Source organism: Mustela putorius, unplaced genomic scaffold (assembly GCF_011764305.1).
Source record: "Mustela putorius furo isolate JIRA1106 unplaced genomic scaffold, ASM1176430v1.1 tig00000083_pilon_pilon_pilon, whole genome shotgun sequence".
Classification (NCBI taxonomy): domain Eukaryota; kingdom Metazoa; phylum Chordata; class Mammalia; order Carnivora; family Mustelidae; genus Mustela; species Mustela putorius.
In genome coordinates, this window is record NW_025421273.1 from 44,007,832 (window position 1) to 44,134,728 (window position 126,897).

The 126,897-nt window shown below is 37.2% G+C and overlaps 1 protein-coding gene and 1 pseudogene across 10 annotated transcripts; both read left to right on the forward strand.

Moving 5' to 3' along the window:
• The first annotated feature begins 1,294 nt into the window (after positions 1-1,294).
• Positions 1,295-1,501, forward strand: LOC123391227 (annotated as a pseudogene).
• Positions 1,502-11,782: 10,281 nt separating this feature from the next.
• On the forward strand, positions 11,783-95,610 carry N4BP2 (NEDD4 binding protein 2). Of its 10 annotated transcripts, none has more exons than XM_004764026.3 (19): positions 11,783-12,165; positions 26,579-26,675; positions 38,136-38,218; positions 39,915-40,254; positions 43,613-44,774; positions 45,355-45,479; positions 51,623-51,711; positions 56,219-56,295; positions 60,625-60,780; positions 62,549-64,932; positions 65,533-65,618; positions 66,141-66,186; positions 67,464-67,660; positions 70,631-70,749; positions 76,142-76,280; positions 82,858-83,046; positions 84,013-84,181; positions 90,652-90,775; positions 92,006-95,610. In XM_004764026.3, the coding sequence occupies exons 4-19, from the start codon at positions 40,029-40,031 to the stop codon at positions 92,049-92,051; spliced, it is 5,334 nt and encodes a 1,777-aa protein (XP_004764083.1). In that variant the 5' UTR covers positions 11,783-12,165; positions 26,579-26,675; positions 38,136-38,218; positions 39,915-40,028; the 3' UTR covers positions 92,052-95,610. The 10 variants fall into 10 exon arrangements, 9 of the variants coding, with proteins under 9 accessions (XP_004764083.1, XP_004764085.1, XP_044932607.1 ...); XM_004764028.3 differs by lacking the exon at positions 11,783-12,165 and adding an exon at positions 13,187-13,319; XM_045076672.1 differs by lacking the exon at positions 11,783-12,165 and adding an exon at positions 13,187-13,319 and having other exon boundaries at positions 39,915-39,964.
• Positions 95,611-126,897: the final 31,287 nt, after the last annotated feature.

The window sequence follows — 126,897 nt, forward strand, 5'->3', positions numbered from 1 at the left end:
TGGAGCCCAATGTCGGGCTCCCTGTTCTCAGGGAAACTGCCTCTCTCTCTCCTCCCTGCTCATGCTCTCTCTCACTCTCTCCAAATACATAAATGAAATTTTTAAAAAACAAAACAAAACTTTGTTGTATTACCAGTTACTCTTTATCTTGGTCCAACATAGTATCTTGTCTGGCCATGGAGGTGGTTAAGACCAAATGAGGGGAACCTGGGTGGCTCAGTCGTTAAGCCTTCGTTCAGGTCATGATCCCAGGATCCTGGGATCGAGCCCTGCACTGGGCTTCCAGCTTGGCGGGAAGCCTGCTTCTCCCTCTCCCACACCCCCATCTTGTGTTCCCTCTCTCACTGTGTCTTTCTCTGTTAAATGAATAAATAAAATCTTAAAAAAAAAAAAAAAAGACCAGGGGCGCCTGGGTGGCTCAGTGGGTTAAGCCGCTGCCTTTGGCTCAGGTCATGATCCCAGGGTCCTGGGATTGAGCCCCGCATCGGGCTCTCTGCTCAGCAGGGAGCCTGCTTCCTCCTCTCTCTCTGCCTGCCTCTCTGCCTACTTGTGATCTCTGCCTGTCAAATAAATAAATAAAATCTTAAAAAAAAAAAAAGACCAAATGAAAATTTCCAATGGATAATTTGTTGTATGATTAATTCTTCCCTAATTATGAGTCATGGAAAAAAGCCGGTATTCTTAATACTCTGACATTGGATAGACCTGGAAGGAAATAACAGTTGTGGGAAATATTTACAGATCATTTCTTCCCTTTTTTCCCTCACCACTCATTTAATTTGAGGACACACTATTATTAGAAACAGTGTGATGGTTAGGGGTACGCCGTGGTTAGAGAATGGGAAAAAAGAATTACAGCGAACAAAAACTTGCTTACCACTGAGGTAGGGTCCCCTGGGGTTGTAGTACCTTAGATTAAGCCATCAATGGTTTAGATTTTGAATCTTGATGTTTCTGGTTCAGTTAACACGGTCACATCACTTAGATGAATTAAATGAATCCACGGATTCTCATGCCAACCAATTTCTTGTGAGAATAATATGTAAATCAGAATGCTAATTTACTAATTTATGATAATAAATTAAACCAAAGAGCAGACTGTATGTTTTATCAGCTGCCTGATGCACTTTCTTTGTAGGAAAATCTATATGGAAAGCCATATACTTATAATCAGAAAGTTTTCTAATAAAAAGGAATCTAGAGCAAGAAGAGTTAGATATGTAATTTTTTTTAAAGATTGTAGATATGTAATCTTAAAGGCCGGGATTATCACGTTATGATAACTGAACACACATAGACTATACTTTCAGGGATCATTTCTATAGTTTGTTACTAGAGAAGTTTCTCTGAAGTTGTAGTGTACCCAAGACCACGAGGAGGAGGCATAGTATCCCTTCCTGAGCGTGAAGCTGATCCTGAGTGTTGTGTATGATAACTGAACACAACCATTTCAATGGTAGGGACAGACTTGTTCAGGGACGGTTGCTTTTTCTCCACTGGTATTTTCTTTTATGTAGATTGAGCTGTGATGGCATAACCCTTAGCTACTCACTATTCCTTTACCCATCCCAGGAAAGAGAGTGATACCTAATTGGTAAATTTAGGAAGAATGACCTAGGCATCTCGTTTCATTCCTGCTCTTTTTCTTGAGTAAGTCGCACTCAGAGAGCACACACTTTTTTCAGGATATAAGATTTACTTGGTTCAGTGTGTTGCCCAGGGCCAACTTCTCCATTGGACACAGTAGGATCAATTTCTTGGGTCTCCCATACTTTCAGAGGTCTGTAAAATGTTTTAATTTAAAATCAGAAGGAAAAAAATGAACTTGTAGGTAAAAGAAAAAAATTAAGATTTTATTTATTTACTTGAGAGTGAGAAAGAGATAGCATGAGTGGGGGAGAGGCTGAAGGAGAGGGAGAAGCAGACTCCCACTGAGTAGGGAGCCTGAGGTAGGGCTGGATCCCAGGACCCTGAGATCATGACCTGAGCGGAAGGCAGAGGCTTCACTGACTGAGCCACCCAGGCATCCCAATGAAAGAAAATGATTAGGGGGAAAATGTTCAATATATAATAACACACACACACACACACACATATTTATACACACACTCAACATCTTCATTATCCATTCATCCATGAATGGACGCTTAGGCTGTTTCCATAGGTTTGTTATTATAAATAATGCTGCAGTAAACAAAAGGGTGCATGTATCCCTTTGAATTAGTGTTCCTGTATTTTTTGGGTGAATACTCAGTAGTGAGATTGCTAGATCATAAGATATTTCTATATTTTTTAAAGATTTTATTTATTTATTTGACACAGAGAGAGATCACGAGTAGTCAGAGAGGCAGGCAGAAGGAGAGGGGGAAGCAGGCTTCCCGCTGAGCAGAGAGCCCGATTCAGGGCTCAATCCCAGGATCCTGAGACTATGACCTGAACCGAAGGCAGAGGCCCAACCCACTGAGCCACCTAGGCACCCCAAGATATTTCTATTTTTAACTTTTTGAGGAACCTCCATACTGTTTTTCACAATAGCTGTACCAGTTTGCATTCCTACCAACAGTGTGCAAGTGCTCCTTTTTCTCCACATCCTTGCCAACATCTGTTGTTTCTTGTGTTGTTGATTTTAGCCATTCTGACAGGTGTGAGGTGATATGTCATTATAATCTTGGTTTGCATTTCTCTGATGATAAATGATGATGAGCATCTTTTCATGTGTCTGTTGGCCATCTGGATGTCTTCTTTGGAGCATGTCTGTTCATGTCTTCTGCCCACTTTTTAATCATAAAGTTGTTTATGTATTTTGGATACTAGCCCTTTATCAGATAATGTCATTGCAAATATCTTCTCCCATTTGTTTTGACTGATTGTTTCCTTCACTTTGTAGAAGCGTTTTATTTTATTTTATTTTTATGTAATTCCAAAAGTTTGTTTTTGCTTTTATTTCCCTTGCCCCAGGCGTCATACCTTGAAAGAAGTTGCTATGGTTGATATCAAAGAAGTTACTGCCTATGTACTCTTCCAGGATTTTTATGGTTTCAGATCTCACATTTAGGCCCTTAATCCATTTTGAATTTATATTTGTGTCTGGTATAAGAAAGTGGTCCAGTGTCATTTTTCTAGGTGTTGCTGTCCTGTTTTCCCAGCACCATTTGTTAAACAGACTATTTTTCCCCCATTGTATATTCTTTCCTGCTTTCTCGAAGATTAATTGACCAATAGCTATGGGTTTATTTCTGGATTTTCTATTCTGTCTCATTGATCTATGTGTCTGTTTTTGTCAGTACCATATTGCTTTGATTACTACAGCTAATATACCTTGAATTCCAGAATTGTGATGCCTCTGGCTTTGCTTTCTTTTTCAAGATTGCTTTGGCTATTTGGGATCTGTTGTGATTGCAAAGAAATTTTAGAATTGTTTGTTCTAATTACGTGAAAAATGCTGGTTGATATTTTGATAGGGATTGCATTAAATGTATAGATTGCTTAGGGAGGGGAGTATAGACATTTAAACAATATTTTTTCTTCCAGTCCATGAGCATGGAATGTCTTTCCATTTCTTTGTTCATGAATTTCTTTCATCAGTGATTTACAGTTTTCAGAGTATAGGTCTTTCTCCTCTTTCAAACAGGTTTTTTGGCAGCAACCCATCAAAACAATGAGAAATTCCTATGCTCTATCATGAACGAATGTTCAATGAAGGACATGTTTTGAAACATCTACATCTATAGCGGATCCAAAGCAAAATCTGGAACTGTTTTACATATTTAAAGAGCACTTATGGAAACGCCTAGGTCGTTCATTCAGTTAAGTGTCTGCCTTTGGCTCAGGTCAAGATCCCAGATCCTGGGATTGAGCCCCCCATCTGGCTCCTTGCTCAGTGGGGGGTCTGCTTCTCCCTCCCCATCTGCCCCTCTCTGCTGCTTGTATGCATGCTCTCTCTCTCTCATGCTCTGTCTCAGATAAATAATCTTAAAAAAAAGAAAAACACCACTTATGTTAGGTGATACTATTCTACTCAAAGAGCAAGTTGGAATTATGAATACCATTTTCCTAGGAACATAATTATATTCTTAGTTTTTTCTTTACCTAGTTTACTTGATTAAAACCTTGTATGGGGTGCTTGAGTGGCCCAGTTATTTAAGTGTCTGACTCTTGATTTCAGCACAGGTCTTGAGTCCTGCACTGGGATCTGTGGGGAGATCTTCAGTGAGGAGTATGCTTCAGATTCTCTCTCCTTTTCACTCTGCTTCTCTCTATTTGTGCATGCTCCCTCTCTCTAAAATAAATATTAAAATCTTTCAACAACAACAACAACAAAAACCCCTGTATATTTGAGTTTTAGCTTTAAAGCAATTAAAATTTTGATTCTCAAAATGATTGAAAAGGCACCTGGGTGGCTCAGTTGGTTAAGCGACTGCCTTCGGCTCAGCTCACGATTTCGGAGTCCTGGGATCGAGACCTGCATTGGGCTCCCTGCTTGGTGGGGAGTCTGTTTCTCCCTCTGACCCTCCCCACCTCTTGCTCTCTCTCTCTCTTTCATTCTCTCTCAAATAAACAATGAAATCTTTAAAAAGAAATCTAAAAGTCAATATTATTTTCCATTTCACTATCCTACTCCCCCTAGTAAAAATGACAATGATTATGCTCTGTATGTATGTCTTACCTCAGAAAAATTGCCACAGTCTCCTTAAAGACAGGGGTTGTGTCTTTTACTTTTATCATATCCCTAAATTCTCAAGAAATATTGGTTGAAGAAAGCATAGCTTCTGATATTTATTTAATGTTATTTAATTTTTCAATGGGATTTTAATTGATACAAATAAATTGTTCTGTTCTACCCCTTAGTGTATACATGCAATTATTCTGACTGACTTTACAGCAGATATCATTTCATCATCCTGTTTAAATTCACCTTATATAAAAAGTGTAGAGGAGTGCCTGGGTGGTTTAGTCAGTTAAGTGTCTGCCTTCCACTCAGGTCATGATCCCAGGGTCCTGGGATCGAGCCCCCGAGTGAGGTTCCCTGCTCAGTGGAGAGTCTGCTTTCCCCTCTCCTTTTGCCCCTCCCCCGGCTCCTGCTCAGGAGCTCTCTCTCTCTCACAGTCTTTCAAAAAAAAAAAAAAGTTATAAATACAAATGAAGCTTCTATGCTACAGTTCTTGGAATGTGCATTACAATACCAGGCTCATACAGAATACATTTAACTTCACGTGTAGGCTGTTTTAATTCTAGAAGACGCTTTACAAGTTCACTCGGGACCTTCTAGGAATTTCCCAAGTACTTCCCACATTTTCAGTTCCGGGAAGGATGATGTAAAATAAATAGTACTATCCACAGATTTGAAAAAATGTTAAAAGAAATGGAAACCACTTCCAGAAATGTTTAGCTTCAAAGTAGTAAGTAGTTCTGGGTCTTGGAAATTTATATTTGAAAATGCTTAAATAATTGTGTTGGGATTGGTGCTCTTCTTGCTCTGTTCCCTAATGCTTTTTCTAAAATACAAATCAGCTTAAACCAAACCAACAAACTTGTACTCAATCCTCAAACTGTCCTAATTAGCAAAATTCAAGAAGTTTCATGTTTCAGAAATGTTATCACCAAACATTCACTGAGAAGTCTCAGCTCTTAGGCAGTATTAGAGAGGAAGGTCTTCTAGGTGGAATGTGGCCCCAGGCCACAGTTTATATTTTGGCCCCAGGCCCAGGTTATATTTTCCACCATCAAACACTACTTTTGCTTAGGGTGAAAATCTGCTGAGCTAGCCCTCTCTTAACTTGAAAAAAGTATTTTTTGTGCTTCTTTTTTGTTTTTGTTTTTTTAAAGATTTTATTTTATTTATTTGACAGAGAGAGAAATCACAAGTAGGCAGAGAGGTAGGCAGAGAGGGAGAAGCAGACTCCCTGCTGAGCAGAGAGCCCGATGTGGGGCTCGATTCCGGGACCCTGAGATCATGACCTGAGCCAAAGGCAGAGGCTTAACCCACTGAGCCACCCAGGCGCCCCCCCCTTTTTTAAATTGTTAAATAATACAATCAGATTTTGAGAACCCAAATGGATTTCATTATAGAGAACATTACATTTTATTTTAACAAGCATTCACAAAAAACCTACTAAATAGTTAAACTCTGTTGGACACCACTATTAGAAAACACCTCAAGTTAACCTAGGCCCACAAAGGGGAGGTTTATTGTGATAAAAGAGATGTTTTAAGAGAAATAAGGAGAGGGGCACCTTGTGGCTTAGTTGGTTAAGCATCTGTCTTCAGCTCAGGTCATTAGCCTGGGGTCCTGGGATTGAGCCCCTCCCTCAGCAGGCTCCCTGCTCAGTGGGGAGTCTGCTACTCTCTCTCCCTCTGCCCCTCCCCCTGCCTTGTGCACTTTCTCTCTCTCTCTCTCTCAAATAAATAAATACAATCTTTAAAAAAGAAAGAAAGAAAGAAACTAAGGAGAGGGTTGCAGCTAGCCCCAGGAAAGACTACAACCAAATTGTCCATCTCTCAATCTGTTTTCTCTGCTTCGTCTGCTTCATTCTTTCCAGGAAAGGTTCCTTTGCTCCCCAGCCTTCTTGCAGAATATATCTGGCTTCAATTTCTGAGTTAATCCTCTAACAGGCTTAGCTGTGCAAAGAAACTGAATCTCTCTAGAGTATTTTATTCTTACTTAAATGATATTTTTTAAAAATAGTAAATAGATTCTTTTGTTTCAAAAAGGTACAGTGAAAAGTCTTTCCAGCCCTTTTCCCTCTAGTTACCTATTTCTGTTTCTCCAAGGCAACCAATGGTACCAGTTTGTTCCAGCTCCTTCCAGACCTATTTTATGTATATATGATAAAACACATTTATCTATCTCTCTGTCTAGAGACATTTTTCCCCACTAATGGCAGTATAACATACACACATTTTCTCTGAGCAATTTATTCTGGAAACTCTACAGTATCAGCATTTAGAGAATGCCCTAGGATTTGACGTTGTGAGGTAACGTATTTCACCATTTCTGAGTTGATAAACATCTAGGTTTCCCCCCTTTTTTGCTATTACAGATAATGTTGCAATAAAAACTGGAACACTCACACATTTAAGAGTAATTTTTCTTTTTTCTGTGAGCAATCTTTTTTATGCATTATCTATTTTTTTTCCTATTGGATTATTGGTCTTTTTCTTATTGATTTCTACATATTTATATATTAAAGAAATCAGTCATTTGTCTCCAATTCGAATTGCATTTTTTTCTTGTTTATCATTTGATTTTACTAATGATGTTTTTTGTCTTTGTCCTAATTCTAAAATTCCCCAGGAAGAGCTAATTGGATAAAGACACCTACCCTTGGTTAATGCACTGTGGCTGGGGAGGTAGAGTCATTTTTTTTTCTTTTAATCCTGGAGCGCACTTTATGGAATGGGGGTAAATAAAACTAAGGGGAAATTGTGAGTGAGGAAGTTACCCTAAAAGGAGTCTACTAATTTCAATGTGTAAAGAACCCTTTCTAGTAACTGGGTATACATCTTCTTGCCTAGGGGAAGAGAGCTCACAGCTTAGGGAAGATACACAGTGACACATAGTCACCACTACAATCGCTTAAAACCGGATATATAAATTCATGTGGGCATAGAAGCAGCAGCAGTTCATTATGTTTGGGGTATCTGGGAGAATTTTATAGGAGAAAAGGAATTTGAGACGGGAGTGTAAAGACAGAAATAAGTGAAAATGAATGATTGCTGGCCAGGGGCTTAACATCATCGAAAGTAGGTTATATTGGGAAATGTATGATTGTCACAAATGGAAGAGTAATGTGACTGACAGAAAGATGTCACCAGGAATGGCTATGGGATGTATTATTTCCTTATTGGTAAATGATACAAAATCTTTGAAGAGAGAGAGGTCACAAGTAGGCAGAGAGGCAGGCAGAGAGAGAGGGGGAAGCGGGCTCCCCGCTGGCTCAAACCCAGGACCCTGGGATCATGACCTGAGCTGAAGGCAGAGGCTTTAATCCACTGAGCCACCCAGGCGCCCCTAAATGATATAAAATCTTAACAGTTACATAAACTGGAGCTACCACAATATGTTTCTGGACTGAAGCGTGGCTTCCTGTAAAAATCCCCCACTAAGACAGACTATGGTCGCTATCATACCCACAGGATTCTCCCGGGCATGAGAAAGCTATCCTTGCCATACTGCAGTTCTAGTTCTCTTAGGGTTTTTTGTTTTTAATACTCTCTTTGCCAATCCCGTCTCTACCCTTCCCTGTCAGCTTTGGAGACTGTCTCATGCCTGCTTGCCTACTCATGGAGAAATTGCGTAAAACAGGGATACATTTCTCAAGAGCATTCCTCAGTGTTTCTAGGCTTGAGGGTCCATTTGAAGTCCATATCTGTAGAATTAGTGGCAGGATTTGGATGCATGGGCTGAGGGGCTGGGATTTTATCTTCAAACATATAAATGAGTGTTTCTTCCCAAAGCATGATATAAAATTTTATGCCCTGAGATACTCTCCATGGAAATATGTAATATGTAATGCTATTCCTCCCTTTCATAGTGTACCATGTTATATTAAAATCTCTCAGAATTTATTCAAAGGACAGAATGCAATGAGAAGCCTTCCAGTTTAAAGGAAAGGTATAATTTATTTACCCTTCATTTACAGATTTTCTCATACAGTGTTTCTTACAATTTTGAGAAAAGCTAAAATAAATAGTGGGGAGCTGTGAAGTTTCTGATGCAGTCAGATTTCATTTTTCATGAAGTTTTCACTCAGTCTGCAACGCCCTCTTTCTTCTTATATTTTCTTGTTCCAGTTTGCTTATTTTTGTTTTTTGCTTGCTTATTTTTTGTTATTGTTCTTTGGTTTCTCAATAGTAGGTTGACTTTTTTCTCTTCCTTCTACCTCCCCACCCAGCTTTACCGATATACAATTGATAAAATTATACATACTTATGTGTGTACAACGTGATTTAACATATATTGTGGAATGGTTAACACATCCATCACCTCATATGATTACCTTGTGTGGGGGGGTACATATGCGTAGAATACTTAAGATCTATTCTCCTAGCAAACTTCAATTCTCAAAAGTTATCTCCCATTAGTAGATGTGGTTAGTATTCTATTCCTTCCCTCAGGATATTTGTTTCCTCATTTAAAAATCTTTTACTTATTTATTTATTTTTAAAGGTTTTATTTATTTATTTGACAGAGAGACATCACAAGTAGAGAGGCAGGCAGAGAGAGAGAGAGGAGGAAGCAGGCTCCCCGCCGAGAAGAGAGCCCGACGCGGGACTCGATCCCAGGACCCTGAGATCATGACCTGAGCCGAAGGCAGCGGCCCAACCCACTGAGCCACCCAGGCGCCCCACTTATTTATTTATTTTTAAAGATTTTATTTATTTGACAGATCACAAGTAGGCAGAGAGGCAGGCCGAGAGAGTTGGGGGAAGCAGGCTCCCCGACGAGCATAGAACCCCATGTGGGGCTTGATCCCAGGACACTGGGATCATGATGGAGAGCTGAAGGCAGAGGCTTTAACCCATTGAGCCACCCAGGTGCCCCTTAAAAATCTTTTAAACACAACTTTATGCCTGCCGTTTATAGATAATTGCACAGAAAGTCATTTTTCTTCATGATTGAGCCCACTAATATTTGCAAGTAATAGTAACTACTTTCTATTGAGTATTTTTACATGGTTTCATTATTTCAATTAATCATAAAGTGAATATAATGAATGCATTTGAGAAATGAGTGAGTTTTAGAGGGCTTAAAATAATCTTCCTGAAGTCACAGAGCTCGTAGCTCTTGTTAAGCATGGTAAAGCAATCCTTTATAAAGATAAGTCCACTGATACTTATTTACTTTAGATGACAGCAATATTACCCACTATCCAGTTTCCACTAGATTTAAAATTGAAAAATACAGGCGCTCCAGCATATGTTGGTCTTATTCTCTTTCAGTAGCTTTCTTGCAACGATGCTATTCTAGGGGCACCTGGGTGGTCAAATGGTTAAGTGTCTGACTCTTGATCTTAGCTCAGTACTTATCTTGGGGGCTTGACCTTGGGGTTGTAAGTTCGGCCCCACATTGGGCTCCATTCTGGTTGTAGAGCCCACTTAACAGCAATGGAACAATGTTATTCTAAGTTTAATTGGAATGAAAACAAGTATTTATCAGTTATTATGTACAGGAGGAAAAAGTCCTGAGACAGATTTTCTTTGATTTGCCATATGCTGTGTTGTAGAGCAACGCTCACTCATTCTTTCATTCAGCAAATATCCCTGGATTGTTTATATTGTACAAGGTTCTGAGGAATAAAAGATTGAATGGGGAATGGAATCTATCTTCAAGGAACTGATGAATTACTGAGGGAAATTATAAATATGTAAATAATTATAATTAAGCAGAATGCTGAGTCAAAATCAAAGAATGTGAAAGCAGAGATTATTTTTGATTGGGAGGAAATCATACTGATGTTCTAAACATAAATATAAACATCAACAAGCAGGTTTAGTATTTAGCCATTAAATAGGCCAAAGATGGCTTTAGACAAATATTAAAGATTTACTTATGATGCATTGGCCATTTTATTTACAAAAATCCAAGACATTTTCTAAAAGAGAAACTATTATTTCCTTAAAGGTTATCTTTCATAGAAAGAAATGGCAGTTTTCATCTTACTTAAAGTATTAGGTTGTAGGCATTTAGTCATTCTTTAGATTCATCTGGCATTTTAGAGAATTAAAATATTTTAGCAAACTGTAATGTAACCAATGGGAAGATTACAGAGAGCAGAGTGTGATCAAGAGTAGCAATTTGGTATTTAAGGTACATCAAGATACTCAACCATTCAAATATTCTTAAATTTCTTCTTTGAAATGAAAAGATACATGATCTTAAATGAGAACGAGCATGAAAAACAATCTATTTATCCAATGTTTTAAGCCAGTGCTAATATCTCATCCTTTCAAAGATGTGTTGTACTTCTGCTATTGGCTTAGAATTTAAACCAATAAGGAAGGAGAACATTTTTATAAATATTCACAAAGAAAGGCTGGCATTGTGAATATTGAGTAAAGATTGCTTTGTTCTTCGTTTGAGTCTGATTTTCAGAATTTTGTAATATCGATGTTTTTCTCTTATTGGTGTAGGAAGCACTCATTTTTTAAAAAATTCAAGCTGGATGATGTCTTGGCTTCAAATATATTTTCCAATGTTAAGAACACTTTCTTATTGTTCAGGCAAGAAGTGATGAATCTTTAACAGTGTTCAAAGGAAAATCAAGAATTTAAAATGTGTTATTACCGTGGTGAACATACTTCATACGAACAAAATTGATACTAATTTGCTAGATTTGTTTGAAGTTCATAATTACTAGGGTTCTTTCATTTCTAAAGTGGCATATATCACTGTTATTAGCCTCTTTTAATGGCTGTTCAGAGGCAGAGTTAATGTTAGGTTCTCAGCAATAGCTATTTATATCTTGAGATTCTGGGTTCTTTATTAAAATTTTTGCTGTTTTGAAATTTAATAAAAGCATTAGTAAAGATTTTGTATTGTAGTTTCTTAATTGGGACTCAAGGATCTCTAATAATAGAAAAAAAAATCATACAAAAGTAAAATTGTGTATTGGTTTCATTAGAAAATCTACCATCCCGAGGTCTCTGCTTAAATATTTCTGATTCTTAAAAAAAAAAAAACCCACTAGAATGTTTCCATTGAGTGTGAGTAGGTATTCCAATGAGATCCAGATGAAGATAAAAATTCACTTGAACTTTTCCCAATTTTCCACTCACTTTAAAGCAATTACTACAACATGGACAGTCTGCCTCTTCGACGCAGAGGAGTACTTCGTCAGGAAGCTGTTTTGTTTCTCTATGAAAAACAATGAAAGTGGAATAAAAAGCAATCGCAAAGGGAGTCGAACAGAACGAGAAAAAAAAAAAAAAAAAAAGGATCAGCAAAACCACCATCCCCTGCAGAAAGGAAGCGTGAAAAATTCATGCACCTGAAAACACTGACTTCACGTCCCATCCCAGAAGAAACAAACCAAAGAAAGCAGAGTTTAGGGGAAGAAACGGAGCAGGCGTAGGCGACAGGCTCATGGTACAGTGATCGCAAAAGGGAAGAAAACCTCGTTTTTTCTTGGCATCTGGAAACTGAAGCTCTAACTGGAGGGCAAGGTCAGTGCCTGCAGTCCAGCGCCGCAAACGAGCACACGTTTCGGTGCTTCCGCCAGCGCGTTCGGACCCAAGCGGGCAGCGCGGGTTGGGAGCCCGCAGCCTCCGTCCCGGCCGCAGCCGCCGTCTACCCCTTTGTTTCCCCGCGCCGAGGCGGCCGGCGCGGCCCGGAAACCGACGCGGGCAGCGCCGCGCGCGCAACGGCGGGTTCGCGCGCCCGCCGCCGCCGCCGCCGCGGCCCGGAGCCCCGAGTCAACAGCCCAGTGAGGCAATGCTGAGGCGGTCGGGCTGGCCCCGCTGTCCCTCCCAACTTGCTGCCGGGACCCGCGCGCTGGCGGGCCCGCCCCGGCTGTCGTTTCCTCCCCCGCCTCGACCAGCGCCGAGTGCGACCTTGGGTTTCTGCCTTGGTTTTCGGGTTGGGAGCGTGCCGAGGGCTAGAAACAGCCGTGGTCTCCCGCGCCGTTTACTTCGGCAAAATTTTGGGGCCCCTGATCGATAACGTTCACGAGCTCAAAACAGCGCCCGTCTTCCCCGAAAACTCGACACTTGGTTTGCTCCTCCCTGTGGCCGCTCCACCGGGAAAAGGGGAAACACAGGATGTCGGGGGAGCTTTTTGGTGGTGGTGTTGGTGAAGGCGGGGGTCCGAGGGCAGAATCGGCCAGGCCCGGACTCGCACTCCTGAGGGAGCAGGAGAGAGCGCGCCCGCCGGCCCGGTCTCCGGAGCCGGCCCCGCGGGGCGGGCCGATGCGCCACGGCGGACTCGGGGACGAACCAGAGGTCGCGGCGGGGGAGCCGTAGGGTGTGTGGGGGGAGGCGGAGGGCAGCGAGCCACCTGAACGACGTGGCAGCCATTCCCTACTTCCCGAGACCCCTCCCCACTCGGCCGCCCACCCGCCCTCTCGCGGCTGGCTGCTGCGAGGCTGCTCTTCCCGGGCCGAACAGAGAGCGGCAGTGTCTCCCCGCCCGGCACTCGCCGCGCGTCCCCCCCCCACCCCGCAGCACCCCCCCCGCCCCGCGGCCGCCGCTGCTCGCCAGCCCAGCGCCGCGCCGGAGAGCGCAGTGGCGGCGGCGGGAAAGGGCTGCGGACCCGCGGCGCCGCGTCGCACACTCGACGACGCGGCCCCGGCCTCGACGCCCTCCACCCGCTTTCGGAGCAGGTAAAGGCGGCGGGTGGTAGGCGCGGCGGAGGGTCCGGGAGGGAAGGGATTCCGGGGCCCCAAGCCGAAGCGAAGGGCCTGAGGCAGCGGCGGGCAGCGCTGCGACCGAAGCCCAAATCCCCGAACGTGGGGGCCGGCGCGGGGCCCGCGGGCCTGGCCGCCTGGACGGAAGGGAAGTGAGGCGTCGGGGAGAGGCGGGTCCTGGCGTGCCGCCGAGGCCGGGCGAAGGCGGGCGCCGCGGCCGCTTCCCCGGCCTCCCAGTCCCGGGCGGGCCTCCAGGCCCCAGACACACCCCTCTCGACCCCCCGGGGTTGCCTCCGTGTGGGTTCCCGCCGGGACTTGACCTCGTGCTTCTCCGAGCACCTTCGGCGTTTCCCAGGCGGAGCCTTCTCGGAACTTCGGGCCACCCTCCCGTAGTCCTAGCAAAGCCGTTTATTTACTCACTTCGTATCCAAACACAACCTCGCACTCCGCACGTTCCGATTTTGGACACCGTGGGGAGACACCCCAGGTCCCTGGTATTTGTGCCTCTTTGACCCTCGTCCGCACCCCCCTCCCCCACCGCAACTTTGATCCTCTGTGGGACCTTGCCTGAACCCTTCTGTCATCCGGACCCTCTCCGAGCTGTCCCTGTGCAAATTCGTCTTCCATAGAGTGAGTCATCCGACCGGGGGCACAGTTTATTCCTTAAGCTCGTTTGATTAAAACAGTAAACAGCCCCCCCCCCCCAAGAGAGCTAGAGTAATAACGTGTAGATGCTAGATCTCGCTTGGTGTCGCTTTAAAGAATGTTCCTTTCCGCAGCAGCCTTTAGAACTAGCAATCTGCTATTTGTGGCAGGGACAGGTTTGTACACATTCTCGCCAAGCAGTGGTTGTAATGTCTCCATAGCACAGTCCCGACTTGCGGGCAGGATTGGCTGGTTTTTCTACACAACATCTTTAAGCCAATCACGAAGCGCTGCTTGCCTGGAGACTGGTTAACTCAGAAAAGGTAGGGATTGGCTGAGCGCACAGAAGAAAATCCTGGTGATCAACCTCGTCTCTGGGAAAACAATGACTGATTTGCAGATGCCTCTCTTCTCTCACTTAAAAAAAAAAAAAATTACCTTTTATCCTAGCATCAGGTTTTCGTTACGTTTTTATTATTTCTATGGCTTTTTCTCTCAAACACCGAGCTCTCTTTTGTAACTCCTTTTAACCATCCTTCAATTTTCAATGAAAGAATCCTTACATGCTTTAAGAAATGTAAACGTCATGTGTTTGGATGCCCGGCGTGGTTCAGTTTTCTAACATGTACGTTTTTAAAGGTCAGAAATTCAGTCAACAATTTCTAAGTCCTATGCTAGATGCTAGATAGAGCCTTTATCATTTAAGTGGTTGTGTCCGGACAGGGGGGCTGAAGTGGTGGAGATGGTGGGAAGAATAGGGAAGAAATGGCTGCTTTTGTACGAGGAGCCTACAATTTACTTCATGAAAAAAGACTACTATATTAACGTGGTGGGGGGGGGACCAACAACAAAACCAGTGGAAAATCCCAGTGCAGAAACCTAGCATACAGTACTGATGAAATGTCAGTCTGTGTACCTGTTGATTTTCATAGCTTTGAAGGGAAGAGTAAAGAGGACCAGGTGTTGGACCGAATAGAAAAAGTGGGCTTAAGTTATTACGGAAGAGTATTTTTTCTTTATTGAAGTAGGTATAATATCTTGTACACAGTAGAGGCTAAATAAATATCAGCGTAGGTGCATGTTTTTTTAACTGAGGATTTTCCTTCTTTTAAAATCTCCTTGTTTGGCTTCACCATTATCCGTGATTGTGGGTGCCTTTTGATACGCAAAACAGTAACCATTTAGTAGTCACTCTGAGTTTTAGGGAACAGCTATCTCTTTGCCTTCCTTCCTTCAGCTTTTTATATGCAAACTCATGTTGTAAGTCTTGTGAAGAGTAGGTCAGGCCAAATATTGAATCTTAATAGATCCCTATTAAATGCCTTTAGAAGTAGCTTTAGGAATTAAAGAAGAGATTGAATGATTGGAAAAATATTTACCATGCTAGGCAATGAGTAAGCCAAAAGTCATTATCGGCCTAATCACCCTCATCCTTACAGTAATAAAAGTGGCTACCAATAATACCTGTTTGTATTTGTGCATATGTATATAAATGTATACATGCGTATATGTGCGTGTATGCCAGGCACTGTTTTAAGCACTGTGCATAGACTACTGTATTTAATTTTCACAGTTCTATGAGATTTTCATTATTACTGGTACAATTTCACAGATGGGGAAACAGACAATATGAGAAATGCGAAGAAAGTTGTCCCAACATCAGCCAATTGGTATTTGGCAGAGCCAGGATTCTATCAGTTCTGGATCTTTCTGACCCCAAACCTTACTCTTATCATATTCTTTTTGTGGCCCTCTGAAACAAAAGCTTTGATATCAAGTAAATCGTGACATTTCCAAATATCTACCATTCCTTGCATCAGTTATAAGATGGATTATTTTATGTACGTTTACAAAACCCCCCCCAAACCAAAAAAACTCCCAAGTAACTGTGATATGCCATTTATTTTAGGGTTGTCCTTACCACATAAAATGTAAAAATGTCTTAAAATTGGTGAAATAAGTTATATTGGTTTGTCACATAAACATTTTTTCCCTCTACATTATAGTTCAGTTTGCTTATATAAAATCATATATAGATTTTAACATTACTCTGAATTTTGGTTTATTGAAGTTTCTTTTAAGTACCTTCCTACCCCCTGAACTGAAGTTTTAAAATATGTGTAGGTGGGCAGACTGTTGGAAGAATCTCAGCCTTGTTCTCCAGAAATTATTTTAGTAATACATCTAGGTTCAGGTTAATTAATTTGTGCTATCCAAACTCACATAACTTTGAAAATTAAAAAAAAATCATTTTGTTAATTTCCACAGAGGAGGAAACTAGCCATGCGAGCTAGGTTTTTATGACTATTAGTGGAATTAGTAGCAGGAAGAACCCACATGTTGCCCTTGACTGAGCACTGGTTCTGGGTATACCAGTCTCTATAAACCCCACTAGACTGATAGTGGACACCATTTTTCTAAACATGGATTGTTCGAATCCTTTGATCATATATTACATCAGTTTCTCTTAAAATGTTGAGAATGGTCCAAATATATGGTTATTAGTGTCTTTTTTTTCTTGAAATATTTTTCTCTAGCTTGGGGTTTTATTTTTTGATTATTTTTATTTGTCAGAAGTTTAAAATGTTCATACATGAATCCATCATTCTTTTCCTTTCTCATTGTTTCACATTTTTTTTTAAAACATTTTATTTATTTGCCAAAGAGAGAGAAAGAACACACAAGCAGGCAGAGAGGCAGGCAGAGGCAGCAAGAGAAGCAGGCTCCCTGCCAAGCAAGGAGCCCAGTGCAGGACTCGATCCCAGGACCCTGGGATCATGATCTGAGCCAAAGGCAGCGGCTTAACCAACTGAGCCACCCAGGCGTCCCATTGTTTCACATTTCTAAATTAAAACATTTCATTGTTCTGCAGCTGTGATAATCAGTTTTTTCCTAATATTCCTAAAATTAACTTTATAATCAGAATTTAGAATAAATTCGAAGCATAAATTCATAATTCTAAGGTAATACCACCTTAATTGTTTTACAGATTATTATTAAATCATTTATCACTGTTAAAAACTTGAATCTTCGTGTTTTGGAAAGCCTATCTTATTACATGTAAATTTTGAGATATAGTTAGGACTTTTTCTGGATTCTTGCATTTTTTATAATAGTTCTTCAGTCTTTTATTGGACTTTTGTGATTGTACCATTTAATTTTATTGTTACTGTCATAGCATGCTTAGTTTGTTTTTTAGTGGGCTCCATGCCCAATGTGGAGCTCAGTGTGGGGCTTGAACTCACAACCCTCAGATTAAGACCTGAGCTGAGATCAAGTGTTGGTTGCTTAACCCCCTGAGGCACCCAGGCACGCCTTCATGATATGCAATAGTATTTGGTAGAGGGAATTTCCCCATGTTACTTTTTTTTTTTTTTAAAGATTTTATTTATTTATTTGACAGAGAGATTACAAGTAGGCAGAGAGGCAGGCAGAGAGAGAGAGGAGGAAGCAGGCTCCCTGCTGAGCAGAGAGCCCGATGCGGGACTCGACCCCAGGACCCTGAGATCATGACCTGAGCCGAAGGCAGCGGCTTAACCCACTGAGCCACCCAGGCGCCCCCCCATGTTACTTTTTTGACGAAAAACATTTTTGTACATTTTCTATTCATTAAATTTAAGAATTACTGTGAGAACTGATAATGATACTTTTTTGTTGTTCTGAAGCAAGGTTTCTTTTTATTTATTTATTTATTTATTTATTTATTTATTTATTTATTTGAAAGTGGAGCCCAACGTATGGCTTGAACTCATAATCCTGAGATTGAGACCTGTGCTGATACAAGTCAGTTGCCTGACCAATTGAGCCATTCAGGCACCCCAAAACAGGGCATCTTTTTAAAAAAAAATTCTGTGTTTGAATTTTATTTCTTCTGCCTAGAGTGTTTTATTGCTTTCTCTGCCCTCCTCCCCCTAACCTTTGAACCTTTGATATATTTCTAATATACACTTAATGCTATGCTAAGCTTCTTCCTCCCTCCCTTTAGTAATTGAGCCTCACTGAATCTTCCTTTTTTTTTTCCTGCTAACACTGGTCCCAACCTAATTACTTTAGGTATGTAAGTATTAAATAAATACTGGCATGAATAGCGGAGATATTTTACTTTTGAAAATATTTCTCTCTGTTACCATCTATATTCTGATAATTCTCTGTCTCCAACCCAAAGCTCTTTTCCTGATAAGTGGACTCATGTATCATTTGTCTTCATGACATGTCCATTTGTATGCTATCATCGGGACTAAGCCTATCTCAAACTGTAGTCATTAACAACTTTCCGTCTCTTATCCTCAAACCAAAAATACAGAACAGACTGTTTCTTCTCAGTCTTCTTTCTAGTGGAAGATTAAATGAGATAATGCACATGTGTTAAAAATTCAGTAAATGCTAGAGATTGATAATAATAACTTGGCAGAAACATGGGCTATCCGTTGTCCTCTCTTTTTGCTTTCACATTCTGATTGATCACTGAGCCCTGTTGGATACTTCTTAGTATTTCTTGACTCTGTGCCTGCCTTTTCCCTCTCCCCAAGGCTACCATCCTGCTCAAGGTTAGCATCATCTCTCACTAGGATTGCTGCAGTCCTCTCCTAAGGTTGTATCCCTGCTTCCAGTGTTGCCTTTCTCCCCCGCCCCCTCATTGTAGCCACAATAATCTGACACAGCTGCATATTTTACTTCCCTGCTAATAAACCTTTATTGTGGCTTTTCATCATCTTTAGGATAAAGTCAGCTTCTTAATTTGGCTTTCAGGATCCTCATGATCTAATTTCTGTTCACCTCTTCGTCTTCATCCTCTCTCACCTCTTCCCTTTGCCTTCAGTGTGCTGAACATATTCGGTTACAGCATTTCTTCCTTAGGATGCCGGGTTCGTTCAATCTAAGCCTGAGTACAGGAGCTTCCCTCTGCATTGCCTTCTCTGGTTCCCCGCTTCCTTTCCCTTTGGTTTTGTTGTCTTATGCTTGTCTTTTGGGTCTCAGTGAGGATCATACCTCTGTGGGGAAGCTTTTTTTGATATCTCAAGGCCTGGTTTTTCAGGTTTGTCCTATTTCTTCTGTTTGTTTCCCTAGCCAACCTGTATTATCACATTGTTCTACTTTGCTTATCTGTCATCTCACCCTGTAGTGGTTAGGGTTAGTGAAAGAAAGAGGTGTATTGGCTATCTTAAAAAATGAGGTGATTTGCATGGAGGGAATTAAGTAGTTATTTTTGGGTTTACCTAGTAGAGAAGGGAAGAAGACACTATATATAATAGATGAAAGTCCCCCCCTCCCTTTTTGGGAAGATTTTATTTTTGCAAGAGAGGAAGAGGTGGGGGGAGAGAGCGTGTGTGCAGAGGGAGAAGTAGATTCCCTGCTGAGCAGAGAGCCTGATGCGTGGCTCCTTTCTAAGATCCTGGAATCGTGACCTGAGCTGAAGGAGGATGCTTAACCATCTGAGTCACCCAGATGCCCCAGATGAAAGTTCTCTCGCTTAGGAAAGGGATACTAGGTAGGCCCTTTTATAGTGTCAGTGAAATACATCTTTACGTAAAATTTCCATATATTCAGTTTCTCTGTTAGGACTTTTTAGATTGCAAGGAACAGAGATACAGTTAGAAATAGCCTATTTCAAAGGAGAAGTTACTGGTTAACCACACAACAGAAATGGTATGGCTAGAAGTGGCCGTATGGGCTAAGTTAGGAACTTGCCCGTAGGTCGGTCCTTCCTATACCTAAAATCTGTGTATACTGGTGCCATTTCTCCTATTGTGGCTATATTCATGTGGTAGGACCTGGTTCCTCCCAGCACAGCTCTATTTAGAGCCTTATTTATGAGGTTTTGGGTAGATTTGGTCACATGTCCATACCTTGACCGATGCCTGCAGCTGAAGAGCTGAGGTGCTAAGGTGCTATGCTTTGTTGAGTTTAGATCACGTAATGTGCTTGTTTATGTGTCAGGGGTCTGTTAACAGAAAACAGACCCCTGGTGGAGTAGGGGAGAAGAAGGAGTTTTGGGGAAAGAAGTGGTTGAGTAGGATATGGATATAGCGTATGTACAATCCTCGTAGATTGTAGAGTATTTTGCATATAGTTTTTGGAGCTATAAAGATCCAGGAGGTCTATTCTATCCTGGGACTCAAAGCTGATAACTCATTATGTAGTTGTAACCAATGTAGTTCACTTCTCAGGATTTCTATTTGTGATTTTCTTCTCTGTTCTGACTCCAACTCTTCAGTGAACATTTTCTTTCCCTGCTAAAATCACCTTCTCTTTTTTTTTCCCTTTGTACTTAAACCCCTTATAATTTTATTTAAAAAGTTGGTAAACATATACCATAAAATTAACTATCTTAATCATCTTTAGATGTACAGTAAGCACAGTAGTGTTAACTGTATGTGCATTTTTTTTGTGTGAATGTATGTTTTTATTATGTATTATTAAACAGCTTTAGCAATCTTACTGGCAAGAAGCAATATTAAAAGAAATACCTTCTTTTAATCACCTTGCTTCTTTTCTTTTCTTTTTTTTAAATTAACTTACACATACTTATTTCAGGGGTACAGGTCTGTGATTCATCAGTCTTACATAATTCACAGCGCAGACCATAGCATATACCCTCTCCAGTGTCCATCACCCAGCCACCCCACCCTGTCCAGCCCTCTCAACTCCAGCAGCCCTCAGTTTGTTTCCTGATATTAAGAGTCTCTTATAGTTTGTCTCCCTCTCTGGTTTCATCCCATTTCATTTTTTTTCTCTCTTCCCCCATGATCCTCAAATTCCACATATCAGTGATATTATATGATAATTGTCTTTCTCTGATTCACTTATTTCACTTAGCATAATACCCTCTAGTTCCATCCACATTGTTGCAAATGGCAAGATTTCATTTTTTTTTTTAAGATTTTATTTATTTGTCAGAGAGAGAGAGAGAGAGAGAGAGCGAGCACACAAGCAGGCAGAGGCGGAGAGAGAAGCAGGCTCCCTGCTGAGCAAGGAGCCTGATGTGGGACTCAATCCCAGGACCCTGGGATCATGACTTGAGCGGAAGGCAGCGACTTACCTGACTGAGCCACCCAGGCATCCCAAGATTTCATTTTTTGATGGCTGCATACTATTTCATTATATATATTACATCTTTTTATCCATTCATTTGCTGATGGACATCTGGGCTCGTTCCATAGTTTGGCTATTGTGGATGCTGCTGCTATAAACATTAGGGTGCATTTGCCCCTTTGGAGCTCTACATTTTTATCTTTGGGATAAATACCCAGTAGTGCAGTTGCTGGTTTGTAGGGTATCTCAATTTTCAATTTTTTGAGGAACCTCCATACTGTTTTCCAAAATGGATGCACCAGCTTGCATTCTCACTGACAGTGTAGTAGGGTTCCCACTTCTCTGCATCCTCACCAACATCTGTTGTTTCCCGACTTGTTCATTTTAGCCATTCTGACTGGTTTGAGGTGGTATCTCATTGAAGTTTTGATTTGTATTTCCCTAATGCTGTGCGATGTGTTTGTTTTCATGTGTCTGCTTGGCCATTTGGATGTCGTCTTTGCAGAAATGTTTATTCATGTCTTCTGTCCATTTCTTGATTGGATTATTTGTTCTTTGAGTGTTGAGTTTGATAAATTCTTTATAGATTTTAGAAACTAGCCCTTTATCTGATATGTCAGTTGCAAATATCTTCTCCCATTCTGTTTTTTGGTTTTGTTGACTATGTCCTTTGCTGTGCAAAAGCTTTTGATCTTGATGAGGTCCCAATAGTTCATTTTTGCCCTTGCTTCCCGTGCCTTTGGTGATGTTTCTAGGAAGAAGTTGCGGTGGCTGAGGCTGAAGACTTTGCTTCCTGTGTTTTCCTCAAGGTTTTTGATGGATTCCTGCTCACATTGAGGTCTTTCATCCATTTTGAGTCTGTTTTTATGTGTGTTGTAAGGAAATGTCCGGTTTCATTCTTCTGCATGTGGCCGTCCAATTTTCCCAATACCATTTGTTGAAGAGAGACTCTTTTCTCTGTTGGACATTCTTTCTTGCTTTGTCGAAGATTAGTAAGCCATAGAATTGAGGGTCCATTTCTGGGCTCTCTATTCTGTTGCATGGACCTATGTGTCTGTTTTTTTGCTGGTACCATACTGTCTTGATGATTACAGCTTTGTAATAGAGTTTGAAGTCTGGAATTACGATGCCACCAACTTTGGTTTTCTTTTTCAGCATTCCTCTATCTATTCCGGGTCTTTTCTTGTTCCATACAAATTTTAGGATTATTTGTTCCATTTCTTTGAAAAAAGTTGATGGTGGTATTTTGATAGGGATCACATTAAATGTGTAGTTTGCTCTAGGTAGCAGGGACATTTTCACAATATTTGTTCTTCCAATCAATGAGCATGGAACATTTTTCCATTTCTTTTTGTCTTCCTTAATTTCTTTCATGAATATTCTATAGTTTTCTGAGTACAAATTCTTCGCCTCTTTGGTTAGATTTATTCCATATCTTATGGTTTTGTGTGCTATTGTAAATGGGATCATTTCCTTAATTTCTCTTTCTTCTGTCTTGTTGGTGTGCATATGTGCATTGTTAATACAGTAGATCTCTAGAACTTTTTCATCTTGTAGACCTGAAACTCTAGTCCCAAAGAATTCTCCTTTTCTCCTTCTTCTCCAGCCCCTGGCAACCATCATGCTACTTGCTGTTTCTAAAGTTTGACTACTTTAGATACTTCGTAAAAGTGGAATCGTATAGTATTTGTATTTTTATGACAGGATTATTTCACTTAGCATAATGTCTTCAAGGCTTATCCGTGTTATAGCATTTGACAGGATTGCCTGCCTTTTTTGAGGCTGCATAATATTGCATATTGTGTGTTTGTGTGTACACCGATTATTCTTTATCCATTTTTCTGTTAAAGAACATTTATGTTGCATGGACATTGTTGGTTGTTTCTACTTCTTGGCTGTTGTGAATAATGCTGCATTGAACATGATTGTGCAAATATTTCTTTGGGGTCTTGTTTTTTTTTTTTTTTTTTTTTGGTATATACCCAAAAAGTGGGATTGGTGGATCATAATATATTTTTGACTTTGGAGGAACCTCCATATTGTTTTCTGTAGCAGCTGCACATTTTATTTATTTTATTTTTAAAATTTATATTCCCATATAGTTAATATTCAGTGTGAAATTAGTTTCGGGTATGCGACATAGTCATCAGCAATTCTTTATATTACTCAGCAGCTGCACATTTTCCATTCCCACCAGCAGTACACAGGAGTTTCAGTTTCTTCCCATTCTTACCGACGCTTGTCCCAGCTTCCCCCCCCCCCACCTTTTTTGATAGTGGCCATCCTAAAAGTTGTTAAGTGATACCTCATTATGGTTTTGATTAACATTTCCTGATGATTAGTGATGTTGAACATCTTTTCATATACTTGTAGATCATTTGTATATCACTTGTAGAGAAATAACTATTGGAGTCCTTTGCCCATTTTGAAAATTGAGGTTTTGTTTTGTTTTGTTTTTTGACTTTTAAGATGTATGTATTTTGGATATTAACATCTTATCAGAGATTGGTTTGCAGATATTTCTCTTATTCTGTAGATTGGCTTTTTGCTCTGTTGATTGTTTTCCTTTGCTGTGCAGAAGGTTTTTTTTAAGTTAGATGTAGTCCTGTTTGTTCTTGCTTTTGTTTCCTGTGCTTTGGTGCCATATCCAAGAAGTCATGCCAGTCCAGTGTTATGAAGCCTTCCTCCCCTGTTTTCTTCCAAGTTTTATGGTTTCGGTTCTTATGTTTAGGTCTTTAACCCATTTTGAGTTAATTTTTTTTTTTTTAAAGATTTTATTTATTTATTTTACAGAGAGAAATCACAAGTAGATGGAGAGGCAGGCAGAGAGAGAGAGAGAGAGAGAGAGAGGGAAGCAGGCTCCCTGCTGAGCAGAGAGCCCGATGCGGGGCTCGATCCCAGGACCCTGAGATCATGACCTGAGCCGAAGGCAGCGGCTTAACCCACTGAGCCACCCAGGTGCCCCTTGAGTTAATTTTTGTATATGGTGTCCGGTAAGGTTCCAGGTTCATTCTTTTGCATGTGGATATCTGGTTTTCTAGGCACCATTTGTTGAAAAGACTATCCTCTCCCCATTGTGTAGCCTTCACATCCTTGTCAAAGATTACTTGAAGGTAGGGGTCCCTAGGTGGTGCCTTTGGTTAAGCGACTGACTCTTGGTTTCAGCTTAGGTCATGATCTTAGGGACATGAGACCACATCAGGCACCATGTTCAGTGAGGAGTCTGCTTGGGATTCTTTCTGTCTTCCTCTCCCTCCCCTTTTGCCCCTTTCCCCACTCGTGCTCGCTCGCTCTCTCTCTGTCTCTCTCTCTCAAATAAATAAAGATCACTTGACTGTATATGTGAGGATTTATTTCTGGGCTCTGTATTCACAACCTGAGATCAAGAGCCATATGGTCCACTGACTGAGCCAGCCAGGAGCCCCTCTTCAGTTTTATCATTTAAGATTTCTTCTTTCAGGGGCACTTGGGTGGTTCAGTATGTTAAGTGTCTGCCTTTGGCTCAGGTCATGATCCCAGAGTTCCGGGTTGCGGGGGGGGGGGGGGTGAGGAGTGGAGGTCCTTCTCAGTGGGGAGTCTGCTTCTCCCTCTGCCCCTCACCCTGGTCTAAATAAATTAAATCTTTAAAAAAAAATTTTTTTCTTTCATTTTCTTCCTTCTCTTTACTTACGGAGTAGTTGAATTTTTCTTCTCAGAACACGCATGGATAGATAACCAGATATAACCTTTACTCTGCTTTATGAAAACTTGGCATATTTGAATTAGAAGTTTCAAATTAAGTGTTGGTATTTGGATTAAAAATAATTTTTTTCTTTATAGATTAGACAGAGTAGTTTACTTGAAGCATGGTACATTTAAAGACTTTTATAAATGGAAAATACTTAAGCATATAGGAAAGTAGAATAGTACATTGAACTTGTGTATACCCACCTTCTAGATCGAATAATTTTTAATAATTTTGCCATATTTACTTTACATATCTGTGTATGTACAGATGTTTTCTGCACCATTTAAAAGGATATTAATGGTGGCAAGTGAAAGTTATTATTTTTTTTTAAGATTTTATTTATTTGAGAGAGAGAGAGTGAGCAAGAGAGAGCACAAGCCAAGGGGAGAGACAAAGGGAGAATGGGAGGGAGAAACAGACTCAGTGTTTCAGATTCAGGTTAAAGGTTTTTAGATGAGTACTTTAGCAATGCTTTGTATTCATATTGCTTCATGTTAAGAGCACATAATGTTTACTTGTCCATCATTCTTTTTTTTTTTTTTTTTAAAGATTTTATTTATTTGACAGAGAGAGAGAAATCACAAGTAGGCAGAGAGGCAGGCAGAGAGAGAGAGGGGAGGAAGCAGGCTCCCTCCGGAGCAGAGAGCCCGACACTGGGCTTGATCCCAGGATCCTGGGATCATGACCTGAGCTGAAGGCAGAGGCTTTAACCCACTGAGCCACCCAGGCGCCCCTACTTGTCCATCATTCTGATGCTGTGTTTCATCACCACGCTGAGGTGGTGACAACCAGATCATCTTATTGAAGGTTATCTTTTTCTTTTTGCATCTGTAAGTCATCTGTGAATGGCACTTCGGCACTGGGTAAATCTATCAACCTGTTTCAACTAATAATTTTAACCTTCTTTGGTGATGGCTGATTCTTGTTCAGCTCCTCGTTACAAATATTAAGATTCTTTTGTTCCTTTTACATTCTTTTAGCATAGTCATGTTCTGTGAAGAAGTTTCCCTCATCAGTTAGGGCTATTTTGTTATCTTGAAATGATGTTCTACTTGGAGAATAAATGCTTAGTTTGTTCCTTTAATATAGCCTTTTCTGGAGGGTTACAGTTGCCTCCAGTGGTGACAAATGAGGTTGGGTCTTTTTTGTCTTTGTTTTTGTTTTTTAACTTTTGTGGCTTACTTTCTTTCCTTTTTTTTGGCTGATGTATACTTTTATTTATTTATTTTTAAAAATTAATTTAATTTTTTCAGTGTTCCATGATTCATTGTTTATGCACCATACCCAGTGCTCCACGCAATACATGCCCTCCTTAATACCCACCACCAGGCTCACCCAACCTCCCGCCCCTCTCCCCTCCAAAACCCTTAGTTTGTTTCTCAGAGTCCACAGTCTCTCAGGCTTCCGTCTCCCCTGTGGATTTCCCTACTTCACTTTTCCTCTCCTTTTCTTAATGTCCTCCAAGTTATTCCTTATGCTCCATAAGTTAGTGAAACTATATGGTAATTGACTCTCTCTGCTTGACTTATTTCACTCAGCATAATCTCCTCCAGTCCATGTTGATACAAAAGTTGGGTATTCATCCTTTCTGATGGAGGCATAATATTCCATTGTATATAGGGACCAAATCTTCTTTATCCATTTGTCTGTTGAAGGGCATCTTGGCTCTTTCCACAGTTTGGCAATTACTTTTGTGGCTTTCTCTGTGGAATATCATATGTACTTATAAGTATTACATATTTTGAACTTTGGTTTCATTTAGGATTATATATCGATGTAGATTTGCCTTTATTGTATATATAAAATATATTAATATATTATTTTTTTGTAGTGAGAAGACATGTTGAATAACAGGAAGAGCTATAGAGTTTGCAGATATCAACTGTGGCCTTAGTAAGCACATTCTTAGCGTCTGTGTCAGACAGATGGTAAGTATTGTTAAAGTCATAGAGTATGAATTTTTTGCACTTAGGTTCTCAAGCTGTTTTAGTGGTTTAAAAAAATCTCTCAGAAAGAAAAGGTAATCGTGGATTTTGTTACTAGAACTTCTCAAAGAGCTTGTGGTTGTATAAAAAACTGTACTGTAGTTCTGCTTTTCCTCTTTAATATTTCCCCTTTATTAATGTATTAGAGTCTCTGCTTCTAAAATGCTTCTTCATATTTTATATATTCTCCATCTGCAAATATTATTTGTGTACCTATTTTATGTGTGGGACTACAGCTAACTGTCAGACTGGAGTATGTATCATTACTTGTGTTACTAAGGAACATGGCTAATAGGGAAATATACACACATAGATGAAAATATGTTGGTAAAACCAACAGTGTGAGGCCCTAAAATAACCAAGCAAGACTAATACTGGCAGTATGTAATGGAGGATTATAGAAAGTGTTGAAGAACTCTAGAGAATTACATCTTCCTGGGTTTTTTGGCCAAAAGCTGTATATTATTTAGCAACTGGATTTTTCACTTAAAAATATGTTTCAGGGGTCATTCTGGTTTCTACATATGTCTGGTTTCTTTATCTTAAACTGTTTAATAGTTGTCTAGTATTCTAAAGGGTGACTTTTACCATTATTTATTTAGCCATACTTCTATCCATTGATATTTAGGATGTCTTCAATGATTAGTTATGGTAGTTTTTATGTCAGATAAATACATTTTAAGATTACTGGTCACCTTAATTTGATTACATTTTGTATAAATTCTGGTGTTTTGTTTGTTTGTTTTTTAGTGACACACCTTTTGGTACCTTCATGAGATTTAGTATTTATCTTATCCTTATCATAGTGGTACACTTAAAATCATTTTGTAGGTAACTTAATCCCCAGTAAAGGTGGATTGTTTGGTTTGGGTAGCATTTATTTCTGAAAGAGATGTTTCTTCATCTTGTTTGGGATGATAGAATGTTTTGGGTTCTGTGACTTCCATATATATTCCTTATAGAGTGATGTTTTTGTTTTTCTTTCTTTTTTGATGGCTTTAAGGAGCTAAAGTATTATTAATAAATTTGATTGTTCGTATCAATTTTCTTAGGCCTCTTCTTTCTAGATGGTTGATATTGCATATATTAAATAGAATATCTTTCTTGTTATAGAAATTTATTTTCTGATATTGTTCTATAAAGTTAAGTTTTCTAAAATTAGTGGCCTTTGTATAAATATAGCAGATTTATTTGTAAATGACATGGGGAATTTCTTTAGTGTTTTAGTATTGTGTTGATGATGTAGCTTTCGATAGGAAGGTTTTTTTTTTGAAGTGGTATTTATTGGTATATTCACTTTAATGGCAGTACTGACTATTGCCATACCAGTGTTAGAGTTTGTGTTCACTCTTCTACGTTTATAAATTTCATGTTAACCCAGACTTTTTTTTTAATATTTAAAAGAACATGTATCTTTATCTCTTAAAAAAAAACAACAAACAAGCAAACAAAAAAAAACTTGAGTTGTTAAGGCCACCTGCTGGAATATTCTGATGGTAATCAGTGAGCAAATACATATTGATTGGTTCTCTATCAGGTTAAAATTGAATTATAGAGATAGAAGAGCTTAGAAAATGAACAGAATATGAAATTTAAAATTTCATGGCCTCATTATTAATAAAAATTTATATTACTTGTTTTTAGGTTTTTCATTTGAGCCAGTTTCACATTTCTCCATAATATATCAAACCTTACTTACCCATCCTTATTTCCCATATCCTTTTAGAATACACTCTATAGGTCAGGTATGTATGTGAATAAGCTACATAACCTTGATTAAACTAGCGTATTAATAAGGCTCTCTTTATGGAAGAAGAAAGATGCCTTGGATCAGTTGATAAAAGAGTTGAAGATCACTCAGGGGGATAAATGGAATTGAAATAATCTGGGTACAGAAAGTAAAACTGGTACTTGGTGGTAGTGTATGTTTTCATAGAGGTGCTCCACTATACTAAATATTAGTTGGGACACTTAAGCTGCCTACATGTTTAGATCTTTTTCTGTATAAATGGACATGATGGAAAAAGAGGTAGAAGGGATGTATGGCTTGCCAGGTAGAGGAAGTATAGAGGAAATCTAAGATTCAGCTTTATTAATAGTGGTTGTTTTTCCCCTCCTGTTTATTAAAGTATGTATATAGTATAGATTATTTGGAAAATGCAAAAGTAGTATTTAAAAAGAGTAGTATGCTAAATATAAAGTAATTTATAATCCCATAAACAAGAGATTTCTAGTCTAATATTGTAATCTAAACTAGTTCCATTTGGGTGTCTGTATAAATTATATTTAGTTTTGTGTCTTGCTTTATTTTCTAACATTGTCTTAAAAAAAAACCCTCTCAAATATTATCCAAAATATAGTCTTTAATGACTGTATAAAATTTGATACTTATCTTTTCTAGTTCTTATTTTTCTTATTTGCAAAATAGGCATAATATTACTTACCATTTTAAAAGTTAAGTAAAATCATGGCCATAACATTCTAGCTGATGTATGTTAAGTATTTAATAAACGATAATTGCTATCACCAGAAATTATTTTGTTATTTCTTTCTCATTACTTTATTGTTTTTTAGTTTTTCTTTGTAAAAAAATTACTGTATTTTGAATATTTCTGTATAAATATCTATTTAAATATGTAAATCTGATTCTTTTCTATCATGAATTTCTGAAAGTGGAATTGTTTGATCAAAGAATGTAAGTTGACCCTTGAACAACACGGGTTTAAACTGCCCAGATCCACTGGCATGCAGATTTCTTACAGTATAGTACTGCAAATATATTTTCTCCTCTTTATATTTTCCTTAAAAACATTTTCTTTTCTCTAGCTTACTTTATTGTAACAAAACAATACATATAATATATAATACATATAATACATTTACAAAATTTGTGTTAATTGACTTGTGTTTATATTCTCAGTAAGGCTTCCAGTCAACAATAGGCTGTTAGTAGTTAAGTCAAAAGTTATCAGTGGATTTTTGATTACCTGGTTGGTGTTCTTACCACCTCCCCCAACATTGTTCAAAGGTCAACTCTAATTTGAGATTTCTTGATACACAGTGCCAGTTTGCTTTCTAGAAAGGTTCTACTAGTTTATTCTCATTACAGTGTATTAGAATTCCTATTTCACTATAGCCTTGCCAACAATGGCTATTATTATTTAAAGATTATTTTTTTATCTATTAAGCAACATAACAGTCATATCTGACGTAACAGTAATATTCTTTCTCTTTAAAAAAAAAAAGAAAGAGAGAGGATGGGCATGGAGCCTAATGTGGAGCTTGAACTCAGGACCCTGACATCAAGACCTGAGCTGAGATCAAGAGTTAGACGTTTAACTGAGTCACCCAGGCACCTCAGTAATATTCTTTTAACTTCACTTTCTAAAACAAGGATTTATTTATTTATTTATTTGGGGGGCGGGGAGAGCACAAGTGGGGGAAGTGGCAGGCAGAAGAAGCAGGTTCCCTGCTGAACAAGGAGGCCGATATGGGACTCCATCCCAGGACCCTGGTATCATGACCTGAGCCAAAGCTTTACTGATGACATCACCCATGCATTCCTCTTTTAACTTCATTTTATTAATGGGGTTAAACTTTTAAATTTTTATTGAGTATTACAATTTCTTTCTAGAACTCTATACCTATTGCTTTCCTGTTCTTATTTCTTTTTGCTTACCTTAATCCTTTATTTATCTAGCAGGAATTTATTGAGTGCTTACTATGTGCTAGACATTGTTTTGGTATTGGTATATAGTTTTGGTACTTATTATTTAGTTTAGTGATGGCAGTGCAGGAGTGAACAGAATTGCCAAAAGCCTTTGGTTTCAAAGAGTTTACTTCCTAGAGTCAGGGTATATACAAGCATTAACCAACATAAACATTGAAATTACAGAGTGGTAATTGATTTGGAGGGAAAAAATAATGAGAGAGAAATGGAGAGAACATTCGTGTGTGCAGTTTTGCATAGTACGGTTAGGGGAAGCCTTGCTTCAAAGGTGCCATAAGTTAAATCTTGTAAGGAGTGAGTCAGGTATGTATCTGGGGGAGTGCATTTCAGGCTATGAATTAAGTATAAGGGCAGTGAAACAGGAGAATACTGGGTGAATTTAAGAAAGAGCAGGAGGGAGAGTACCAAGAAATGATTTGAAAGAGTTCTTAGGGAACCATACTGTTTAGTATCTTAATTAGGCCATTTTAAGAATTTGAGGTTTTACTCTATATGAAATGCAGAGGTCTTGGAGGCTTTAAATCAAAACTTTGACTTAGGATCTACAGATTCAACAGAGTCCCTGTCAATATTCCAAAAGGCTTTTTTGCAGAAATTGGTAAACGAATTCTAAATTTTGCATGTAAATCCAAAGGGCGCAGAATAGTCAGAAGTCTTGGAAAAGAAGAGCAAAGTTCAAAGACTCACTTTTCCTGATTTTATTTTACTTTTTTAAAGATTTTATTGTCAGAAAGAGAGAGAGATACAGAGAGACAGAATACAAGCAGGGGGTTTGGCAGGCAGAGGGAGAAGCAGGATTCCTGTTGAGCAAGGAGCCAGATGTGGGACTCTATGCCAGGATCCCCCGGGATTGTGACCTGAGCTGAAAGGCAGACACTTAACTGACTGAGCCACCCAGGCATCCTTACTTTTCCTGATTTTAAAACTTAACTACAAGTCAAGATGATGTGATACTGGCATAAGAGTAGATATATAGACCAGCGAAATAGAATTGAGAATTTGTAATAAACCCTTATAGTTATGGTCAGTTGATTTTTGGCATGGGTGCCAAGACCATTCATTGGAGAAAGAATAGTCTTTTTGTTTTTTCAAAGATTTTATTTATTTGTTAGGGAGTGAGCAAGCGAGAGAGAGCTCACAAGCTGGAGGGAGCAGCAAAGGGAGAGGGAGAAGCAGACTCCCTGGTGAGCAGGGAGCCTGCCAGTGGCAGAGGTGGGGGAGGGCTCGATCCCAGGACCCTGGGATGGACCTGAGCCAAAGGCAGATGCTTAATGGCTGAGCCATCCAGGCGCCCCAGTGTGTAGAGTTTTTATCATGAGTGGATGTTGATTAATTTTCCAAACATTAAAACAGCTTTATAATCTAAAAATAAATTCAGGTTAATTGTGATACTTTTTTTTTTAAATAAATAACTAATATTTTTGTGTTTTGTATAATATATCATTCATAATTTATGTCTTTCTACTGTAATATTTTGCTTTGGAATTTTGCATTTATTTTCATGATTGAAATAGGCCTGGAACTTTTTTCTTTTAATATCCTTGTAAGGTTTTGGTATCAAGGTTAGGTTGGCCTCATAAAATGAGTTGGGAAGTGTTTTCTCTTTAACTGAGTCTCTAGAAGAGTTTGTGTAAGATTGATATTATAGGTTATTTAGTGGGATTTACTTATAAAGCCATCTAGACCCTAGAGTTTTCTTTGTGGGAAGGTTTTAAGTTAAAGATCCATTTCTTTAATAGATACAGGACTATCAGATCTTGTTATTTCAGATATGGTATGATATATGTTTTTAAAAAAATGTACATTCCATTTAAAGCTTAAAATTGGCATAAAATTATTTATGATCTCTCTCCCTGTTTTAACACATGTCTCTCGACTTGATGGGCCCAGCACACTTCCACTGTGCAACTCTGCTGTATCTGGACTTGATAATGATGTCCCCTTTTTCATTTCTGATATTGGTAATTTGTACCTCCTCTCTCTTTGGTCGCTCTTGCCAGAGATTTGTTATTTTTAATAGTTTTTTTTTTTAAGACTAGTAGATTTCAGAGAACTGTCTTTTGATGTTGTTGATCCCATTTACTATGTATTTGTTTTCTATTTTGTATTTGCTGTTTGTTATTTCCTTTCTAGTTTTTTGGGGTTTGATTTGCTGCCGCCCCTCTCTAAATGGCCTATTGAATGTTTAGACAGTTGATTTTTCAGCCTTTCTTTTTTTCTAATATATGCATTTATATGCATCTTTTTTTAAAAATAAAGATTTTAATTATTTATTTGAGAGAGAATATGAATGGGGGGATGGGAAAGAGAGAGGGAGAGTCAGAGTCTCTGCTGAGCAGGGAGCCTGATGCTGGGTGGGACTAGATCCCAAGACCCTGAGATCATGACCTGAGCCGAAGGCAGATGAACTAACCGAGCCACCCAGGCACCCGCATTTATTTGTATGCATCTTTTTCTGTGCATGACTTTAGTTGTATCTCACAAATTTGGATATATTTATTTGGTTAAAATATTTTCTAATATTAATTTATTTTATTTTTTAAAATTTCATTTATTTATTTTTAAAAAGATTTTACTTATTTATTTAGAGAGGGCTTGTGGGGGGTGAGGAAGGCAGAGTGACAGAGAGGGACAAGCAGACTCTGGGCTGAGTGCAGAACCAGACCCGAGGTTCAATCTCACATCCCTGAAATCATGACCTGAGCCAAAATCAAGAGATGGATGCTTAACCCACTGAGCCACCCAGGTGCCCTTTAACTATTATCTTGAATTGATGTTAGCATTTCACTAACATAGTGGAATTCTTCTTTGACTTAAGTACGGGAGTATATTTTCAAACAACTGTGTCTTCTAGTTCTGTTTTAGTTAATAATTTTAATATAATCCCATATGTACTAGAAAATAAAGTATATTCTGTGGTTATTTGATTCAATGTTATATAGATAGTAAGCCAAGTTATTTATTGATCTTCTCTGTCCTTATTGTTCCTCCCTTCATTTTTTTTTATTTTGTTGGGGGGGGCTCTTTTTTCTAATAGTTATAGAGGGAGCATTTTTACAAGTTGAATACAAACTTAGAATTGCAGAATTGTTACATCTTCCTGGTGAATTTTATCATTGACATGTACATCAGTGGTGATTTAGATAAGAGCAATTTTTATTTTTTTTTGAAAATGATTTAATATTTGATGTAAAAAGAACAACATAAATCACAGGGAAAATCAGAACCTTTCTGGGCTTCTTTTTCACTTAGTTTAGTTTAGATTGGCTTGTACTTTGGAATGAATATGGGAGAAAATACCAAAACCTTTGGTTGCTTAAGATCTCTAAAACATTTTTTTCCTTTTAAAAAAATTTTATTTTTTTATTCAAGTATAATTAACATATGGTGTTATATTAGTTTCAGGTATACAGTATGATGAGTCAATAATTCTATGTATTTCTCAGTGCTCATCAATATAAGCATACTCTTAATCCCCTTTATTTCACCCATCTGCCAACTTACCTCTTCTCTGGCAACCACCATTTTGTTCTCTGTATTTAAGAGTCTGGCTTCCCCCCCGCCTTGGTTCATTTGTTTTGTTTCTTAAATTCCACATATGAGTAAAATCATATGATATTAGTCTTTCCCTGACTGTCTGTTTCACTTAGTATTATATCTTCTAGGTCCATCCCATGTTGTTGCAAGTGGCAAGATTTCATGGCTTTTTTATGGCTGAGTAATATTCCACTGTGTTTGTGTGTATGTACACATCCCACATCTTTAATCATCTGTTGATGGATTCTTGGGCATAGAGGCTTGAATTCATGACCCTGAGATCAAGACCTGAGCGGAGATCAAGAGTTGGACATTTAATGGACTAAGCCATCCAGGCATCCTTATGTCTTGGCTATTGTAAATTATGCTTCAATAAACATAGGGGTTCATGAATCTTTTTGAATCAGTGTTTTCATTTTGGGTAAATACCCAGTAGTGGAATTACTGGATAATATGGTAATTCTATTTTTAATATTTTGAGGAACCTCCAAATAACTCAATACCTAAAAACTGAATAATCTGATTAAAATGGGCAAAGGACCTGAATAGACATTTTTCTAAAGAAAACATACAGATAGGCAACAGACAAGTGAAAAGATGCTCAACATCACTAATCATTGGGGAAATGCAAATTAAAACCACAATGAGATACCACTTTATACCTGTCAGAAGTACTAAAGTCAAAAAAATAATAAGTGTTGATGAGGATTTGGAGAGAAAAAGGAACTTTTGCGCACTGTTGGTAGATAAGAGCAATTTTAGGGTAGTTGTAGAAATGGTGGAGGCAAAAATCTATGAAAGAATGGAAGGAGAAAAATTGAAAACAGTTGCTGTATGTTGTACGTATTTTCCCCTAATTTTGTTTCTGATACATAGGTCTTTTACATTTAAATGTGGCTAGATCTGTTAGTATTTTTTTTTTCCTTATGATTTCCTCTTTGTACTTTTTTGCTTATATAGTTTATTTTCCCAAGATAGGATATTCACTTGTTCCATGGATCTTATACTGCTGAACATTGCTGTCCACTAGAACTTTCTGCACTGATGGGAAAAGCTTACTATTTCTGCTCTCCAATATGGTAATCATTAACCACATGTAGTAACTGAGCATTTGAAATATGAGTAGTATGACTGATGAAATGAATTTTTAATTTAACATGCTTTTTTTCAGAATTAAACTTTTTATTTTGGGATTATACATTCACATCTGGCTCTAATAAATGTACAGAGAAATCTCCTGTGTTCTTTACCCAGTTCCCCCGATGGAACATTTTTGCACAACTGTCCTATGGTATCATAACCAGGATATTGTCATTGATATAGAACATTTCCATCAATACAAGAATCCCCCAACTTACCCTTAAATGGCCACACCCACTTGCCCTCCTCTCCCCATCCCTTCCTTAACTCTTGGCAGTCATTAATCTGTTCTCTATCTCTTTTTTTTTTTTTTAAAGATTTTACTTATTTATTTGACAGACAGAGATCACAAGTAGGCAGAGAGGCAGGCAGAGAGAGAGAGGAAGAGAAGCAGGCTACCCGCTGAGCAGAGAGCCCGATGCGGGGCTGGATCCCAGGACCCTGAGATCATGACCGGAGCCGAAGGCAGAGGCTTAACCCACTGAGCCACCCAGGCGCCCCTGTTCTCTATCTCTAATTTAAAATGTTATATTAATGGGATCATCAATATATAGCCTTTGGGGATTGGATTTTTTCCATTCAGCATAACTCTGGAATTTCATCTAGGTTATTTTTGTGTATCATTACTTTATTCCTTTTTATTGCTAACTAGTAATTTGTGGAATGGAATGGAAGTATCATAATTTGTTTAACAGTTCACCCACTGAAGGACATCCGAATTGTTTTCTAGTTTTTGGTTATAATGAATAAAGCTGCTATAAACTTGGTGTACAGGTTTTTGGGTGAACTTAATATTTAATTTATCTTAGATAAATGCCCAGAAATGCAATTGCTGAATTGTTGTATGATGTTGTGTGTTTAGCTTTTAAAGAAATCTCCAAACTCTTTTCCAAAGTGACTGTACCATTTTACCTTCCCGGCAGAGTGTATGAGCCATCCATTTTCTCTGTAACCTTGCCAGGATTTTGTGTTGTCATTAGTTTTTAGGTTAGCCCATTTGATAGCTGTGTAAGTAATATCTCATTGTATGTAGCTTTAATTTTGCATTTACTTAATGCCTAATGATGTTGAACATCTTTTATGTGCCTATTTGCCATTCATATATCCTTTTGGTATTATGCTTTTTGCCCATTTTCTAATTGAATTGTTTGGTTTTTACTCTGGAGTTTTGGTAAGTTCCTTATGTATTTTAGATATCAGTCCTTTGTTGGATATATGGTATGCAGGTATTTCCTCCAATCTATAACTTATGTTTTCATTTTCTTAACAAGGTCTTTCAGAGAGTGAAAGTTTTTAATTTTGATGAAATACAGTTTATCTGCTTTTCCTTTTATGGATTATGCTTTTGGTGTTTTGTTTAGCTCTAGGTCCCAGAGATCTTCTCCTCTTTTTTTTTTGTTTTTGTTTTTGTTTGCTTCTTTTCCTAAGATGTTTATAGTTTTATGGATTTGAGTTTTTGGTCCATTTTGAGATAATTTTTCTATCAAATGTGAAAATGAGGTCAACATTTATTTTTTTAATCTGTGGATGCCCACTCGCTATAGTTCTCTTTGTTGAAAAGACTATCTTTTCTCCATTAAATTGCTTTTGCACCTGTCAAAAACGTATTGGTATATTTCTGTGTTGGTATATTTCTGGGTTCTCTCTTCTGTTTCCAAGTGTATAATCTGTTTTCAGATCTATATGTCTGTCCCTCTACTGATACCATACAGTCTTGGTTAATGTAGTTATACAATAAATCTTGAAATTGAGTTGACTGATTCCTCTGTTTCAAAATTGTTGTAGCATTTAGTTTGAGAGTAATGTTGTCCGTATCCACAAAAAACAATCTGAGAATAATCTTGTCCATATTCACAAAAACTCTTGCTGGGGTTTTGAAAGGAATTCTATCAGTTTAGGGAAAATTAACATCTTTACTATGTTTAGTTTTCTAGTCCGTGAACATCCTGTGTCTTCCCATTTATTTAGATCTTTGATGTCTTTTATCAGTGTTCTATAGTTTTCAGCATACAAGGTTCTGTAGTGACATCCTTTTTTTCATTCCTGATATTGGTACTATGTGTCTTTCCTCCTTTTTTCTTTGTTAGTCATGTTAGAGGTTTGCCATTTTTATTTTTAAAGAACAATCAGTTTGTTTCATTGATTTTTCTTTTTTGTTCTTATGTTTTCCATTTTATTCATTTCTGCTCTTATTTTTATTTATTCCCTTTTGCTAGCTGTGGATTTGTTTTGCTCTTCTTTTTCTAGGTAATTGCTGTGGGAGCGCTTCAATTATTAATTTGAGACTTTTCCTCTTTTGTGATTTGTATGCATTTGGTTATAAATTTCCAGCATTGCTGCTTTAGCTGTGTCCTACAAATTTTGATATGGTTTATTTTCATTTTCATTCATTTCAGTGTATTTTTAAATTTTTCTTAAGACTTTCTCTCTGACTCATGGATTATTAGGTATATTGCTTAAGGTCCGGTTATCTCTGTTAATTGATTACTGCTTTGATTCCATTGTGGTCAGAGAATACACTTTGTATGATTTCAGTCCTTTTAATTTTCTGGGTTTGTTTTAAGGCCTCGGATATGGTTTTTCTTGGTACATATTTGGTGGGCACTTGGAAATAATGTATTCTGCTATTGTTGGGTGGCGTGTTCTATAAAAGTCAATTATTCTTAATTGATGACGTTACTGTGTTCAGTATCCTTGCTCATCTTCTGTCTAGTTATTCTATCAATTGTTGAGAGAAGAGTTTGAAATTTCTCTAATTGTGGATCTGTCCGTTTCATTTTAGTTCTGTCAGCTTCTGCTTCACTTATTTAGTGGCTCTTTTGTTTGGTGCATACACATTTAGGGTTGCTATGTCTTCTTGGTGCATTGATCCTTTATGATCATATAATGTCCTTCTCTGTCTCTGATAATTTTTTCCCCTCTGCATTCTACTTTATGTGCTATTAATATAGAAAAGTGCAATTTAACTTAATTTAACTTAATTTAAATTTAAATAGGCACATGTGGCCAGTGGCTGCCATATTGACAGTGCAGTTCTGGAAGATGGAGAGAGCTATGACACAATAAATTTAATTAAAAGGTAAATTTTATAGTATGGGTGTTAAGGGCCAATGGTTGGTTCAGAGAAAGGGAGATTGGGGGAGAGGGATTGGGGCGACATGATTTTAAATTGGTTAATCAAGGAAGAAATCATTGACTGTGACACTTGAATAAAGATTTGAAGGAGTTGCAAATTTTGGGGGAGGAGTTTATCAGAGGCCAGCAGAGAGATGGGCTACTGCAAGAACTTTAGCTTTTACTGAGTGATGTGGAGAACCACTTGAGGATTTAGAGCAGATCTTGATTCATTCTGACTTGTAGGTTGTTGTATATATGTATGTTGTATTTTGTACAAAGATCATTCTGCTTAGTGTGTTGAAAATAGACTGTAGGAGACAAGGATTGGAAGCAGAGCATTTAGGATCCTGGAATATGAGTGAATGAGGACAGTAGCTAGACCAAATGGTTAGAGTAGATTTTGGGGAAAATATCAGACATTTAGTTTTAGATGTTAAATTTGAAACGTTTATTAGATACATCCAAGTAGAGAAAGCAAGTAGACTATCTGGGGTTCTCTAGATCAATGAGTCCCTGCCCTTGTGGAGCTTACTTACACTTTCTTAATTATGGGTAGTAAATACAATAAAAAATGAGTAAAACATACTCATTCTTTGAAGATGATAAGTCTTATGAGAAAATTCGAATAAGGAAAGTCGGATAAGTGGTGTTGGGGGATTGACTTCTTGAGTGGGTAATGTTTAAGTAATGATAGGAAGGGGTTGAGGAAAGAAACTTTTATAGATACCTGAGAGACTAGTAGTTTAGGTAGAGGGAGCCAAATGTAAAAGTTCCCCACAGGGAACATGGCTGGTGTGTTGGAGAAGAACAAGGAGGCAAAGTGTGGCTGGAGCGACACTGAGCAAGGGAAAGAGGTTTAGGGATGACAGTACTGATGTAACACATGTCTGAGTTATGGGCTTTTACTTTTATGGGTTTTAAGGGTTCGGGCTTTTACTCTGAGTGAAATGGGAAGTCGGTAGATAGTTAAGCAGATCTGTATGATCTGACTTATAGTTTAACTGAGTCACTACTGATTGCTCTGCTACATATAAATAGGAGAAGGGACGAGAAGATTGGTTTAAGACTTATATAGTAATCTGGGCAATAGGCTGTGGTGGCAGTGAGATTGTGAGGAAAGGTCATATTCTGGATACATTTTGAGGGTTGTATTGACAAAGTTGGCTTACTGGTTGGATGTGGGATGAGAGGAGTTAGGAATTTTCTAAGATCTGATTTCTGATCTGAGCAGTTGGAAGCATAGAGTTGTATTAATTGAGGATGGAAAGACTGAGAAGAGTGGGTGTGAAGGAAGTGACCAAGAGCTCAGCTTTGGACATGTTAAGTTTATAATGCCTGTTAGACGTCCAGATTTGGTGTTCAGTAGGCATTGTCATTGTGAATACTGTTTTATGTTTTTCAAAAAATAAAATAATGACATTAAAACAGTGTATACACTGTTGGGAAAATTGATTACAGTTGTTAATATCTTGAGTTTTAACATGTTCAATCTTGGCAAACTTGAGTATTTTAGAGAGAGAGAAGTTGTCTGACTGCTTTTTGGCTTTGCTACCAGAGTTGGTGGTACTTTCTTAGAGTTAAATAAAGATGTCATTCCAATTTTAGAAATGGAAATGTAACTATATAGTCTGAGTGTTTTTACTTGCTTTCTGTTTTAGGTCCTATTACTGCTGGATTGTGCAAGATATTTAACCATGTTTTCTTTGAGGTATGACTTAAATATCAAACATCTTAAATAAGAAAAGGGAAACATTTTAGTTTTGGAAGTCAGAATGCCAAGGAGAAGGAAAAATCTTGGGGGAAATCCTATTCGGAAGACTGCAAACTCTAAGGAAGTTGTCGTATCCGGTGTTGCTAGTCATGAGGAGCCAACTACTATTCCTTCCATGTGTGAGACAAAAGTTGATCAGGAGGAACTCTTCACCAGTATCTCAGAGATGTTTTCTGATCTGGATCCCGATGTAGTGTATTTGATGCTTTCTGAATGTGATTTCAAAGGTGAGAAAAAGTTTAGTTTGAACCCTTTGCATCATGTAAGAAGATTCCATGTACTGTGCCATGACTAGTAGTAATATAGAAAAATGATTGCCTTATTTCTGTTTTGTTAATTTATTGAGCATCTGCTATGGGCAAGGTACTAAGTTGGTATTGTGAGTAATATGAAGAAGAAAGCATAGTTTTTTCTGCTTTTGAGAAATATACAGTTCTAGATGTAAGATGTATATATAGATGTCATATTTTATGTTTTGTTTTTTTTTAATCTTTCCCCTAGAACAGGTGGGCGCTATTAACATTTCGGACTGGATAATTCTTTGTTGTGAGTGGCTTTCCTGTAACTCATAGGATGTTTAGCAGCATCCCTGGCCTATTCTCCGTAGATTCCAGTAGCAACCTTCAGCAGCCTGTTGTGACAATTAAAAATGCCTCCATCTATTGTCATATGTCCCTTGGGGACCAGAATCATCCCCAACTGAGAACCACTGTCTTAGGATGTAAGCTCCATAAAGACAGATTTTTATAAACTGTTTTTATGCTGTATCCCCAGCCCCTAAAATAACAAATGATTCAGATAGGACCTCAGTAAATATTTATTGAATGAAAAGATAATTGTAATTGTGGGAATAAGAGCTGATTAGGAGTTGATGCTAATAGGGTAGTGTTTCGCAATATTGGCTTTGGAGTCAAGAAACCTGGGTTAGATTTCTAGTTCTGCCACTTAAGCTCTCTGGGTCTGTTTACTTATCTGCTAATGCGAAAAATAATAATATGTATCTCATATGACTTTTTTGGTGAGAATTGAGATTTTTTTTTTGTAAAGTCTTTATCTTTAGTATTATTAATAACTTGTAATAAATTGTTTGGAAGTATTTTGGCAGATGGACAAGCAATCAAAGTTGACTAAATGAGTAAATTAAATGTTAATGCTTAGTGTTGATATGATCAGTATAAGATAAAATTATTCAAGATTGGGGAAGTTTTGCTAATGCATGAGAAACTTCCATTATTACTTATCACATGGACTGTGATGTGAGCATATTTTAACTATCCTGTTATGATATGTATGCAGAAAACCAGTTTTCAGCAGTTCATATGATGCTCAGAAATGATAGTGTACAGAATTTTATGTGACTTCAATATTTATTTCCTGATGTTGCAGTACTTTAAAATTTGTTTCACATACACTAACATAGAAATGAGGAATTACAAGAAAAATATATTACCCTTACATCCTAACAAAAATATTTCTCTTTTCCAGGATCTTCTCTACACCTTGTTCATAAATACTGATATTTTGAGTATTTTGAATAATAGTATTGATGAAAATATGTATTTTGCTTTTTAAACTTAACCTAAGCATTTTTTCCGGTGTTGCTCTGATCTTTATAACTATTTTTAATAGCTTTCTAATATTTCACTGAATTGTTGTGCTCTAATTTTTTTAGTTATATGTAAATTTTTCATGAATAATTAATAATTTTTTTGGTTGACCTTGTGTTTTTCTATTATGTAGATTTTCTTCGTAGAACTACTTCTGTGTTTGCTTGCGTGCTTTCTTTCTTTTTTTCCCCTCCATGTTTAGGGCTTCTAACCTTTGTACTATTGCTATAATATCCTAACTGATCTCTGCCGGGCCTGCCCCTCCAATTCCTCTTTGTTTTTCTTCTTAAGGGAACATTATTTGGGTGCTTACTAGGTGCCAGTCCTTGTGCACAGCACATTTTCACGGATTATCTCATTTAATCCTCACAACAACCCTATGAGGTAGGTACTTTTATTATCCCCATATTGCAAATGAGAGAATCAAGGCTTAGGAAAGTTAGGTAACTTGTTCAGAGGGTCTTAGGCAGCAAGTGGAGATTTAGGTGTTGGTTTTCTGACTCTAGACCAGAGCTATTACCTCCTGTGCTCTGCTTCCTTTTCATATATATTTTCCATAAAACAAAAGATGACAACACAAAAATAAGCAAAACCCCAAATTTCAAATGCTTAACAATTCTAATTCTGTATTTGTATTATAATAGAAAGAGCTCAGCATTGGAGTCAGACATGCCAGTCCTGACTCTGTCACTTAATACCTGTGTGACTTGGGCCAACTTAATATACTTTTTGAACTACATTTTCTTCATCTATTTGCTAGAAATACTGTACCTCATAGTATTATTTGATGGTTCATTGAGGTGATAAATATAAACCATGAGAGACTGTGGACCCTGAGGAATTAACTGAGGGTTTGGGAAGGGAGGGGGTTGAGAGGTTGGGTGAGCCTGGTGGTGGGTATTAAGGAGGGCACATATTGCATGGAGCACTGGGTGTGATGCATAAACAACGAATTCTGGAACACTGAAAAGAAAAAAAAAAAAAGCTCCTAGCTCAAATATGGTGACAGGTAGTTTTTGTAGAAAGTAAAATTGATATGTCCTACCATGACATGTAGCACTTTTTCCAATTCTGCTTGATCTTTTCCAGTTTTGTCTCCTTTTATCTTCCATACCTACTGTGTGCTCATACTCCAACCAACTTCTCTTAATACCTTAAACATGCTTTGTGTTTTCAAGACTGTCTTTACTTTACCCTTTGTGTCTGACGAGTTTCTTTTTAATCTTCAAGTCCCAGTTCACTTATTACCTTATGTGAAAATTTTTTTTATTCTCCTATAAGGCTGCTATGGCATTTGTGTATTACTAAAAGTGTGTATTATTTAATCTACATTATATTATAATGTAATTGTTTTCTAACTTAATTATCTTTACCTCCATTAGGCTTTAAAAATCCCTTAAGTATAGTAAAAACTATGTCTTATTTACTTTGAACAGAGTATGTCTGATACGCTGATGCCTATTTTTTGTATTAAGTGAAATTCATAGCATAAACCATATAAACAGGTTTATAGGAGAGTGCTTAAAAATGCTTAATATTTAAAAAGATAGGCAAGTAGCTAAGTACTTATTGAATGAATTAACTGGTTTTGGGTCTTTATAAATAACCATAATATATGCAATTATAGATATTTTTAGATACCACTTACAGATAATTTTTAGATACAACTTACAGGTATCTTTAGATATAATTCATAGATATTTACGTTTATTCACAATTGTCAGAGATTATCTTCTTGATGGCAATTTATTGTCCTACTTTAATGCAATTTGTCTGATAGTAACAGCATTACATGACTTCATTCAAACCTTTCACTAATATAGACTGGTATATTTGTAAAATATTAATTAAAAATGACTTGAATATTTATAAATTTCTATATTCCATTCAGTGCAAAAGTATAAATTTACCCAGATTTTAATCAAATTATACTTCACTGTTTTCAATACACATGTATATTGCTCTTGTTGTTGTACAGTTGAAAATGCAATGGATTGTCTATTAGAATTATCTGCCACTGACGCCAAGGTAGAAGAATCATCTTCAAAAAGCTTTGTTGCTTCTGAGAACCAAGTAAGTGTTGTGGGACGTGAAATAATGGAAAAGTATCCTCCTGAAGAAGAGAGTGAAGAATCAAAAATGGATTCATTTTTGGACATGCAGCTAACTGAAGACTTGGATTCTTTGATACAGAATGCTTTTGAGAAATTGAACTCTTCTGATGACCAAGTGTATTCATTTTTGCCTTTGCAAGATGTTAATAGTGTTAGTGACCCGAGTGCATTTATAAATTCGGATTCAAATAGTATGACTCCCATTCTTTCTGCACAAAATGTGGAGTTGAACAGTGAAAATTTAGAGAATTCTGCCTCTGCATTAAGTTCAGCCTCTGCATTAAGTTCAAACACCTTAATTTCACATTCTGTTTCTAATGAGTCCAAAAGTTTTATAAAGAATGACACATTGGCATTGGAAGATTCTCTTCTCAGTAGTTCTTTAAATGTAGCAAATGACACTGTGGTGGGTGGTAGCAATCTCAGTCAAAGACAGAAAGAGCTTTTAGAATCTGAGTGTGTCGAGACTCCGTTCTCTCCAGCCCCTGTAGATTTGGATGCCAACGAACCTCAGCCTCCTTTAAGCCTTCCCGTGCAAAATCTGGGGCTTGATTTACTAGGTACAAGTGAGGATCAGAAATCTACTTCTGTCCCTGATGCATTTGTACCTTCTGAAGAATTTGGTTTCAAGCCACAGAAACATACTGAACTGCCGTCAAAGGGGAAGGATGTGAATTACTGCCCTATACTTACCCCTCTCCCTCTACTGCTGCCTCCTCCTCCACCTCCACCAATGTGGAATCCAATGATTCCTGCTTTTGACCTCTTTCAAGGAAATCATGGCTTTGTAGCTCCTGTTGTAACCACCACTACACACTGGAGACCGGTCAACTACACGTTTCCCCCTCCAATTATTTCTCACACTTCCCCAACAAAGGTATGGAGAAATCAAGAGGGAACAAGTGCTTATCAAGTGCAAGAAGCCCCAGTTTCTCAGATTGTAAGAAAGAAGACGTCATCTTATGTTGGACTAGTTCTTGTTCTTCTCAGAGGGCTTCCAGGATCAGGAAAATCCTTTTTGGCAAGGTATGAGGTTTAATTGAGTTTTTAAAACAGTGTAGTGCTTGAACGTGAACATTAACAGAGTATGAATATGTGAAATGCTATTGCTTAATAGAGATGTTTAGTAACCACTAAAATTTTTTCTTTTTACTCATTTTTTTTCTTTGTAGCTAATAGCAGTACTCTTTTCTCCAGAAGTTTGTATTGAAGTCTTCTATCTTAGACTTTCATTTTGGGAGATAGAATAGAAGAAAAATTCAAAGATAATTCCAAGACTGTGAGCTTCTGAAATCAGTAGAAATAGCTTTATGTGAAAGAGAACTACTTTGAATGGGAAAAAAGAGAAGTTCAACTTTGATTACAGAGTTACAAAGCCATAATTGATTTTCAATTCAAGGAATAAAATAGACTTGTTTTAGGTCAATGTTCTTGGGAGTCAAACTTCTGCTAAGAGGATTTCCAATATGAGTTGTCTGGATATTATTGTATTCTCACTTTTAAGTACCAATACTTGAATTCTTTATTTGGATTATGACCTTGTAAAAATTAGGAGAGGGAATTTAGGAGAAAAATTAATGAAAATAATTCCATTTATCTTTCACAGGACTTTGCAAGAGGATAATCCAAGTGGAGTTATTCTGAGTACTGATGATTATTTTTACATTAATGGACAGTACCAGTTTGATGTAAAGTACTTAGGAGAAGCACATGAATGGAACCAGAATCGTGGTAAGAATAGACATTAGATTTTGAGTAATATTAAGAGCACTATGAAATATTTGTCTTTTGAGAGGGAGACAGTTTTTAAAAAGGGTATAATTCCCTTTATTTATTTCTCCTTTTTAAGATTTTATTTACTTGATAGAGAGAACTCATGAGTGTGGGGTGAGAGGTAGAGGGAGAGGGAGAACCAGACACCTTGCTGAGCAGGGAGCCCCATGCTTTGCTTGATCCCAGGACCCCAGGATCATGACCAGCTGAAGGCAGTTGGTTAACTGACTGAACCGCCCAGGTGCCCCCCCCAACTTTAATTACTAAAGTGAATTATTTACTTAACTATATATAATATATAAAATTGTAGCAGTTGTTACATTACAGAGTAAGAAGTGAAAGAGGTTAGTCTTATGTTACAGAATTGTTAGGATTAAACAAGTTAAATTTTGTAAAATGCTTAGAACATCGCATAGCATGTTTAAGTTTTACTTAATCAGTGGGGATCTTGCTAAAAGTGTATCATATTTTCTATATGGGTCTCAGAATAGCTCAAGATGTCTCCAGTTGTCTGGTATGCTTCAGTTTCTATTTCCTAAAATGGATTTTTTTTTTTTTAAAGATTTTGTTTATTTAAGAGAGAGAGAGCACAAGTGGGATGAGGGGCAGAGGGAGAAGCAGACTCCCTGCTGAGCAGGGAGCCTAATTCAGGGCTCAGTTCAGGACTCCAGGATCATGACCTGAAGTAAAAGTAGATGCTCAACCGACTGGGCCACCCAGGTGCCCCCTAGAATGGAATTTGTATTGTTAACCCCTGCTCTTCCCTAGATTGATTTTATTGTTATGGGGGGACAGTGTGAGAGTAAAAATGGCTCTCTCCTCAAACCGACCTTACTGCTTTTATTAATGCAATGATCTGTTCACTGAAGATGGTTTTATCATGAAATATTTAGTTACAAATAGTTTGAATTTCATATGAGGAATTCTTTTTCTTTTCTTTGTTCTTTCCTATTTTCTTTTCTTTTCTCTTCTTTCTTAGTAGGCTCCATCGCCAATGTGGAGCTCAACATGGGGCTTGAACTCAGGACTCTGAGATCAAGACCTGAGCCAAGATCAAGAGTCAGCAGCTATAGTGACTGAGCCACCCAGGCATCCCATGAGGAATTTTTAATACACATAGACGCTATGTTAGCCTTTATTTTATGATAAAGGCAACATGAAAGTGATTCTTGATTTTGCCATCTTCAGACATTTTTAAATTTTTCTGTATTTTTTTCTTGAACTGAATATTAAATTGAGAACTCAGGAAATGGCTCAGTGGGTTAGGCCTCTGCCTTCAGCTCAGGTCATGATCTCAGGGTCCTGGGATCGAGCCCCACATTGGGCTCACTGCTCAGTGGGGAGCCTGCTTCCCTCTCTCTCTCTGCCTGCCTCTGCCTACTTGTGATCTGTGTCAAATAAATAAATAAAATCTTAAAAAAAAAAAAATGAAAATACTAACACAACAAAAAATGAAAACAGTAGGATGTGGTGAAGAATAATCTTGGATTTGGCAGTTACTAGCTGTGTTGTCTTGTAGAAGTTATTTATACTCTCTAGAGCTCATTGTCTTCGTCTGTAAAAGGGCTTAATATTACCCCCATGATGGTTAAGATTGAAAAATAAGTGTTTAGCAGTGGTTCAACATGTCCTCACTACTGTAAGAGCCATAACAGTAATAATATTAAGTTAATAGGCAGAACTCTTTTTAAATAGCTTTATTGAGAGAAGAATCACATGGTTTTAAGCATATTCAGAGCTCTACAACGATCGCTTTTAAGAACATTTTTATCAATTTTAGAACATTTTTATCATCCAAAAAAGATCCTTTACCCATTAACAGTCACTCCTCATTTCTCCCCAACCTCTCCCTGCCCTAGGCAACCACTAAGTTACTTTCTGTCTCTATAGATTTGCCTGTTCTGGGCATTTCATATAAATGGAATCATATCATTCATGGTCTTTTGTGAATGGCTTTCTTTCACTTAGTGTAACATCTTCAAGGCTCATGTTGTAGCATGTATCAGTAATCCATTCTTTTTTTTATGGCTGAATAATACTCCATTGTATGAATATGCCACATTTAATTTATTTTTTCATTGGTTGGTGGGCATTTGGGGTGTTTCCACTTTTTGTCTATTATGAATAATGTTGGTATGAATGTACAAGTCTATGTCTAAACTTTTTTGGAACTACCAGCCTGTTTTTCCAAAGCAACTGCACCATTTTACATTCTTGCTAGGGGTTTATCAGGGTTCCATCTTCTCTAAATGGTCACCAATACTAGTTTTTATCTATATATTTGATTATACCTATCCTGGTGGTTGTGAAGTGGTATTTCACTGTGATTTTGATTACATTTTTCTGGTGGGTGATGATGTTAAGCTTTCTTTGGTGTATCCTTTTGGCCATTACTTTATCTTCTTTGGAGAGTTATCTAAGTTTTTTTTTTTTTAAGATGTGATTTAAAATTTTTAATACATTAGTTATATTCAGGTACAGTCTTTCCCTTAAAAAATACTTAAATGAAAAAATAATATATCCTTGAAAAAAATTGTACTTTTTCTAAAGTATCTTGTGTTCTTTTTTGAAAAAGTATTTTTTTTCCATCATGATGACTGTACTCTTTAATCCAGTCACCTATTTTACCCATCTTCCCTCTCATAACCATTAGTTTGTTATGAGTGAAGAGTCTGTTTCTTGGTTTGTCTCTCTCTTTTTTTCCTTTGCTTGTTTCTTAAATTCCACATATAAGTGAGATCACGTGTTACTTGTCTTTCTCTATTGACTTATTTTGCTCAGCAGTATACTCCCTAGCTCTATCCCTCTATCCATTTTGTTGGAAATGGCAAGATTTCATTTTTTTTTTTTAAAGATTTTATTTATTTATTTATTTGACAGACAGAGATGACAAGCAGGCAGAGAGGCAGGCAGAGAGAGAGAGAAAGGGAAGCAGGCTCCCTGTGGAGCAGAGAGCCCGATGCGGGGCTCGATCTCAGGACGCTGAGATCACGACCTGAGCCGAAGGTAGCGGCTTAACCCACTGAGCCACCCAGGCGCCCCAAGATTTCATTTTTTTATGGCTGAATTAATAGTCCATTGCGTGTGTGTGTGTGTGTGTGTGTGTACACCACTTCTTTATCCATTCATCTGTCAATGGACACTTGAACTGTTTCCATAGATTTGTTGTTGTAAATAATATTGCAATAAACATAGGGGTGCATGTATCCCTTTGAATTAATGTTTTTGTACTTTTTGGGTAAATACCGAGTAGTGTGATTCCTGAATCATAGAGCATTTCCATTTTTAGTTTTTTGTTGTTGTTGTTTTTGTTTTTGATTTTTTGTGTGTGTGTATGTGGAATCTCCATACCATTTTCCACAGTGGCTGTACCAGTTTGCATTCCCACCAACAGCGCACGAGGGTTTCTTTTTCTCCACATCTTCACCAACACTTGTTTCTTGTGTTTTTGATTTCAGCCATTCTGACAGGTGTGAAGTGGTATGTCATGGTGGTTTTGATCTGTATTTCCCTGATGATGAATGAGCATCTTTTCATGTGTCTGTTGGCCCTCTGTATGTCTTCTTTGGAGAAATGTCCCTTTGTATCTTCTGCCCATTTTTTTAATTGGATTATTTGTTTTTTGGATGTTGAATTGTATAAATTCTTCATATATTTTGGATACTAACTCTTTATTGGTATGTCATTTGCAAATTAAGATTGAGGTATCTTTCCTCTAGACCTACTTTGCAGATGATTATTCTCATGAATGATATTGTACTTTGTTGAATGCTATTTCTGCATCTGTTGAAATGATCCTGTGTTTTTTATCTTTTCTCTTATTGATGTGATGTATCATGTTGATTGTTTTGCGAATATTGAAGTATCCTAGCAACCCAGAAATAGATCCTGCTTGATTGTGGTGTATGATTTTCTTAATGTATTGTTGGATTTGATTTGCTAATATTTTGTTGAGGGTTTTTTCATGAGAGAAAACCCTCTCTTTTTTTGTAGTGTTTATCTTGTTTTGGTATCAGGATAATGCTGGCCTCATAGAATGAATTTGGAAGTTTTCCTTCCTCTTCAGTTTTTTGTAATAGCTTGGTAGAATTCGCTTGTGAAACCATTGTCCTGAACTTTCGTTTTTGAGAGTTTTTTGGTTAGTGATTAAATTTCATGCTGGTAATTGGTGTGTTAAATATTTCTATTTCTTCCTGCTTTAATTTTGTTGGGTTATATGTTTCAAGGAATTTATTCATTTCCTCTAAGTTGTGCAGTTTTTTGGCACAGAGGTTTTCATAATATTTTGTAAAAATTGTATTTCTGTGGTATTTTCTCTTCTTTCTTTAATAATTTTGTTTATTTGGGTCCTCTCTTTTTTGATGAGTCTGGCTGGGGGTTTATCAATTTTGTTGATCTTTTAGAAGAACCAGCTTCTGGTTTCATTGATTGGTTCTATTATTTTTTTAGTTTCTATATCATTTCTTTCTTTCTTTTTTTTTTAAAGATTTTATTTGTTTATTTGACAGACAGAGATCACAAGTAGGCAGAGAGGCAGGCAGGGCAAGAAGCAGGCTCCCCACTGAATAGAGAGCACGATGCAGGGCTTGATTCCAGAACCCTGGGATCACGGCCCAAGCGAAAGGCAGAGGCTTTAACCCACTGAGCCACCCAGGTGCCGTGTATCATTTATTTCTGTTCTAATCTTTATTATTTCCTTCCTTTTCCTGTGTTTGAGTTTTGTCTTCCTTTTCTAGTTCCTTAATCATTCCTTATTTTTAAATTGGATTATTTGCCCATTTATTACTGACTTATAAGAGAGTACATGGAATTTTTAAAACTTCCACATAATTTCCTTGTAAAGCTTATTTATTGTGCTTCATTGTTAATTTCCTGAATGGTTCAAGTCCTTGGGAAAAAAACATAGTTTTTTAAGAAAATATCTTGCAGGGATGCCTGGGTGGCTCAGTGGGTTGGGGCCTCTGCCTTCGCCTTGGGTGGTGATTCCAGGGTCCTGGGATTGAGCCTGCTTTCCCCCCACTCTCTGCCTGTCTCTCTGCCTGCTTGTAGTCTCTGTCTGTCAAATAAATAAATAAAATCTTTAAGAAAAAAAAAATCTCTCGCATGACAGTGTATAATAATGTTTTCTTTATTTTACATCATTACATCTTTTTGTATGTGTTTGTTTAAAATTTGTACTTGTTTGTTTTAAGACTTTATTTTGGAATTATTTTTGATTTATAGAAAGGTTGCAAAGGCAATGTAGAGTTTCTGTATACCTCTCATTTATTTCCCTCTAATGTTAACATCTTATATGATCGTGGTACATTTATCAAGACTAAGAGATTAGTGCTGGTATATTGCTATTAACTAAACTCTGACCTTATTTGTATTAGTTTTTCTTTAAAATTTTAATTTATTTAATTATTTTTATTATTTTTTTACAATTTTTGTTTTTAATTAGGCTCCATGCCCAATGTGGAGCTTGAACTCACAACCTTGGGATCAAGAGTTGCACGCTCTATTGGCTGAGTCAGCCAGGCACCCTGATACTAGTTTTCTACTTAAGTTCTTTTCCCTTCTAATATCTAATCCAGGATACCATGTTGCTTTTAGCATGATATTGTTTTTAATGATAGTTTTTTTCCCCATTTATGCCATTTATACATGTAACACACATAAAATTTAGACAGTTTTTGTTTTATAATTTTCTCTGATTATAACTTTAGTATTTATTTTTTATTATCTGACATTTACCTGTACTTTAATTTTTCATACACTCAAAAGTGACATTCAGAAGTAGAGTTGTGGGGGGCCTGGGTGCCTCAGTTGGTTAAGCAACCAGTTCTTGATTTTGGCTTGGGTTGTGATCTCAGGGTTGTGGGATCACGCCCTGTATTGGTGTCCGAGTTGGGTGTGGAATCTGCTTGGGATTCTTTCTGTCCCTCTCCTGCTGCCCTTTCCCCTCCTTAAAAAAAAAAAAAGTAGTAGAGTTGTGAGTAAAATTACCACATATCTATGATTTTTAAATTATGAAAACAAGATCAGATTTTTAAAATTTCCAGAGAATACTTAATACTGTTATAAAAAGTGATTTGTTGTCTTCTGTTTGTGTTTTTCAGCGAAAGAAGCGTTTGAGAAGAAGGTGTCTCCTGTAATAATAGACAATACAAACCTACAGGCATGGGAAATGAAGCCATATGTTTCTTTGGTTTGTACCATAAATTATCATAAGTCTATGGTAGTAAGTTTGAAATTGTTGGGGGATGTGATTAGATAACCGAATCTTAAGCAAACAGTGTTTGGGACTGTCTGTAACTGAACTTTCTCTGGTCTTAAGTGAAATGAGAAAAATAGGAGTAGTATTTGCATAAAGCTAAAATTAATCAGTTTTCAGATTCTGAGATTTAGTTTTTAAATCCTGTGATTATTTTCATTTTTGATGTCTTATGAAAAAATAGTGGTATTAAATTATCATTTTATGTTTGTGTGTATATAGATAATAAATTATAATGTTATGTTTATATGGGTATATGTGTCTGTGTGTTAATGTGTATACACACAAATATTTTTCCTTATTGCCATTACTCGGCAGAAACAAAATTGGCCGTCCTTTGTTAATAACCAAATTTCTTTTGATTCTGCTTTTCTGATAAATTCAGACTTTTATAAATTCAACGCTTTTCAGTTCTTCAAATTTGCCAGATTCTTTTTTTTTTTTTTTTTTTTTTTTTTTGCCCAGCTTTGATGTCACTTTTTTCAGGAACTTACTAAAAAGTGGAGTGGAGTACTCTTTCTGTTTTCATGGTACCCTGACTTAATTCTGTGATACCATTAACATGCTGCTTTTATCATTAAGCCATGGGTTAGCTAGCTTTTGTCTATAAAGTGCTAGGTAGTAAATGTTTTAGGTTTGGGCCACCTATAGTCTCTGTTGTGGGTTTTTTTTTCCTTTTCTTTTTAAATGATCCTTTAAAGATAACAAAAAACTGTCCTTAGCTCTTAGGCTATACAAATACTGGCTGATGGCCTAAATTTGGCTCTAAGCCATCTATATATTCTTGAAGATAGGTCTGTATTATTTATCATTGAATCTTCAAGGCCTAGCACTGTGCTTGGCGTATGATAAATACATATTTGTTGGGTTAAAATGGTGAACGAATGAAGCTTTTGTGATTATGGGTATTGTTTATTCCCCCAATATTAGCACACGTGTGTCTGGCATGTTAAAGCTCAATTTATATTTCTTCAGTTAATGAATATTGTGCTTCTTTAATGTCCTCAGCATATCCAGCCTGTACCTCCTTTGCTGTGCTTTATGCACTTATACAGTTTTGAGGGTGTGACTCTTCATTTTTCTGAAGAAAATTAATGCCTTTTGAGAACAAATGAGATTTTACTTTTATGAAGGGGCAGTAGAGGGAAGAAAGACTCAATATTAGTACATGGGCAAGTGAAAGTCAGTTTGCTTTCTGGCCTCAGGAGTTCCCAGTTTCTAGCCTAACATATTTATCATGGGGAATGCTTTCTCTCTTAACTTTACTTGCCTTCTCTGTGTGTTTTCCTTAGCTTCCTCTTATCATATGGAGGTTCTTTAACACCCATTTTCCCAATGTAGAAAATAAAAAGCCTCTGCATTACTGTCTTACTGATTTTCATTTAGCCTTCAGGCTTCCATAGTAGTATCTTTCTTTCCTTTTTTTATTATATAATAATTGAAATTATAAAGCTGTTTTTCCATTATTGATTCCTTGGCTCTTCCCAACTCTGCTTAGAAGTATAAAGGACTGGTGCTTATCATAGAATGATATTTCAAATTCTATGGTCATTCTATGATCATTCTATGATCAAATTCATTTTTTCTTCAAAAAGAAGTAGATACAGCAATTACTGTAGAGAAGAGGATCGCTTTTTGCTCCTTTTGGTAGCAAGATAATGAGAGCTGTCGGGGAGTGAATAGGTTGGAGATAACCGTCTATTACTAACATGACTCATTTACAGAAGTAGTTTGGAAGTGAGTTGGGGCTAAGTAGCAAGCAGTCAGGTATGCTCAGTGGCATCTAGCAAAAGCTTATTACTTTAAGAAAAAAATATATATAGTTTCCCTTGTGAGCTGTCATATAGCTTAACATAAATCAGAATCCTCCCAAGTAATAAAACGTTATTAAGATTTGCCTATTGATATGGGAGTTGAAAAAGTCTTTAAATTCATAGTCTCTTTTTTTTTTCCCCTCTGTATGTATATATTCATTTAAAATTAATTTGATCTAAGAGCTATAGGACACTCCTTGAGGTAAGAGACTGGGGCTGTTGCCAGCCCCTGAATAAAGTGTATACGGTTTGGTACTGAGATGAGGAGTTGGAAGTGAGTAGATGCATTACAGGGTGTTTGGTCACTTGTTACCTAGGTTGATTTGGGGGCTTTTCTGTCAGAATAATGGAAAATAGCAATGAGTACTTTGCATCTTGTCATAAAACTTGAGGGGATCAGTAGTGGGAGATGAGGTCAGAGATGTAATGGTAGTTGGGGAGATAGGGCAGATTATATTAGGGCTCATAGATCACTGTGGAATTTTAGATTCTACCTTGAGTGACACGGAAGGTGTATTAATCTGCTCAGGCTGCCATAAGATACCACAGACTGGGTGCCTTAAACATCAAGTTTATTTTCTGACAGTTGTGGAGGCTTGGAGTCCCAGGTGAAGGTTTGGTAGGGCTGGTTTCTCGGTGAGAGTTGTTTTCCTGGTTTGCAGATGGCTGCCTTCTTGCTGTGTTCTCTGATGGTATATAATGAGTTCTCTGGTGTCTCTTCTTATTTGCTTACTAATTCTGTCACACTGGAGCCTTACCCTTATGTTCTCATTTTAACCTTAATTATCTCCATAAAGGCCTTCTCTCCAAACACAGTTACATGGTGGGAGTGGGGTTTCAACATAATGGGGCTTGCAGGGACACAGACATTCAGACCATAACAGGATTTTGAGCAGGGTAAGGACATAATCTACTATTAATAGGATTGCTGTATCCCAGTGTTGAGACTAGAGTTGGGGTAGAGGCAGGGTGGGGTGGCAAGGGTGGAAGTGGGAGATTAATTAGAGGACTGCAGTGATAATTAAAGTAAGAGATCATATGGCTTACACCAACATGGTGGCAGTGAAAGTGACAGTACTGATTAGATTCTGGGTATACTGTGAAAGTAGAGCCAACTGAACTTCGTATTGGATTGAAAATGGATGTGAAAGAGGGAGAAGAGTTCAGTGTGACATCAAGGTTGGTTTTTGGCCTGTGTAATTAGAGGTTGTCAGGAGGTGAGAATGATGGAGAAGGGTTCAGAAAAAATAGTTTTATGATAGGTGTGTGGTAATGGATTTTGAAAGTTTAGGTTTGAATATATTAAGTTTGTTGAATAGGTAATTGGATCTGTGAGTTTGGAGTTTAGGAGTGAAATCTGAGCCAGAGATAAGTATCTGAGAGTTATTATCATATGGATGATACTCAAAGCCAGGGAATGGAATAATATTACCAAAGAAGTGGGTATAGATCAAGAGTAGAGGACCAAGGACTAAGTGAAGGACCAAGTGGGAAGAGGTCTGGGCAAAAAAGGACTTGCAAAAAAGAGTGAGAACACCCTTCCAGAGGGGCAGGATGAAAGGATCAGGAGAGGGAGTGATGACCTGTGACAAACGCTGCTGAAAGTCAAGAGGGGACTGAGAATTAACCGGAGCATTTTTCAGCGTGGAAGTAATCTGTGGTCTTGATGGACAGTTTCAGTGGGGTAGCCAAGCCCAATTGGAGTGGGCTTAAGAGATATGGGGAGAGGAATTGGAGACAAAGTGTAATAATTATTTTGAGGAATTTCTTCCTGCAAAGAGGAGCAGGAAAATGGGGAGATTGCTGGCAGGGGAAAGGGGATTAAGAGTAACATGGGAGAAATAACTGAATGTGATGAGACTGGTTCAGGGTGGTGAAACCACCTCAGAGAGAGGGTTGAATTGCTAAACTCAAGTTATCCTTGAGATGCAGAGGGGAAATGTGTGCAAGTGTACTAGTGTACAAGTGTAAGGCATGGCTTTTAGATTATAGCCATGTTAGAGTTTTGAAAAATAAAATGAAGTATTACTTACAATAGTTTTAAAATTATAAAAGTAATACATGTAAGATAAATAGTAAAATTATAAAAAAGAATGCCAAAATTCCTACTCCCTTGAGGTAGATACTTTTAGTAATATTTTTGAGAATCTTTGTAGAAGAAAGTATATAAAAATGTGTGAATAATTCTTTTTTACCCAAGTGAAAATTCTGTATCTTACTTTCTTGACAGTTTGTATTGGAACCTTTTCCCATTAACACATAAAGCATTTTTTTAAATTGCTGTATTTTCATTGTATGGTTGTACCTTCATCCAGTTGTGTATTAATAGTCACTGTGCAGTCCTCTTTTTTTTTTAACCACAAATAATGGTGAACTGGATAGCTTGTGTCTATGTGCATGTTTGTGTGTGTATGTGTGTGTATTTGCACTTACATAATTTATTAGCATAACTTTCTAGAAATTAATTGCTGGGTCAAAGAGATTGTACCTTTTGCCAGCTTAACAAACTCATCACAATTACATAACCTTTAGGTTCTTTCAGTTTTTACATGCTGTGAATTTGGGAACAATGCATTTAATTTCATGGAAGTAGTATTTTTAAATACATTTGTCTTTTTTGTATGTAGTCTCAAAAACATAAATATAAAGTCCTCTTCCGGGAACCGGATACATGGTGGAAGTTCAAACCAAAGGAACTTGCAAGGTAAAATTTAGAGACTGTTTAACATGTTTTTAATTTTATGGCTGTGATAGAAGGTCCATCTAGACTTTTTTCTCCCTATAAATAATGAATGAAACAAAACAGATTAGATTGCAGCTTTGATAACAAATTTTGTATTTCCTGTAGACCTTTTTTCAGTTTATGAAGTTTGTATCTTTTTGTTCCTAAGATTGAATTAATTAACAAACATTCCAGTTGTATTATATAGTCAGTACTTTATCACTTATTAGTAGTATAATATCAATATCTGAAATTAGATCCTGAGGTTTGGCATACCTGAGCGACATGGGCTGGGAGGAACAAATCATTGTGCTGCCTAGTGACAGTTTGCTTTGTGCTCTGTGTTCCCTTGGAGAGAACCCTAACTTGATTTTGGTCAGGGTTATTTTTTTCTTGGCCATTTTAACTAATTTCACTTCTAACTAAAGGACAACCTAGTTTTAGTATATTCCTAATGTCCTGCAACCATCACCACTATCTAATTAGCACACATTTCCGTCACCTCCAAAGAAACCCCGTACCTGCTGTTGGTCACTCCCAATTCTCCCTTTCCTTTGGCAACTGCTAATTTGCTTTTCTGTCTATGAAATTGCCTATTCTAGACATTGCATATAAGTGGAATCATACAGTTTGTGGCCTTTTGTGTCTGACATCTTTCACTTAGCATAATGTTTCAAGGTTCATTTGTATTGTAGCATGTATCAGTACTTCATTCCTTTTTACATGTTTTTGGTATGTTACTAGATTTGGTTTTCTAGTATTTTGCTTAGGATTTTTGCATCTGTATGAAAGAGTAAGGTTGATCAATAATTTTTTCTTCCTTGCCCTTTCTTGCCTGGCTTTGGTATCATGGTTGATAAAATTAATTGGAAAGTATTTCTTCTTTTTCTCTTTTCTGAATTTGTGTAAGTTTGGATGTTTGATAGAATTTACTTTTGAAACTTCTGGACCTGCTGTTTTCTTTGTGAGAAGTTTCGGTCGGAATTTGTCCATTATACCAAAGTTTCCAAATTTATTAAGATTTTATTAAAATAATTATAATATTCTCCTACCATTTATATCTGTTTCATCCATACTTAAGTTCCTCTTTTCAATCTGGATATGTTTATATGTATCTTCCTTCTTTTTTTCTTGATTATTCTCACCAGATACAAGATTTTTTTATTAGCCTTTTCAAGTAAACATCTCTTTGCTTGTTTGATCTTTTTGTTATAAGTTTGTTTTATGTTCAGTTCATTTCTGCTTCTCTTTTATTCTACCTTCTTTGCTTTTTAAAAAATCCATTTTGCTTTGTTTATTCTATTATTTTTATAAGGATTCATCTGAAAGTTTAGGTTATTTTCTTATATGAGCATTTGAGGCTATAAATTTCCCTAGGAAATTAGATGCTCCTAGAATTTTAATATGTAATGTTAATATATAATACTTTCTTTTTATCATTTATCCTCTAATTTGCATTATGATTAACTTCACTTCTTAACCCTTGGGTTATTTAAAATTATGTTTTTAAGTTTGTGAGCAGATAGTTTTTATATTTCTCTTTTAAGAAATCATTTTCAACTTAGTTGTAGTGGGTAAGATTGTGCATTTGTGTGATACTAATTCCCTGATATTTTAAATGATGCATTTGATGACCCACTGCATTGTGGTTTTTTTTTTTTTTTTAAGATTTTATTTATTTATTTGACATAGAGAGAGAGATCACAAGTAGGCAGAGAGGCAGGCAGAGAGAGAGGGGGAAGCAGGCTCCCTGCTGAGCAGAGAGCCTGATGTGGGGCTCTATCCCAGGACCCTGAGATCATGACCTGAGCCAAAGGCAGAGGCTTAACCCACTGAGCCACCCAGATGCCCTTCATTGTCTGTTTTTTTTTTTTATTAATGTTTCATGTTTGCTTGATAAAAATGTATACTGGTTATAGTATGTTATATTATTAAATCAATTCTGTTGCTCATATCTTCTTTAGCTTTACTTTTTTAAAAAAATTTGCTTGATGGCTTAATGTATAAGAGAGGAATGAGGAAATTGATGTGAGAGGGATGTGTTGAAATCTCCCCTTATTGTATTGAGTATGTTCAAGTTTCTTCTTATAAATCTACCTATTTTCACTTTATGTATTCTGAGGATATTTTTTGATGTGCTTATAAGCTTAAAGTTTTTATATCTGTCTGATTGAGCCTTTTATTCTTGTCAAGTGATTTTCTTTTACCCTTAATATTAATTTTTGTTATGAAGTCTAATTTGTCTAATATTAATAGAACTATACCAGCTTCCTTTTAGGATTTGAGTGTTATTTCAATTTTTCCATACTTTTACTTTTGACTTTTCTGTGTCTTTACATTTAGGTGTATCTCTTATAACCATTACTGGGTTTTAAAAAATCTTCTCTGTCCATCTCTGGCTTTTCATTCTTAAGCTTAATTCTTTTATGGTTATTTTGGTTATTCATATAATTAGTCTTGTTTCTTACTACCTCACTCTGTGTACTTTCTCTTTATTTCACCTTTCCTGTGATTGTTTTTCTCCTATCACAGAAAATTATATATTTGATTTTTTCTCCCTTTTTATAAACATGCCTTATTTTGGATTTTTTTCACTGAATGCAGATTTTCTTATTTTTTCCTTTTAATTTAGAAATTATATACAGTATTTTTATCCTTTTAGTTGTTATATTAAAACTTAGATCATGCAAACTTTAAAGTCAAGCCATTTTCTTAGCCTTCCTTCTCACAAATATAAGGACTTTCAAACATTTTAACTCTGATATTTACCTCCCTTCTGACTTACATACTATGATTGTCCAGAATGTATAGACAGTATGTGTTTTCACTCATATAGTTATTGGTTTGTGCTTAATTTTTCTTTCATCATAGATATTTCATCTGGGATTTCCTTCTGTCTGACATTCATCTTTTAGGATTTTCTTTACAGTATAATTCTGCTTCATGTCAAACTCTTTTTTTTTTAATCTGAAAATTCTTTTATTGCCTTCATTCTTATAAGATACTTTGGGTGTGCATATTCTAGATTGACAGTTTCTGTTACTGAAGATAACATTTCATTCTCTTTTGGCCTCTGTTATTCTTGTTAAGTTAGCTATAATTCCAATACTTGGTTTAGATAACTCGTTTTTTTCCCTTTAATTTCTGCTTGCTTTTAATATCATCTCCTTATCTTTGGTGAATGACAATTTTAGTACCATGTTTCTAGTGGATTTCTTAATATGTGTCTTGTTTGGGATTTGTTGGGCTTCTGAGATCAGGGGACATCAGTGATGTCTTTGATCAGTTCTGGAAAATCCTCAGCCATTTTTCTTTAAATTGCTTCTGTCCCATGTACTCTCTTTCTGGGACTTGGATTGGATGTATACTACCTTTTTATTCTGTCCTCTATGTCATAACTCTTAACTTCTCTTTCATATTTTCTATCTCTTTGCTTCTCTGTGATCTGAAACCAGACAAGATTGAGGTAGGTAAATATGAAAGCCAGATTTGCCCAGGTGGCAAATACTAATATTAGCTCTGGGATAGACACTAAGCCTTGGGTCCAACCCAAGATAGGAATTTGTTGCAACTAAGATGTTTTCATTAATACAGGATCCTTGAGGGACTAAAGCATATTCATCCGGCCTCCTGGCAGATGCAAATCCAGATATTGCACGAAGGAAAGCACCCCAGTTTAAGGCCCGAGGATTCTCATATATTAGGTTCAACTAAACATGAGTCCATAAAAACACACAAATAAGCTACCATGAGTGAAAGCACAAATATGACAGATTTCATATTTGGTCATCCAGAGACTTGGTATACTAGGAATTTTTTTCTTTGTTTGGACTTAAAATGTATTAAAATATATGTGTGCTTTAATTGACTTGGGATCCAGTTTTATTGTAATAGGAGAGCCCTTTGGACATCTAACCTGCCGTAGTGGCATAAGTAGAAGACTATAGTGGAATTTTTTTTACCTCCTAGTTAATAATTAGTCTTGAAGTGATGGTCATATTGTTACGAAATGTTTTTTTGCAGAGCTTGAGAATAACTTCTTTGAAAGTTATTAGGATCTGCTGGCTTTTTCTAAATTGATAAATGATGTTTAGTAAAGTTCGTATGCAGTGATTTAAAAAATAGTCATTTCAGACATCCTGAATAAGATGAAATTAGAATTGAGCAGTATATATTGTGTCATAATAAACCAGCTTAGCTATTTTTACATATTATTAATAATACTGATTTTCTTGACATTTTATGTTCCAATTTTGAAAAAAACTTAATTACCAATATCCTTTCTACCCTTTTCTCCCCTGGAATTTTTAGGCGTAATATTCATGGTATAAGCAAAGAAAAAATATCAAGAATGTTGGAACATTATCAGCGTTTTGTTTCAGTTCCAATAATCATGAGTTCTTCAGTTCCAGAGAAAATTGAACGTATTGAGTTGTGTGCCTATTCTTGTGAGGACAGAAGTACTAGGTAGGTTAAAGTCCCTCTGTACACAAATTCAATTTGAAATATAAAAAGAATAATGTTTGAGCTTGTGAAATCTCTGCCAAACAACTTAAAAATATAAGTAGACTTTTATTATTTGTAGGGTTTTAGATATAGTCTTACCTAAAGCAAGATATATATGGTTAGCAAGTTGTGTATGGTCAGCAAGAGAAGTGAAGTTATATATGCAGTGACATGGGATTTTTTCCATTGTCCTCAGGGTTTTGTGTTTATACTGTGAATACTCCTGCCTTCTTTATGTAACTGCCCACGATTCCAGTATGTATCTGCGATTGGCTGTGGTTATTTTGTATATAATTGCATCACTTCTTAATTTCTTTAGGTATTTGTAAAAATACTCTTTCAAGTTAGTATTATAAAAATTAATTATTAATGGTATACTTTGTCTAAGTAATACAGGTCACAGCCTTTTGAAAGTTTGTAGTCCAGCATAGTACTGGTTCTATTAAACATTTAAGGCATATCAACAGATATTTGAGTTAAAAAATAACCTTAAATATAGATAGAGCTCTAAATTGCCCACACTTTTTGATCATAAGGAATGGTGAGGCTTTATTAGAAAGGAGCTGGGAAGAGAAAATTCATAAATGTTCTTTTATTGAGGAGTTGTGTTGCAAAGTAGTTTAGGGGATGGGCCCCCTGAACTGTGTTTCCTGGATTTAAATCCCAAGGTTCTGTAATCTTTGACAAATTATAGAATCTCTCTATCCTTCAGCTCTTCATTTCTAAAATGGCAATAATAACACTTTGCTCAAGCGAATCATATAAGGATTATGAATACTTTAAGACTTAGAATAGCATCTGGCATATAGAAGACTCAGTGTTAGATGTGATTTCATTTAGGAAAGCTTCATGGGAGAGTTGGGACTTTGAGAACTCCAGAATAAAGAAAGAGGGGAAGATGAATTGATATATTGACTAAGGAAAAAACACTGAAGTTGAAAGTGTAATAATTAGGCAAAAGCTCTCTAAGTCTGAAATTAACATTGAGGATGGTTTTTAAAAAAATTAACAGGTGACATTTCAAATGACAGCTCTCTTCCCTTTCTCTCATTTCTTTTAATTGTGCAAATCCTGTTGACTCTTTGTACCTTTGTAAATGAAGCTTAAGCATTACCCTCTAGCAAATGACAGGTGTTATAGAGGTAGACTTCTTTTCACATACATTAAGCTAAAATAGTTCTGATAAAAGCCAGGGAGGTGGTGTCCTCTTCTGGGAACAAATTTAGAATCGTAGCTTTAAAATATTTTCATTTATTTATTTGACAGACAGAGATCACAAGTAGGTAGAGAGGAGGAAGCAGGCTCCCAGCTGAGCAGAGAGCCCGATACAGGGCTCGATCCCAGGACCCTGAGATCATGACCCGAGCCAAAGGCAGAGGCTTAACCCACTGAGCCACCCAGGTGCCCCAGAATCAAAACTTTAATATTTAATGCATATGAACACCTTAACTGAAAAATCTCATGTTTACTATTTAATTCAAAAAAGTTTGAGTGCTTCCTATATGCCAAGTATTATGTTAGGTGTTAGGGTTACAATAAAGGGATGTATTCATAATGTACAGGGAAGGATCAAGATGAGCTTTTATAATTTTAATGTAGTTTATTTATAGAAGTTTTAAAATGAATGTTAAGTGCCTTATCTTTCCGTTGAATGCTTCTTTGATTTAAATCATAATGTTAACGGCAACATTAAGAGACTTCCTTATAATACTTTAAAAAAATCTTGCAGCCCAAAAGACAATGAAGATATTACCTCTGAAAAAGAAGAAAATGTTTTATCCTCATCTTTGAAGCATCTAGAATTGACTGAAGAGAAGAAACTTGAAGTGACCAAAGAAACTGTATTACCCGAGAATGTTACAGCTCTCTCTAATGCAGATTTAAAAAAAGGAAGAAAAGAAATAAATACTATGAATCCTAACATTCAGAGTGCTTTCATTCAGGAAGTTTCGGACATGGATATTTCTGATTCTGAAAGCAAACAAGCAACAGAAAAAAGTAAAAAAGAACAGGTTGAACTGACTTCTGAAAAAGAGTGCAGTAAAGTAGATGCAGTTGGTGTTGTAGAGAGAGTGTTGTCAAGTATTTGCTATGGTGAAAATAACCAAGAGGACTATGATCTTTCAAATACTACACCTTTTCATAATGAAAGATCTTCACCTGGTGAAACACTGGAAGAAAGAGCCACAGTAAGGAAAAAAGCCTTCGGAAAACAAAAAAGCAAGTCAACTTTGGAAAAGTTCCCAAGACCTGAACTGTCAAATTTTGTTGGTGACTGGCCAGTTGATAAGACTATTGGTCAGAGGACAAAAAGAAACCGAAAAACTGAAAAAGCTTCATCTATACAAAGTGACAAAAAATATAATCGCCCTCAGTCACGCAGAGGATTGGAGAGTACCCTATCTGTGAATATGGATCATATCCAGCAACGAGAATCTCCACATGAAAGTACAGAGGATGACAGGAAGTCACAGTATGATGATGCTTCAGAATCTTTCAATAACTGTCAATATGATACATATAAAAATACTGAAAAACAGTCATTCACCATTGTGGGTGACTGGCCTTCATCTGATTCCTTAGCTCAGAGAGAGCACAGATCAAGAATGCCAAAGAATAATTTAAAGGAACCCAACCTAGAATTTGGAACTAATGACGGTATGAATGAGACACCCTTCTGCACAGCCCATGAGACCTGTTGTTGGGGCACAAGCCCTGAAGAGCTAAAAACCCTGGGCAGTTCCACTCTAGGAAATTCTGAAACGCTGCCCAATGAAATGACCTGTGAGAGCAAGACTTGTCCAAGTAAAAACAGTCACAGACAGCATACACTGTCTCTTACTTTTACCAAAAGTGAGCCAACTATTCCTGGAGTAGTAGGACCACAAACTTTAGCTGAATTTCCAGAAGGAAAACCTAAAAGAGTTCCTGGAATAGAAGAAGGGATGTGTACCCAGACTGAACCACGGGATTTTGCTCTCTTATGGAAAATAGAAAAGAATAAAATTAGTGTTTCGGATTCTGTGAGAGTGTTAACAGGACGATTAGATGGGTTTAAACCAAAAGCTTTCAATAGCCACACAAAATTAGATGTTCAAGAAACAATTCCATATAGGGTCATGTATGACAAAAGCACGTATGTCGAAGAAAGTGAGCTTACTAGTGCTGATGAATCTGAAAATCTTAACATTCTTTGTAAACTCTTTGGATCCTTTTCATTAGAAGCCCTGAAAGACTTATATGAGAGGTGTAACAAAGATATTATTTGGGCCACAAGCCTTTTGTTGGATTCTGAAACTAAACTATGCGAAGATACTGAATTTGAGAATATCCAAAAATCATATGATGAAGCACAAATTGGGCCATTTTCTCTGGGATTAAATTTGAAGGAAATTATTAGCCAAAGAGGAACTTCAGAAGATTCTAATTCTTCTGTGCCAGAATTTAGCCATGGCACTGCTGACAGTAACACTAACATACAGTCCTCCTGTGATTCCGAAGAGGGAAATTCAGAGCAGGCAGAAATAAGAGCTATCACTACTGAAAAACCTGGATTAATAACAGGTTTATTTCCGAAAGCCACTCTAGATTTAAAGAATACTAACGAAGTACTTCCCAGTAGCCAGGCAGAACTTCCGGGTCTATATACCATGAAGCAGTCTTTCCCAGGTACTCTCAAAGCTCCTGGTGCTCAAGATGTGAGTGAAATGGAGAAGCACCTAGAAGTCACAGAGACCGGAGACAGTATACATTCTTCTTTGAATTTGTCTGATATTTTAAACTCTGTACCGAGCACTTCAAATCTTGAATTAAATGAAGAAGTTGATTTTATTGACTCTCTTGAAATAAAGAAAAATGAAAACTTCCCAAAGGATTGTGTGAGATTTCCAAACACCGAAGAATTTATGAATGAAGATGAACAGGAAATGGAAAAAATTCTAATGGCTGAGAGTACTTTGTCAGCTGGAGTTAGTGAAGAAGATAAATCTGAGACGTTGAATCCCATGCCAGTGATGCCCAAATCTCTGACCATAGACTGTCTGGAATTGGCATTACCGCCTGAGTTGGCTTTTCAGCTCAATGAGTTATTTGGCCCTGTTGGTATTGATTCAGGTAAAGAAAAAAGTACATTACGTGTGTGTGTGTCTTTGTGTGACTAGAATACAGATTCAGGGTTCTGTCTTAATTTTAAAATTGTTTGTTAATCGAAATATAAAAGTAATTTGTGTTGCCTACCTTATTTTTGATACATCTGTTTGTAGGGGATTTTTAAAAACCGTAATTTAAAGAAATAGTATTTATATGGAGTTTGTGTTCATCCCATTCATATATTTTCTGTGGTATTTACCTCATACTTATTTGCACAGATGAACCTTTTTGAATCTCTGGTGCTACTCCAGAGATACTTAAGGCAAGATTAATTTCTTAGAACACACTTCTTGAAAAGTCTTGAGTAGTGGAAATGAATATATACATTTAAACTAATGGACATGAATAACTTAAATATATGAAGTATTTTATAATTGCACCTGCCAGGAAGTGTGAAAACAATGACATAGAACTTAAACAAATATATTCCAAGAGATTTAGAACTAGGAATTAGGTTAGTAATTAATATAAATTAATTTTAATGGTACATAAGGTGGTTGAGTATGTTTTCTGAAAACATATGAGTAATGATTATATTTTCTTTTCTTTTCTCCCCCTCACAAGGGTCTCTAACAGTTGAGGATTGTGTGGTTCATATAGATCTGAATCTGGCTAAAGTGATTCATGAGAAATGGAAAGAATCTGTAATGGTTGGTAGGCTTTTTTTTTTTTTTTTTTATCAAGAGCTCCTTTTGTCTTCACCTTTGCTCTTAATAAAATCTGTTGTATGAAAGAATTCTATTGAATTTTGACTTTGAGAGAGAATGAACTTTTTCCAGTAAAGAGATTAGTGATATTTTTTTGTCTTCCCAATATTTTAGAATATTTCCAGACTGGCCAGATATAGAACTAATGGTGGAGCTCAATGTGATTGTTGGCTTTTTTTTTTTTAAGACAAAAATCATAGTTTTTTATTTTCTAAAGACTTGTAGTACTAGTTGATTAAATTTCAAAAACAGTCTAAAGATAAATAGCCTCAGAGCTCTATAAGTGGAAAAAAATATATTGATAGGGTCAATTTCATAATCTTGCTTATTTTATTGTTTCACTTAGATTTAGCAAGGATGATTAATAGTTTTACAAGGAGAAGTGATTTCTAGAGAAAAATAATATAATCTTATTTTCTAATGCACCCTCCCTTTGTAAATCCCCCATCCTGCATTTGTGTTTAGGAGCGACAAAGACAAGAAGAGGTATCCTGTGGCAAGTTGATGAGAGGTAAAGCTCATATTTTTTTTTACTTCTGATGTTCTTGTCATGATGTCAAAACTTAGTATATGTGTATGAATTTTACCTCATTATTAAATGTACTTCCACAAAATACGTTACCCAAGCATTTCGATTTGCAAATAAAAGTTCTTTTAAAATATTTATCATTTAATATTGATGTAAAATAAAACTAGAAGAACTAAAAAGTGCCTATAATTAACTTTCATGAGTACAGTGGAACGCCTTAGGTTATGTATCTGGTAGTACATATGGTCAAGGTGTTTCCTGTTTAAGATTTTGCTCTGAATGAAAGAAAACTGTTCTGGTTTGAGAGCGATAAAATGTTCATGTGTCTTATTGAGAGCATCATTCAGCTGTTACTTGGTTACTCAAAATGGGTATTGATGTTAATTTTATTAGAGCACAAAAGTCAGCTTGCTTTTGGAACATCTGCCAAATTGAAATATTTGATTCTAGAAGACTTTTTAGGTAGCATTGTCCTCCGTGATTAGCGCAGGGTGGCAGAGCTGTTAACAGAGGTCTCCTGTTGTGCACGTTGCCTTCAGATCTCCCCATGCCACACCGGGATTCTGGTTGAAGGTTCTTTGGGTATAATTGCATCTTCGAGAACTAGAGCTGTTTGAGAGCTAGAGGTACCAGGTACCGAAAGGGTATCAGAGTTATGTGGGTGGCAGTATCTCCAGTCTTCACTCTCTGGAAAAGCACAGGAGTGTATCAGAATGTGCTGATATCCCCTAGAGATGCTGAGATAGTATACACTTAAAGCTTGTTCCTGTGAACTTAGAATGTTCAGTTTCTTCCTTATGTTGAATATCATTTGTTCAGTATGTGTTGTGTGCCTTAATGGGTTTATGGGTTTGCCAAAATACTGGTCCTTTCAGTGTTTGGAGTGGCTGAGCAGAGCTGCGCAGAGCTGTGCAGAGCTGCTCGGCTGGTGGCTTCCACCTGGCCACAGCTGCCTTTGTTCACCAGCGTGTGTGTGTTGGTTTGTCTGTGCTCGTGCGGTGCAGAAAGGAGTGGGGACCATCGCGTTGATTTACAGTGATACTCAGATCCTTGCTCATTTGAAATATTCCTACATTTACACCTATTTCCTGTTTGTAATTATGTGAAGATACATTTTGAAACCTCAGAGTTATATTTATAAGCTAGAAATTAAAAAAAATTCATGTTTCTTTGGTCTTTCCGAGGTAGTTGTAACAGAATGAGTAGTGCATTGTGTGTTTATTGTTGAGAGTCTGATTCTATTTATACTGCTTTTGTAGATCCTTCCCTGGTTGGGCATATTGGTCTTGATAATCCTGAACAAAAGTCATCTCAGAGAATGGGCAAAAAATTACTGAAGACGTTAGCAGCACCTGAAATGCTACCCTTACTGGATCATTGGAACACTCAAACTAAAAAAGTGTCACTCAGAGAAATAATGTCAGAAGAGATTGCCTTACAGGAAAAACACGATTTGGTATGAGTTAGTATAACTATTAAGCTTTTATCTCTTGATTCTAGGTTGATGATATGTTTACTTTGTGATTTTCATTTGATTCTGTATTTCCTAGTCTGGAATCTTTATTTAACCTGACTGAAGTTAATGTTAAAATTGAAACGGTTTTGAAATTTGAAGCTGAAATTTTTTGCTTCTGGGAGACTAGTTGATATTCTATAACAATAAGTCAGTCTGTGTTAATTTTTTTAGATTTAATTTTGCAGGTGATTGAGCTGCATATATATTTTTTGACTTTTAGCATTTATTTCTATAATTTTTTAATTTTTTAAAATAATTTTTTAATTGTTGAAAAACATGAAAGAAATCTTTTATTTAAAGATAATTTTATTCATAAATTAGTAAAAAGAAATGTCTTCTGTCTTGCTATTAATGATGTTTCCAACCTCAAAACAATATATATATTTTTTTAGGTAGGTTCCATGCACAGCGTGGAACCTGGGGGGTGGGACAGGGGCTTGAACTCATGGCCCTGAGGTCAAGACCTGAGCTGAGATCAGGAGTCAGATGCTTAACCAACTGAGCCATACAGGCGCCTTAAAACAAAGTTTTTTAGAGAAAAATCTAGAAACTTAAAAAAAATTAAGTACTCTTCTTTTTCTAACTTTTTAATCAAACAAGTTCAAATAGAAACTTTATTTTTGTTCTTTATTCACCATATCAAGTTTTATGAAGCCATAAGTGAATTTGGTTTCTTTTCTATTTCTTCTTAGCCTTTTTTTAAATTCTGAGAATTAGTATTAGAGAATTTCAGAAACCAAAAAGGGAAAAACCTTAGAAGTTAGTTAGTCCAATTCTCAAAGAAAAGAAGTAATTTTTAGATGGTGATCTTAAACATTTTACTTTCTTACTCATTTGACTACTCAAAGGAGCGTCTTTACATTTGGCTGAAATACATAGAATTGGGACATTAGAAGAATGGTGGGATTCCTCCACCTTCGTATTTATTTTCCCCAGTTATCTTGTTAATCAGTTGGAAATATGCTGCCATTTTTGCATGTTTACATAACCTGAGGAACAATCTCTTTGATAGGGTCTTATAATGTGGTGTTTCACCTATCCTCTTCATTTATATGTGTAATAAATTGGAGAAATGCATTTACTTAAAGAAATAAGGAAATTTTAGAACTTAGGCCCAAATAGTGTGACACCTTTTGTTGAAATGCCTTTTTTACTACTGAAACTTATCTTTGTGGTTCTAATCTGCCCTTTAATCTCTCAGTATAATAGCGAACAGATGGGTATCTTTGACTTCCCAACTTAATGCATTTTTTTTCTATCAGTGATTTTTGCTTATCTTTCTATGGGTTGGGTGATAGAAGCTGTACTTATTTTGTCCCAAGGACTTCTCTGTAGGTAGAACCTCAATAAAAGAATTTCTTGCTGCTTTCTTTTCACTCTTTGTCTCCAAAGGAGAAATATGCTTTGTATTTTTTTAAGCAAAGAATATAAAATAAAACATTAGGCATGATATATGAGTAGAATAATAATAAGATGGTTAAGGTCATGAGTTTCAGTCATGAGACCTTAGAATTTGTAGTTTAGAAACTCTATGACCTGGTAGAGTGCCAGTAAATCTGATAACTGAATTTTTTATTAAGTTCAGATTATAATGTATATCTTAAATAAAACACGAGATATTTTTAATTCTTGAGGTGGCTTGTTTCCATTACTCTTGTGATGTGTGATGTGTTCAACTCTACTAGTCTCTCTTTCTGGTCAGATTGTCACCTATTGTGGATCCTCTTTTATTGTTGTTTGGTGTTATAAATGACCTAAATACATTAGGCTTCAAAAGCAATAACTGTTCTAGGGTTGTCCTAGATTATTGTAATTTTCATATTTTTGAGTCACATTTGAAATTTTATAAGAAGTTATTTTTCAAACATTAGCAGCTTCATAGCAAACAAAAATATTACTACTTACATCAGAGTGTCAACAAATTGTTTTAGAGTTAGAAATCAACTTTAAGAGTGTTTACCATAATCCTAGATTAGAATTTAAAAAGCACGTTTTATTTAGGTAAGTTCTTTAGGTAAGTTTGGCAATTTAAACAGATCCCATTTACGAATTGTGAAAAAAATAACAATCAGCGACAGTTCTCATACAGTTATTTTGGAGTAAATATGTTTGTGAAAATTTTTTAAATTGTGAATTTTAAGATTTTCTCTCAACCTGAATTTGCAACTTATTTGTACGTTGTAGTTTCTGCCCATTGAGGAGAATATGTTTTTGAGGACGTTGTTCACAGCATCACACAGTGTCCCTTTTATGAGGACCCATGGGAGAAATTTCTCTCAGGTCTCAGTACCAGAAAAAGCTGTACTTCTCCTGAGCAACTGGTTTGTTTTTATTTTATGGACACTGAGAATCTTTGTTTCCCCCTTTGCTTTGGCCACTGAGAAGCTCAGAACTGAATTTGTGGCCCACATTTAGCAATGTACAGGATTTTATGGCATGCATTTATATACTAATTTTACTTGCTAGCTTTATCCTATATTCTTGCTTTTTTTTCTGTACTCTGACTTCTTCATTTATTTATATCCTGTTTATATATGTGTGTGTGTATGTATATGAATATGTATATGAATATGTATCTTCATCTTTTTTTAATATAATATGACTGTGCTGAGTGTGTATATGTGAGAGTATATATATATTTATATACACTTGCACACATTTGTATATGTGTGATTGTGTATGTATATAAATGAACAGCTTCAAATACTTTGCAAAAAATGGGATATAAATAAATAATGCAAGCATACTTACATTACTAATTTCAGTCTTTAATCAGTGAAGAAAGTCTGTGATTGCTTTTAAATGACTAATCTTTTTGCAACAAAATAACCATGCTTTTGGATCAGCATAATTAGTTTTATAAATTCTGTCTGAAGGATGACTTTTGTCTTTCTCGTTTGTTTGTTTTAGAAAAGGGAGGCACTTCTGTTTGAAAAAGATTGTGCCACTAAACTAAAGGAGAAGCAGCTCTTTAAGATCTTTCCAGCCATTAACCAAAATTTTCTGGTGGACATTTTCAAGGACCACAAGTGAGTGATAGGATTATTTGTAGGTTCTATTATGATGTAATTGAAAGCATATCATTTTAATTTTTCTGATAACAAATCATAATAGGCATATTATAAACTACTTAAGTGCAATGTACATAATATAGAAAGTGAGCAGGTTTTGACAGGTGGTTCATGGTCCACTGATGTGTATGTGCTTACATGTGTATTGTTTGCTTTTTTGTCTATGTAAAATATATATATTTCACCAAAAATAGGTTGCTTTATATACTATTTTGTAGTTTTGTTGGTATTTATTTTTCTAGTCCATACTTAGTAATTTGCTTTAAGTCCATAGAGTATTCCATAGTAATCTTAAAGTTTTTTTTTTTAAAGATTTATCTATTTACTTTCCATTCTAATGGCCATCTTTATAAAAATCCAGATATAAAATGTATTCTTTCAGTCTTTCCAACTTTTCTTTTTTACAAAGACAAAAAAGACATGTAAAATACATTCCCAGTTGTCATTCTTAGGTGGATGTTTTCCCCCCAGAAGTACTATAATTTGAGCGTGCTCCTCTTTATGGCCTTTTTGACTGCAAGAAAAATTGGTAACCAGTTCCAGGAAGCCTCCTTGAGCATACGTTTTTGCACACATGGATGAATGCTATTGTATGCTAGTTTAAAGTGAAATTGCTGGTTTAGAATGTACGCTTTGAAAAGTTTTAGAGCTAATGTCAATTTTTTTTTTTTAATAGAGGCTTTCTGTACTGATAGTGTAACCCATCCTGGATATTAAGAATCTTTAAATTTTTCGCCATTCTAGTGGATAAAATTGTTGTTTAAATTTAAATTTTCTTTTTAAAAAATTAATTAATTAATTTTTGAGAGAGAGAGAGAGCACAAGCAGGGAGAAGGACAGAGGGGGAAGCAACTCCCTGCTGAGCAGGAGCCCAGTGTGGGACTTGATCCCTGGACCGTGGGATCATGACCTGAGCTGAAGGCAGATACTTAATCCACTGAGCCACCTAGGCGCCCTAAATTTTAATTTTCTTGATTACTAGGAAGGTTGAGCCTTTTTCATTAATTTATTTTTCTCGTCATTAATTTTGGCCAGTTTTCTGTTTGGTTCTTTGTATTTCTTTTGACGTTTGTGAGAACTCACTATATGTTATGTGTAGTTATCTTTATTTCTGTAGATTATAATTATTTTTCTACCCTGATACTTAATTGTTTAACCTAGGATAGTCTCTTTGCGTCTATACATATTTTAATTCCTATGTTTTATCAGAAAATCACTTCCTTTTTGGTTTCATGTGTCCTATCACAGTATTATAAAAATATTCCTTAAGTGTTTTTATTTTTTTATTTTATTTTTTGATTATTTATTTATTTGATACAGATAGAGAGGGGGAGACAGCACCAGTGAGAGTGGGCATAGGGAGAGGGAGAAGCAGACCCACTGATGAGGAGGGAGCCCAGTTTGGGACTCCATCCCAGGACCCTGGGATCATGACCTCAGTTGGAGGCAGACGCTTAACCAATTAGACACGCAGGCACCTCTCTTCAGTATTTTTAATAGCTAAAAAGTTTTAACATATCTAGCATTTCCCATTTACCCAAGGAGTTTTAAATTTTCTAAATTTTATGTGTATGGTATGAGGTAGAGATTTAACTTAATTGAGATGAATAGATCATCTTTACCCACTGATATAAAATATAAACACTACTATTTGCTATATTCCAAAATATACGTTTTCTTTTAAAGACTTTTCAATTCTGTTGAGTTCTTTGGTCCTGGGTTTCCACTATGTTGTTTTAATTATCATAGTATTACAGTGTATTGGATGTTTGGCATGTTAGGGATACTTCTGGTTTGAATAATATGTATTTAAATCTTAGTATTAAATTTGTATTTTAGCAAGAGGTTTTTTTTTTTTTTTTAAAGATTTTATTTATTTATTAGAGAGTGAGAGAGAGCATGAGCAGGGGGAGAGGCAGATGGAGAGAAGGAAGCAGACTTCCTCACTGAGCAGGGAGCCTGATGCGGGGCTTAATCCTAGGACCCTGGGATTGTGACCTGAGCCGAAGGCAGACGGTTAAACTGAGCCACCCACAGGCCCCAAGAGGTTTTTTGAATACATGCCTTTTTATAATCGTTTGAGAATCTAATATAAATTTTTTCTTTAGTTTTAGTGTATTTTAATCATAATAGTGAGTTTCTAGAATAAAACCTATTTTACCTTCAGATTTTTGTTTTTGTTTTTGATTTTTTCTTTTTCTTTTTTTCTAAGTTTATTTAAGTAATATTTATATTCAATGTGGGCCTCAAACTCATGACCCCAAGATAAGAGTCATGTGCCCTTGGTGCACCTGGGTGGCTCAGTAGGTCAAGCGTCTGCATTCAGCTCAGGTCATGATCCCAGGCCCTGCATCAGGTTCCCTGTTCATCAGGGACCCTACTTCTCCCTCTCCCTCTGCCTGCTGCTCTGCCTGCTTGTGTTCTCTATCTCTCTGTCAAATAAATAGATAAAATCTTTAAAAAAAAAAAAAAAAGGGTCACATGCTCTACACACTGTGCCAGCCAGGCACCCCTGATTTTTTTCCCTCTAAATGCAGTGTAGGAATTGATTTCAAGATTTCACAACAGTAATTAAATGAGATTGGTCTCTGATTTTCTGTTCTTGTGCTGTCCTTGTCAGATTTTGGTTTCAGGGTCTTATTTGGCTTTAGGCTTAATAAAATAATCTGGAAAGACTGCCATTTTTCTCTATGCTCTAGAAAATTTAAAGTTGGTACCTTGAAAGTTCTGGAGTTGTGCCTTTTCAGAGAGAAGGTCTTTAGAATCTTTAGTATCTTTTTAAGGTTATTGCTTTATTCAGATTGCTTTTTTCATGAATCTTTTCTGGTAGTTTGTCTGCTAGAAAATCAGTTTTACCTTAATTTTTGAGTTTATTATTGTTAAGTTATATAAATATTCTTTGATAATTGAAAACATTTTGTATTTGGTTGTATCCCTTTTTTCCTTTCCTGATGTTTTTTTTTCTCTGTGTTGTTTTTGCTCTTTATCAGATTGGCCCTTGTAAAGAACAAGCTCTTGGTTTATTGATCTGTGTTTTCACATCATTTATTTTTGTTTTTAATTTTGGTAATTCCTTTCTGTTTTTGATAGTTCCTTTTTCTTAAAATTTGTTGATATATTTTCAACTCTGGTTAGTTTGTTTCCTTTCAGTCTTTAATAAAAAATACATTTAAGGATATGAATTTTTCTTTGTATAGTGTTTTTGATATATATATAATGTTTTGATTTTGATACATAATATTTTCATTTTCCTTATTTTTTCCATTAAAAAAATTTATTTATTTGTCAGAGAGAGAGAGAGAGAGAGAGCACAGGCAGGGGGAGCAGCAGGCAGAGGGAGAAGCAGACTCTCTGCTGAGCTAGGAGCCCGGTATGAGACTTGATCCCAGGGTCCTGTGTTCTGAAGTGAACACAGACATTTAACTGACTGAACCATCTAGGCATCCCTCATTTTCATTATTTTAAAATAATCTCTAATTCAAGTTGATTTTTTCATTTCCCCAAAAGTTTTTAATTTTTTTTTTAAGAGGGTTTAATTTTCTAAATGGTTTGATGTCTCTAGTGGTAGGTAGAGTGAGGATTATTATTTATTTTGTTTTGTTGTATTGAGGTACAAGAATGTGGCCTGAAGAGTTCTTTTTAGAATTTAAGATTTTCTTTGTGGTTTATGCATGATCAGTTTTTACAGATATTACATGAAAGGTGCTTTTGAAAAAGAATATTCTCTTTTAAGTATGTAGAGTTCTAAACATTCACTTAAATCAGGTTTTAATGATTTTTTTTTTTATTATAAAGATTTTTATTTATTTGACAGACAGACCACAAGTAGGCAGAGAGGCAGGCAGAGAGAGAGGAGGAAGCAGGCTCCCTGCGGAGCAGAGAGCCCGATGCGAGGCTCGATCCCAAGACCCTGGGATCATGACCTGAGCCGAAGGCAGAGGCTTTTACCACTGAGCCACCCAGGCGCCCCTTAAATCAGGTTTTAAATGGTATTATTCTAATAAACAACTTCTCTATTTATTTTTGCTCCCTAACTGGCTGTTTTCTTAAGACTTATGTGTTAAAATCTCCCAAGGTTATGGGGATTAGGAGAGTGTGCACTGATATATGGCAACTCTCTTTTATGGGCTGATAAAAGATGGCCTGATGTGAGACAACCCAGAGTTTTGGTTCCCTGGGCAAGGAAGGGGGGCTGAGTGAGTCCTTTCTGGTGATGGCCCAGGTTCATGAGGGTCAGTCAGGCCCTTTAGGGTAGGTGATCAGTTGCTTCCATTTGTTTGCTGGCAGCTGGATAATTTTTTCAGTTAGCAGTAGCTTCACATTTACCCTTCAGAAGGGTAGATGGGTTCAGTTACTGATTACATGTCCCTGTGCTGTAATCTTCCAGGGCCATCCTACTCTACCACCATCACTGGTGGATATTGCCTTCTGGTCCCATGAGTAAGAAAGCATGTGATTTTAAGGGCTATTTAGGGTGGTAATTGCTGGTAGCTTGCAGCCCCTAGGAACCTTTCCTTGGGGAGCATATCTGAGGCCGCAATATCAGAGGGCTAAACCGGTAGTCCAAAATGGTTTTCCATCAAGAAGAATAGCAAAATATCACAGTACTTTGGATCACTGTTTAGCACATTTCACAAATACTCCTTTGTGGTCAGCTCTTCATTATGTAGTCACTGGGAGCGATCAGAAGCATAAATAGCCTGAAATAATAGCAGTATAAAATCATTTGCTTTGGAGTGAGTTTCTTTCGAGATTGGAACACAAGTATTTCAAGTCTATGTCAATTTGTAAAATTTTATATTACATAAAATATAGAATCTCCATGGAAATGTGCCTAAATAATTAGGGGTGAGAGGTAAGATAGTATATTTTCCTTTCTGTGTCCCTACTTAGAATTTCTTTGATTAGAACCTTATAGTTTAAGTAAAAAGTGAAATTTCATGCAATAAAAATGTCAATTTGAAGATATATTGTCTGTGTTTGATGTTTGGAGGAAACTGAAACCATGTGTGAACCCAACAAGGGGCCTGAGAAGTATAGATGATAAAATGAAAGTAAGATTTGTTGTGGATGATCTACCTGGAAAAAAGAATCAGAAAAATTAATTATCAGTATGTTACCTTTTGGTCTTCATTTACAAAAATTAGTTTTTGAGAGCTTATTATTTAATAGTTTCCTTCTGATCATTCTTGAGTCTCTGAGATACGTAATGAGCATATAGTGTCCATGTTTAAAACTCAGAAGTAAACCAATTTTTCATATTCTTCTAAAATGTTTGAAGGTTTGCTAGTGTTACTGTTTTCATAATTTTTGCTTTTTAAATTAACATTATGTTTGTAACTCTCTACAGTTATTCATTAGAACACACAGTTCAGTTTCTAAACTGTGTCCTTGAAGGAGACCCTGTAAAAACAGTTGTAGCGCAAGAGTTCGTTCACCAAAATGAGAATGTCCCTTCTCATACTACACAGAAGTCTAAGGAGAAAAAGGTATGGAGTTATTTATTTTTATTATAATGGTAAATGATTGTATATGGAAATGTAATTGTTTGTTGATATAATTTAGTGATTATTTCTCAACATTTTACCTACGTTAGAAATTTAACCACCAGCAGTATATTTGATTTAGGATGTCTGTTTGCTCAAAATAATGAATTTATAGCTGATTATGTTTTTTTCTTCAGTGTTGTTATGTATGGCAAGCACTTGAATGTCTAACTTTTTCTTTATAGATACTTTCTCTGTATACGGTAGAGTATGAGGCTTAATTGAATAGCACGGTGGGTGATAGTATGGTGGGTTTTAGGTGTAAGTATGTTGAATATGTGGGCAGAGATTTTTAACCATTTGAGAGACTGCTGAACTTTTTTCCAAAGTGGCTGTACCATTTTATGTTCCCACCAGTAATGTATGAGGATAATAATTTATCCGCATTGTCTCTGACACTTGTTAGTATCTGTCATTTTGATTATAGCCATCCTGGTGTGTGTGAAGTTGTCTTAAGGGTACCTGGGATTTGTTTTAATCAGGTATATAAGATACTGAGTCATGGCAATGTCATGAAGGAAGAAGTTTATTATACTCACAGATCTCTAGAAATAGGAGACATGGCTTGCCACCCAGGGCCACAATGAGACACACCAGAGTCAGGAGACCGAGCAGAGGGGAAACATGGACAAGAGCCTTTTCTGTGGTTTCTGTGGAGAGGAATGGGTGAGGCAGAGCAAACACGTTTAGGATTGGCCGGTTTGAACAGTTGCGACAGGCTCTGGAGCGTAGGAACCGTCTCTGGTTTTGTCCTCTCTGGTGTAGGTGATTAGGCAATGTGGATGATGGCCTTGAGGGTGAGAACCCCATAAAGGAAGTGGTTGGGAATATGGGCTTGAGATTGGTTTACTTCTGTAAGGTATGCTAGCAGATGAGTTTTTTGCTATCTCTAGGAATTAGCCAGCCCCAGGGCTGGGGATACTTTATCTCCAGGGGTTAGCAAGGAACCCAGATGTCAAAGCATCAGAAAACAGGAAATAAACGGTTAATAAGCGTTTATAAATGGTTGTAAATAAACATTAATAAACGGTTTATTTATTTGAATAATAAAGAAGTGGTTATCTCACTGTCCTTTTGATTTGCACTTCCGTGATGACTGGTGATGGTGAGCACTTTCTCATGTGCTTATTGGTCATTTGTATGTCTTCTTTGAGGAAATATCTATTTGTATTTTTTGCCCATTGAGAAATGTTATTTTATTCTTGTTTTTTTAAAAAAGATTTATTTATTTGAAAGAGAGTGTGTATGTGTGTGAACAAGAAAAAGGAGAGGGGCAGAGGGAAAGAATCTCAAGCAGATTCCCCACTGAATGTGGAGCCCTACATGAGTGGGGTCTGTCTCATGACCCTGAGATCATGACCTGAGCCTAAATCGAGAGTTTGATGCTCAGCTGACTGAGCCACCCAGGTGCCCCTTAAAATGTTTATTATTTTTTTAATTTTTAATTTTTATTTTTATAAACATATATTTTTATCCCCAGGGGTACAGGTCTGTGAATCGCCAGGTTTACACACTTCACAGCACTCACTGTAGCACATTCCCTCCCCAGTGTCCATAACCCCGCCCCCCCTAAAATGTTTATTCTTGAGTCATGGGATTTCTTTTTATATTCTAGTTACAAGTCCCTTATCAGACATGTGATTTGCAAAATTTTCTCCCGTTCTGAGGGTTGTCTTGTTACTCTTTTGATGTTGTCTTTCATTTGAAGTACAAAGTTTTAATTTTGATGATGTACAATTTATCTTTTTTGTTGCCCTAGTTAAGAAACCATTACCTAATCCAAGGTCATGAGGTTATTTTTTTGTTTTTTATGTTGTATATTTTGTTTTTTTGGGGGGTTTTGTTTTTATGTTTTCTTCTAAAATTTTAAAATTTTAGTACTTACATTTAGATCTTTTATCCATTTTGAGTTAATTGGTGTATAGGGTGTGAGATAGGGGTCCAAGTTCATTTTTTTGCATGTGGATATCCCCTGTCACAGAACTACTTAATTGCAAAGACTGTTCTTGCCCCACTGAATTTTCTTAGCACCTTTGTTGAAAATGAATTGACTGTTAATTGCTAGACTGTCAGTTCTGTTCCATTGATCTGTATGTCTGTCATCGTACCAGTACCAGTACCACACTGCCTTGATTATTGTAGCTTTGTAGTTAAGTTCTGGAATTGGGAAGTATGAGCTTCCAACATGTTCTTTTTTCAAGATTGTTTTTCTTCTTCGCAGTTCCATGTGAATTTAGGGTCAGCTTGTAGAGAAGCCAGCTGGGATTTTTTTTTTCTCAAGTTTATTTATTTATTTTAATAATCTCTACACCTAACATGGGACTCGAACTCCGAACCACAACCCCAGGATCAAGAGTTGCATGCTCTTCTGACTGAGCCAGCCAGATGCTTCAGAGCCAGCTGGAATTTTTATGTGGTGTGCGTTGAGTCTGTAGATCAACTTGAGATGTATTGCCATCTTAACATTATTGCCTTCATGGATCATGAATTTCAGTTTAGTTAGGTCTTAATTTCTTCCACAGTTATGTTGTAGTTTTGAATGTAAGTTTTGCATGTCTTTTGTTAAATTTATTCCTGAGTTACTTTATTCTTTTTGATGCTGTTGTAAATGAAATTGTTTTATTTTTGGATTGAACATTGCAATTGCATAGAAATACAATTGTTTTTATATATCAATTTTGTATTACCTTTAGGCTTTTTTTTTTCACAGACCTTCATTATCCTGCTTTTCTTACTTATTAATTGAGACCACCAGGAATAACTTATGTGCTCCCATTTTTCTTTGAATATTTTGAATATTTCACCATTTTGTTTACATGTAGGACTCAGTTCATTTTTGTATTTATGTGATCTGTTAGTGCTATACATGCCTCTGTTCATCATGGATAGATAAGTGTATTGTATTATTTCATAAGATGCAGAGAGGATACAAGATAATGATGAGACCATCAAGACCAACTTAGGAATGAAGGTTATTTCTTCTCTCTTCTGATAATAGAGCGAGGCACTGTGGGTCATTATGGTGGTAGAGGAGATAATGGGAGGAAGGTGTGCTTGCTCAAAATGGGAGATGATTGGAAGATGTTTGAATAAGAAAAGGGGATTTTATGAGTTATGTAAACATTGGCCAAAATGTAGACCTTTTAAGTTATTCTGGACATTATTCTTAGCTTTTTACACAAAATATAGGCAGGTATCATAACACTGATAAAAAATATTTTCAGATTTTTGAGCAGAATACTCTGTCTTTGATATCCTAGGACTCTAAAGGACCACACATATTAAACAGGGGTATCATGGTACCACTAATATGTTGATTTGTCTCTTTTCAAGAAACTAGCATTTAAAACTGTTGTTTTGTTAATACTACTGTTTTTCCCTTTAGCCTTTAATGAATTTTACAAGCTTGTTACCAGGGGAAATGGTTTTGGTATTATAGTACATTATACTTTCAAGAGAGTAAGTGGCATTAATGAGGAGAATTCTTAGGAAGCATGTTTCTCTTGGCCCTTGTTAATAGGGTTATAGTAATAAACCACATCCCTATGAAATGGTTATAAAAATAAATCTTGGTTTTATTTTGAAAGAGAATAGCTATTTGGGAAAGCATTTCTCATTGCATACTGTTTTTTTTTCTTTTTTAAGAATAAGAAATGAAGGGTCTCTTCCCAGAGATCCAAATATGATTTGCATTTTTTAAGTATGAACACCAACAGAGACTCTGATGCTATGAAATATTTATGTTCATACTGTTAAGCACTTTGGCTTTTCAGAAGTCATAGAAAGCATTTTTATTATCCTCTCCTTACCAAATCTTTGATTTTTATCAGATGCAAAACCATATACTCATAGAATACTTAACATTAATATGAAACAAGCTTGTGATTAAGTAATGGTGAGAGTGACAGAGGGTCCATGCATATTCTTATGTGAGAGAGAGCTTTGTATTCTTTCATTAAATAAGTTGGCTATTTGTTGCAAAAGTAAATCAACTGTACAAACAATTTTTTTAAAAGATTTATGTATTTATTTAAAAAAATTTTTTAAAAGATCTTATTTATTTATTTATTTCACAGAGAGAGAGAGAGAGAGAGATCACAAGTACGCAGGCAGAGAGAGGGCAGCAGGCTCCCTGCCGAGCAGAGAGCCTGATGCGGAGTTCGATCCCAGGACCCCGAGATCATGACCTGAGCTGAAGGCAGAGGCTTAACCCACTGAGCCACCCAGGCGCTCCTCAAGATTTATTTATTTTGAGAGAGAAAGAGAGAGAGAGCATGAGGGGGTGAGGGTCAGAAGGAGAGAGAAAAGCAAACTCTCCACTGAGTGCAGAGCCTGCCTTGGGGCTCAATTCCAGGACTCTGAGATCATGACCTGAGCTGGAGTCAGCCATTTAACTGACTGAGCCACCTAGGTGATGCTATTTATAAATTTTTTGACTTTAATAATGGGTCAGGAATATGGTGATACCTTTATTTTATTCTTTAACTTGTTTTCAACCTCTAGAATTCTAGGGGTTTAATAAAATGTAATGAGTAAAAAGATAATATAATCAACTATTATATATTAGACCAGTATTTTTAACCAACCTTTTGTGATTTCGGAACTCAATTCACAGGCAGGCAATTTGAAAAAATGATCAATTAGTAATGTAGGTATTATATAATATATACATAAAATTTAAATGTAATATTTAATATATATCAAATGATATTACTTTAAAAAATTAAAGTGGCATTTTATTAAAGATTGTATTGTAGAGTACATTATAATTATAGTTTTTGGTTATATTTCTAATTTAATGACAGTTTTCAGCTTTTAGGAAAGTGTAAGAGCCTACACTATTTAATTTACTTTGAATTAATTGTATCGGAAAAGTATGATTTATTTAAGAAGTTAAAAATTATATTTTTGGAGGAATTTTGGGATTGAGTTTTCATAAAATATTCATTAAATTACTTGGTATGGCACCTGATACTTGGAATTCTTTTATTTATTTATTTAATTTTTAAAAGATTTTACTAGTTTATTTGACAGAGATCACAAATAGGCAGAGAGGCAGGCAGAGAGGGAGGGGGAGGTAGAGGCAAGCTCTCTGCTGAGCAGAGATCCCTATGCAGGGCTTGATCCCAGAACCCTGAGATCATGACTTGAGCTGAAGGCAGAGGCTTACCCCACTGAGCCACTCAGGCGCCCCTTGGAATTATATTAAGCTTTTAAGAAAATCCACTTAAATCATAATAATTAATACCCACTCCCACCCCCTAGTGACATGCTAAGAAATGTATCAGATTGCCATTTGCAAGCAGTTTTCTGCAAGTGGCTCTTTAGGAATGTGCTAAATCAAAAACCAAATTGGATGTAGAAGTCACTATATTTTGCTGTTTTTTAAACACCAACTTTTGATACTTAGAGACATCTTCAGAAACATGTAGTTTTCTGTTCAGTGGGGAGTATTGGAGCATAATTATTATTTTCATTACTTTGTGTCTTAGAGTTACTTTTGCTTGTTTAAAGTCCATTTTGAATAGCAGGTACTTGATTGATGGTGTTTCAGAAAGCTCAGAAGTCAACACTAGCATAGTGGCTAGTTGGTAGTAGTGAGCTGATTGAAAAACTGCAATTGAAAAATTGAAACCTACCTGTAATTTTTACTAATAGTTGTGGGCATTCCATATATCCTTCTGCTTTATTTTTTATTTTTTGAAAGATTTTGTCAGGGGGAGAGAGAGAGACCACAAGCAGGGGGAGTGGCAGGCAGAAGGAGAAGCAGACTCCCTGCTGAGCCTGATGTGGATTTGATCCTAGGACCCCGGGATCATGACCTGAGCCAAAGGCAGATGCTAAACTGACAGCCATTCAGGAGTCCCTGCAAAAAGAATTTATTTAATGATTTTATTGATTTTTTTAAAATAAAAATTATTGAAATATGCCATTACTACCTTCAATGACTGGACTCTCTGGGTTTACAAACTAAAATTTGGAAAATTTTGCATTAGCTATATGAGTTTTATTCTTTGAATATCTTGTGTTTTCTTTTTTGGTTTGGCTTTGTGACCTAATTATATTTTGATAATTTTAGAGAACTTTGCAACATCTTTTAAGATAAGAGTGGTTAAAGAAGAGGTAACTTATACCATGAAAAAGTTAATGTAGTTGCTAAATACATGACTTACTAAGTCGACTCTGGGGAGAGTCTCCTTTCCTGAGAAGAAGGGTTAAAAAATAGGGATGCCTGGGTCGCTCAGTGGGTTAAGCGTCTGCCTTTGGGTCAGGTCATGATCTCAGGGTCCTGGGATCGAGCCCCACATTGGGCTCCCTGTTCAGTGGGGAGTCTGCTTCTTCCTCTTCCTCTGACACAACCCCTGCTTGTGCTCTCTTGCTTTCTCCCTCTCAAATAAATAAATAAATAAATACAATCTTTTAAAAGAAAAGACAAAAAATAGTGCATCTCACTTTCTGAAGAAAAAGCCTATATTTTTCTACTCTTTTTGTGTTTTATTTATTGTCTAACATCTTGTAGGCAAAGAAATCAAAAGAGACTGAAGACATATCAAGTGAACCATCTTTCCAGGATTTTGAGTACCCAGAGTATAATGACTACAGAGCAGAGGCTTTCCTGCACCAGCAGAAGAGGATTGAATGCTACAGCAAAGCAAAAGAAGCTTATCGGATGGGGAAAAAACATGTTGCCACATTTTATGCCCAACAGGTAAAGAGGAAAACAGATTATTATTTCTTTTATTGTCATTTATGATATCTGATTAATCTTAAAGCAGGTAATACTCTTATTGTGACTAGATTAAGTTATTCTGGGGGATGTAGATTATATAAATGACATAAGATAGCCTAATATATAAGAAATGTATGGTTCTGAGAATTTCCTCTCTGTTGAAATGCTCAGTTTCTATGGTTGCTTTTGCATTTATGGCTCACATGAATTACAGTTTATTCTGTCAGTCCATATTTTCTTTTAGGATAAAATATGTCATTTAGCACTACTTCTAAACAGATACAGGTTTTCTGAAGGAAAGACAACAGAATGTTAATATTGACCATGTCAGAGTGGAATTATGGGGGACTTGTGCTTTCTAGCATGTTTGAATTTTTAGTAATATATCACTTTTAGGTCCAGAAAAAGAAAGTTGCATTAGTATCTTTCAGGGAAGTAAAATTTTGACTCAGGCTTATTGGACATAGTATTATAAGAAACCTATCTGATTTCCTTTTTAGCTTTGTGGTTCCAATATGGATTGCTTTTTGTCATTGAGTGGAGAAAGATAAACTGGTATAACCTCGTGAGCCCAAATAACATACCTTGAGGGATGGCTTCAGGAGTAACCACAAGATGTTGAATGAGATCAGGATTATTGAAGGATAACTAATGGAGTCCTTCTTGAGATAGGCGATGTTTATTTAAGTCTTCCTCTTCTATGGTTTTTGGATTAGGAAATCTGTTAGAAATGATGATTTAGTATTTTAAGAACTACGTTACTGATTCACCGAAATTCACCTAAACTTTGGTGCCTTCTTGCATAGGCCACTGCATTATTTAAAATTTTAGATTTGTTGTCCCTCTTTTGTCTTACCTTTTATTTGGGGCACTGTTTATTTCCTCACTTGTCTTCTAAGTAGCAAATAGCAAAAGTGTTTACTGGTGGTCTATTTAAAATAAAAGGGTAGTCTCCATGAGCAGAAGATGAAAGAAGCCAATCACCTTGCTGCTGTGGAGATTTTCGAGAAAGTCAATGCCTCCCTGCTGCCACAGAATGTTTTAGACCTCCATGGGCTGCATGTGGATGAAGCTATAGAACACTTGATGACAGTTTTACAGCAGAAAACTGAAGGTAAAACTTGCGGTAATGACAAATTAAAAATGGAAAATATGGGGCATCTGGGTGGCTTGGTCATTAAGCACCTGCCTTCGGCTCAGGTCATGATCCCAGAGTCCTGGATCGAGCTCTGCATCAGGCTCCCTGCTCAGCAGGAAGCCTGCTTCTCTCTCTCTCCCACTCTCGCTTGTGTTCCCTCTCTTACTGTCTCTCTCTCTCTCTGTCAAATGGATAAATAAAATCTTTTAAAAAGGAAGTAAATAGAAAATATGTTTTTGCTTATATTAGTAAACTTGCCAATCAGGAGATTCTCAGTTCACCGGCTGAGGATATCTGTGTCACGTTTATGGATATTTGTATTTAGAATCATGCTTCAAGGGGACCTTCTTGGAAAACTCATTGCCATAGTCATTAACATTTTCTTTTTATTTCCATATCTCATATTTTTTTGTTTCAAGTTTTTAATTCTTGTTAGGTGACTCCCTACTTCAGTTTTATTTGTATTCCTTTGCTGTATATTAAAGGGGGGGCATGGTATAATCTGAGAATCCTCTGTGACTTATAAATGGGACCTTTCAGGAGTATCAGACATCTTTGTTCAGTGGACATTTATTAAAGCTAATGAATGTGTATTAGATGCCAGTTGTTCAATAGGTGTTCAGTAAAATGCGGAAGTAAAGTGACGATTTTTACAGAATTATCACAGAAGGCAGGCTTTCGGAGTGTGTGCATTATGCGGGTGCTCCCTTTCTCCTTTTCTGCTTGTATTTTGTCTTTGCAGGTTCAGGAAAGGCCACTACCTGCCTCTTTTCTAAGTTCTACCTCTTCCAAGGGGTTTGGATGAGGATCTTTTTCCATCCAGTGTCATGTACTTCATATGCATTAAATTATCTTGTTTCTTTTTCATTATCATTTGGATAATGGTAGCATTTAGAAAAAGTCAATCTGTTTTAGTTACTCCAGACTCCAATTCCAGAAGTCATCTTCTTTTACCACTACTAGACTATTTTTGAATTCTGAATTTGGCTTTTTCTTTATCTTCCATTTTATTGTGGAGACATGGGAGTCCATGCCCCAGGTATGAACTCCATAACCCTGCCTTGTCTCTGATAGCTATATTATTCTGGTTAACTTATGCATATATGATATTACATATATAGTATTTATAGGGAGGCTTTATACTTTATGCAAGTTTATCAATGTATCATTTTAAGTTTATCAATTAAATCCTTGATGAAATATGATTAATATAGAGGTTGGAAATTCATCTGTTTACCATAAAAACCATGTTGAAAAGCTTACAGTAATATAATGAAACACCTGTGTCCCCATGAATCCAAGTAACAAGTGATAACATTTTACCAGGTATGCTTTACATTTTATTTTTACTCTTCCCTTTGTAGTCTTTCCAGGTATTTTTAAGATTTTTTTTTTTTTAAAGTAATCTTAACACTAAGTGTGGGGCTTGAACCCACAATCCTTAGGTCAAGAGTCGGTATACACTACCAACTGAGCCAGTCAGGTACCTCTGTTCTTCCCAATCATTTTTTCTTTCTTCCTTATCTTTCTGGTGGAAATCAACATCTTTCAGTTTGGTTCCTGTCTAGTTTTTAAAATACCTTTACTATATGTACATTCATCAATAATCATTCTGTAGTATTTCTTTTGTGAATTTTAAGAAATAAATGTACATGGTTTCACACTGCCTTCAACAAAACTGTTTATTTTCACTCAGCATAGTTTTCAAGATATACTCATGTTGATAGTATCATTTTTTTATTGTAACCGCTGTATAATATTCTGAGTACATCATAATGTATCCATTCCTCTACTCACATTTAATTATTATGTCACAGTGAGCTTTACTTTGCATATCAACATGTGTACTCTTATTGCTGTCTTTTTTCCTGGATTTTTTTTTAAAGATTTTATATGACAGAGAGAGATCCCAAGTAGGCAGAGAGGCAGGCAGAGAAGGGGGGGGGAAGCAGGCTCCTTGCTGATTAGAGAGCCTGATGTGGGGCTCGATCCCAGGATCCCAAGATCCTGAACTGAGCTGAAGGCAGAGGCTTAACCCACTGAGCCACCCAGGAGCCCCTTTTCCTGGCTTTTTATGTTGAAAAATTAAGAACCCATAGAGAAGTTGAAATAATTGTATAATAGACAATTGTAAAAGATATATCTTTTACCCAGATCGATCAGTTGTTAACCTTTGGCCACATTTGCTTAATCTGTTTAAAACTGGTTTTTGCTGAACTATTTGAAAATAAGTTGTTAACCACTGTGGTACCTTACCTCCAAATACCTTAGCATGTTTATCTCTTGAGAACAAATGCATCCTCCTACAGAATCACAGTACCATTGTTACTTTTAAGATATTTAACATTGTTTTAACAATATTGTCTAATATACAGGCCACATCCACATTTCTCCAGCTATATGGAAATGTCTTTTACAGCTGTGCCATTTCTTCCCCCTAAGCCAGGATCTAGTCAGACATTATATGTTCCAGCTGATTGCCCTGTGTCTGTAGCCTGCAGTAATATAGAAATAATTTGGGGCACCTGGCTAGCTCAATCAATGGAGCATGTGACTCTTGATCTCAGGGTCATGAGTTCGAGCTCCGTTTTGGGTGTAGAGATTACTCAAGAAAAAATAGGAATAGTTACGTTGCCTTTTTTTTTGTCTATGTTGACATTTTGAAGACTCCTAGCTTTTGGTAGATTGACCTACAGTTTTGTCTGATTCTTTCCTCCTGATTAGATTCAGAGTATTTTTTTGGCAAAAAGACTATATAGGTGATATTGAATTATCCTTGATAAATACATCAAAAGCCATAACGTGGTCATTTTGGCCCATTATTGGTGATGTTAAGTTTGATTTCTTAGCTCATGTGGGACTCTGCTAGATTTCTCTGTGTAAATATACCTTTTCTTTCTAATTAACTAGTAGTTTTTGGCAGCAAGGAGCCTGATGTGGGACTCGATCCCAGGGCCCTGGAATCGTGACCTATGCTGAAGGCAGTCGCTTAAGCAACTGAGCTACCCAGGCATCCCTTAACCCTTTATGTTGCTAGTGAGGATGTTAAATGGTGCAGCCACTATGGAAAAGGTTGGCGTTCCTCAAAAAGTTTAACCTAGAGTTACCGTATGAACCAGCAGGTTCTGCTCCTGGTTATGTACACAAGAGAATTGAAAGCACAATTCATTCACACACAAACGTGAATGTTCACAATAGCCAAAAAGTAGAAACAACTAAATGTCTATCAGCTGATAAAAGGGAAAACAACATTTGGTGTATCTATTCAACGGAATATTATTCAGCCACAAAAAGAAATCAAGTAGTGATACATCATGCAACATGGATGAGCCTTGTAAACGTTTTGTGAAAGAAGTCAGGTACATAAGGGCCCCTTTTTATATGATTACCATTCATATGAAATGTTCAGAATAGACAAACCAATAGAAACAGAAAGTATATTAGTGGTTGCTGGGGCTAAAAAGTATGGATTGGGAGTGACTGCTCAACAAGTACAGAAAATTTCTTTCTGAGATGATGGAATGTTAGTGTTTATGGTTGCACAATATTATACTAAAAGCCACTGAATTGTACATTTTTAAAATCATGAGCTTTATGTTGTATTAACTGTATCTTAATAAAAAAGATTACAAGAAAAAAAGTTAAATAACTTGTGTAATGTCAGACCCAAGATACAAAACCCTTTCTGACGCCAGGCCTATCCTTGGGCGTGTTGCCACCTGTGGTAGTCTGTAGTTGCAGCGAGTCACCACCAGGTGGTAGTATTGTTGAACAGAAATACATCCAGGGGACAATCTGTGGCTCTGCCCTCCATTACTTTTAGTAATAAAAGGGGATTGTCAAACTTGGGAGTGAATAACAAAAGAAGTATCTGACCTTTATGTGCCTTCTGGTTGGACTGTGCATCACAGGCACCCATGAAGTTTTTACTACTTTGTAGGGATTTACAGGGAACAGAGGAACAGGTTAAATAGTACCATGAGGATACATACAATCAATGCTGTGAAAATCTGGGATAAATAAAGTTTTTTTTTTTTCTTTAAAGATTTTTTTTAGTTACTTGTCAGAGAGAGAGAGCGCGCACAAGCAGGCAGAGTGGCAGGCAGAGAGAAAAGCAGACTCCCTGCCGAGTAGGGAGCCCAAGGCGGGTCTCAGTCCCAGGACCCTGGCATCATGACCTAAGCTGAAGGCAGCCGCTTAACCTATTGAGCCACCCAGGTGTCCCATAAATAAACCAAATCTTTCAACAAATTGTAAAGAAAAACCCAGGAGGAAGGAGAATATTTAGATTAAAAGTTACTTCAGAAATATATCAATCAAATGCAATGTGTGGACCTGTTTTCAACTGTGACTTAAGCAAACTACTGTAAAAACATTTTGTTGAGGGAAACTTTTAGCCATTTTTAGAAGCATGATATTAAGGAGCTATTTATAAGATATGGTGGTGATATTGTGTGTGTGTGTGTGTGTGTGTGTGTGTGTGTAAGAGTCCTTTTTGAAATATACACAGAAATATTTACAGATTTAAGAAATCTGAGCTGGGCTTAAAAATGAGTTAAATAGATTTTTTTTTTTTTTTTAAGGATGTTAAATTTAGGAATAGCGTGAAATTTGGGGACCTCTAAACATAAACGTTAATTCATTCAGTAGCCATCCTTTGAATGCCTACTTTTATCTGAGGCACGCAATTTAACTGTGGAACATTTTCAGAACAGTGAATTTAAAAATGAGGTGGTATAAATGACTGCCCTAACTGATAAGGGGAGCAGCAGTGAAGGAGTGATGAGAGGGAATTATTATGGGAGTTGAGGTTTTTTTAAAAATAAACTTTGTAATATCACATCTATGAAGAACAGGGCACAAGTAACAATTGTATAGCATAAAAACTCTTCAAAGTGAATATCCTGTGTATGTAGCACCCAGGAAGAGTTGAATTTTGAACAGAACACTGCTTGAAGTCATGGGTATGGACTAGAGTAGAAATGGAGATCTTGGGGCGCCTGGGTGTCTCAGTTGGTTAAGTGTTTGCCTTTGGCTCAGGTCATGATCTCAAGGCTCTGGGATCAAGCCCTGTGTTGAGCTTCCTGCTCAGCGGGGAGTCTGCTTCTCCCTCTCTCTCTGCCCCTCCCTCTCTGCCCTGCTTATACTCTCTCTCACTCAAATAAATAAATGATGTCTTTTTAAAAAAGGCAAGAAAGAAATAAAGAAATGGAGATCTTAAGCAAAAAAGGAATTAGAAATGCAAGGGCAACATACCCTCTTAAAATTTTGGGCTAAATATTGCCTTGGAGATAGGAGACTTGAAAAACGGTGGATCTGCTGGAGTCTTAGGGCAACTTAATGAGCAGAATATAGAATATTTATATTATGTATATTTTATGCTAAAGGTAAAATTTGTGCTGTTTATGATTGAGGAACAAATATTTATTAAATTCATTAAGTCAACTCTTACTTAACACTGTTTTTGTTATTTTATTGTAGCTGTTACTTACTTTATGGATTTATACATTTGATTTTCACCTGGTCATATCCAGAGCAGGATCTATATTCTTACAAGAGGCCTAGGCTCATTTAATATTTAAAAACTATCTCTTTAGAAGAGTTTTTTAAGGTTTTTTTTTTTGTAATCTCTGTACTCAACATAGGCTCGAAACTCACAACCCCGAGATCAAGAGTCACATCTTCTTCCAACCTGAGCCAGCCAGGTTGCCCTTAGAAGAGTTTCTTAACAATTATCTTTAACAGTAAGACTGTATCCCATTTTCCTGATAAGGAAATTGGCACAGATAGGCTAAATAACTTGTCCATGGTCATACCATCCAGCCATTAACAGCAGAACTGTTAATCAGACCAAAGCTGGCTGGCTTCAGCATATTTAATTAAAAGGGTCATTGTGAAGATTTTTTTTTTCTTTTTTAAAGATTTTATTTATTTATTTGACAGTCAGAGATCACAAGTAGGCAGAGAGGCAGGCAGAGAGAGAGGAGTAAGCAGGCTCCCTGAGGAGCAGAGAACTGATGTGGGACTCAATCCCAGGACCACTGAGCCACCCAGGTGTCCCCATTGTGAAGATTCTTAGTTAATAAATTAAGTTGCCTTAAGCAGTGCCTCACTCCAGGTGTGTAACAATTGTAAGATATCATTAATATTGTTATTGTCATTATCATTATTTTAGAAAGAAATTCTGGTAGGACACAGAAATCTCCTTCCCCATAGGGGAAGAACTTTCACTTGTGTTTAGGTGGATGAGTTGCTTTGAGGCTTCTGTACTTAAACAGTATAGATGAAACATGGATTTAAAAACCTCAATTTGGGGGCTTTTTGAATTTATAAATATCTAAATCCCCATGAAAATAATTCCATATGTGTTTGAATAGTTCAGGTTTGTTTTCTATTGAGAATGTAACATAAATGAATTTTAACTGTTCCAATTCCTGTTGTAACAGAATTTAAGCAGAATGGTGGGAAGTCCTATCTGTCTGTGATTACGGGGAGAGGAAACCACAGCCAAGGAGGAGTAGCTCGCATCAAACCAGCCGTCATTAAATACCTCACAAGCCATAGCTTCAGGTGAGTATAGATTTCTGTTATTGATAATGGCAATTGCCCATATACAGATAGTAAACACTAGTCATGTGCTCAGATGGTTTATTAAAATAGTTAACTAAATTTAACCACCTCGTATTAGCCACAAGTTTATGCTTAAATTATGATACAACATTCCCTGATGGATATATGATGTTCAGAAAACCAGAAATGAAAGACAGATGTGTTTCTTGTTGAAGCAATCACTCGACAAAACTATTTCTATCATAAATTCAAAATATAACAGAAAGTAAGTATAATTGTGTTTTTTTGATCATGTATTATCCAAGATAGTGAGATTATATGTATCATAGTTTAAAATTACTATTTATGCGTTTATAGATTTCGGAAGGAGTTGGGGGTTTCTACTAAAATATGATTATATTTTGGATTTTTTTAAAGTTTAGCAGAAGCATCCAGTCACTATGAATCTATACATGTCCGTAAATCAAGTGTTGTAATGATCTTAACTAACGAACATGACATGTCCTTTTTCATTAAGTGATTATTATTCAATAACAGGAAATGACAAGTAAAGTCTTAAGAATAAGATCTGTTGATGGATAGATTCCCTGAGGATGTTTATCATTAAGTACCATACCTCCCCTTACTTCTAGTTTTAGTTACATTTATGCCATGTAATAAAATGTCGTTTGGCTACATTATAGGAAATGGTAACATTAATGCTGAGCATGCGAACAGGTGACATTTCAGAGTGTCTGTTAAAAAAGTAGTTGGACTAGAACATTATCATGTTGGAATTAATGGGCTATTGTAGAGACTAGTGTTTTTTAAATTTCACATTAAGGGCTTGGAAGCATTTCACGGCCTGAGGAATCAGACTTACGATTATGTTAGATATTTCTTTTTAGTACTCACTTAATGCGTAGAAATAATGTAATGCGGACATCAGCTTATCCTTCAGACAATATGCTCTTCCTTCATGAAGGTCAAATTCAGGTTTGAGAGTTTTGAAAAATCTTAAATAATTACTAAGTTAGGAGTAACCCCTAGCTTTAGGATTCTTTATTTTTACAATGGATTGAAGGATACATAAGCATAGATATTGGTCCTGGATGATTGACTTAATAAAGGAGAATACTTTGATAGTAAATATTGTATTTGGCATAGACACTTGGAATTGATTACATGCATGATATACTCCTTAACCATTCTGAAGTTTTTACCTAAAATAAGTCTTTTTCATTTCTTTAGGTTCTCTGAAATTAAACCAGGATGCTTGAAAGTCATGCTAAAGTAAAATAAACGTCCTTGACTTAGACGTGTGAAGGTTTGTAGGTTAAACTTAGTTTTATTTGCGGTAAATTTAGTCATTTTTACTGTAAACATGTGTTTATTAGAAATGTCCAGTTATAGTAAAAACATTATGATGATGTTTTTCAGAACTCGAAAAAAATAGTTTTTTACTGAGTCAAATGCCAAATATGTTGTCTGTTATATTAAAGAGAATTTTTATTGATTATAAAATGTCTAAGAAAAGTATTAGCTGCTGTTTTGAAGTTTGAAGTGCTCTGACTCTTTCTCAGAGAAAAAAATACCTTTGTATTAATTGTTTAACATTTAGTAATATCCTAAAGGCATCTTTGAAAGGTATTTTAAAGTGCTTTGAGACCTGGTTCATGCCCATCAAAGCCTTGTATTAAAAGGAGTAGAAGTAGTAGTAGTAGTAGTAGTGAAGAAAAGATAATCTAACAAAAACACTTGAATACTTTTTGATTTCAAAACTAAATACAAAAAAAAGTTTCATTTTGCCATATCTTACAGGAAGGAAGGCATGCCGTTTGCACTTTCCTTGGTCTTGTATATGATCTTGATCTCTTACCTTTTGTTTGTGTGTGTGCATTTTCTAGGAGGAAAGTTGGAGCTTGAGATTATATTACAGTTTTATGCCTTCTGTAGGCAGAAAAGTTTTTAGAGAAGGAGAAATGGTTAGATAATCTACCAAGTATTGGTGGCTTATAGAACTGCTTCTAGAGCTGTCTGTGTAAATGGTATTTAAGACGGTACTAAAGAGCTATATTTTATATTTGAAGCATATGATTTCTAAAGTGCAGTAGGTTAAAGTCCTCTATTAATTTAAAGCAAATATAGAAGACATTTTTGATATAATCTTAAAAGGAATCTTTACAATTTGAAAGTTTTTTACCCTTGTTTTTAAAATGAGCCAGCTTTTTGAAGGGAAACTTTGATTGACTTCTTGTGTGTGTGAGCTAAAAAGTCCCGTTAGTATGTCAATTATAATTTCATTTACGCAAGTTTAATGTGGTAAAGTATAATTTTCCAACATGAAACAATGGCTTATTGACTTTGGATATGGAGACTGTTTCCAACATATGTAATTTAACAAATGGTTGTGTTGCTTTTTGATAAGCTTAAAAATCATTTGGATCAGGAATTACAGGGTCGAGCTGTTCCTGAAAGAATCCTGAATTATAGAATGGTTTCCCAAAAGAACAGACATTTTAATGAAAATAACTCAAAAACATGTTTTTATATATCATGAAAGCATGCTTTTAAAAGAGCTATATCATTAAATTTACTTCCTCAAAAATAAAAATAAATTTATTATTTAGAAGTACTTAGTGAGTGGTATTGAAATATTATTCTTATGTTTGATAATAATTTGTTTAAAAAAGAAAAACCAACAGTTTAACATATTTTTTGTAAAGTCTAGAAGAGTTATATAAATTAAAAATAAAGCAATTCATTTTAAGAACTTATTATGAAACTACAGTTGTTAGTGAAATAAAATATTTCTATGTATAAATTAATATGATTTAGGAAATGTGAATAACAGTGCTAAAACCCGGAGTTATTCGAGTGTGTACAGCTGCATACTAGCTTTCCATGTTTTTATAGTTCCTCACCCCGTTTAAGAAAGTGTCGCTTTTGTGCACTTCAGATAAATTTATTTGTGTTATTGTAATTATGATTAACATGGGAGCAATAAAAATGAACAAGGGGTGAGGTATTTTGTGGGCAGAAACCAAAAGAAAGAGGTTACGTTTTCTGCTGTACCAACCTCAACTTTAGGCTTTATTTTGGTATATCTCGGGTATTTTTCTTAATCATCATTTGTAAGTATTTAGGCAAATTTTGAGCATCTTGTGTTTTTATGAAGTTGTTTAATTCTAAACAGACTCCCACCCCACTGTCTAGCATAGTTTAAACAACATAATTATGAAAGAAAATTTTATAGTTGCTCTTTTCTTGTTTTGTTTGCCCGTTTCTAAATCCTGCATGCCAAAGGTTCAGGGCTTATCAAATTCTTCCCTTGCTTTCCAAATCCTGTGTGTCATAAGTAAAGACAGTGTGGGGATTATCGAAGTTTTCAGGTATTGGTGTATTTGTGCTAATCCAGGACTCATTAAAATGGCTCTTTGCAAGTGTATCGATCTTCTAAAAGTATAACACTTCTGTAGTTTGGAAGGTTTTAGTAACAATTAGTTTTTTTCAGTAGTCTCTCACTTGTATCTACCAGGAAAAAAAAAGAGAACTAATGTGGAAACCACAGTGGAAGTAGGTTGGACTGAGGAAACTCTTTAACAGTATTTTCAGTTCATCCACTTCCTTACTTCAACGTGATACTTGGAAGCATGTTGTCTTAGATTTATTGGCTGTCCATATAGTTCTGTAGTTCTGTATTATTTTCAAGTTGAGGTTTCATCACTTTATTAGTGTTTCTACACTATTTGCAATTCTATGGCCTTTAAATATAGGACGTATTATATGGTAGAAAATCTGACTTATACTTTAAAGTGTCTTGCATATTATAACACATTTTGAAAAGAAAAGTTAAACAATTCTTCTGTTGGATTGTTTCCAGTCCTTATTTTGGTCTTTCTCTTTTTAAATTAAAATGTTTTGTGTGTGTTCTTAGAAAAAGAAATGTATAATAGCAAGATTGGTTATTTCTGAGCTGGATATTAGAAACTTTGAGACTCAGGAAATTGCTCTGACAATGTTTTAACTGCTCTCAATTTAAGAAAATGACAAAATCTATAAAAAAGACACAAAAATAACGTGTGCTGTTTTTTTTTCCAAGTGTTTTTTCCAAGTGCTTTTCCATTGTGCAATGAGGTAAAGTTTGGTAGTTTTCTGTGGAGTGGTTAAATATTGCGTATTTTTATTTACATGGTAAAGAGAACAGATTTAAATGTTTGTGTGGCCAAAAAAAGTGTCATTTAAAAGGTAAAGTAAATTTATGTAGAATGTATGTTAATGGTGCTTATTTTTAAAATGTAATTGAAGTTTACATATTACTTAATGCCTCTACAGAATTTAGTAGAGAAACAAGGCTGGCATACATGTATATCCTGGAGAGCCTTTTGTAACTTAACATTATCTAATGAGAAATTTTATTATTTTCCTTAAAGTTGAGCAGTTGACTTTTATGGTCCAAATGATGAACCTGTTACTAGCAAATGATTGAATTAACGGTGAAACTTCTCATTAAAATATAATATTGCAGCTATCAGTTGGAGAATATATTATAAGATTTTCAGACAGTGTATCAGAAATGTAATGTTTTTATTTGTACTATAAAGAAAATGTAATTTTGCTGTTAACTCTGTACTTTTTTATTGAAAATGTTTTATAACTTTGCTTTTAAAATTTCTTATGAAACCATTTGCAAATTACATACTTAATTTAATAAAATACTTTAGCCACAGTCCAGTGTGAGGAAATCCTTCATTTGATGTGGTAGGGTTAGTGGTTTAAATATTAAAGTGTGTCTTTATATGTAACTTTGTAATTTCAAGGAAAAGAAAAGGGTCATAAAACTTTTATTTCTGTACCACAACTGTGTTCTTAAATTATTTTGCTATAGTAAATTGGGGTCCATTTTTGAACTAGATAAATGGATTAGCTAGGTTTGTTTTTTCACACCTTTGTGTCTTTTGACTGATAGCAAAATTAAGAATTGGCTCTAAGAAACTTAAGTAATACTTTAATCAATATTAAAGACTTGTGAACATTTATTCACTCCAAAGCAGAACAATTCACCCATTTACCAAGGACTGCAAAATATCTATTCAACAAATATTTATTGAGCACTCGTTACTGGAGATACAACCTGAGACCATTTCTCCCCACAGGTATCTTATAATTCCAGTCAGCTATCCCTGTGTAGTTACTTATATTGTGAAACACTTCCATATAGGTTATATTTTAAGGCTCAAGAGAATCTTATTACATTGTGTCTTACAAAGTCTTAGGGAAGGTGATCCATTGGCTCATTAAGTGCAGAGGTAAGACTTGAACCTGGGTTCTCTAACTCCAACTATAGAGGAGTTACATTTTCATAAGAATAAAAATAATTACTTGGAAAGAAAGAATATCCTATTACCCCCAACTAAGAGAGATGTGGCTACACAGTACATGTGTTTGAAAAACTGCCACTTATAAATCTGTCTTCCTCCCTTATACAAAGGAAGCTGGTATTGTGGGTTTTTCCCAATAACAAACATAAAAGTTCATTTTTCTCCTCATATAAAATTCCAGAGCTGGGGACTGCAGGACCAATGGGTGTGCTCTTTTCCACGGAGTTTTTGGAGATCTGGGATCCTTTTATTTTAGCTCACCACTCTTATCATACCCCAGGTGTGGTCATCGATTCCTAAACCAGGGTAGTGGGTACCTCGAGCTCTAATAATCACATCTGCATTCTGTTGGAGGAAGGACAAAGAAGAAAGGAGCAGTGGGCAGGGGCCAGCGATCTTTTGTAGAAGATTTTTGGAAGTTGCCATGCAATACTTCCACTTACATCTTATTGGCTGGAACTTAGTCATGTGGTCATATCTATCTGCAAGAGAGGCTGGGAAATTGTCTTTATTTCAGTCTACTATACATTCAGCTAAAATTTGGGCATTCTCTTGGAGGAAAGAGAATGTGCATTAGGGGAATTCATGGCAGTTTCTGCCATATCATTTTTGACCATTGTTTGCAAATAATGTGAAAATCAGTTCTTGTTGCATTCTGTCAACATATCTTTGTTGACGATTACCCTGTGGTAGGAATAATAAAAAAGGAAATCACAGTCTATTTTAACTTAAATATTCAAATAATATTACTAACCAACATGGATGATTAGGGTGGTGTTTCCTGAAGGTTTTTTTTTTTTTAATTTTTTTTTTATAAACATATATTTTTATCCCCAGGGGTACAGGTCTGTGAATCACCAGGTGTTTCCTGAAGGTTTAAGCTGGTTGTAGCAATTTCATAAAATAAGACAATAAAGTTTGCTGCATTGATTAACTCTTCTTTTTATGATAGTTTCTTTGCAGCATGTGATGGTGTTGGATGGCACTTTGCCCACAGCTGACCTCTCAGAATTGAGAGTCAGTCCTCTTGAACCCTGTCACTACTTTATCCATGACGTTTTTTTGATAGTCTAAATCCTTTGTTGTCATTTCAACAGTCTTCACAGCATCTTCACCAGGAGTAGATTCCATGTCAAGAAACCACTTTCTTTGCTCATCCAGAAGAAGCAACTTATCATCTGCTAAAGTTTTATGGGATTACAGCAGTTCAGTCACATCCGCAGGCTCCACTTCTCATTCTAGTTCTCTTGCTGTTTGCATTATATCTACAGTTATTTTTTCCACCAAGGTCTTGAATCCCTCCAGGTCATCCATGTGGGTTGGAATCACCTTCTCTCAAACTCCCATTAATGTTGACATTTTGACCTCTTACCATGAATTCGGAATGTTCTTAATGGCATTGAGAATGGTGAACTTTCCAGAAGGCTTTCAGGTCCATTCGAGGAATTACTGTCTATAAGAGGGATAGCCTTATGTAACAGGTTTCTTAAAATAATAAGGCTTGAAAGTCAAAGTGACTCCTCCGTCCATGGGCTGCAGAATAGAATTTGTGTTAGCAGGCCTGAAAACAATAGTAATCTCCTCCATTTCCGTCAGAGTTCTTGGGTGACCAGGTACGTTGTTGATGAGTAGTCCTATTTTGAAAGGAATCTTTTCTTTTCCTGAGCAGTAGGTTTCAACTGTGGGCTTAAAATATTCAGTAAACTGTGTTATAACAGATGTGCTGTCAGCCAGGCTTTGTTCTGTTTATGGAGCACAGGGAGAGTAGACTTAGCATAATGGTCAAGGGCCCTCGGGTTTTGGAACTGTGAATGGAAGCCTCAACTTAAAAGACTCCGGCTGCATTAGCTGTTAGAAGGTGTTTCATCTACATCGGAAGTCTGTGTCATGTGGCCACCTTTGCTCATGACCTGAACTAGATCCTCTGGGGAAGCCGCTGCAGCTTCTCCATCAGCACTTGCTGCTTTACCTGCGTCTCTCCTTTAACCTCATGAACCAGCCTCTGCTGGCCTCAGACTTGTCTTCTGCAGCTTCCTCACCTCTCTGAGCCTTCACAGAATTGGAGAGAGTCTGGATTGGGCTTTGGCTCAAGGGAATTATGTGGCTAGTTTGATCTTCTATCCAGACCCCCAGAACTTCCTCCATACCAGCAGTAAGGCTGTTTTACTCTCTTACTCATGGAATCACTGAAGTAGCACTCTTAATTTCCTTTCGAGAACTTTCCCTTTGCATTTACTGCTTGTCCAACTGGTACAGGAGGTCTCACTTTTGGCCTGTCTTGGCTTTCAACAGGTCTTCCTCACTAAGCTTAATCATTTTTAATTTTTGATTTAAAGTGAGGGACGTGTGACTCTTCCTTTCACTTGAACGCATAGAGGCAACTATAGTGTTATTAATTGGCCTAATTTCAGTATTACTGTGTCTCAGGGAATAGGGAGGCCCAAGGAGGGAGAGAAATGGTGGCTCAGCCAATGATGGAGGTCAGAACACATGCAACATTTACTAATTGAGTTTGCACACGGTTTGTGCTCCCTGCCCCAAGACAATGACAGTGGAAACATAAAGACACTGATCACAGATCATCATAACAAATATAATAATGAAAAAGCTTGAAATATTTTGAGAATGACCAAAAACAACAAAGAGATAAAAATGAGCAAATGCTGTTGGAAAAGTGGCACCAATAGACTTGCGTGATGCAGGGTCACCATAGACCTTCATTTTGTAAAAATGCAGTATCTGTGAACTACAGTACAGCAAAAGCAGTGAAATGAGGTATGTATGCCTTGCGGTTGTCTGTCTGATTGAATGCACAGTATTATGCTTTTTGTTTTGTTTTTTATTTCGTTTTGTTTTGGGTTTTTTTTTGGTAGCTTCTACTCTCCTGGAAAGGTATCTAATATACAACTGGGGACTCAAAAGTCAGTGGAAACCAAGCCTAAATCTGATCAAGCCTGTAGATCTAACAACCAGTTTATATGAATTACAGAGGACAGAGGATTATGTCAACACCATGGGATGTGACCACCAAAATACAGACTGTGGGATGCTCTAACAACAGTTTCTTCAAATAAATTACAAAAGGAAAAAAAAAAAAAACACACACACACACAGATGGGAAGGGAACCTATACATTAAGATGGAAGAGGCATATCAACCAGTTACAATTTATGGACTTTATTTGTTCAGCAAAAACTATTGAGTTTTTTTAATGACAATAACAAGGACTGGCAATGTGAACATTGACTGGACACTTAATTATATTAAAGATCTGTTTATCCATTTATCTATTTATTTTAGGGATGCTGATACTGTAGTCATATTAGGAAAAATACAGTCCCCCCCATCCTCTTTCTCTCTTTTGTAGGGAAAACCTAATCCTTCCCCCTGTGTGTTTCTTTTCTGTGTCTCTTTACTGCTTACACAAAACACCCTTCTCTGGTCACCAAATGTGTGGAGTTTTCCCCCACACCAAGCAATTCTCTTGAGATAAATTGGGTGTCTACAATTCAGCTCAGTTCTTACATGATCTACCTGGAGGTAACATCCACACGTTAAGGGTTCAGTCCCACAAGACTGTCCCCCCCCAACCTCAGATGCTGGTTGCAAGTAATAAGTAGGTCCCCAGGTTACCCACAACTATCCAACTTGGCTATAAATTGGGGGTTCCCACATCCTCTCCTCATGGTTTGAAAATTTGTTAGAGTGGCTTACAGAACTCGGGGTAACATTTCCTTACATATACTAGATTATTAAAGGATACGATAAAGGGCACAAACGGACAGCCTGATGAAGAGATCCCGGGTGAGACCTCGGATCTGGGAGGGTCTCGAGTCCAGGGGCTTCTGTCCCTTGGAGTTGGGGTGCATCACCCTTTCTATTTGGATGTATTCATCTATCTGGAAGCTCTCTAAACCCCATTGTATTGGAGTTTTATAGAGGCTTCCTCACATAGGCCTACAGTTATTGACTCCCATTTCCAGCCCCTTTCCTGTCTCAGGAGGAGGGCTGGGACTGAAAATTGAGATTCTGATCATGCATGGTCTTTATGGTGACCAGCCTCTAACCAGGAGCCACACCAGAGTCACTTCAATTGAATAAAAGATGCTTCTAGTGCTCTAATCACTTAGAAACGGGTTTTAGGAGCTGTATGTCGGGCAGGAATGGGGTCAAGCACAAATACAGTAAGAGATCACCTAGTGTTTTTATCACTTTGGAAATTACTACAAGGGTTTCAGGACTTCTGTTCCAAGAACTGGGTTTTTAAGTAAGAGATCACCAAGTGTTTTTATCACTTCAGAAATTACTACAATGGTTTCAGGAGTTCTGTGCCAAGAACTGGGGGCAAGAGACCAAAATGTTCTGTTATCTCAGAGATTACATTTTTTAGTCCACTTTTTGAAAAAGAGATACATGCTAAAATATATAAAATTATATGATGTCTGGGGTTTACTTGGAAGTAAGATGAAGTGGGTGGGTGGGGGCACTTAAAAAATAAAATAAGATTGACCTAAGTTGGTAAATATTGAAGCTGGCATTTTATTAGTTTTTGGTTCTACTTCTGAATATATTCAAAACTGCAATAAAAAGTGTTTTTTTAAAGTTGGTAGAAGAGCTAGAGAAGTAAATTTTAGACTTGGCTCAGAGAATGACTTTCAAAACTGCAGAATTAACCTACTGTCACCTCTGCCCTAATGAAAAGGCCACCATGGCACCATTGCCACACCTGCTCTCAGTGTACCCAAAGTTGGTAACAGACAACTGTTGCTGAAAACCCTGACCTCTCTATAACTTGACATTTTATCGGAATGAGACATAGCAGTAGACAGAGTGCCTTCAACTTACTTCTACCTCCCACATCTCATAATAGTGTATCTAATGGGTGGACACTATTTTATATCCAGATTTTTACCTGCCAGAGGAGTCTAGGAAATGTAATTTTAAACTTCTCAGTCTCTGTGGTACAAAAAGTCTCATTAGAAGAAGTGGAGCAGAGGCCGAATTATCAAATGTCCATATTTACAATACTGATGGTACTTGTCAAATCAGACACTAAAAATGGATTGATACAGTTATTACAAAAGCTTGTATGTCAACTAGGGTATGTAGATGTATGCCGGGGGCTACCACGAGTCCTGGATAAAGGTAGCAGATCTTTCAAGAATATTAATTTCAGTCAATGGCAAATTATGTGCATTATTATTCAGTGTACTTTATTTGTATAGTAAAACAAAAATGGATAAATTGTGGAGAAGAATGGGCAATTTTGCATTCATTTTTAAGGTAAAACAGTAGGGTTCAAAGAGATTAATCTTTGGGCTATTTACCTGGGCTCCTTTCCCCAGGATAATGGTTTTCAAACTTTGGTGGACACAAGAATCATCCACAAAAGGTTCAGTTAAAATCCAGCTTTTTGCCCTCCTTTAGACTTCCTGAATCAATCTCAGGTGGTAGGGCCCCAAGTTTTAAGTAAATACCCCAATGGTTCTAATGCAGGTGGGGCAACACCTTAAGAAATGCTACCCTAGTTGGGATAGCCCATCACAAAGACTTTGTTCTTTTTTTTGGCCAGTCAAGGTAATGTTCCTTGGCTTCTACCCCAATTCTGGTTTGCTGGTTCTCAACCATAATCAACTCTGCCGTGGGATACAGAAAGAAACCCTGGTTTGTTTGTTTATTTATTTATAGTTGATATGTGGCAACTTATATAATCCTCAAAAAAATCCCCTGAGGGAAACTGAGGCATAAGCAACTTGCCTAATATTACATAGATAAGAGGTGATGGAGGCGGGATTTAAATCAAGACAGACTTCAAAGCCTTTGCATTTATCTGTGATGCATATTACCTCTTAGCAATGGTCAGACTTAAAATTTTATGGAGGAGAAAAGCAAGATAACATTTTTACCTGGTCTGTCAGAGTAAAACCCATGAACCTTCCCTCCCTCACTGGCAGTCTCTTCAAGGCTCTTTAAGTCTCCACTAAATTTCTCGTCAAAGTTCTCCCAGCTTCTGGCTACTGCCATGTTACAAAGCTACTCTTGCATTTTAAAGTTTTTGTTATAGCAGAAACCTCATTTGGTACCAAAATCCATATTAATTATCTATTGCTGTGTAAAAAAATCATTTCAAAACTTAATGGCTTAAAACAATGAAAATTATTATTCTCTGTTTCCCAGAATTCTTGGAGTGGCTTAGCTGGGATCATTCTGGGTAGGAGTCTTTCATGAGGTTGCATCCAAGAAGTGGCTTGGTGCATCTGTCCATTGAAGGCTTGACTGGGGCTGAGAAATTCACTTCCAGCCTTTTTGCATGGCTTGTAGATTGGCAGTGGTTCATTTGCATGGCTTGTACATTGGTGCTGGTTGTTGGTGGTAATCTTTAATTTCTCCCTGTGTGGGCTTCTCCATAGGCTGCTTGAGTGTCCTTACAACATTGCAGCTTTCTCCAGAGTGGGCCACTCAGGAGAGGAAAAACAGAAGCTGCAGTGCCTTTTGTAACCTAGTGTTGGAAATTTCACACCGTTATTTTTGCCAAATTCTATTAGAACCCAGTCAGTTAAGTACAGCCCGCATTCAAGGGTAGGGGAATTAGCTCTACTTTTTGAAAGAATGTTCAAGAATGTGTGGACGTCTTTAAAAACCATGATGTCTGCCATGTGCCGGGCATCCCAGATACTTTGCAAATGTGTCCAGTATCATCTTTACAGCCATCTTGTGGGGCAGGTGTTATTGCCCAAATGGCAGAGGTTGTTGACATACACAACGGATATTCTTATTATCACAGCCTTCTTTTGTTTAGGTATCTGGTGGCAATGTGCTGAGGAAAGCTCGGCTGCTCTGTAGCCCCAGAAAGTGAGTTACGATTGGTTGAAAAGGCCATCATGGCAATCCCATTTCCTTTTGCCAGTGCTTGGCTCAAGGGTGGATATTTGACCAAGCCAAAGGCACCTAAGGAGAATTCTAGGAAAGGTTTCCTTCACTAATACAGAGAGGCACATGGGAGGAAGTGCACTCTTCTTCAGCAGGACTTGGGGTCTGTATGAGACGCCTGGTAACGCAGTCACCAATGTAGTAACAGGAAGAGATATGCCCAAGTCCCCCAGGCAATCTGCTGAGGATGGTGGAGCATAAAGAGGAAAGAATCTTTTTTCTTGACATCACAGAACCACTGAATTAACCCTGGTACTGATTCCTAACCACTTTATTGCGGGAGACAATAAGCTACTTTCGCTTGGATTTTCTGTTACAGCTGCAAGTGTCTTAATGGCTAATATCCCATTTTGCAGATAAGGAGAGAGATGTTCAGGGAGATTATGTTGCTTGTCCAAACTTTACCAGCTAATAAATGGCAGAACCAGGTTTTGGATTGAGAGCTGTCAATCCTCAACACCTGGTACTTGCTTATTTTCTCAATTAAGTGATTTTTCTCCAGTTTTCAGAAGGGAGGAGAAACAGACATCAGTTGGGTGAAGTAAGGTTAGTGATTGTCAGAACCTAGAGGGGGCTGGTAGAATTGGGGAATAGAGGTGAAGATGTTGTGGAGGTAAAGGACTGATTCAGAAAGTTCCGGGGGGAGAGAGAGAAGGTAGAAGGATGTTGTAGGAAGGGAGAGAATATGAGAGTTCAAGATATTGGGACTGTGGATATTTGTTCCCAACATAGTTTCATTTGTGGCTGAGCATGGAGGTGATGGTTATCCGAGTGGAGAAGGTCACAGAAGTGATATCAGATTTCTAGATCATCCATTTTAGGTATGTATTCCACAGGACGGTGACAGGCAATGAAGTGGAAGGGGAAGATTGAAAGCCATCTGCCCAAAGTGTGGATGGATTAAAACCTGTTCTCTTTATTTGTGTGGTCCCCATCCTTCACACTGATAGGATCTGACTCAACACAGCTCCATTTTGAGGAAAGATTTATAAGGATTATTCTGCTTTAATCTAATGTTTTACACGTACTGGAGGGATGAGATGGATGCAGTCACCGAGAGGATTGTGGGAAACGAACAATTTCCCAGATCTTCTGGAACCGTTCTTTGCAGCAGGACCTCGTTGTTCTGTTTGCACACTTACTTACTGATCATTTATCCATCTGGATATATAAAAGCCAATAAAATATACTTAAAAAATGACCCACTAGTTTGGTTTATCTTGGTTTCTCTGCTTGTATAAACAATCGAGAACTGATGGCACTCTCCTGAATTTCTTTGCCACGGTTCTGACATGGATGGAGCTCTCACTGTCTTCTTAAGCTCTGGGCTAAGGTTTTCTTTTCACTGTTTGGTCTTTTCTTAGGTAAAATTAATTTCTTCCCTTCAAAAATAATGTTTGGCATTTGGTTACTTAGGAATCTATTTTTATTTATTATTTTTTTTAAAAAGATTTTATTTATTTATTTGATAGAGATCACAAGTAGGCAGAGAGGCAGGCAGAGAGAGAGAGGGGGAAGCAGGCTCCCCGCTGAGCAGAGAGCCCGATGCGGGGCTGGATCCCAGGATGCTAGGATCATGACCTAAGCCGAAGGCAGGGGCTTTAACCCACTGAGCCATCCAGGCGCCCCGGAATCTATTTTTAAAGTACCTTATTAATTTTTTATTACATTCATGAAATGAAACTATTGGCTAGAATTTCTGAATATAGTTTCTCCCTTGGTCCTTTTACATTTTGGTCTTTGTCCTTGGAGTCATGTTAAAAATTGGCCTATGATTTTATTGTAAACGAACTCAGATTTTTTTTTTTATTAAAATAATTTTTTAAAAAAGATTTTATTTATTTATTTGACAGACAGAGATCACAAGTGGGCAGAGAGGCAGGCAGAGAGAGAGAGAGAAGGAAGCAGGCTCCCCGCTGAGCAGAGAGCCCGATGTGGGGCTCCATCCCAGGACCCCGGGATCATGACCTGAGCCGAAGGCAGAGGCTTTAACCCACTGAGCCACCCAGGCACCCCTGAACTCAGATTTTTTTAGGAAGTAGGCAGGATAGAAATCAATCAATCTATATGTTTAAGGGGGAAAGAAACAAGGTGCAAAAGTGTATTTACACATTTTTTTTAATTTTTTAAAAGATTTTATTTATTTATTTGACAGAGATCACAAGTAGACAGAGAGGCCGGCAGAGAGAGAGGGAGGGAAGCAAGCTCCCTCCTGAGCAGAGAGCCCGATGCGGGACTCGATCCCAGGACCCTGAGATCATGACCTGAGCCGAAGGCAGCAGCTTAACCCACTGAGCCACCCAGGCACCCACATTTGTGTTTTTTTTAAGAAAGGATATCTGTGGGGGCACCTGGCTGGCTCAATGGAGCATGTGACTCTTGATCTCCGAGTTGTGAGTTCAAGGCCCATGTTGGATGTAGAGCTTACTTAAGAAATAATAATAATAAATTTTAAAAAGGATATGTGTAGATAAATCTATTTACATACTATACATCTCTTTCTAAACACATACATAGACCTACGTATACACACACATACATGAATGCAAACCCACACATAGAAAGAATGGAATAGATCATGGACCTCAAATGACAACCTCAGAGGGTTTATACTTATAAGATAGTGAAAGTAATTCTAATCTTCGTATTCCTCAAAAACTGTTTATGAAACATTTGTGTTTTATATAACACAAGTTATATAAAACATAACTTGCATGAACACTTCTTTAACTGCATATCCACATAGTCTTTAGTCTTTCTGTCTCTCACTCTCTCATATCCAATACACACCCCAAAGCCTGTCTTTTTTGCCAAAACCTTCCCTGATATCTCTGCCAGTACTAGTCCTTGTCTGTCACCCCGATACCTTTCTTTCCTGCTTTTTTTTTTAATCCTCTTCCCTGTAGTGAATAGGTCTGGGCTTTTTGGATATAAATCTCCTCCCTGGACTTCTTTGCTTCTTTATGTTTCAGTCCTCCACTCCTGTTTGTCCCGTCCACAGAACAAGGCAGTGGGAGACAGGAACGTAGCAGGTGGGAAGGGATCAGGGTGCAAATGGCAAAAAGCTTTGTTAGTAGGTAGGAGGATGAAAAGAAGCTATGGATACTCCTATAGTAATAATTTTTGTTATACATGAAGAATTTCTGAAAGGTTTTGTAAGAAACTGTGAAGAACAGGTTACCTTAGGAGTGGGCCTGGGGAGTCAGAGGTAGGAGAGAAAGATTTTACTTTCATTATCTGAACAAATTTTTAAAAAGACTGTGTGTATATTGCTTTAAATATATATTTTTAAAATAGACATAATTAATAGATGTACATTTTAAAATATAGTGAAAAAAGCCAAACTTAAAGATTTTTATTTATTTATTGACGAGAGAGAGAGAGAGAGAGAGGTATCACACACAGCCAGGGGTGCGGCGGGGGTGGGGGGGAAGCAGAGAGCTTCCTGCTGAGCAGAGCCGGATCTGATGTGGGACTGCATCCCAGGACCCTGAGATCATGACCTGAGCCGAAGGCAGAAGCTAAGCCCACTGAGCCACCCACGCGCCCCAAAAGCCAACCTTGATAGAGTGAATTATCTAGTATGCAAATGACATGCATTTTGTTACATTTCACTTTAGGCTACAGTGTAGTAGCAAAATGTTATAACCAGATAATTTAATTGATGTTGGTGATGATCCAGTATTATCAGGAAAAACATTAATATTATCTCTTCAAATTCTTAAAGGGATACTTTCATTGCTAGAAGAAAGAGGACAAATCCAGAGATCTAATGTGTAGGTAATAGGAGTTCCAGAGTGAATTACAAGACCAAATGTAATAGATGTAAATTTTCCTGAGCTAAATGAAAACTTATATTTGCAATTGAAAGTGCCCTAAGTCTTAGGCAGAGTTGATGAGAAAAGAACACACTTTAAACATATTCTGACAGCATTCCTGAATACCAACGTCGAAGAGAAAAACCTTTTAAGTTTCTAGACAGAAAGAGTAAATAATTTACAAAGAGAAAAGAATCAGACTGGCATGAGACAGTGGAATAATGTCTATCCCTATTTGGAGAAAAGGAATGTAACCCAAGAGGTAAGTCTCTTTCCAACCTAACATCATTCACCTGCCAGGAGGAAAGGACTGCAGAAATGTAAGGATTCCAAGAATATATCACTCATACCCCATCCAAGAAAACTGTGAAAAGAGGGCTGTAACTAAACAATGAATGAATAAGAATAGAGATCTCAAGAAAGGAGAAGGTGAAGGAGAAGGGGAAAAGTGATGAGTGGATAGTGAGCCTTGTAATATATGTGGATAATAATGGAATGACTGAGAATATGTATTACATGTATTAAATGAAGACTCTTAAGATAAATGTGACTCTACTAATGAGAGCCTGGAAGTAAAAGTTGCAAAATTTCTCAGCAAAACCCAAAAGGCGGGGTTGGGAGAAGGGGAGTGGAAGTAAAAGCATTCTAGAAGTATTATCTTACTGAGGTGGAGGGAAAGTATCAGGAAATAGACTAATGTGTAGGGGAAACACATCTTTTCAGGAAATAAAAAAGAAGATAATCATTAATGGAATGGGAGTATATAATTTAGAAATTAATAAGGGGGAAATGGAATAAATTATAACTTGTTCATACTAGTAAATATAAATGAAAGGAAATAGGGGAATAAAGTCTGTTCAACAGTAAGCAAAAACAAGAGGGAAGGAATAAAATCAAGAGTATCAGAGATTATATTAAATGTAAATGAACTTGGTTTTCCCATCCAAAGACAGAGATGTCACTTTAGATTAAAAGCAAGCCCAGCTGTATGTTGTCCATAGAAAACACTTAACATAGTAAAGAAATATTCTAAAATATAGAGATTGGAAAAACAATACCACACAAATGCAAGCAAACAAAACTAGAAGAGGCAGTATTAACATCAGCCAGGTGGCTGATGAGCATGAGGAAGAAGAACATTTGCCATGAAGGGCATAACATAATGAATATATGCATCAAACAACATAATAGCTAAACATATGTAAACCAAAATATTATTAGTAACGTAAAGATAATTTCATAAACATGAAATTAGAGTGGATTTGTACTATACTGTTTTCAGAAATAGATGGACCTAGTAGACCGAAAAAAAAAAAAAGGAACATGATACCGAGGCATCTAATCAACACATATACTTTAATAAATATATGTGGAATCTTACACTGTTTTTTCAGAATCTTACATTCTTTAAATAAAGATTACATATTTCCAAGTGGCCATTGACTATCTACAAAGCTGATCATAAACTTTTCCACAAAAAAAAAAAATAAGAAATTTTAAAGCAGAGACTTCTATAGTTCACATTATCTGATGAAATTAGAAGAAAATTTATGAAATTAGAAATAAATTTTTAAAAGTTTAACCAATTATTTGAAACTTAAGACTACCCTCCTAAATAATTTCTTGGATCAAATTAGAAACTAAGATTGAAATTGTAAACTTTTTAAAGTAAAAAAGGAAAACCTACCATAACCAAACCTACAAGACCCAAAGAAAGTTGCATGCAGGGATGCCTGGGTGGCTCAGTTGGTTAAGCATCCAACTCTTGAACTCAGGTCAGGTCATGATCTCAGGGTTGTGACTTCAAGCTCCATACTGCGTGTGGAGTCTACTTAAAAAAAAAAAAAAATTGTATGCAGACAAAGATTAAAAATACAAGAATTCAGTGTTCATCTTAATAAATTAGAAAAAGAACCATAAAGGACATTAGAAAAAAAAGATAAATAAAAGCACCCCCCCATAACCCCTTATGAACCAGAGGGTAAAAAAAGAACTAGTAAAAATCAAAATACACAGCAATTCTATACAATTCTCGTGGAAATAAAAACACAAGTCTCAAGATACATATTCAAGGATATTCATTGCAGTAATGTTTGTAGTGGCAAAAACTGGAAATGAAGTGAATACCCTTGCAAGTGTAATTATCAAACCAGCCATATTATAGCCAGCTGTAAAACACCATACAGCCACTAGAATGGACAAGTCAGTTCTTTTCCAGTTATCTGTTGTAACAAAGTACCCCCCAAACTTAACTGACTTAAAACAATAATTTTATTATGCTCATGGCTTCTGTGGGTCAGGAATTTGGAAGAGGCACAGTAGAGACTCCAAGCACAAGGGAGATGGTTTGTCTACTCTCCATGGTATCTGAGGTGTTATGTGGAAAGCAGAGGGGAACTTCATGGAAGGTTTCGGGAACTATGCAAAGGCTCATCCACTTCCATCTGGCTGTCTGGCTTATTGGGTGAAACTTAACTAGAGCTGTCTCCTAGAAGTTCTACACTTGGGTTCCCAAATTAACCTGCACTTCTGCACAACATGGTAGCTGAGAGAGTGGGGGGCGGGGGAGGAGGCAGAAGAGGAGGGAGTAGGCAAGAAGGAGAAGGAGGAGGAAAAGAGAAAGGAAGAAGAAAGGGGAGGGGGAGTGGCAGAAGTAGGAAGAGATAGAAACAGTTTGAAGTTACATCATCTTTTCTCACCTAGTCTTAGAAGTCACACAACGTCCCTCTGCCACATTCTGTGTGTCAAGACAGTCACAGGCCCACCAAGGTTCAAGAGGTGGGAAATAGACTCCACATCTTTATTTTATTTTTATTTTTAATTTTTTGACTCCACATTTTTTATAGGAGAGTGATCTGTTACTGGAACAGCATATGGGATAGGTATATATTATTGTGGCTATTTTTGGAAAATAAATTTACCACTGATGTCTACCAGTTAACTTTGAGGGCATTCCATGATGTATGATTATTAAACAGACAATAAAATCAATGTATAAGTAAAATTCTGTTTTTGTAACAGTGAATGACAACTCTGATATATGTGTATATTATGATTATATGAATAGAGAGAAGGCCATGGAGAGATGAGCCAGTGGGTAGTCAACTTTGGTTGAGGGCCTAAATGGAGGGCAGAGATAAATGAGAATATAAAAGTGCACGCATACCTACCTACCTACATACATACAAATACAAGAAAGTGCTAGTAGTGGGGCTAAAAATAGTGAAGAGTGTGTGTGTGGCAATGTTGCATGTGTATGTAGATTCTGAAGGACAAAATCTGGAACAATGGGAAGGGCCATGATTTGCAGCTGGTGTCAAAAGCAATGGCATCTCTATGGTGCTTTTGTAAGTAATATTGGGGAATTTCCAGTTTCAACACCTGGATTAACAGAAATAGACTTGTTCAAAATCATGACCCTATTATCATTAGGGAAAGTAGTTTTGCTTCTCTTGAAAAAGATGTTTTCCTTCCAAGTTTGCTATTTTTCTGCTATTATTTTAAAAAGGATATCATGTTGGCCATCTTTCTCTTTAGTGGTGTAATGTCTGGTCAATGTCTGAATGGTTATTATCACTTCAAAATTTTAAGTCTTACTAGTTTTAAATAGTAGTGGAAGAGTTGTTTCCTAACATCTAAATTTATATTCCTCTTGGTTTATCTGAATTACTTTTTGTTTCTGAAAACAAAAAATTTTATATATGATTTTATTTATATATATGTATATATGATTATATATGATTAAGTCATGTATCTTCACTTATTAGCCCTCAGTTACCACACACCTTTCTTTTCTCTCCATGGTTGATTTTTTGGGGTTTTCCCTAGTGAAGAGGTTGGGGAGAGGAAGAGAAAATAATCTGAACGCAAGCTGAAGAACTATTGCTTTATCTGAGGTTCTTGGATAGGCCTGCTTGAAACAAACATTTAAATGGAAGTTGGCCAAGGAATTCCCTAATACCCTTGAGCCACCTAGGGGCAGAGAGATCAGTGCCCTCTGAAAGTGTGGTGGACTGTCTTCCTTTTAATCCTCTTGAATGGTAGCAGTAATTCAGGATGGAGAATATATTTGAGGACCTTAGTACAACTTTACCACTAGAGGTCAGAAATTAGCCCATGAATCCTTCCCAACTTCATCAAGCGAGCTCTGGTAGTTACTGCTTTATGTAGTTTTCATTGGGTTCTTCTGATGAGGTTCAGAATGCTAACCAGATATCTTTGAGGCTTAAAGGAAACTCCTGCATCTTTTTTATGTCAAATTTTAATAACTGGATTACTTGGAGTCTTTAATCCAGCCTCAGTCATTAACCTTAATTTTTTTTTCTGCCTACTTACGCACTGAACGCACCCACCACACCCAATATAAGTGTTTATAGTGCTAATGTATTCAAAGGTTACAAAACAGAACATGAACTTGGTAGACTTCTAGTAAGCATACATGGATGAACTCATCCGTTTTTGTGTTCTACTGGAAATTGTTGACTCTATTTTTTCAGCTGTATCTTTTTGGCCAGATGCTACCAAATGAGATAATTTCTTGTTCAACAGCTGTATCAAGTAATGCATTAACTTGAATGATTGATTTAATGTGTAACGAGCCATTGAAGACAGTGCAACTGTATTTAAAGTATCCTCATTTTGTTCAATGATGTCTTTTCTACTTTAGTTCCTCTTTGGTGTATTGGAAAGTGATTGAAACGAGGGAGTAAGTGATATGTATTTTTTTACATGTTTACAAGTGACAGCTTTAAATATTTTTTGGAATTTGAGAATTCAGGCTTAATATTTCAGTAAAGCAGATTGGCATGATTTATTTAGTGGTATCTAGCTTAATAACTTTATCATTAGTTGGGTTGGGGTTGGGGAGAGGCATTTAGATATGTTTAGCCTGTCTTTCTGGGTTGCGTATTTAAAGACTGGGCTTCAACTTTTCTCAGCCTGTCTTCTGCCTGGGGCAAAGCCCTCCAAAGTGAAGTGCTAGGACATGCTATCATGAATATTGTTTGCTGTGGGCCTATCCCTGCTGCCAAGAATGAGACAGGAAAGCAGGAGCCAAGCACCAGGAGAAGGCTGCCAACCCCCTTGGAAGGATGAGAGTGCCATCTTGTACCTACCTATTACTACTGTGATTGGTGTCTCTGCTACCTTTGCTCCCAGGGGTAATGCTGGTGGTAGTCCCCATGCAACAATGGCCAAAGAGGCAGTCAAGGCTGTCTGATGACAGGTTTAGCTTTGGATTATCTGCTAGATGTGGGTCGGTATTATGGGTTGAGTTGCATCCCCTCAAAGTTCGCATGTTGCAAACCTAATCCCCAGTACTTCGTATACGATCTTATTTGGAGATATGGTCTTTACGGAGGTAATTAGGTTAAAATCGGATCATTGGGGTGGGCTCTGACCCAGTACACTGGTGTCCTTATCAAAAAAAGGGAAATTGGGACACAGGGATATATGCATAGAGGGAAGACAATATGAAGAGACATGGGATGAAGATGGCCATCTACAAGCCAAGAAGAAAATGGCCTGGAACAGATCCCTCCCTCACAGCCTGTGGAGGGAACCAATCCCTAGACACCTTGATCTCAAGGCTTTCGGTCTTCAGACTGAGACAATACATTTCCATTGTTTAAACCACCCAGTCTGTGGTACTTTGTTATGACAGCCCTAGCAAACCAATACAGTGGATTTGAATCAGTGCAACTCAGCTGTGTGTATTTAAGTCTATGACTGTCATTTCATGTACCCTTCCCAACGGCATGTGTCTGTCATCTATTATAGCCTCCCAATATCTAGCACGTGGCCCAACCACAATAGTATTAATGTTTGTTGACTAAATGAGTGAATGATTATATTGAGTCTATGATGTTCCAAAGCTAAGAACGTTTTTCCTTTTGCAAAAATACCACCCAATGTTCCCTATAGGTATCTCTCAGAGTGTGTCCTGATGACACGACTCCGATGCTGCCTATTTGCTCCCCTAATCTCCCCCTACCGAAGAACAAAGGGTGGACTTGACCTATATCTAGTTCTACTTGCACCATCAGTAGAGGCTTCTCTTATAATCAGACCAACTCCCTCATCTCACAAGGGCTGGTTTTGGAAACCTGTCTGTTTTCCCACCTCAAGTAAATCACTCATTTCCTGGGTTCAGTAAATGGCTGAATAATGAGCAAATCTGCAAGCAAAGTTGCAAAAGGCAATTGACTGCCCTAATCCCATGGACTTTTCTGGAAGGAACCCCACCACGATGACAAGGAGCCTTGGATTTTATATCATTCCATGAGGGCTCAGATGTGACTTAACGTGTTCAGTACTGTGGGGAGATAGTCCCTGCCCTCAAGCATTTATGGAAAGACAATAGGACACGTGATTGCTCTAATACACATTTATGATAAATACCACATTAGAGGACTGGGGAGAAGGCTATCAGGAGACAGACAAGGAAGCTTTATTTTGACTGGGACAGCCAGGAAAGGCTTCATGGAAGAAGAAAGACCTATACAAGGTTTTGACAGAGGGAGCTGGAGGGAAACATGTTCTGTGCAAGGAGATAATGTATTTAAAGGCTCAAAGTGGTGGTCAGGATATTCCCAACACCTTCCCTTATAAAGTGAGCCTGAATTTTAACCAAAAAAACCTCCCAAGATGATTCTGATGGACACACCCCTGTCTCCACCAACTTTGGTTAAGAACTGCAGGATTAAGGCAATGAAATCCCAGTGACTGGAAGAAAACATGAGGAGGACAGGAACCACAATAAACGCCCAAATAATTGTGACATATCTTTTTTTACACTGAGTTAACTTTAAATTTAAGCTCTAAGTGCTTTCATCTAAAACACACGGTCAAAGCAGGTCACCAACAGCAAGCCTTATTCTCCTGCCTTCCTGAATCCTCCTCCAGTTTCCAGTCTGGAGGGGAAGAGAAGGCTTGGGGCAGTGCTTGGCTGAAGCTCAGTTTTGAAAACAGCATTTGAACAGTACTTTGGACATGGGTTGATTATGAAAGGAAAGAGTTATCTAGGTTCTTTCTGGGATAAAAGGTGGTCTGGTGTTGTGTACAAAGAAGAAAGAGGTTGCTTTGCTTTGATTTTTAAGACTTCCTGCTCAAGGGGAGCACAGACTCAATGTGAGAATATACAACTTTTAAAATATCAGACAAATGATCTCATCTCCTGTGATCACAGCCCCCATTTGTAGGTCACAGGACTTTGGCTCTTCCAGAGGCTGCTCCCAGTTCTAACATACTAGCATTTTCTCCACACTCACCTGGCACACAGGCCTTTTTTGAGAGAAGGACTCTACTTTTATAAATCATTTGTAGTCTAGATGTCTGCTGGGGTCACTCTGCTCTTCGAAATTTAAATAAAATTGCCACAACCAAATGCTTTTATTAGGAAATGAGAGTGAGTGAAAAGAAAAAGACCCAACATTTCACATGAGCAACCAGAAAAGAAACAACAGAATGATTATCAAAGAAAATAATAGGGGGGATGTCTTGCTTGCTCATAAATTAGCATAATTCAAAAGCTGTCTTGGGACACCTGGGTGGCTCAGTCGGTTAAGTGACCGACTCTTGATTTAGGCTCAGGTCATGATCTCAGGGTTGTGAGATGGAGCCCTGTAGGGGACTCTGGGCTGAGTATGGAGTCTGCTTGAGATTCTCTCTCTCCCTCTCCCTCTGCCCCATCCCACCGCCCTCGACCCACACATGCACATGCTCTCTCCCTCTCTCTCTCTCTCAAAAAAAAAAAAAAAAAAAAAGCTGTCATTACCTTTCTGTTGCCTGTGTATCAGCAAATGAAGCAGATAAAATCAGAAATAAATAAATTAGAAAATAAAAATATAACAAGAGTTGGTAAGTAAATCCAAATCTGTTCCTCATGATATATAAGTGTTACAGAGAAGATTCTTGCTTCTCTGTAAGAGAAAAGGAAAAAAACCATTCAGCTTCAGGCACAAAAAAGGAGGAGAGGAGATGAAAGAGATTCAGGAATTAGAAGATGCACTAGCGGTATGTGGGCCAGCCTGTGCCTTTCTGGAGATTCCAGTAATTATTAACAAAACAGGGGCACACTTTGTCATCGTGAGGACAATGAACCATCTTAGTCTTCCAGCCACAATGCTAACCAGGACGATGATCAGGCTCTCTAAATAACAACATAAAGTTGCCCGGGACTAAGCAAAGTTTTGGAAAGGACTGAACACAACGTAGTCCCTGAGATGAGCTAAAAAAAGGTATAGGTTCAATGTGTAGGAAATGAGCTTCCCCTGGCTAGGAAGGGTGCATTGGCCCCAGTTAGGATGAGACAAGTATGCACAGCCGCTGTGTGAGAGACCCATCAGGGCAAGACTCACGGTTGAAACGTAATTCCGACCTTACGTCCTTCTGTTTCCCTGGGGCTGGTCGAGTTTTCTTGCTGGTACTTCTGTTTCATTTGCTGTGTGGCACTTAGCCCTTCTTACTTGCTGTCTTCAGTTTTCTAACTGTCTGCAGGTGCCAAGTTTCATTTTTCTGATAGAGGCAGGTGGCAGAAAGTTTAAGACCATTATAAGGATCGGAGGCATTTCTGGAGTGTTTATTTGTGGGCTATTTCAGATATTAAAAACACTTTGGAAAACTGTCATTAAGACACAGCAAAGTAATAGTAACTAATGTTTCCTGAAACTTTCTGTGTTGCAAAGAGTGTTCTGAACCCCTAGTAGGTACTGACTCATTTAATCCTCACAAGCACCTTATGAGGAAACCAAGGTGCTTAGAAGTTAAATAATTTTCCCGAGGTAACACAGAATCACCAAGATTTGAACTTGGGCAGCTTGGGGCTAGAGACTGTATTCTTAATTATTACATTAGTGCCATGTCATTTTGATAGAATCATAAATCATAAAATAAAAGAAAATTTTATTTACATTTTGGAGTGGCAAAATCTTTCAAAGTCATTTCTAAAATTAAGGTCTTAAGCATGGCAAAAGACACCATAGACAAAATTAAAAGACCAACGACAGACTAAGAGATATCTTCGTTAAGTATATATAGAACAATTATTGATATCTTTTAGATATAAACATTTTTTCCTAAATCAGTGTGAAAAAAGAATTTATTTATCAGAGAGAGAGAGATCAAGGGAAGGCACACACTGGGTTGGGGGGCAGGTAGAGGGAGAAGCAGGCTCCTCGCTGAGCAGGGAGCCCAATGTGGGACTCGATCCCAGGACCCCAGGATCATGACCTGAGCCAAAGGCAGATGCTTAACCAACTGAGCCACATGAGCATTCCCCCAAAAGAAACAATTTAATAGAAAAAAATCAGACACAAGATATAAATATGTATTTCAGAAAAAAATTATAAGTGACCAGTAAATATATGAAGATATGTTAAATCGCTCTAATTGATCAGCTTGAGACTGCTTTACATCTGACAAAAAGTAAGATTTATAATATCTAGTGCAGTAAGAGTGCAGGCAAACAGGCACTCCTGTACATCACTGGTAGACTTCTTTGGAATGTAGTTTGGTAACAGCTGCTATGATAAAAATATATCTACTCTGAAACCTTGGAAAGTCCCTTCCTGTCATTTATTCTAGGAATATTTGTTAATGCACAATTGCATTCAGGTGTTACACTGTTTTGCACAAGTCTAGTACTGTTTGCAAGAGCAAAAAAAGTGAATTTACATCATATGGACTAGTTAAATTAATTATGCTGTTTCCATATGAAGGAATACTATGCTGTTCTTACCAGAATGAGGTTAATCTATTTGGAAAGATGTCCTGGGCATATTGATTGGTTAAAACAAAGCAAAAGTAAGTTGCAAAAGAATATGTCTGACATGACTCTATTTCTGGTATAAAGAAAAATGATAATGCAAAACATACATAAATAGCATTAAAACATGCTAATATATGTACAATATTGGTTCTAAAAGTGGTTGCATTTTGGAAATACAGCATTTCCACCCACTTTCTGGGGGCTTGGGGAAGCTTTTGCTTATTATAAGCTCTCTTTTTGGCTTCCCCTGAATGTACAGCTTTTAGTGTTTCACTTAACCTGTTGTTTTACTCTGTCTTGACCCTTTCTTCTTGATTTTCCAAAAAACCTGCTCATGCCAAGCTATTGTGTATATTATTAGATTTTTAACCAAGAATTTGCTAACCTCAGGGAATTACACTGTAGCCAAGTATAAGTGATGTAATATTTCATACTAGTCATCTTTATTCTTAAAACTTCTTTGGTCAAATTTTAGCCCCCATCTTCTCGCCAAATAGTCATTGGGAGTCCTGACTTCTCACCACATTTCTAGCCCTTTCTCTTCTTCCGCCTTTCTGTTTTCCTTTGCATGCCAGCCCCACACAGACAACTTTCTTTTCATTTCTTCTGGACAACAATTCAGTGATACTGTGGTCATTTGGCTTCTAAAAGCCATTTTTACTACTAGCTTAGCTCATAAATTAATTCATCAACTAGCATTTGGTTTGTGTATGACAGAAAACCCCAAAACAACATTGGGGTGGGCAAGATAGTTATCCATCTCTCTGTTCCATGGAGACGAAACCCACAGACAGACGCTCCAGGGCCAGTAGTGTGGCAGCAACATGAGCATCAGGGACCCAGCCTCCTTCTAGCATGTTCCTCACGCTCAGCTCATGGCTTTCATCTCATGCTCCACGTGGGCTGTTCAAGCTTGAACATCTAAGAAGGAAACGGCAAAGAAAATAGAGCACCTCTTCCTACTAAGGACATTCTTGGAGGTTGCCTGAAGGTTTGCCCACACTGCAGTAGCCTTAGCAAAGCCATATGACTACATCCAGCCAAAAGGAAGGCTGGACTGTAATGTAGCCTTTAACCAGGGTTGCAGCGTGCTCAGCTGAATATTATTTTCTATTACTGAGGAAAGAGATTTTGGAGAATAACCATCAGTCTTAGCATGACTAGCAATGCTTAGCTTGCACACAAGGAAAGGCTCTTCCGGCAAAGGCGAGAACACATACGCAGGATGCAGGAGTGTTCGTTGTGCTGGAACGGACGTGCGCTGGGAGACGGGGCTAGAGGGCAGGCAGAAACCCAGGCACGGTGTTAGGAACCGTTCGGACAATCAGATTGGGAAGTTGGAGTCCGCCAATAGGGTGCTAACCATAGTCTTATATCTGATATTAATTCTTCCAGGGATTTATATCACCTGATTATACGAGTTCCTTTATTTAATATTTTCTAATGTAAAAATTGTAACCTGTGAAGTCTGATATTTAGGAAATAGAGGAAATGGATAAAAACAATTTATTGTCAATCCAATCTCCCCCAAGACAATTCCTGTTAATGGCTTGGGTATGTCTCCTCACAGTCTTTGAAAACGTTGTAATCATAGGGTATTTATAATCTCAGGTTTTCTTTTTCCTTTTATTTTCATATAATCTTAGACTATGAGCATCTCCTCATGTGGCCACACTGTCCTCCTAAATATTATTTTTAAATGACTGTATACTATCCCAGTAAAGCAACAATTTCTTTTTATTTTTCAGCTTTATTGAGATATAATTGACATATAATATTGTGTATATCTAACCATTTAAATATGACACTCCATACTGATGGCCAGTAATACTGGTTACTGGCTAAATTTATTTACATTTTGTGAGGTGTTGATATCTTCAACTTCAAATTTTTGAATGTGTTATTGCTCCGTTAGAGAATATTCGGTTCCAAGTATTAGAATAACAAACTATGGCTTAGGTAATGCAGGCAGATCACCTTCTCACATAATAAAAATTAAGAGGTAGTCATGAGTCAACAGTGTTCTGGTTCTGTGTCTCTGTCGTTTTCTTGGCTTTCCCACTTGTCCCAAGATGGCCGCTATAGCTCTCAGAGCAAAGCATTCTCTTATGCCAACACCCAAAACAGGAAGGAGGGCAGGTGCTTTCTGACCATGTCTCCCTGATCTAACTGGTGAGGAACATCTTCCCCAGGAATGCTCAAGAAGACTTTTCCAAATATTTTATTGAGTAGAACTGGGTACGTGGCTACCCAGAGCTGCAAGGAAGCTGGGAAGCCAGGAACCAGAAGATCCTCTTTCACTGTTCTGGACTGGACATCATCATTCGTCCCCTGATTTGGAACTCTCTGTCCATCCTGAAATATGTTTTTTTTCCCCCTAAGTTTTATTTATTTATTTGACAGACCGAGATCACAAGTAGGCAGAGAGGCAGGCAGAGAGAGAAGGGGAAGCAGGCTCCCCACTGAGCAGAGAGCCCAATGAGATGTGGGGCTTGATCCCAGGACCCTGGGATCATGACCTGAGCTGAAGGCAGAGGCTTTAACCCACTGAGCCACCCAGATGCCCCTGAAATATGGGTTCTTTTAGCAAGGAAGAAGAAATGGCTACAGGGCAGGTAGTCATCCAAATTAACAGTTGACATTGGGACTTACTAGAGACAAAGAAAGTGGAGACAAAGAAAACCATAGAAACAGTTTTTTGGTCATATTTTCAAAACTAGAATTCAAAACTGAATCCTTAAACAAGTTACAATAGAGAGCCAAGTCCTCAAAATACAGTGCTGTGATTTCTCATTACTTTTTTTTTTACACTGAAACCACATCTGCCTTTTTTTTTTTAATTGAAAATTTGCAGCAAAACCAAGAAACTGAAGTGAAACCAATTACATTATAGTGTCACTAAAGAAAGTAAACTATATTTTTAGTACTTTTTTTTAAAACATTTTTTATTTTTACTATTTATTTGGCAGAGAGAGTGTATAAGCACAAGCAGGGGGAGTGGCAGGCAGAGGGAGAAGCAGGCAGAAACAGGCTCCCTGCTGAGCAGAGAGCCCTGATATGGGACTTGATCCCAGGACCCCAGGATGGTGACATGAGTCAAAGGCAGATGCTTAACCGACAGAGCCACCCAGGTGGCCCTTTATAGTACTTTATTAACAACAGCTTGTAATGTTTACTTTTCTGATTATAGAATTAATCCTGTTAAAATTTAGAGTACAAAAGATTAAAGAAAAATAAGTGAAAAGATTATCTTTAATTTCACCAGAGACAATCATTGTTATTATTTGATCTGATTATTTTGATCCTTTTAGACATACAAATACATTTATATATAAAGTTAGGATTTTATTGTACAGATACTTTAGCTTTGTATTTTCTATATTAATAAATCTATGATTCTTTTAAAATAACAGTTTTTCTTAATTTTTTTGCTTGTCTCTTTCCAATGTGTACCTTTTTATTCTTTTTTTTTAAAGATTTTATTTACTTATTTGTCAGAGAGAGAGAAAGTGTGCACAGGCAGGCAGAGTGGCAGACAGAGGGAGAGGGAGAAGCAGGCTTCTTGCTGAGCAAGGAGCCTGATGTGGGACTCGATCCCAGCACACTGGGATCATGACCTGAGCCGAAGGCAGCCGCTTAACCAACTGAGCCACCCAGGCTTCCCTAACGTATACCTTTTACTGTGTTTATGAATCAGTTGGGAAATGTAATTTGTTTCCCCAACTGTTGGGGAAATGCTGTAGAATTTACTTGATCTAGAGAGTTCTCTCACTCACAAGCTGTGAGGCCTTCCATAAGTTACTTAACCTTTCTGAACTTCAGTTTTCTTATTTATAGAGGTTGCTGAGAATAATAATAATGCTGTTTTTTGCTATTTTACAGTGATCTTTTGATGATCAAATACAATATACAAAAAAGTATTTTGTAAATTGTAAATTAATCTGGAGAACAAAAATCCAAAGTTAAAAGAGACCTTAGTAACTTAAACGTTTTTTTTCCAAAGCATTAAAAAAACCTCATTATTTTATATTTAGAAGATTAATTTAAAAGAAAGGAATTACAGAGAATGAAAAAATCTTATTTTATACTTCAAATAATAACACCATAGGAAAAAATAAAAATACCATAGAGATAGGTTTGCTCACAATTATAAAAACCATTTTTAATCTTTCTTTTTAAAAATATTTTACTTACTTATATGAAAGAGAGAGTGAGTGCATGTACACGAGCAGGAGGAGAGGCAGAAGGGGAGGGAGAAGCATCCTCCCGACTGAGAGCAGAGTCCCCTGAGGGACTCCATCCCAGGACCCTGAGATGACGACTTGAGCTGGAGTCAGGCGCACAAGTGACTGAGCCACCTAGGTGCCCTGTTTTTTTCACTTTTATAATAATATTTATTTGATTCTTATAATAAAATCAATAAATATTCTTATGATAAAATTTAAAAAATATGTAGATAGGTAAAAAAGGAGAAGAAAATCCCTTATGATCCAATCATTAGAAGAAATTAAGTTAACATTTTAGTGTAAACCATCTTGCTTTGGGGGCACCGGGCTGGCTTAGTCTGTTGGGTGACTGACTTCTGATTCTGGCTCAGGTCGTGATCTCAGGGTCCTGATACTGAGCCCGGAGTTGGGCACCCGGTTTGGTGGGGAGTCTGCTTCTCTTGTTCTCACTCTGCCCAGCGTCCTGATACTGAGCCCGGAGTTGGGCACCCGGTTTGGTGGGGAGTCTGCTTCTCTTGTTCTCACTCTGCCCGTCCCCACTCCCAGGCCCCCTCCCAGGCACATGGGTGCACGTGCGTACTTTCTCTCTCTCAAATAAATCAATAAATCTTAATTTTTTTCTTTTTGATAACATATGATAAACATATATATACATTTTAATTTATTTGAGACAGAGATCCCAAGTAGGCAGAGAGGCAGGCAGAGAGGGGGAAGCAGGCTCCCCGCTGAGCAGAGAGCCCGATGCGGGGCTCGATCCCAGGACCCTGAGACCATGACCTGAGCAGAAGGCAGAGGCATTAACCCACTGAGCCACCCAGGCGCCCCAACATATGTTTTGATAAACATGAAAACTCAACATTTTTACTGGGAAGTGTTTTTAATAGAAGTGTCGCTTTTTAAAAGGTTTATGTGGCTAAAAAAGTAAAAAGAATAGATATTTATGATTAATCTTGAAATATTATGTGTCCTTTTCAGTGTCATTTTTACAGAGAGTGTTCATTAAGGAGAATTTACAAAAATACTTCCTTTTCTCCTAAATGCTTAAAAAACAACAAAACTATGATAATTTAGGTAATACTACTACTAATAAGAAGAAAGCGGAGGGTTTAGTTTGAAACCAAATGTTGCAATCGTTGACTGCACTTGTCACAAACATGTTTTCCTCTAATAAAGCATCAAGCATTTCCCACTACCTCTTTCTTTTTGAGCTCAGACAGCCGAAGTTTCCGGAAACCTCCCTCTTTTATTTCTGAGTAGTCCTTTATCTTTCCCATGAGAAGATCAAGCTCTTAGATAGCTTAGGAAGTCTTTCCTAGCCATGATTTGCATTTTAAAGGAAGTTTAAGATGGGACTTCGAAGGGGGTTAGCGCCCAAGTCTCTGGGATCCCTTGTTTTTGGAGGCGGCAGGGGAGCGGAATTTGCATCTGGTTGGAAAGAGACCCTGGAGAGACCGAGTGCTGAGGAAGATGACTTTGCAAGGTTCCGCTGCGGTTCAGTAGTTGGCTTGAGAATTACCTGCTCTAAAATCACTGGTTATCTTGCAAAACACGGCTGAAGCAGTGCCAAGGGTTTATGGAGAAAACTTAGGTAGATTTGCCCAAAGCAGATAAAACCAACAATGATTTTTCCTGCCGGTTTACATAAATCGTTAATGCTTTTTTTTTTTTTTTAAGATTTTATTTATTTATTTGATAGACAGATCACAAGTAGGCAGAGAGGCAGACAGAGAGAGGAGGAGGAAGCAGGCCCCCTGCAGAGCAAAGAGCCCGATGTGGGGCTCGATCCCAAGACTCTGAGATCATGACCTGAGCTGAAGGCAGAGGCTTAACCCTCTGAGCCACCCAGGTGCCCCATATAAATCATTAATGCTTATTATAGAGAATTTGGGCTATACCGAAAAGGAAAACAGAAAAATCCCTGGTGTCTTGTCCCTCAGAGGTTAGCTCTAATTAACACTTGCATATGTGCATATAATAAGTTGAGTTCAAATTCAAGGTTTGTATTATAAGTTGAGTTCAAATTCAAGGTTTGTATTGTGCTTCTTTCGTTGAACCGAGTACTGTGAGCACCTTCCCATGTCATTAAATATTTTTTGATTTATAATGACCTGAAATTGCCTGCTTCTTCAGACTGAGCCACTAGTAGCAAAGAAATGAAATCAGTCCCTTCTAGAAGAAAGTCATTGCCTCTGCTGCCCACACCTGTCTCTCTGTCATTGTGTCCATGACTACTTTTCCTGATAAGCCAGGCCAACTGGCATCAAGTCTTGGCTGGATGACATGTTTGTTTTTTTTTTTAAATCTATGGAACTAATTGCACTTATTATAAATGAGTACAAACTTTCACACAGATATTTCAAGCTCGTTCCCTCCCTGAATGTTCCATCAGTAATAAAGGGAATGGAATTCATATTTTCACTTATGTTGAGGTGACTCAACATTTATCATTTGAACAGTGGCTATTTCTAAGACAAGAAGTTAATTGGTAAGGAAGAGGGAATATGTTAATCTGAATCTGGCTTCCCAAAGCGAGGGCCAAATTATTCCAGATTTGCTCACAGATCAAATATAAAATTTTTCACTGATGTAAATACCAGCTTGAGGAATGTATTACTTTCTGGTAAGGTTAGAGTTCCCCAGCTGGTTTTTACAACCAGTTTGTTTTTTTTTTTTAAGATTTTTTTTTTTTTTTTTAAATTCATTTGAGACAGAGAGAGAGAGAGAAGGGGGAGAGGGAGAAGCAGACTCCCCGCTGAGCCAGGAGCCCTAGGTGGGGCTCGATCCCAGGATCTGGAGATCATGACCTGAACCAAAGGCAGCTTCTTAACCATCTGAGCCACCCAGGCAGACTTCAACCTTTCTTTTTTTCTTTTTCTTTTCTTTCTTTCTTTCTTTTTTAAGATTCTTTATTCATTTGAGAGAGAGCACAAGCTGGGGGAGGTTCAGAGGCAGAGGAAGAAGTAGACTCCCTGCTGAGTAGGGAGCCCTACATGGGGCTTGATCCTAGGACCCTGGGACATAACCTGAGCCGAAGGTAGATGCTTAACTGACTGAAGCCACCCAACCCTGCCCGTTTTAATGAGAGGATGGAATCTGAAAACAAAAACATGAAACTACATTTATCCAAAGTCAAAAATCTACTTACAAACTGGGCATTTGCGCAAAAAATTTTTAAACTGCTCTATGTAATTAAAACACCACTGGTTGTTTTATTTCCAACCCATAATATATCCCAAATTCCTTGTGTTCGTTATTTGTTCCTATAAGATGCATTTTATTCATTTAAGAGAACCACCTGTTCGAATTATGAATTGACAAGCCATATCAATTCCAGTCTGTGTGATTTTCAGAAGACAGGACCATGCTGCTTCTATAAATCAGTGTGTATCAGCAATGGCTTCCAGAACTTTATTCTGGAGCGTATGTGAAGGCATTTTTACACTCACATTGTCAGCACCACTGTTCAGTAGTGGCTGAAATTCCTCTGGCCTATTTGGATAGTGGCAATAGTTAATAAAAACAGGATCTAAAAATGCACGTGTCTAAAATTCATGCCTATTCACAGAAGCAAGAAATGAGAGATGTCTTGGAAAAAGACAAAAGGAGCAAAGAACCATTCTTTAAAAGCACCAGGAATAGGGAGAGGGCAGAGGAAAATATTTCTGGTTTTTTGGATGAGAATAATGACAGCTCTTGAAGAATCACTCTTCTTCAATAAGCTGTGTGAAATTCAGCCAAACAGGCCGGATACCAGCCTGGGCCACCCACGTGTTGCGAGCGACCGTCCCGATAACTAACAGTTAAATGATATAACTATATCCTGCGGTTAAGGGTACTGAAGATACCTGCAAAATTTCACCCGCTCCCATTGCAAAAATGGTTTATGGAGTCAGGTCCTGCCATCTACTGCCTCTGCAATCTTGAACCAGATACTCAAGTTGTCAATGCCTCAGTGTCCTCCTCTGTAAATGGAGAGAACAATGGTACCTACCTCATGCTTGTTAGGATGATTAAGTAAAAAAAAAAAAAAAAAATGCATATAAAGTGTTTAACCAGAACATGTTAAATGTTCAATAAATGGTAGACCAGTGTGTGAATAATATTATTTAGTTACTATCATGAACTGGTTAAAACAAACAGGGAAGCAGAGGACAAGGCAGCTTGGTGGCACTGTCTTGAAAAGCTCCTACCCACCACCCTGGAATTTTCCATTAGGTATTTAGCTTCGGTCGTAGTTCTCTCTAGATGTCAGCAGTCTTTCGAGAAATGACTTACAAGGATTTAGCAAAGAGACTCAGAAAGGATAGAAAGGTGGCGAAAGAAGCAGAGTGGAGGTCTGGGGCCGAGGGGAGCACCTACAAGAACCCCCTCTTCTGGCTGGAGAGAACTGCCTCCCAGAGATGGGCAATCAGCTCCCCTGTCCCATGGGGGACACACTAGGAAGGCGAAATTTCAGCATCGAGCAGAAGGCAAGGGCTCATTAAACCTGGGGTTGCCAATGTGAAGGACCATTGAACATTGAAATAGCTATTGGGTGTTTTAGAAACAGAATTTAGGGGTACCTGGGTGGCTCAGTGGGTTAAACCCTCTGCCTTCAGCTCAGGTCATGATCCCAGGATCCTGGGATCAAGCCCCACATCAGGCTCTCTGCTCAGCGGGGAGCCTGCTTCCCTTCCTCTCTCTCTGCCTGCCTCTCTGCCTACTTGTGATCTCTGTCTGTCGAATAAATAAATAAATAAATAAAATCTTTACAGGGAAAAAAAAAAAAGAAACATCATTTAACTCCCTCTTCTTCTCAGTGAGGATTTTCTCCAGTTTCATATGTGGATATGCATCTCGCCCGAGCTTTGTATCCCTCTTTTCTGCTTTTTCTTCTTAGCAATTAGCACACTGTGACGTACTTTTATTACTAGATTATCATGTTCATTGCATAGCTCTCCCGCAGACGCAAACTCACAGGAGAGAGCAGGCTGTTTTATTTTTGCGGTTGTGATTGTTCACTGCCATCTCTCCAAGGCCAAGCACAGTGCTTGATAAATATCACAGCAGGAGTTCAATAAATATTTGTTGGATGAGAAGAGAAAGGACAAATTTCACTTATCTTAAGGTGTTCATAGTGTACGAACAGATGACCTCAGGAAGCATGTTGGAAGATTCTGTGATTGTCTGATTATGCATAAGAAATAAAGTGCCATTAAGAACTTGATTTTAGGGCGCCTGGGTGGCTCAGTGGGTTAAGCCGCTGCCTTCGGCTCAGGTCATGATCTCAGGGTCCTGGGATCGAGGCCCGCATCGGGCTCTCTGCTCAGCAAGGAGCCTGCTTCCTCCTCTCTCTCTGCCTGCCTCTCTGCCTGCTTGTGATCTCTCTGTGTCAAATAAATAAATAAAATCTTAAAAAAAAAAAAAAAAAAAAAAAAAAAAGAACTTGATTTTAGGAGGCGCCTGGGTGGCTCAGTGGGTTAAGCCTCTGCCTTCGGCTCAGGTCATGATCCCAGGGTCCTGGGATCGAGCCACTGCTCGGCAGGGAGCCTGCTTCTTCCTCTCTCTCTGCCTGCCTTTCTGCCTAGTTGTGATCTCTGTCAAATAAATAAATAAAATCTTTAAAAAAAAAACCAACTCGATTTTGGGGACACCCAGATGGCTCAGCCGGTTAAGTGTCTGTTTTCGGCTCAGGTCATGTTCCCAGGGTCCAGGATCAAATCCTGCATCAGGCTCCCTGTTGAGTCGGAGCCCGCTTCTCGCTCTGCCTTCTGCTTCCCCTGCTCATGCTCTCTCTCTCTCTCTTTTTCTCTGACAAATAAAGAAATAAAATCTTAAAAAAAAAAAAGGAGGAAATTGATTTTAAAATTTCTATATCTTTCGGATGACTGGCTGGCTCAGTTGGTAGAGCATGTGACTCTCGATCTCAGGGTTGTGGGTTCGAGCCCATGGTGGGGGTAGAGATTACTTTTAAGAAATTTTAGAACCTTTTTAAACTGTTGAGACCATAAACACATGACATTAGAATCCTATGTATGATGTA

Excerpts from the sequence above, each read along its gene's own strand:
- N4BP2 (XM_004764026.3), top strand. The coding sequence starts at position 40,029 with ATGCCAAGGAGAAGGAAAAATCTTGGGGGAAATCCTATTCGGAAGACT. Across the intron at positions 45,480-51,622 it reads TGAATGGAACCAGAATCGTG|CGAAAGAAGCGTTTGAGAAG; the intron begins GTAAGAATAGAC and ends TGTGTTTTTCAG. Across the intron at positions 90,776-92,005 it reads CTCACAAGCCATAGCTTCAG|GTTCTCTGAAATTAAACCAG; the intron begins GTGAGTATAGAT and ends TCATTTCTTTAG.